Raw genomic sequence first — 144,179 nt, forward strand, 5'->3', positions numbered from 1 at the left:
CTCATGCCTAAGTCTCAGGGTGATAAGCACAGTGTGAAGGTAAGCTACCAGGCAGCTTTATCCTGAAGTGCTGTTCCCTTTGATGTTGTGCATGTGATTAAGCAGCCCAAAATCATTACAGGCTATGAGTTCTGCTTTTTCCCTTGATTTCTCTGTGGCCCAAAATAGGATGTGGTTTAATTCAAGGTCAGCAGAAATTCGATATGAAAAGATTTGAGTCCAGTGGGAAATAGGTGGAGGTGGTAGAGAAAATGAGCTAGTCCTCCATGAGAGGGGAGAGGGGTTGGCAGCCTTGTAGGGGAGAGGAATTTACTCCTGAGACTGTGAGACAGAACTCGGTTATTGAAGGAAGCCAGTGTTGGGGTGCTGAGCTGCTGGAGTGGGAAGAATTTATTAGATAAATTTACATTTTCAGTTGGAAATGCCATCCACAAAAACAGGTTTGCCTTTTCAAATTGGAGGGTAGCTTACATGTAATGGTTTGTTATTGTTAGGGACAGCATACTTGGTATGCCAACATCATTAAACTGATACTTCTAAAAGAAGGCTGTATGTTTTTGCTGTTGTTAAAGTTTTTTTTCCAGTGTTTATTTGATTGCGCCAAGTCTTAGTCGCAGCATGTGGGATCTAGTTCCCTGACCAGGGATTGAACCTGGATCCCCTGCATTCGAAGCACAGAACTCTAGCCACTGAACCACCAGAGAAGTCCCAAAAGTTTGTGTTTATTTTTTGGGATGGAGGCTCTTTCAGCCTGTCACTTACTAGTCAACTTTGTGCTGTTCAGTCAAGCCAGACAGAAGTGGATTCTTCTGGTTCCTGAAGAAGACGAGGGAGAACTCAAGAGCTGTTACAATCATTCTTTGTCATTTACTGGTGCAGTTTCCCATTTTGCGTTGTTCTTCTCTTCATTGGTACATGTCCTGATATCCTATCTGGATTGTAACTTTCTTAAAAAGAAGGAGAGAGCATCGTGCCTGCACCAGTAAACGCATGGGAGTTAATTGTGTTGAGATTTCTCAGACCTCTTTGGCTATTCAGTAACTTTCATTAAGTACATGTTTGGTTTTATCTCATTTATTCATTTATTTTGCTGACTCCTCTGCTTCATGGGACTCTCCATTGATAGTTCATTAAAGCAAAGCCATTTTATTTCAGGCAAAACAAATTAAGGCTCAGATTGTTATATGTCATTATCTGTAGTGTGGGAGTGAAACTGGGGAAGTGCAGTGGAAATAAGTGTATGTGGCTGGAGTGAAGGGAGTACCTAGATAAAGCAGGCGATGTCAATGGGGCAGTGAGAGGGCATAAGAGAAAGAAAGGCGAAGGGAGTCATGGGGGTATTGTTTGCTGTCTATGCTAACTCAATAAAGTTAATTAACAGAATACAAACTAAACTCTCTCACTAACTTCAGCTGTCAGGACTCCAGTCAGGAGTTTGGGTCATGACTTCTGCTCTTCAAGGTTAAGTAAAAAAAATTTTTTTTCATTTATTTTTATTAGTTGGAGGCTAATTACTTTACAATATTATAGTGGTTTTTGCCATACATTGACATGAATCAGCCACGGATTTACATGTGTTCCCCATCCTGATCCCCCCTCCCACCTCCCTCCCCATCTGATCCCTCTGGGTCTTCCCAGTGCACTAGCCCTGAGCACTTGTCTCATGCATCCAACCTGGGCTGGTGATCTGTTTCACCCTTGATAGTATACTTGTTTCAATGCTATTCTCTCAGAATATCCCACCCTTGCCTTCTCCCACAGAGTCCAAAAGCCTGTTCTGTACATCTGTGTCTCTTTCAGTAAAACAATTAATGTGATACTATTAGGACACAATTACATAGGACCTGTGTCTGTCATTTATTCCTTCAGCAGGTTATTTCTGCACATATGGACAAGCATTCTGATAATGACAAAATGAGAGAATGTTGGACAAAAATATTTTAAATCCCTTAAGCTGATGGATTTGAGCATTAATTTTTTTTCAATTAAAGTAATTGTAGTAAGCCAAAAGTAGGTATCATTCAGCTCATTCAGCCCAATATTTATCTCCACAGGTCATAAAGTCTGTCCAAATGGTCAGGACTTGCAGTTTAAACACTTTTCTCTCCTTTTAGTGACATTATCACATACTTAGTAAAACCACTAAAGAATGGTAAGTTAAGGGAGGCAGGTTTTCAAAACTGCAAGTGTTAATAAGCACCATTTTAAGTGCTGGGTTGGCCAAAAAGTTCGTTCCCAACAAACTTTTTGGCCGACTCAATACAACAGAAAGAAAAAGGACTGTCAGAGGCTTTTTCAGAACGTCTACCACTGACTTTCCATTTTGGATCGTATGATTCTCAGTTCAGAAACAGAAATCAAAGATCCAGCAGCAGGATTTATCACCTGACATAAAGAACATGGCAAACAAATTTTCATAGTTGATTTTGGCTTCAGAGCACACTGGTGGGGCTGGTTGAGATTGAATAGGAGTCTGTTCTCTGTGTCTGCATCTCCACTGCTGCCTTTCAAATAGGCTCATCAGTACCATCTTTCTAGATTCCACATGCCTGCGTTAATATACAATATTTGTCTTTCTCTTTCTGACTTACTTCAACCTGTATAGAATAATTGAATAGGATAGAGAATAATGTAATATGGAAGCATATACATTACCATATTTAAATAGATGTCAAGTGGGAACTTGCTGTGACGCAGGGAGCTGAACCCAGGGCTCTGTGACAACCTAGAGGGTGGGAGGGGGTTCAGGAGGGAGGGGGCATATGTATACCTGTGTTTGATTCATGTTGCTACATGGCAGAGGCCAACACAATATTGTAAAACGATTATCCTCCAATTAAAAAAAAAGATTGAATATAAAGGTCTACCTATTCTAATTAGACATTTTCTTACTAGCTCAATCTAGTAGATTGGAAGCCAAATTTTCCTAAAGATATGATTAATGTGATGCTAGGTTCCTTTTAAACCCTTTTACAGAGTCCCATTTTCTTTAAACTAAAGAGATAGTGTCTCATATTCTGTTACTAAAAATGACATAATCTCTACACCCTGATCATCCCATATGTTTAACTGTGTGCGCTTTATCTAATTTTAATTACATCAAATTGACTTTAAAAGTTAACGTCAGAGCACTTCCAGAATGGACCCATGAGTAGCTAGCTCTCTTATATTCTCTCCAATGAAACAACCCTAACTGGTAGAATTATAAATAAAAAAACAACCATTGGATCAGACTGTGAAACAATTTTTTGCCCCAAGGCATTGTCAAAAACACAGGAGCAATCAGTTGCCAATTAGTGGAGGCTAACATCTGTGAGATAAACCCCAGCCAAAAGCTTGATAAGGAGTTGAGGAGAAGAGACAGTCAAAGAGAATCAGACTGAAATCACTGTCATCCCCCAGGGGAAGGACCAGGAGTCGGGGTAACAGTGTGCATGCCAAAGCTACACCCTCTGAGGAGAGACACTGGAGGCTGCCCACTGTGGAGGAAGCAGACTCTAGTGACCTAGTCTGGCCAACTCAAAAATAAACAAGCAAGCCATCACAGCCAGCCAAGGAGCCGGTTTGGATCAGTCTTCAGAGTTGCCACAGTGGAAAGGTACAGTTTGCAACAGCAACAAAAAGAACATGAGACATACAAGAAACAGGCAATGGGACCCACACACACTGAAACAGTCTTTGAAAGGACATGGATATAAGGCATAGCAGACAAGGACTTCAAAGCAGCAGTTATAAATACATTTGAAAAACTAAAAGGGGTCTTCCTTGGTGGCTCGGTTGTAAAGAATCCACCTGCCAAGACAGGGGACACAGGTTTGATCCCTGGTCTGGGAAGATCCCACAGGTCTCAGGACAACTAAGCCCATGAACCACAACTAGTAAGCCTGCACTCTAGAGCCCACGAGTCTACTTGACTGCTGAGCTCAGGCACCACAACTACTGAAGACCATGCGCTTAGAGCCTGTGCTTCGCAACAAGAGAAGCCACTGCAATGTGAAGCCCGAACACTGCAACTAGAGAAAGCCTGCATACAGTAATAAACACCCAACACAGCCAGAAAAAAATAAAAAAAAAAAACTGAAGGAAACCATGCTTACGAGTAGATTCAAAATTCTTCAACAAAATATTAGCAAACTGAATCTAGCAACATAGAATATAAAAAGGATATGTCATAACCAAGAGGGATTTTTCCCAGGAATGCAAGATTGACTTACATCCAAAAATTAGTGTAACGTATCACATCAATAGAATAAAGCACAAAACTACATGGTAATCTCAATAGACACAGAATAAGCACTAAATAAAACCCAACACCTTCATAATAAAAATAGGCAAAAAACTAAGAATAGAGTGAAACTTCCTTAACCTGATACAGGGCATCTACAAAAAAATCCAGAGCAATAATCACATCTAATGGTGAAAGACTGAAAACTATCCACAGAAGACTGAGAATAAGACAAGAATGTTCACATACTTCTCTTTATTCAACATAATACAATAGCTTCTAGCTAATGCAATCAGACATGAAAAATAAAAGATATACAGATTGGAAAGGAAGACATAAGTCTATTTGTATTCTAAAATAGCATAATCTTGTACAAGGGAAATTCTAGGGAAGTCATCAAAATACTATTAGAACTAATGAATGAATGCAGCAATCCAACCCAGGATTCAGATATATACTAAATCGATTGTATTTCTATACACTAGCAATGAATAATAAAAATAGTATTAGGATGGGAATGTAAGTTGGCAAAGCTACTATGAACAACAGTCGATGTTAACAATGTTTTAATGATGTTAAAAAATGCTGATGTAGGCTTCCCTGGTGGTTGGTCTAGTGGTTAAGAATCTGCCTACCAATGCAGAACACACGGTTTAATCCCTGGTCCAGGAAGATCCCACATACAGAGGGAGCAACTAAGAGCCAGAGCCACTCCTCTGCACCCAGAGCCACTGCTCTGAAGCAAGAGAAGCCACAGCAGTGAAAAGCCATCACACCTCAGCGAGGAGTAGCCCCTGCTTGCTGCAAGTAGAGAAAGCCCCCATGCAGCAACAAAGACCCAGTGCAGCCATAAATAAATAAATGATGATGCATGGCTAGTTGGATGGCTTGACTGATTGGCTAAATATTCATTGTGCACCTGTTCCATGCAAGGGCAATATACAAGGGCCAAGATATGCGGGCAGCAGAAGGAAGAAAAGTCAAGTCTTCCATCATACCTTCTTACTGAGTTTCTTCATTACATTTATTATTACATTTGTTACATATATTATACTACATTCTTTCCATAAAAGACGCTATACTGAGCCCTTAATCAAATTCTTTCCCCAAAAAGTACTGTATAATTGAGATGATTTATGCAATTGGAAGGAGAATTCAGCAGAGAAGAAAGTCTAGACTGTGACGAATCCCAATCATTTCCAATGTCCTCGGATGCCCAAGGTGGATTCAGGATTTGCACGCCAAAGTCTCCTGGGGCACCAGCGGGAGACAGACAGCGAGAAGGCGGGGCTCTATACATGTAAGGAACCTCAAGTCCCAGAATTCCACGGGGACTCCAAATCCCAGAAACCCGCACTCCAAATCTTCGCGTCCCCAGTCGGCTGACCGCGGACGCGACCAAGTTAGGAAACTGGGGTGAGATGCCGCAGCACTTGTCTTCAACCATGTTCGTAGGGAGGGCTTTTTACAGAAGTATAGTAATTTGAACCTTCACGTTCTCTCAGTTACAGCTCCCACAAAAGGCCCCCTGCCAGGGAATCTGATATGATGTTCAGCACCACCATCCCCCATCCTCCCTCCCCTTTGCCTTGCTCCCGTAAGAATGGTTCAGCCGGACATTGAGGCTCCTTGATTTGGATCGATGGTTGCACCCGCCCTCCCCCGGAATGTGGGCCTTTAGAGCGAGCGAGGTGGGAGGGGCGGAGGCGGGAGGCGTGCAGGGCCCGGGCGGCTGTAGAGGCAGAGTCGGCCGCCGGCGGTGGGAGGAGCCGTGCGGTTCCGGCTGCCCAGGCGAGGCGACCCTTGGGTCCGCGCCGCGGGCGGGGACGACAGGTAGGCGAAAGGGCAGCCACGGCTCCGCGAGAGGCTCCAGCTGCGGAGTCCCCTGCGGCGCCCGGCGCGCCCCCCGCACCCTCGGCCTCCTGCGAGGCGGGGGAGTAAGGAGATGCCGACCCAGAGAGACAGCAGTACCATGTCTCACCCGACCGCAGGCGGCGGCATTGGGGACCATTCTCACCAGGTCCGGGTGAAAGCCTACTACCGCGGGTGAGTGCCCTGCGGTGGGGGTGGCAGGGGTGGGGAAAGACCAGCTCGGCTTGGCCTGGAGGAGGGGCGAATGTGGGGCTGGAGATGTGGGAGGAATGGTTTGGGCGGGCTAGTCGGGGGGACTCGGGATGAATGACCGAGTGGTCGGGGGAGGAACATCGAGCACCCCCATCCAGGGGTGGTGCAGGGCGCCCTGGAACCGCACGGCTGAGAATCCTGAGTAGGGTCCAGGGGAGGAGCCTTGGAGTAAGTAGGTCCCCCTGGTGGGTTTGAGAGACTTGCCTACTAAGATTTACAAAGAGCTGTACGTCTTTTAAGTCTCGATAGTATTAGGGGTTGAGAGTTGATTCTGAGCGATGCCTTAGTTAACTAAGTTTACTATTAGGTTTAAAAGACAGGATTGCTTCCGTTATGCTGACCCTTTTGATTACCAGCAGGCCTATAGCCTCTGGTTTTCTAAGTCAGATTTGTCTTGATGGTATAGAAGAGTTCCCGACATGTATCAGGAATATGATCAGGCTGCCAATATGTTAGAGGTAGAGGTTATATTTGAGTAAAGTTGATGTGTTTTCAGGGATATGCATTAGGTACTTAGGTCTCGCCTGGGTTAGGTTGTATATGTGTGAATTAAAATTCGTGAACTCTTCTTTGTCAGGGTTGCTTTAAGTCTTGTCCGATAGGGTGAGATACTGCAAGCAGAGAAGAGGGTGTGCGTAGGCAGTTTTAAAATCTGTGCTCTTTACTCATGTTATCACCTAAGTTACAACTACTGTGGTTACCAAAAATAACCCAGTCCTAAAATCACAGTATTAAATCATATTCCGTAATCAGTAATCTGAAGTGTCCCCCTTCCCTTGAATTCAGTTGCGGTGTGAATTTTTTTTGAGATAATTACATTTGGGAACATTAGAAAGGTGAACTGTTAGTGTGAGCATAAAGGTTTGAAACTGAGGGCTAACAGAAAACCCAACCTCTGTGGCCTGTCTTACTGCTTGTTCAAGCAGAAGTAGATTGCTTTTAAAAAAAACTCAAGCACTAGGAGGTTTGAAACTGCAGTGCATACTTTTACATTCCTGAGAGGATCAGTGAAGATAGCAAACTTTCAAAATGCCTCCCTTGTTTTGATTTCAAAGAAAATATAAGCTCCTATGTGTCTTACTGATTTAATAAAAGGATTCATTATTTTATTTGCTGCAGTGAAGCCTCGGACTCTGTTTATTAGCTTGACTGTATTCAGGAGTAGTTAAAGGAGTTATTTTGGACAGTAACAGTGGTTTTGCTTAAATTGATCAAGGAAGTCTTGATTTGAAAACAATAGCTCTGTACTTTGCACTGGAAAAAAAATGCTTTGTTTCCTTTATCTTATCTTTAATTTAACAGATGAGATATTTCACTTTAGAATCTGCTCTCTTTTATAAAGTTGACAGCCTGTGAGTTGTTAGGTACAGAGAATAAAGTATAGTACATTTTCTTTTTTTATAGTGTCTGATTACTGACAGTTTTAAAAAGCTAGATTTACACACACACACAGTAGGAACGGGCAAATTGTTCAAAAATATAAAATGAAAAGTGTTCCCCATCCAGTCCTCCCAACCTCAAGAGTTAACTACTATTGATAGTTCATTTCTTGTTCTTCTGGAGATTGTCTTTATTTCTTACTTTAAAATTTCATACTTCTGTTTTGTGATTTATCAACTTTAGATGGTATCTAGTGATTCCTTCCTCTGAAAGATGAGAAACTGGGTGCACCCTGTACTTTGCTTCCTTGCTCCCCTATGCCTCTCAATTTTTTATTGTTAAACTGTTATTTTTAGTTCACCAGTTTACTTTTCTGACTCTTGACTTAGCAAATTTAGGTAGTTTTCAATGATTCCAACTATGAAACATGAAAATAGTGCTTCTTCCTTTTTTCTCCCATTTTTATTAGTTTGACAATTGCAAATAGGCCTCGTGCTTATTGCTCAGTTGTGTTGGACTCTGCGACCTCGTGGATAGTAGCGCACCAGACTCTTCTGTCCATGGAATTTTCCAGGCAAGAATACTGGTTGCCATTTCCCTCTCCAGGGGATCTTTCCTACCCAGGGATCGAACCAGTGACTCCTGCCTTGATAGGCTGATGTTCTACCACTGATACCATACAGACCCAAATAGGCCTCACAAGTATATAAATTAAAAATGTTGTAAGCTTCTCCTTTGCAAAGAAATCTAAGTCTGCTATACTTTAGAATGTAGGTACTGCTCCAATTATTTTTTAAAAAAGGAGGATAAGGGCTTATAACACTACTAATGCTTGACTGAAATGTCTCCAAGACATTCAGTTTAACTTTTTTTTTGCTTATTTTTAAAAACCTATGAATTTTGATTAGTAGTGAATCAACCTCTTGCCATTTAGTACCTTTATTCAATGAAAGCTTTCTAATAGTGCCTTCATTTCAAGCCTCATTTGAAGACAACATCAGTGTTCCAAATTGTTCCAATTTCTGACCTCTGAAATTAGATCTGTTAAGATTATATGTTTATTAACAATAGCCCAAACTGATGGTTATGATATTGTGTAGTCAGCTGCTCATTACTACAGATGAAACTAAAATGAGTCACCAATGAGGATAGTTAATAAACAGGTTGGCCGTCTAGAACACCTGCCTAATTTTTAAATAGAAAATTCTTCCCTTACTATCAAGAAATGTGAGGACAATCTGCATTTGAAAAAGTTTCTTTTCTTTCACATCATCAGAACGGCTGTTATGGGAGAGTTTTTCCCTTATCCCCTTCTAACAATATTTCTTTCCAGTGAACGTTGAAATCTTGGAATAGCCAGAATTTTTTAGTGAATGAATTGCTGCCCCTTTCAACGATGTTGAGTGTTCTAATGTTGTTAAATTTGTTCTTTGTGCAACTGTGCTGTCTCCCTAGATATAAAAGATATTTAATTAGCCCTTTTCTAGTTTTTAAGCAGAAGACTAATAGCCCTGAGAATGTGAGTTTATTGGATACCACCTAAGAGTGCCTGTCCCCTGGCCTGTACTCCTCTTTACTTACGACATGAGCTTGTCACTGAGTAGCCTGCCTTTCTTCAATCATTACCTACTCGTGTTAGTTTGGAGGAGGAGAAACAGGTTTTGTGGGTTAGTGGTTGAGTGCCATTGTGTGTGCTATCCTTATATAAAGTTACTGGATATTACGGGGTAGAATTTAACAAGGAAATATCTGGACTACTCATTTCCTTCCATAATAAACATAAGAGAAATTTTGCAAAAAGCTTTGTAAACCACCGCTGTTGAGCAGTTATGAATCCAGAGGATCCTTTCATTACATGGCTACAAACAAAATGGGATGAGCTCCTTACATATTTGGAAAGTATAGCTGGTTCAATGACGAAGTATGCAGGATTTTCTCACTGTGGACAAGTCTTGGCAAGACGTGTTTTTAAAAGTATTACAAAACAATTTTAGAGATATACTTCCAGTATGGGTTCTAAGGAAATAAGAATGATATCTTGAGTTGAAAATTAGGGGAAGTTCGGTTATTGGTCCTCGACTGTCTGGCCCAGCACCTAAGCAGAGGCAGCAGATCCATAGCTTCACCAGAGAGAGAGAAAGGACATGGTGGCCTGTTGCCAAACCCGAAACAACCCTCTCAGAAATTTGGATTCGATGATGTGGAGATAAATTGCTTGTCAGCAGCGAGGACTGAAGCGGAAGAGTTACCAGGGAGGCTGGTGGGGCCCGGATCGCCATGTGCAAGCTGAAGGGCTGAGGAAATGACAACAAAAAACAATGTTTCTTGATAGCTTTCTAATATAGCTCCTCGACCTCTTTGTAAGATTACTTGAGTGTTTGTTTCTTTCATGGTTCAAATGAGCCTAATTAAAACACAGATTTTAGAAAACCCAATCTTGTTTAGGATTTCACATTTTACCAAAGTGTGTTTCAACTCAGTTTAATAAATACTGTTGAACAAGTACTCTAAGCCAGGTACATGGTACCAGGGTGGTCACAGAGGATGTCGAGGTGGGTATAAGGCTCTGCCCTTGAGGAACCAAGAGACTTGTAGGAGGAAAGGCTTTATAAAGTTCATAAAGTGGGGTGTGTGTGGGGGGGTGTGTGTGTGTGTGTGTGTGTAGGAAAGGCTTTATAAAGTTCATAAAGTGGGGTGTGTGTGTGTGTGTGTGTGTGTGTGTGTGTGTACGGATGGCTCTTGGGGAGGAGTTTGGGTTGCGGGAAGCCCTCCTAGAGGATGCAGTGTTTGAGGCTATTAAAGGATAAGTTTGTTTGTCTGGTGGACCACAGTGTTGGGTGGGAGGTCATTCCAGGCATTGCACAGCTGCATGATATGCTTGGGGAGTTAAGATGGGTTTAGTTGTTAGTCCCATAGTCATTCCTCATTAGGACATAAAGTATATAGTGGGCACTGATAAGAAGTGAGCTAGTAAGAAGGTTACAGGCACTGGATGAGGAAGACTCAAATATCATACTTTGGACTCCACACTGTTTCTCATTGGTGAAGATTTTAAGTAAGGGATGTATGATTTAGATTTTTATTTTAGAAAGATCACTCTTGGAACCAGTATTGTAGATGAATGAGCAATGGATGAGACTTTATCTGGAGGCTTTGGAAGGAGTCCAGCTGAGAGATTCTGAGATGGAAAAGAGGATGTGGATTCAGGGGTGATTTCAGGGGGTAGAATCATTATGAATTAGAGAGTGATTGCTTGTGGAGAAGAGAGAGGGTCTGAGTCTGACTTGGATTTCTCATTTGGAGAGGCTAGGGAATAGGGAAAGAAGAGATTTATTAGGGAAGGTAATTAATCCCCTGAAACAAGTAATCAAAATTTGTTTTGGGGGCATCCAGGTGGAAATGTCTAGAAGCAACTGAACAGCTGTTTCTGTGTCCCCAGCACTGTTCTTGACGGACAGCTAACCTATGTAGGAACACGGCTGAGAACAATGATAGGAACAAAAATGCCACCACCAGCCGAATACAGATCATAAAAACAAGGCACCAAAGTTAATTTTTAAAATACAGAAATATATAAAGTAGAAAGAAAGTGAAGTCGCTCAGTCGTGTCCGACTCTTTGCGACCCCATGGACTGTAGCCCGTCAGGCTCCTATGTCCATGGGATTTTCCAGGCGAGAGTACTGGAGTGGGCTGCCATTCCCTTCTCCGGGGGATCTTCCCGACCCAGGGATTGAACCCAGGTCTCCCGCGTTGCAGGCAGCAGACGCTTTACCGTCTGAGCCACCAGGGAAGTAGAAAGTAGAAAGTTCCCCCATAACCTCTCACCCATACTTCCTAGGCGGGGCATTGTTAACAGTTGGGGATATTCTACATCATATCAATATATTATATATATACATATACACACACGTTTATTTTTCCCTATAAATGTATTCGTATGTTTACATGTGTTTCTTTGAGTTTTTTTCATTCATGATCATTTTTCCATGTCAGGATAGACAGATAAACAGGTAGATACATATAGATAGAGCAATCTGCCTCTTTCTGTATAATTGGCACATAGTGTTGCATACTATTGTTATACCATAATTTATATAATCTTTTTTCTGTTTGATGAATTTTCATTAAATTGCCCTGTCAAGTCATGTTGAAGGAATATCCTAATATTTAATGTATATTCTTTTTTTTTTTAATGTATATTCTTGCATGGTCGAAGATATGCCTATTTTAAAACTTGATATTAAAAAAAAAATAAAATAAAACTTGATATTGTCCTCCAAAAATGTATCAATTGACATTCCCAATAACAGTGTACAGATAAAACGATTTTCCTTATGATTCCATTACATCTTATCAGTCTTTTAAATTCTTGCAAATGCAATTGGCAAAAAATGCTAACTTTTTTTTTAAACAATGTTGAGAGGTAGATATCGTTTCTATTTTATGGATGATAATACTGAGGCTTAGTAAACCACAATACAAAGTCGAGTCTTACCCTTCAGAGAAGTTTCCCTCTGCCCTGTTAATATATTGATGGGCCTTTTGGAGATTACTTTTTCTTTATTGTCAAATTCATATTTCATAGTTCTTTTTGAGTCAGTTTTCTATCTCCTTGACTGTTAAAATATAGATGTTACCTTATGTATTTTTATATTAATGATTAATTTGAGGGATGATACTTTGAGATTATACAGATATTTCCTCACCACCTTTCACCCAGTGGTGTTACATCCATGGATAATTGTGCCTAAATCTGTTATATTGGTGAACACAAGTAAAAATTTCTTTCTTATTCTGCTATATTCAATTTAGGAAAAAAGCTTATGTTGAAATAGCAAAAGGATTGAATATGGTTCTTTTTCAGGTGTTTTTTTTTTTAAGCAGTTAGTCCTAAGTAAAAGCTTTAGATTCTTTGTTTTAGAACATAGGAACATAATGAATGCTTAAAACTGTTTGACTGGTGAAGCACAGTTAAAAATGCTTTTTTTTTTTTCTTTTTTAAATTCAGCTAAAACTATATCTAAATTTACCATTTTGGGCATCTTTGTGGTAAAGCAGACTGTATTGTTGAAGACCAGTGGTAAGCTATTTTATGCCAACACTGAAGTTAAAACCAGGAAAAAAAGTCTTCCATGGATAATTTGTTTTGTACCTTAGAAGTAATATCTTTATTTTGCAGTTTATTTTCAGTTTTGGTACTATAATAAGGATCTGGTGATTGTGGGATATATGAACATGGTGCTTACCCAATTACTTAGAGGGGTATTTATAAAAAAAGTCCCTTAAAGGTTTTAGTTCCTGGAACTTAAGGAGTGGCAGTTGATAAAGCCTGACTGCTTCACTGAGTCTCTTTAGGATGTATCTACTTATGATTTCTAAAGGATTTTTAAAGCATGTTTTAAAAATATTTGCACATTCTGGTCAATATTTTACAGCTCTTGAAAAATAAAGTTTCTGAAAAATCTCTATTTATAAATATGCTTCCATAGTGTTAATTTTAACTATGAGTGGACCTTAATAAGAAACTCATATTTTGATGACATCTGATCATACTAATTTCTTCTCCTTGCTTTCAAAGAGATAACGTCACACTTGTTCATTGCCAGAGAAGTTCAGTGGAAGCCTTCTCTTCTGATTTAGTTCTAGAATATATTCTCCCAGTCCTCACCCCCTCATACTAGTAACCTGGGGGGTAATTTGAAAGAAAGATTGCTTTAAGGTAAGCAAGTTGCCTTTTAATGTCACTAGAGGAAGGAACTATTTTCTGCTTTAATTTTCTTTTTAAAATACAAATTTTAAAAATAATTAGAACAATAATTTTATTTATGTATGACAATAATTTAAAATTTGTTTTATATTTTATTTATATTTATTTTATTATAAAGTAACGTCATAAAATCATACCTTTACATGGTAGAAAAATTAATAATAATCTATGCCATTCAGAAGGGTTTCAATATTTACAAAGTACCTCTTCTTTCTATCTCTTGTCTCCTCCTAATCCCCCGTTCCACCACCAAGATTTAACTACTATTAAAATTTTACTTTCTTTTTATTATATCTGTTGACCAGTATGTAAGATAAGGAATTTAGCACTTCTTCATTGCCTCCTCTCCTCACAATTTTTAGTTTTTTTTGTGGTTACATTTAAAACTTAAATAATATGCCTCCTTCTGCTTTTTCTTTTATTTATAATTATAGCAAAATGTTTTAAATTGAGTATCTTAACCATTTTTAAGTGTACAGTTGAGTAGTGTTAACTATATTCACATTGTTATGTGACAAATCTCCAGAACTTTTTCATTTTGCAAAACTGAAGTTACATATTAACAACTCTTCCATCCTCCTGCAACCCCCAGCTCCTGGCAACTACTATTCTATTTTCTGTGTCTATGAATTTGACTCCTCTGGATACTTCATACACATGGAGTCATGCAGTATTTGTCTTTTGGCGACTGGCTTATTTCACCTTCAAGATTCATTCATATTGTAGCATGTATGAGAATTTACTTTCTTCTTAAGGCTGAATAATACTTCTTTGTGTTTGTATATCACATTTAGTTTACGTATTCATCTGTCAGTGAACACTTGGGTTGCCTCCACCTTTTGGCCATTGTGAATAATGCTGCTATGAATGTGGGTCTACAAATATCTATTGGATTCCCTGCTTTCAGTTCTTTTGGATATATGTAGCCAGAAGTGGAATTGTTGGATCATATGGAAATACTTTTTTAAATTTTTTGAGGAACATCCATACTGGTTTCTATAGTTGCTGCACCATTTTACATTCCCACCAATAGTACACAGGGCAAGAGCTTCTCCACATCTTTGATTACACTTGTTATTCTAGGTTTTTGATAGTAGCCATCCTGATGGATGTGAGGTGACATTTTATTGTGTTTTTTTCTACTGGTGTGTAGTTGATTTACAGTGTAGTTTGTTGTGTTAATTTCTGCCCTATCATTATGGTTTTGATTTGCATTTTTCTGATAATTAGTAATGATGAACATTTTTCTTAAGCTTGTTAGCGACTTCTATATACTTTTTGGAGAAGTGTCTGTTCAAATCCTTTGACTATTTTTAAATTTAGTTGTTTTTTTTTTTCTTGTTCTCTGCTTTTATATTTAATTATTAGTTTTAGATAAGAGTGTTGACTTTCTATTAGGAAAGACATGTTTCTGAATTTATACTTCCTCTTGCTTTCTCGTGTCTTGATTTTTCTTGTTAATTTTTACATTGTAAAGGTTTATAACATTATTCTGTTTTTTAACTCATATTTTTTAAAGCAGTTTTTAAAAAGCACTTATAATGAATGCTTATGTAAGTGTGATGCACTTGAAAAACAAAGGAGTGTGGTTAGATGTTTAGAGAAGGAAAAGTAATTTTATGTCAGTAAAACTTCTCTCTTTAAAGGGTTCCAGTTAACTTTAATTTGGGGGGCTGGTATGTTTTCTCCATCAATTTTGTTTCATCTGTTTTCAATCATCTAGGATTTTTTCATGCTTTCTGGTCTGCTGTTGATGCCGTTTTTTGTTTTCTAAGACTTTGATAAACTTGTCATATTCAATTTTCTGTCATTTCAGTGGGCCCTTAGAATGAAAGGGGCTTCCCTGGTAGCTCAGACAGTAAATAATCTGCCTACACTGCGGAAGACCTGGGTTCAGTCCCTGGGTCGAGAAGATCCCCTGGAAAAGGGAATGGCAAACCATTCCTATGTTCTTGCCTGGAGAATTCTATGAAGAGAGAAGCCTGGTGGGCCACAGTCCATGGGGTCACAAACAGTTGGACACGACTGAGAAACTTAACTCTTTCACTCAGAAAGGATATAGATGTTTGTTCCCTCCACCGTATTAAACAATCTGTGTGTTGTCTTTAGAAAGCTGGATTATTTTCATCTAATAAGGTTCCACTTTTATTTAAAGTGTTACGTGAATACATAAAGTTTTAAAAGCTGTTGAACACATTAAGGGTATGCTATGTGCTAGGTTGGTCTTCCCTGGTGTGTCAGTGGTAAATAATCCGCCTGCCAGTGCAGGAGATGCAAATTCGACCCCTGGGTTGGGAGGATCCCTTGGAGAAGGAAATGGCAACCAGTCCAGTATTTTTCCCTGGGAAATCCCAGGACTTGTAGGCTGCAGTCCATGGGATCACAAAAGAGCCAGACACAGCTTAGCGACTAAACAACAAACAATATGCTAGGCACTATTCTAAGTATTACAAGTGTGAATTCACTTGACACATTAAATCCTTAAAATACCATAGGAGATAATATTATTCTCATTTTATAGGTGAGGAAATTGAACCAATAGAGAAGTCAAATAATTCACTTAAGACCATACAGCTGGTAAGTGATAGAGCCTGGATTCAAAACCAAACATACTGGCTTTAGCTCTCATGTCTTAACCATTATACTATGGCTACCTCGAATATGTCATCCCTCCTTTGTGGAATGCTGACATTTCCTCGTGTTTTTTTTTAGAGTCCAACATATGACACCTCCGTTCACTCAACATGTATTAATTGAGCATCCATTCTTGGCCAGATGTTGTTTTAGATATTGGTGATACAGTGATGAGCAAAACAAAATGCTTGCTCTCATGGATTTTACATTTAGTTGGGGGAATATGTATAATTTTTATGTGCTGGCAATGTATTTTCTCTGAAAAATAAAAAAAAAAATTAGTTTCACGTCCTAAATTGTACAGGCTCCTCTGTCTATGGGGATTTTCCCCTCAAGAATACTAGAGTGGGTTACTGTTTCCTCCTCCAGGGGATCTTCCCAACCTAGGGATCAACCCCAGGTCTCCCACATTGCAGGTGACTTCTTTACCATCTGAGCCACCTGGGAAGCCCATGTACTAAATTAGCCTCATTAAATCTCTGAAACAAGGATTATAGTCTCTATTAGCCAGTCTCTTAGAAGTGAGATTGACTTATTGTACCCATTATGCTTTTGTCACAACATAACATCTAATGGTAGCTATGCCTTGGGTGGATGCTGTTGTGAGAGGTGGTATCGCAGATGAGCATTCAGGTGGTTTTTTTCAGGAGTACTTTTGGGGTTGATAGCTATGGAAGATAAAGGGAGGGAAGGAAGCAAGCTTAGGTAGGAAAATATCAAGATGCTGTGACGTCTCAACAGAAACCTTAGCTCACCCTCCGGGGAGTTCTAAAGATGAATTGGCACTTCATAGCTTTTGCAAGTCACATGTAGGACCTTTATACTGAATTGGCCATTGGTTGTGGGCTGGCCAGGAAGGGGCTTTGACTATAGATGAGGAGTCGAATCTCTGAAAGAGGTTGAAGATTGGGGATGTCTGCTGGTAGCATCGGAGAAGGCAATGGCACCCCACTCCAGTACCCTTGCCTGGAAAATCCCATGGATGGAGGAGCCTGGTGGGCTGCAGTCCATGGGGTCGCACAGAGTCGAACGCGACTGAAGCGACTTAGCAGCAGCAGCTGGTAGCGTTCCCAGCAGCTGGTATGACAGGTGCTCTATTGCTAATGGGGAATTCTGAAGGTGGGGTGGAGAGGGGAATGGTCAGATCACAGTATCCAAAAGTGTTATTAGGAGATGTGGATTTGAATTAATTTTCTGTTTCCTAACTGTGAAACTCTGGCAAATATTCCTTTGTGCTTTGCTTTTTAAATGTGTAAAATAAGATTAGTTTGACAGTTATTATGAAAATCATATAACCTGTTTGTTCAAACACCTGAAACATACTAAAGAATCTGTATATGTTTATAGGCTAAGGAAACATAAACACTGGTATTTCCTTGTCAGTTCAGTTCAGTTCAGTTCAGTCGCTCAGTCGTGTCCGACTCTGTGACTCCATGGACTGCAGCCCGCCAGGCCTCCCTGTCCATCGCCAACTCCCAGAGTTTACTCAAACTCATGTCCATTGAGTCGGTGATGCCATCCAACCATCTTGTCCTCTGTCATCCCCTTCTCCTCCTGCCTTCAATCTTTCCCAGCATCAGGGTCTTTTCAAATGAGTCAGTTCTTCGCATCAGGTGGCCAAAGTATTGGAGTTTTCAGCTTCAGCATCATACTTCCAATCAGTATTCAGGACTGATTTCCTTTAGGATGGACTGATTGGATCTCCTTGCAGTCCGAGGCACTCTGAAGAGTCTTCTCCAACACCACAGTTCAAAAGCATCAATTCTTCAGTGCTCAGCCTTCTTTATAGTCTAATTCTCACATCCATACGTGACCACTGGAAAAACCATAGCTTTGACTAGGTGGACCTTTGTTGTCAAAGTAATGTCTCTGCTTTTTAATACACTGTCTAGGTTGGTCATAACTTTTCTTCCAAGGAGCAAGCATATTTTAATTTCATGGGTGCAGTCACCATCTGCAGTGATTTTAGAGCCCAAGAAAATAAAGTCTGTCACTCTTTCCACTGTTTCCCCATCTATTTGCCATAAAGTGATGGGACCAGATGCCATGATCTTAGTTTTCTGAATGTTGAGCTTTAAGCCAACTTTTTCACTCTCCTCTTTCACTTTCATCAAGTGGCTCTTTAGTTCTTCTTTGCTGTCGAGAGTACACTTTTTAGATGATGGATGTCTCCTAGAAAATACTGCTTCTACATTCAGTTGAGAAATATTTGAGTCCCTATTGTGTATATAAAATAGTTATGTGAATATATTAAAGAGTCAAGAATTTTTTATCTTCCAGTTTATAATTTAGCTAAGGATATGTGTATATAATTAATTGAATAACAAAAAATGGAGCATAAGATACAGCTTGGGCAGGTTTAGAAGTATAGACCATTGGGCTTATGAGGTTGAAAAAGATTTAATGGAAGTTGATGTTGAAGAAAAAAGGTAGTGTTGAAGAAAAATTTCCACCTCCCTCCTTAAACTGAGGAAGTGACAGGATTAAAACTTGGATCATCAAAGTCTTATATATGGGGGTTGTGAGTACAGATGTCTATAATAGAGTGTTTGTGCTGGAAATGGTGGGATCACGTTGAGAATAGAAATTGGAACCAGCCTATCGAGAGTATTAAATACCACAAAGAGAACTGAAATTACAGATTTAGGAGATACTTACATAGAGTTAATAGATAAAACACTAAAAGTGAATTAGGTTTCAGAAAGAGAAAGAGAAGGAATATGAGAGAAGGTGTGAAGAATGTCTTATGATTGAAGACAGAGGAGACTTAATAAGTGTTCAGAATGGTAGAAAGGGAGACAGGGAAGCAGACTGTTACGAAGGCCAAGGCAAGCGAGTTCTAAGAGGCAGGGGCATGAAACCATGATATGCTTAGGAAGAGAATCATTTTCAAGAAAAGGCCATTCACTTTCCATGTGTGGCTCTCTGCTAAGCTTCTGTAGAGCCTCTGAAGACTGGAGTTTTAACTTTTTTTTGCAGATGACTGACAATTTTAATACCTACCTTCTTACTCCACACTCTGTGTTTCAGCTACCCGTGGCAGTTCACACAGTCCCTAACACATTTCCTTCCTTTCTTCAACAGCTACTTATCGAATACCCATTCTGTGCTAGACATTGTATCGGCCACTAGGAATAGAATGAACAAAATTCCTGCTTTCATCAAGCTTACTTACATCTTAGCTGGGGCAGATGGTGGACTCTAAACTTTGGTTTATCTGTCCAGTGGTAGGTCAGAGGAGCAGCAAGGGCCAGTTCCTACAGGGCCTTGTGGACCCTGCTGGGGACTTTGGGTTTCCCTTTCCTTTTGGGAAAGGCATTTGGAGAGTTTAAAGCAAAGGAAAGACATGAACGACATTAATTTTGTAAAACCCTTGTGACAGAGCCTGGTACATGGAGATCGCTGTGTATTTGTTGAATTAGTCACTGGGTCTATTTGACTTTCCTTGGAAGGGATGACTGTGGCTGGCTACTCCGTGGGGATTAGATCACAGTGAGTCTTCTCATGGTTCCTTGGAGGAAAACCCAGTCTTTTGTTCTAAAACATTTTGTTGTGTTTTTGAGGCTTGTAGTAAATAGCTGCTCGGTGGATTTATTTAGATGTTATGACTTATAGTAATATGAAAATAAATGCACATTTATGTCTATTTCTTTGTTTTGGGGGTGTCTACCTTATAATATGAATTATATTTTAAAGCCAGCTTTGAGGATTGGGTTGCTAATCTGGGTGGTTAGTCTGTGGAAGTTAAGGCTGAGGACGAGGACGTGACAGATCCTTATTAAATTTTTGAAGGGCCATCTCTTTGATGAAGATAGACTTCTAGGGGAGGGGAGATTAGCGATTAGAGACTGTAAGTTATTTCAGTTAAGTATAATCCAGAAGCTGACCAATAATAGAGCTACTTGTCTGTGGAGTATAGTTCTCACAAGAGAGTGATCTGATAACTAGCATTAAAGCAAAAGTGGACCTCCTATTTGTTAAAGCAGGTAGGATGGGCTTCTTGAATGAGGAGGGGAGATTAAATTACGGTTTCTCACAAAACCACTGTGTTTATTTTTAAGCATTATTAAGTATTGGTGTTTTATTTTTTTACAGAGATAGTTTACTGGAAGTGACACGTGTTGATGCCCACACAGAATCTCTGAAGTCCATCAACTCATCAGGCATTATTAGTCACTCTCTAACTTAAAACTCCTTTTTCTTTTTCAGGGATATCATGATAACACATTTTGAACCTTCAATATCCTTCGAGGGTCTTTGTAATGAGGTTCGAGACATGTGTTCTTTTGACAACGAACAACTGTTCACCATGAAATGGATAGATGAGGAAGGTGAGTGGCAAAGAGGGGGCTGCCTGTGTGAGCGTTTGATTTCAGATGCCATTCTGTCAATGGTTTTTAAAGTGTAGTAAACATTCTAATTAATATAAGGAGGGAAAGGTATGTTAGAAATTTGATGCCATTCTTATTTTCCCTCAAGCATTTTAGAGTATCAGAGAGGCGCTTCCCTGGCAGCTCAGTAATAAAGAATCCAAGTGCCAAGTGTTCCTCATCCTGGAAGACCCCCCATGCCACCGAGCAACTAAGCCTGTTCACCCCAACTGTTTGAGCCTGTGTTCTAGTGCCCATGAGCTGCAATTGCTGAAGCCCACACACCCTAGAGCCTGTGCTCCGCAACAGGAGAAGCCACCGCAAAGAGAAGCCATCACTCCACAACTAGAGAGTGTAGCCCCTACTTGCTGCAACTAAAGAAAAGCTGGCACAGTAACATGGACTCAGCACAGCCAAAATTAATTAGTTAATTAATTAATTAAATAAAAACATGATTGTGACAACCATTATTTCAAAGGTGGTGGCAGAAATTTTTTTTTTTTTTTATGTTATTTGGGTGTGCAGAGTCTTAGTTGAGGCATGTGGCATCTTTAGTTGCTGCTTGCGATCTCTTGGGTGCAGCATGTGGGATGTAGTTCCCTGAGCAGGGGTCGAACTTGGGCCCCCTGCATTGGGAGCTGAGTCTTAACCACAGGACCACCAGGGAAGTCCTGGAAACTTAATTCTTTAGTGACTTGTACACAGAAAGCATTTATTTTATATCTGCATGCTGAGAAGGGATACTGTTTATCCTCAAACTCCACAGGGAGATGAACTTACGAAAAACAAGTGTGACAGTCAAACCTGAATGCATAGGAGTCTCAGAATAAGAAAGAAACAGCATTCACATATACCTGAAATATCTGCAAAGTTTGAACTAAACCTCTAACAGAGTAAAAGCTTTTGAAGGGGAGTAGGTGAGGGGAGAACCAGAAAGAAATAGAGAAAAAAGGAAATATAAGATATAAAAAGGCATGAAGGTATGAAGAACATGGTGTGTGGGGAAGGGCAATAATTCACTAAGTTGAAAGAATGGGGAGGCCTCCTCCTCTTGGTCCCATTATTGAACTTGAGTTGGAAGAGGCAAGTCTGGTTTCCAAGTGAAAGTGAAAGCATTAGTCACACTTAGTCATGTCTGACTCTTTGCGACCTCATGGACTGTAGCCTGCCAGGCTCCTCTGTCTGTGGGATTCTCCAGGCAAGAATACTGGAGTGAGTTGCCATTCCCTTCTCCAGGGGATCTTCCCGACCCAGGGCTCGAACCTGGGTCTCCTGCATTGCAGGTGGATTCTTTACCGTTTGAGCCACCAGGGAACAGAGGTAAAACCACCACCAGGTCACCCCCAGCTGGCCACCACCAGAAGGAGGGGGGCTGTGATCCAGAGGAACCAGCACAGCGGAGAACTCTGCACTGAAACTACAGATGATAGTTTATGAGAACATTTTGAGAAATGGGGCACACTGACAGATCGAGCAGTGATGAGAAACGCCCAAACAAAACATTCTAGGACGTTTAGTCTTACGACTTAAGTCGTAATACATTCCATTCAATACATTCCATTGAAGAGGTGGATGTGGCAATGAGTGCAGAACCACATGAAGTTGCTGGGTGTTTGGTGAAACCAGAGAGCTGTTTCTGGAGGATTCTGTAAAGCCTAATGCCCTTTTAAAAGCAAAGAAAATTTTTGTTGGTAGTATTAAAGAAGATACAGAAGAATATGAGCGACTGCTTTGAAAAATATGGCATGATTGAAACTGTAGAAGTTATGGAAGACAGGTAGAGTGGAGAAAAGAGAGGATTTGCTTTTGTCACTTTTAAAAAATATGTATTTACTTATTTATTTGACTGCATCGGGCCTTAGTTGCGGCATGGGGGATCTTTCACTGCGGTGCACAGACTCTAGTTGAGGTGTGTGAGCTCGGTAGTCGGAGTGTGCAGGCTTAGCTGCTTCCTGGCATGTGGGATCTTAGTTCCTGACCAGGGATCAAACCTGTGTGTCCTGTATTGCAAGGTGGATCCTTAACCACGGGACCAGCAGGGAAGTCCCTGCTTTTGTAACTTTTGACGATCATGATACAGTTGATAAAATTGGTGTTCAGAAATACCACACTATTAATGGGTGAACTGTGACATGAAAAAGGCCCTTCCTAAACAAGAAAAGCAACCTGTGGATCACAGAGGTCGTGGAGGGGGATATGGCAACTTTGTGGGTTGTGATGGAAACTTTGGAGGTGGTGGAGAGTTTTTGTATTTAATGTGTTGACCAGAAGCCATGGAGGCCTAGTTATACTAATACTCCTTTTTAAAATATAGCTCCCCCTGCCAGCAAATAATTAAAATACTACTCAATTGCTATTCAGATCAAATGCTGATTATTCATAAGGGCTATTATTGCTGCCCCAAAAGGGCTTTTTTAAAAGTTGAGATTTTATGTTAATTCACTTAAAAAAAATAACTTCTGAGGGAGAGATGCTTAAGATAAAGCTAGTTTCTAAATTATTTTTTAAATCAGTTAATTTTCAAAGTTAAGGATGGGGAGTGCTAAGGAACTTGGGCTAGATCCTTGCTACTTGAAGTACAGTCTGTGGTACTTAATAGAAAAGGGGGCTCTCCAGCCCTATCACTGAATCAGAATCTACATTTTAACGGGATCTACAGGTGAGCTGCATGAATGTTACAGTTTGAGAAGCGTAGGACTAGATCCCAGAAGGCTTTGCAGACCACATTAGCCTTTATTTTACATAATGGAATGTCACTAAAGTATAGTTGAAAGATGCCTGAATATGCTAGTTTTGTGTAATGGTTCTCAATTAATTGTAATACCCATGGAATTTGATCTTAAGGAATGTCATTTTAATATTTAATTCAATATTTGGGGCTGGCTATTTCTGTATTCACTGATATGAAGAGCCCTGAAAAGATATTTTTCTAGCTTCAAGCTATGGATAAACTGAAGCCCATTCTCACTTTTTAAGACATTTTTTTAAAGTTTCTCTGAAGTAATCCATGTTTACTGTTTGGGGGGGGGGGGAAGTAGTAGAGATGATTATGAAATTTTAAAAAATCTTCTGTTTGCCCTTTATCCTCTCTCTTCCCTCACCAGTCCTGGTCCTAAGGGAGGAAACCACAGCCTAGTGCATATCATTCTAGATATATCCTATGCATATGTAAATATTCTTATTTCTATACATCACTAATAAACAGCTTATTTCACACAAAAAGAAATATATGCAAGCCAGTGAACTTTTATAATGAGTAGTGGACATTGTTTCATTTCAGTATGCATCTATTTGTGTCATTATCTTTTTTATAACCCTGTAAAATATTCCATATTGTAGATATTTCATGATTTATTTAATCTTTGATTGATGGACATTGGACTGTTTCGAGATTTTGGCTACTATATAATGAACATTTTTATATGTAAATCTCTTCTGTTGTATGGGACTCTCTCAGTAGCAGATGCACACAGTATGCACATTGTAAATTTTGGTAGCTAGTGACAGTTTGCTCTCAGAAAGTTAAACCAGTTTATGGCACAGCTACATTGAATGAAAACATCCCTTCACTGTTGCCTTCACCAGCCTCAGATATTATGTCTTTAACATTTGGGCTTCAAAATCACTGCAGATGGTGACTGCAGCCATGAAATTAAAAGACACTTGCTCCTTGGAAGAAAAGTTATGACCAACCTAGATAACATATTAAAAAGCAGAGATAGTACTGTGCCAGCAAAGGTCTGTCTAGTCAAGGCTATGGTTTTTCCAGTAGTCACGTATGGATGTGAGAGTTGGACTATTAAGAAAACTGAGTGCCGAAGAATTGATGCTTTTGAACTGTGGTGTTGGAGAAGACTCTTGAGAGTCCCTTGGACTGCAAAGAGATCCAACCAGTCTACCCTAAAGGAAATCAGTGCTGAATATTGATTGGAAGGACCGATGCTGAAGCTGAAACTCCAGTATTTTGGCCACCTGATGTGAAGAAGTGATTCATTTAAAAAGACCCTGATGCTGGGAAAGATTGAAGGAGGGAGGAGAAGGGGACGACAGAGAATGAGATGGTTGGATGGCATCACTGACTCAATGGACATGAGTTTGAGCAAGCTCCGGGAGTTGGCGATCGACAGGGAAGCCTGGCATGCTGCAGTCCATGGGGTCGCAAAGAGTCGGACATAACCGAGCGACTGAACTGAATGTTTTTTTAAATCTAATAAGTGAAATGCTAGCTTTGTATTTTATATTTTGTACTATTTAAGAGTAAGACTGAGTTTTCTCATCTATTCAACTACTTTTTGACCTTCTCTATCTAAAGGTTTGTTTAAATATTGTTAATTATAAATGATGTGGATATTTCATAATATGTCTTCAGCCTGAAAGTGAGACTATATAATTTAGCACAGTGCATAGAATATAGCTAGCATAGAGAATTCCCGGGGGTCCAGTGGTTAGGACTTGGCGCTTTCATTGCATGGCCTGGATTCGATTGCTGGTCAGGGAACTGTGATCCCCTAAGCCATACAGCGTGGCCAAGAGAAAAGGAAAAACAAAAGAAAAATATAGTTAGCGTCAATATACTGTTTCGTACCCAAGTCAGTGTTATTTTTAATCCTGTTTTGATCATGTCTTTTTATTTATTCGCCATGTAGTGCTTTTGCATCCAGGGATTTTCAAACTGTAGTTCATATAGAAGTCACTATATAATGTGGGTTTTTTTTAAAGAAGTATATTTATTTTATCTATTTATTTTGGCCAAGCTGTACAGCTTGTGGGATCTTAATTACCCAACCAGGGATTGAACTAGGGCCCTCAGCAATGAACTTAGGGAGTCCTAACCACCAGACCACTGAGGAATTCCCTAGATAATGTGTTTTATTTAAAAGAAATTGGTTTTAGGACTTCCCTGGCAGTCCAGTGGTTAAGAATCCAAGCTTCCACTGCAGGGGCACAGGTTTGATCCCTGATCAGAGAACTAGGATCCAGCATGCCGTGTGATGTGCCTCAAAAAATAAATAAAAATATAAATAGATGAATGAAATTGATTTAGCACCATTCCATTTTAAATTCTTAGTACCTTTATACTTTGTATCATCTTTGCCTGGAGAGTTCTCTTCCAAGATTGTCACATGGTTATCTCTTTCTTGTCATTCAGGTCTTAATTCAGATGTCATGTTCTTCAAGAACCCCTATTCTTCTTCTGAACCCCTGTTCACTTTGTATCTTGTTTGTGTAGACTATAAGCTCCATGAAAGCAGAGATCTTGGTTTTTCTGTGGAGTTCCAGTGTCTAGAGCAGTACTCAATAATCAGTTCAGTTTAGTTCAGTTGCTTATTTGTGTCCGACTCTGCAACCCCATGGACTACAGCACGCCAGGCCTCCCTGTCTATCGCCAACTCCCGGAGTTTACTCAAACTCATGTCCATTGAGTCAGTGATGCCATCCAGCCATCTCATCCTCATCCTCTGTCACTCCCTTCTTCTCTGGCTCTCAATCTTTCCCAGCATCAGGGTCTTTTCCAGTGAGTCTGCTCTTTGTACCAGGTGGCCAAAGTATTGGAGGTTCAGCTTCAGCATCAGTCCTTCCAGTGAATATTCAGGACTGATCTCCTTTAGGATGGACTGGTTGGATCTCCTTGCAGTCCAAGGGACTCTCAAGAGTCTTCTCCAACACCACAGTTCAAAAGCATCAATTCTTCAACACTCAGCTTTCTTTATAGTCCAACTCTCACATCCATACATGACCACTGGAAAAAGCATATCCTTGACTAGGTGGACCTTTGTTGGCAAAGTAATGTCTCTGCTTTTTAATATGCTATCTAGGTTGGTCATAGCCTTTCTTCCAAGGAGCAAGCGTCTTTTAATTTCATGGCTGCAGTCACCATCTGCAGTGATTTTGGAGCCCCCAAAATTAAAGTCTCTCACTGTTTATAGCATGCTGAAAAAATATTTGTAAATTGTACAAAGGGTGGTAGCAAGCCTTTCCCTAAGCCCAGGGTTAGTTTTATATCACTTGTTAGAGATTTAAGCATTGGGAGTTGCATATTCTGCTTTTTATTAACCTAATAGTGTATTTTAATTAAAGAGTCACATTGTAAATTAAATTAGTTCTTTGATGAAACAGCCTTATCTTTTTATATTATAACTCATAGTTCTTTCTCCCTAAATAGTTATTAAGTGCCCTGATTTTCCAGGGAAACCTATAAAACTGTAGCCTTTGCCTCATGCAAATAAAAGTTTAAACTTTTCATTAAGTTCTGTTGATTCCCCTGTGATCCTTGTTACCCTGGTTAATTCTGATACCAGTCTTTTCTTAATTTAGGCCTACAGAGCCAGTAGTAATTATTCTTAAGTTCCTTGCAATTATTTTTCAGTTGTAATTTTTCCCCTTTATTTTTAATCATGTAGGCATTGGGGCATTCTTACATGGAGAAAAAATTTTCTCTAGGATCAGTGGAAGACAGGATTATAATTTTATTTCTCTGGTTTATGAGAGACATTGTTCTAGAAACTAAACGTTTAATTGTGGGATTTTATATCAGAGCAAATAAGGATCACATGCTTACTTCATTTCTTTAAACAGACTTATGACAGCTGCTCTTTTTCTTTGTGTTCAAAGCCAGTTTTACTGATTTGTTTTGATGTGCATGTAGAAAAGCTGGTTTGCTTGATCTAACTAAACATTTAGAATGAATAGTAGTTTTGTAATAGTCATATCCTGGTTCTCATATGCAGTGAGAGTGTGGGACAGGAAGTAATAAATGTGGCTTTTAGTTCCTTGTATGTGTGACTGTTTTTCCTTAAGGATGTGCTTTATTGCCTTCTTTTGTTTTTTTGGTGGCACGGCCCAGCTTGCAGATGGGTTCCCTGACCAGAAACTGAACCCGGATCCATGGCAGTGAAAGCCCAGGCCTTTACCACTGGACTGCTAGGGGATTCCCAAGGATGTTCTTTAAAAATATTACAACCTAATATTAAGTATTTTCTAAATTTCTAGTTCTATAAATTCTAATTTCTTCTGATTCCCTGAATTTCTGATTCTGAATTTCTGATTCCCTGATTTAAATTTAACAGTGTCACTGCTCTTTTACTAGAAACTAGTTAACTTCTGTCAGTAGCTTTTGGGTATTCTGTTTCTTGTTAAAGTCTTTATTGAGAATAATGCATGCTTTTTTAACAAAAATATTGACTTATTTGAAGAAAAAAGTATCTCTGGGGATTTTCAAATTTCCAAAAATAGCTGCTATGAACAAATCAATGTCTCTTTTTCTGAGAATATACAACTCGAATGATAGGGTACCAATTTTTTTTCTATCTTATAAATAGACTAATATTAAACAAACTGTTATTTCTTTTTAAAAAAATATTTATTTAATTATTTGGCTGTGCCAAGTCTTACTTGTGGTTCTCGGGATCTTTGATCTTCATTGTAGCATGTGGGATTTTTAGTTGCAGCATGTGAACTGTTAATTATGGCATATGGGATCTAGTTGCCTGACCAGGGATTGAACCCAGGCACCTGGCATTGCAAGGACAGAGTCTTAGCCACTGGACCACCAGGGAAGTTCCCTACAAGCTGTTATTTAACCTGCTTCTCACTTACCATCTTATAAGTGTACCATCTCTTTTCATATAAGTGCATGTCTGCACTTAAGATGTTTTAGATATATCTTATTCCTCTTAAAGCCTATCTATATATATAGTATTATATAATAATCCCCTTTTGATGGATATTTGGATTGTTTGCAGTTTAATTGTCAAAAATATTGGTGCAGTAAATACCTCTGTGCCTGTATTTTGGGAACACTTGTACTATATTATCTGTAAAGTCCCTAAAATGAAATGTGTCCTTGACGATAAATTGACCTCCAAAGGGGTAAATATTGTACTCCTTTTTATACTTTCACCAGTAGCATTTGTGAACTTCTTTTCCTCACACCCTGTAAAAGACTATGTGAGGGAAAAAGCTGAAATGTAGTTGATTTGCAAAGAGTGGGAGAAGGTGTTTTTTGGATGTAGTTCTTTGATTCACGTCCTGTTGGCTTCAATAGGTGAGATTCACGGAAACTTAAAATGAGAATAAATGTTCTTTGACACAAAGAGTATGGAGTATTTCTGAATTCTAGATTAAACATCTTGGATTATAAAATCTGATGTATTCACAGAGAGAAAATAGAGTGCCAGAGTTTAACAGAACCACACTGAGTATGGGAGGAAACATATTTCTCCTATGTGGTATTTTCCAAACATCTCTAGTCTGGTGTAATTTTAGCTGATATGTTAAGAACTAAAACAGTAAATCATTCTTCATACTTTTTCTTTATCCCTAACACTAGGTACTGATGATGGTAATCATATCAGAAAAAAACAGTGAGTGAAACTTTTTGACTGAGTGTATATTCAGTGTAACTTCAGTTATTTAGATAGCAGTATTGCAATTCCAAACCTGAAAATTAAAAAATGAAAATCAGTATAAATAAGTAAAAATATCCAAGTACCTCTGAGCAGACCTTGTTTTGTAACTGGTATTTTTCCTTCTGCTTGGAGGACTTCCTGTATTGGAGAACATTTCTGTATTGGAGGTTTACTGGTAATGAATTCTTTTAGCTTTTCCATACCTTTGTTTCTTCTTTAAAAATTTCTTTATTCAGGTATAATTAAAATACAATAAACTGTATGCATTATAAGCATACTGTTTGATGAATTGTGTCACCATGGAAACCATCACCCGAAGCCAGGTAGAGAACATGTCTGTTATCTCCAAATGTTCCTTGTGCTCTGCAATTCCTCACTCCTACTCCTCCATTCCAGGCAACTAATAATACCAATGATCTGCTTTTTGTTCCTGTAGATTAGTTTCCATTTTCTAGGGTTTTATAGGGATGGAATCATACATGTGTCTTTTTTTTTTTTGAGAGCAGGTGTCTGGCTTCTTTCACTCAGCATAATTAATGATTCATGTGTTGTATGTGTCAGTAATTCATTTCTTTTTATTGCCGAGTGGTATTCCAACACATGGATGTACCACAATTTGTTTTTCTATTCATCTATTGATGGACATTGAGGTTGTCTCTAGTTTGGGGCTATTATAAATAATAGTTTATAATAGAAAAAAAAGGCAGTCACATACAAGTCTTTGAATGGATATATGTTTCCTTTTCTCTTGGTTAAACACTTAGGAGTGGCATGGCTGGATCATATGGTAGTTATATATGCTTTTGTAAAAATAAAATAGGAAAAGAAAAATTTGAAAAGGAGGTGAGGTGAGGTACTACATTCCAGGCATGTTCTCAGGCAGATGGTTTCTGGAAAGGGGTTTATATGGAAGTTGAGGAAGTGGATACCTTTAATAAACTGTCTATGCATGGTAGTCCCTGGGAAGTCTTCCTGTAGGATAGACAGGGGTGGAGAGGTAGAGGGGGTAGAGGATCCCATGAGAAGATAGCTAACTTTAAGAAATCCTGAGCAATTCTCTCAGCTCTGACCTCTGCCCCAGCTCCATGCTCCAGACATTGTGCCCGGTAAATTCTGGCTGCTACTGTTTATATACCGGGCTGTGGTGCTGCCTGAGAGGCAAAAGGATCAGGCTGGGACCCACCTCAGAGAAACGCCTTGGAGTGGTGGAGTGGAGATGTGTTGAGAGGTGAACAAGACAGGACGTAGGAGCCCAGTAAGGCACCAGGGCTCCCAGACATGCGCTGGGCTCTGGGAGCGTGTGTCCTTCTTGTTGGCATCCCCATCTCCGATTGCACTGTCTTCCTTCCCTCTGTGGGAGTCAGCTACTCTCATAGCATAAGTTTGTAGTCTAAACTGTTTTCTTACTCCTATCCAGCCATCTCAGAGCAACCACTAATCTGTCATTATTCTATATATATGTATATATATATGACGAAGTATAGTGCTTTTATGTGCTTTTGTTGTTTTTTTTTTTTTCAGTTCTACCACTTTATTGCTCCCAACCCATCTCCCTCCACCCTTGTGCACACATGCTCAGTCATGTAACCCCATGGACTGCAGCCCGCCAGGCTCCTCTGTCCATGGACTTTTCCAGGCAAGAATACTGGAGTGGGTTGCCATTTCCTTCTCCGTGCTTTTGTTTTTTAATTTAATTTTTCTTGACCAGGCTGCACACTTTGATCTTGGTTTCCTGACCAAGCGTTGAACCTGGCCCCCACCCTCTCAACCCCCCACCCCCGGCAGTGAAAGTTCTGAGCCTTAACTACTGGACTGCCAGGGAATTCCCTTCATAGGCTTTTAAATTCGTTTCAGTGGTATTATTCAGCATGTATTTTGAAACTCTCCTCCCCCACTTTTTTCCTAGGCCTTATGGCTTGAGGTCTATTCTAGTATATTCCTTTTTTTTTAAAATTGTGCCAAACTGTATATAATATAAAATTTTGCCATTTGACCTTTTTAAAGTGTACGGTTCAGTGACATTCAAGCACATTCAGAATGTCATGCAACCATCCTCACTACTCACTTCCAGAACCTTTTAATCATCTCAAACAAAAACTCTATACCCATCAAGCAATAACTCTCCTCCAGTTCCTGGTAATAACTTCTCTTATACTTCCTCTCTCTATGAATTTGCCTTTCTGTCTCAATAAATTTCTGTATGAATTTGCCTCTAGGTCACCTTTGTTTTTGAAAGATAATTTTGCTGGGTAAACTGTAGGTTGATAATTTTTTTTTCCACTCAGTACACTGTTTTTGTACTGCTTGCATTTCTGATGCAGAATCTGCTGTTATCTTTACCTATGTTTCTCTGTATGTAATGTGTCTCTTTGACTGCTTTTAAGATTTTTCTCTTTATTGCTGGATGAAGCAATTTGATAATTATAGGCCTTAGTTTAGTTTCCTTCATGTTTCTTGTCTTGTATACATTTTGTCTAGTTATCTACTTGGATCCATGGATTTATAGTTTTCATCAAATTTGGAAAAATTTTGGCCAGATTCCTCTTTGAGGGACTCCAGTTACATATATAATAGGCTTTTTCAACTTGTCATAAAGCTCAGTGATGCTCTGTTCTTTTTTTTTTCCTTTTTCAATCTTTTTTTCTGCATTTCATTTTGTATAGTTCTATTGCTGTGTTTTCACATTATTAGTCTTTTCTCCTGTGACACCTAATCTGCCACTTATTCCCTCTAGAGCATATTTCATTTCAGACATTGTAGCATTATTTCTAGACCTTAAATTTGGGTTTTTTAAAAATATCTTCCATGTGTACTTATCATGCTCCCTACCCTTTGCTTCAGAACCTTTTAAATATAATAAGTTTTAATGTCCTTGTCTTCAAATTCTTTTACTGGTGTCAGTTGGGGGTCACTTTCAATTGATCTTTCTCCTGTTATGGGTCATATTTTCCTGCTTCTTCACATGTGTGGTTTTAGTTTATCAGATTCTGGACATTGTGACTTTGCCTTATGGGATGTTGAATATGTTTGTGTTTGTATGAAAGTTTCTGATCTTTGTTCTGGGCTGCATTTAAGTTACTTGGAGATAGCTGATCCTTCATTGCTTGATTTCCAATATCTTGAACCACTTTTTTTGTCATTAATTTTGTCTAATTTTTCTTTTGTTTTAGGTGGAGAGCTAAATCCAGTTCTTGTTAGTTTATCTTCTCCAGAAGTGGAAGTTGAGGGTGTGTAGCTTGATAGAATAGTATATACTTCTGGAACCACTGATTTCCACCTCCCAGAAAAAGGAAGCAAGAAACCAGAAATCTATTAATATCTGTGACTGGGCCTAGTAGTGAAAGGATGACCACCTAAATACCATAGTGTTCTTGGAAAATTTTTGCAAGTCTATATTTTATGCAGTGTAGCCATTTAGAGTAGGGAGTGCGGTGACTTTCATAAGTGGCATACAGTGTCTTGAACCCAGTATTCAGAAGTGAGGGGTGAAGGGGAGAGCAGTAACCTCTTGGTGGGAACAGAAAGGGAATTTGTAAATATATGGCAGGCTCCAAGATCAAGGAAAGTATGGTGGTGCTATCTCAGGCAAATATTAAAGGTTGCCAACTTTGGTTTTAGGCTGTGTTGGTTCTTTCAGATGTGTGGCACTGAATTCAGCCATATGGTAAAATATCTAATATAGCTGGTGTTATATCCCTGTGTTGTGTTATATACCACATGAAGTTATCTCATAAATAATTGAATCTTGCATATTTACCAAACAGTTTGATAAACTGTCTCTCATGTCTTTGTTTTTATAGGTGAAAAGGAAATGTAGATGCACTGATAAAAGAGCAGGCCTGCTGACTAAATATAGATTTTATTACACTGAAATTCATTAAGTTGAGCTGATCTCACTCTAGGTGTTTGCCTGTTTTAGGATATGAATTTGGACTTTAGTAACTGAGTGGGCCTTGGAAAACAGCTTTCTGTCTCATCTTTGTTTCCTGATGACTACACATGGAATGTTTTACTTCTGAGTAAATGCTTTACATGTCCTGCTTTATCAGGCATTAAGCAACTGGCCTGAAGAGGTAATACTTGAACCAACAACATTCAATCCAATAAAAACAAAATAGATTTGAGTATACACAGTGTCAGTGATTAACTCTTACTTTCACACTTGCTTGTGGTTATTAAAAAGCATCCATCCCTCTGTACATACTGAAAACAGGTACTTGATCTGGCTTAGGTTTCAACCAACAGCAAGCAGATACTGGCGTAGCAAGAAAACTGTCTAGCAGAAGGGAAAGACTGGCTTTTAAAAATATGATTATTTTACCTTTAAAAATGATTAATTCCACTCATGGCTTTTAATCAAGGTGCATTAATAAAAGCCACACCTATAATGAACTAAGCATTCTATGAGTCACTTGTAATATAAGATCCTTAGTTTTCCCATTATCCTTGCAGTACAGGTAATAGCCTTTGTTTTAACATAGGAGAAAATGAAAGCTCAAAGAAGTTAACTTTGCTGAAATCACATAAGAGTGATGGGATTTGGAGCCTGGGAGAGAACCTGTGTGTGAAGCACTGTAGGACATCTCTTTGGGAGATTTTTGATGCTTTTTAAAGGCCTTTCATAAGAACTCAGGCATTTCCTAAGAACATAATTTATTGTGTATGATTTATCTGTATTATATATAGATATGTATATCTATATATTTATCTCAGTTCCCTTACCTGGAAAATTAGAAATGAAGCATTAATTGTGTTTCAGATTCATTCTGTTTCTAGAATTCTTTGACTATTTCATTATTTGGAATTAATTTAGTCAACTGGTTTGTTTTTCATTTTTTTAAAACTGGCTTATTTGTCTAACTGGAAGAATAATTTGCATGCTTACTGAAATGTGAAATTTTCTTTCTTTTATGTTGCTTTTCTATTTTTTAAACTTTGACCTGCACTTAAATATACTTTTGTTGAAGCAAGTTATTTTTTTTAAACCTATATCTAAAAATGGAATATAATTATGACTTTCACTTTCATGTGTACGGCAAATTAGGAGAAATTTGAATAACTGAGAAAGTGAGTCTGTATAAAAGAATTACTTTAGTTCTTTGAGACAAGTGAAAACAAACTTTGTTTTTGGACTGGAATATTAACTTGTTATTGGACTCACTTTTATTAAAATGCTACACTAAATTTTTTAAAACAGCTTTATTGAGAAATAATTTATCACTTAAAATGTACAATTCAGTGTTTTTTACTATATTTGTGCAAAAACTTGCGCAGCCATCACCACAGTCAATTTTATAACATTTTCATCACTCAAATAAGAAACTCCATGCTCATGAGCAGTTACTATCTTCCCCAACCTCCTTCCTCTAGAGTTCCCAGACCTAGATAACCACTAATCTACTTCTTGTTTCTACAGATTTGCCTAATCTAGACATGATATATAAAGTATCAATACTTTATCCTTTTTTAATGACTGATTAATAGTTCATTGTATGGATACCACATTTTATTTATCTATTCATCAGTTGGTCGACATTTGGGTTATTTCCATTCTTTGGCTATTATGAGTAATGCTGCTATTAATATTTGGTTACAACTTTTTGTGTGGACATATGTTTTCATATCTCTTGGATACATATCTAGGAGTGGAATTTCTGTGTCATATGGTAACTGTGTTCAAGTTTTTGAGGAACTATCAAGACTATTTTCCAAAGCAGCCGTACCATTTTACATTCCTACCAGCAGTGGATGAGGATTCCAGTTTCTCTGCATCCTCACCAGCACAGATGAACCTTGAAAACATTCTAAGCAAACATATCTAGACATAAAAGACCACATATTTTGTGATTCCACTGATATGAAATGTCCAGAGAAGGCAAAACTATAGAGACTGAAAGTAATCAATCACTGGTTGCCTAGGTCTGACAGTTAGAGGAGAGACTGGGGGGAAATGGGCAGTGATTACTATTTAATTGGAAGTGGGTTTTTTTGAGGTGAGGTTAGGGTTAGTGTTATGATTATTTGGATATTTTATAGTGAGTTTTTGTCAGTTTTTATGGGTTTATAATGGTATTATGAATATATTAAGAAAATTTTATCTAGAATTGTAGAGATTTGCTCAGAATGATATGGTGGAGGAGAATAAGTTAGTGAGTATTGTAGGTGGAACAGGATTTTGTAGTATGTTTGAAAATTTCCAAACTAAAAAGTTAAAAGAAGAGTTGGTAAGCCAGGAGAATGGTGTTTTAGAAACCCAGACACAGAGTTTCTATAATAATCAGTGAATAACTTCGTTAGATGGTATAGAGAGGTCAACAAGAGTAAAGACAAAACATGCCATTGATTTCTGCAGCTGCTTTAATGACCTTAGATATAGCTGTTTTAGTAGTGTTTGGACTAAAACCCGATGGCAAAATTGGGAGAAATGCTTGGAAGATAGGAACATAGAGAAAGCAGGGTGGGTCATTCTTGATCATAAGAAAAGTTATTACTACTAAATCTAAAAGATTATAAACCTATAATTTAAAAAAAATAAGAGTATGAAGTCAAAATTCAAAGGCCCTGCCCCCCTTCTGCTGCTTCTCACTCACCGCTTCCAGCTTAGCTTGCAGTTTTCTCTGGAAACTACACTGTGGCTACAGAATGAATGGCAGCCTGGGCGGGAGAGAGATTTTTGAGGGGGAGACTCAAACTTGCCTTTGGCTGAGAAGAGCTAGTGGAAGGAAAGAAAAAATAACAGTGAAACTGGGGACGACTAGTGGAATAACTCCTAGAAAAGATAAAAGGAAGGAGGGATTCAGTGGCCAAGTTGGAGAAAAGAACAGGGGCACTTGTTTCTTTGAGTCAGAAGGAAAGGAGATCACTTCACTTTTGTCTTTCAAGTAGTAGACCGGTCCCTGCTGTGAGTGACTGAGGTTTGGACAGGGTTGATGGCATCTCTTGGTGTAACCACAGGAATGAGCAAAAGAATGGCAGCATGCAGGACTCAGGTCAGGCCCCATCTATATTCAAAATGACTTTTTCATTGAGGAATGCCATGATGCAGGGGATGTGCCATCTCATGGATTCCCGAGGATGACTCAGTTCATTGGCTGGTTGACTAAGGGAGCTGTTTCTTCCTTCCCCTCTCTGTGTCTTAAGTTTACTAAACTGTGCATTTACATTTAAAAGCCAGCTTTTTCACTCTTCTCTTTCACTTTTATTAAGAGGCTCTTTAGTTCCTCTTCCCTTTCTGCCATAAGGGTGGTGTCATCTGCATATCTGAGGTTATTGATATTACTCCCAGCAGTCTTGATTCCAGCTTGTAATTCATTATGAATGATGATTCAGCATTATGCGTGATGTACTCTGCATATAAGTTAAATAAGCAGAGTGACCACATAAGCCTTGACATACTCCTTTCCCAATCCAGAACGAGTACGTTGTTCCATGTTCGGTTCTAACTGTTGCTTCTTGACCTGCCTACAGATTCCTCAGGAGGCAGGTAAGGTGGTCTTGTATTACCATCTCTTTCAGAATTTTCCACAGTTTGCTGTGACCCACACAGTCAGAGGCTTTGGCGTAGTCAATAAAGCAGAGGTAGATGTTTTTCTGGAACTCTCTTGCTTTTTCGATGATCCAACAGATGTTGGCAATTTGATCTCTGGTTCCTCTGCCTTTTCTAAATCCAGCTTGAGCATCTGGAAGTTCATGGTTCATGTACTGTTGAAGCCTGGCTTGGAGAATTTTCAGCATTACTCTGCTAGCGTGTGAGATGAGTGCAATTGTGTGGTAGTTTGAACATTAAATGGCACTGCCTTTCTTTGGGATTGGAATGAAAACTGACTTTTTCCAGTCCTGTGGCCACTGCTGAGTTTTCCAAATTTGCTGGCATATTGAGTGCAGCACTTTTAACAGCATTATCTTTTAGGATTTGAAATAGCTCAGCTGGAATTGCATCACTTCCACTAGCTTTGTTTGTGGTGATGCTCCCTAAGGCCCACTTGACTTCACATTCCAGGATGTCTGGCTGTAGGTGATTGATAACACCAGTGAAAAAACTGGCTTAAAACTCAGCATTCAGAAAACAAAGATCATGGCATCCAGTCCCATCACTTCATGGCAAATAGATGGGGAAACAATGGAAACAGTGACAGACTATTTTTTTTTGGTTCCCAAAATCACTGCAGATGGTGACTGCAGCCATGAAATTAAAAGACGCTTGCTCCTTGGAAGAAAAGCTATGACAAACCTAGACAGTATATTAAACAGAGACATTACTTTGCTGACAAATGTCCATCTAGTCAAACCTGTGGTTTTTCCAGTAGTCATATATGGATGTGAGAGTTAGACCATAAAGAAAGCTGAGCGCCGAAGAATTGATGCTTTTCAACTGTGGTGTTGGGGAAGACTCTTGAGAGTCCCTTGGACCTCAAGAAGATGAAACCAGTCAATCCTGAAGGATATCAGTCCTGAATATTCACTGGAAGGACTGATGTTAAAGCTGAAACTCCAGTACTTTGGCCACCTTATGCGAAGAACTGACTCATTGGAAAAAAAAAAAAATAGTGCTAGAAAAGATTGAAAGCAGGAGGAGAAGGGGACGACAGAGGATGAGATGTTGGATGGCATCATCAACTCAATGGACATGAATTTGAGCAAGCTCCGGGAGTTGGTGAATGACAGAGAAGCCTGGCGTGCTGCAGTCCATGAGATCACAAAGAGTTGGACACACCTGAGCGACTGAACTGAACTGACATTTAAAAGCAATCAAGCAGGAACGCTCTTCAGTCCAGAGTGCTTTAGTAGCTGTTCTTCCTTTCTGTGAGCCTCTTGAGAAGGCTCTCAGGTGAACGATAAATTTGACAAAATGATTACAGACCTCATGCATTGATAAAGTCATTTTCACTTCCTCTTTTAAAGAAACAAGTAAATTATCCCTGGCCATTAATCATACTGCAGTGACAATCTAAAATGTGGTCAGGGTAGATTCGATTTGCTATATTTTGAATATAAACATCATTAAGAATTAAATGGTTATATATATATATAAAGTTTGTATCTATGAACCTCATTTAATATTTTGTAGAAATAGGAATGGAAGTTACATTACCTGCTTCAGAGAATAGAATTGTCTAAATAAATATCTAAACAGTTGTCCTTGTTAAATATTTCTCTGTGTGTATGTAATTGTTTCTCCTCAAGATTTTATATAGTAGAAATTATTTACTAATCACATTTAGAGAATTTAAAATATGAGCTTTACTTTTCCTTTTTATATTTTTTTAGGAGACCCATGTACAGTATCATCTCAGTTGGAGTTAGAAGAAGCCTTTAGGCTTTATGAGCTAAACAAGGATTCTGAACTGTTGATTCATGGTAAGGAGTAGTCATTTCTTACTCTTCCTATAATCTTGGGAAATTTCTTATTTGTGTGTGTCTTCCTGGATATTAAACTGTGATCATATCAGTGTTTCACAGCAAAGTTTTGGCATACAATTTAAGAATCGAGCGCCCAGCAGAACCTAAGTCGTCATCTTGCAGTTTTGTAATGTATTCAAATAATGATTTCCAGAAGTAAGATATCTTAAATGTTCTTTCTTTTGTTTAAGGATTAACCGTGAAACTATTTACGTAGTTATCATAAGCTTTAATGTGTTAAAGGTCAACAAGCCTCAGAGGTGGGCAGTGGTATAGAAAGAGAGACTGAAACTCAGCCACCACGCAACTGGTACACTGTAGAGCTGGGTTGTATATCCAGATATTTTCATCCCAAACCTGTTCTTTTCATTCTGCCATCCTGCCCCTCAAATTTTTTATGTCATGTAGAACCCACTTAATGTGATTAATATAACTGTAATACATTAGCAGTATTTCATGTAACATTTTTGGGAGCCTTAGGAGACCAAACCTAGGGAACTCTTTAAAACTTGAAACAAACACACATCTCCCTTCAGTGTAATGACTCATCTCATTACCTTGTTGTTATTCCCTTGAACTTTCCTTTGCAGTGTGTTTTCTTAAAAAACAATGGTTTGATTTTTGTCTCCGTTTGGAATTTGACATAGTGACTCCCAAGGTTTCATGCTCTAATTTATTGAGATCCTGGAAGAACTTTAGAAGTCATTCTTTGCTCGTCTCTTTCTAGAATAAAACTACAGTGGATGTGTAAAGAAATTATGGATCCATAGTCATGAACAGTTTAAGTGTTGTTGCTTTTTATGCTGTATCACAGATCTGTTTTCAGAAGTTAGCTTATATTTCAACTTTTAAAAATATTTCAGGAACTGTGCTTCCCATACTCTGTGCTTTAAACCATGTCCTTTTTGTAAGTCACAAAGAGTTGACAAGCTGTTCATAAATGTGCTGTTTCATTATATTCTCTTCATAAGAATGTTTTGAATTAGCATGTTTATGAATGTGTAGTTCCTTTGACAAAGCTTATGTTTTTGTATTTGGGTATAGTTTTCAAGTTTAGTATATCCATCTTTTAAAAACTATCATGGCTTATGTTTATATTTGAATACATCTTGTAATTTTAATTCTTCATCCTAGAAGATTTGTCACTACAATAAAGATTTAAGGAAATAGTTAATGATTTCTCTTATGACAAAAAAGTCAGTTGGTGATGTAATAGGGACAGGAATGAGTAATTTGAGCTTCTAATACATTGTTTATGGATGTTGCTTTCATATGAACTTCTTTCATTATAGCCTTGCTAAAATGGATCCCTTCCAAAAATCATACTGACCATATACTGAAATACCTTATGTCAAGAGAGGGTCAGGTTGACATTTCTATCAACTTATATGATTTTTTAATTTAAAATTCTGTATAATTTGTATGTTTTAAATGTGCTGTATTAATTTTAATTTGTGGTCTTTCAGTATTCCCTTGTGTACCAGAACGTCCTGGAATGCCCTGTCCAGGGGAAGATAGTAAGTGTTTATATACATCATACCTTTGAGTAGAATTATTTATAATAAAATGGCACAAGTGAATGAAATCAGGACTAGAACTTTTAATTCATTTGTTTTCTTCTTTTCCATTCTTAAGTCTAATTTAGATAGATTAGCACACTGCCTAAATTCTGTACTTTTGCTAGGTCAAAATCAGGCAATTAAAAAAAAAAGCAGATAGTTTTTAATTACAACTTACTGACAATTGTCTATTGTGCATTTGGAAGGAAAATTAAGTTCAGTATAAGTCATTTCTTTTTTTTTAATTTTGGAAATTTTCAAACCTTAGGAGAAGTTTAAAAAACATAAAAACATTGAAAACAAAGTTACCCATATATCCTTTACCTAGATTCACCAGTTATTAACACTTTCTATGTTTGCTTTCTCTCTGTATCTGTGCACACATATACATACATGTATATACACGGCAAACACTTATTTTTATTTTTTTGCTGTATCATTTTAGAGGAAGTAGTTGACATGGCACTTTACCTCTAAATACTCTATCATGAATCCTCAGGGACTATTATGGGACTTTCTTTTGGATGTCTAATCCACTGGTTAACATTAATGAGATGAGCTGAAAGAGTCAGATAACTATTCAGTCTGATGGAATTTGAAAATGCAAACTTATGTATCAGTTCAGTTCAGTTCAGTTGCTCAGTCGTGTCCGACTCTTTGCGACCCCATGGACTGCAGCACACTAGGCCTCCCTGTCCATCATCAACTCCTGGAGTCTACCCAAACTCATGTCCATTGAGTCAGTGATGCCATCCAACCATCTCATCCTCTGTTGTCCCCTTCTCCTCCTGCCTTCAATCTTTCCCAACATCAGGGTCTTTTCAAATGAGTCAGCTCTTCACATCAGATGGCCAAAATACTGGAGTTTCAGCTTCAACATCAGTCCTTCCAATGAACACCCAGGACCGATTTCCCTTAGGATGGACTGGTTGGATCTCCTTGCAGTCCAAGGGACTCTCAAGAGTCTTCTCCAACACCACAGTTCAAAAGCATCAATTCTTTGGCACTCAGTTCTTTATAGTCCAACTCTCACATCCATACATGACCACTGGAAAAACCATAGCTTTGACTAGACGGACCTTTGTTGACAAAGTAATGTCTCTGCTTTTTAATATGCTGTCTAGATTGGTCATAACTTTTCTTCCAAGGAGTAAGTGTCTTTTAATTTCATGGCTGCAGTCACCATCTGCAGTGGTTTTAATCACGTTATTATTTTTGATATATGGTATAATTTATAGGTTATAGATATTAAGGAACTCATATTTATTTGTGGTTTCTGCAAATATCCATGACTTTAGAAGGAATAGTGGTATATGTTTTGTTTTCTATTAAGTGAAATAGCTCTAAACTGTTAATTGTAACTCTTCATACAACTTGGTAAAAAGGAAAAATGAAAGAACTAGGTGTTTCTATATAGAGTTGGGGCTGTGTACTTTATAAACTGGAGAAGGAAATGGCAACCCATTCCAGCATACTTGCCTGGAAAACCCCATGGACAGAGGAGCCTGGTGGGCTACAGTCCATGGGGTCGCAAAGAGTCGCACACGACGTAGTGACTGAATGACAATAACAACTTTATAGGAAGGTGGGGAAATATAAGGAGTAGGTAGGGCTCTGAAGGAATAGTGAAACATTTAGGTTTGGATTCAGCTAGGAGTATTTCACTGGATTTCCAGTGGCAGAAGGGTTACAGCCAACATGGGCTGCCTTCACAGAGGTGTTGGAAAAGCAGCTCTCCTCTCTTTGTCCAGGTGAGAGTTTTGAAAGTCTTGTCATTGTAGCAAGTCTTGCTTGCATGACCCCATGTCCAAATCTATTATGAGTCTGTAGTACACTTCCCAGATAAAATGTCATTTCCTAGCTTTTCATTGTATTTCATGCTCACATTCCCACTTTAAAATTTGCTGGTGGAGATTTTGATATACTCCTCCTTGATATAATTAATATTACTAAATTTGAGCATGAAGGAAAATTGATTACCATTAAGGTGATCTCCTGGCTCTTTTAATTCCTAGACAACATTAACATGTTTAAACTTGAGATATATCAAGTTGTAGTTCATGAAAGTTTCTTAAACTAAGAGCATCTTATTTAACAAACTATCTGCTTTGGTTATTCCTAACGAAATAAATAATTAAAAATAAAAGCATACATGTTTGAGGTTCTATATTAGGGTTTCCCTGGTGGCTCAGATGGTAGAGAATCTGCTTAGAATGTGGGAGACCCAGGTTTGATCCCTGGGTTGGGACGATCTACTGGAGAAGGAAATGGCAACCCACTCCAGTATTCTTGCCTGGAGAATTCCATGGACAAAGGAGCCTGGCAGGCTACAGTCCTTGGGGTCCCAAAGAGTCGGACATGACTAAGCATGACTAACACACACACACATTAGTGGCTCAGAGGTAAAGAATTTGCCTGCCAGTCCAGGAGACACAGGCGGTGAGGGTTCAATCCCTGGGTGGGGAAGATCCCCTGGAGGAGGATATGGCAGCCCGTCCAGTATTCTTACCTGGAATAAGAATACCCAATCCAGTATTCTTACCCGGAAAGTCCCACAGACAGAAGAGCTTGGTGGACAGCACACACATTATGCTGTCTCATGATTTCTATTTCAGAGCATTTTACCTGTTTTATTCTATATTAATTTTAAATAATAGACCCAGTGCTATATTTGCTTTAAAATGAGTTTAGAAAGCTAATGGACTCTCCACAGTATTTTCTATTACTGTGGAATGACTAAATAGGAAATACATGTAATAGTGATTGATTTAACCAAAATTACACTGGTGGAGTTGATTTGATCTCATGGAACCTCTTAGTTTGTTTAGGGAAAGTATTTAGAGGTACTATACTTTAAAATGAAGAAAACTAGCCATCACTGTCTTTAACAGAGTGATTGAATACCTAGTAGGAGTCAACAATCTCACATTTGTATATTTCTTGATGTGATACAGTAAGAAATACACATCGCCTCTGTGTTATTTTTGCCAAAACTATTTAATATCTGGGAAGTGTTACAAATCCATATTAGATTTGAGTCGTTAGGAAACAGACAAATCCAGAGTGTAGGACTTAAGATAAAACAGCTGCCTAAACTTTTTCAACATCATAAAAAACAAACAATGAATGAGACAGAGTGACTATTTTAGCATATATTAAAGAGACAGAAAAGGTATAGTAACAAAATACAATGCCTAAATCTTGACTGGATCCTGGAGAGAAAAAGAAAACTGTGAAAGATACTTTTCAGACAAATGGGAAATTTGCATATGAACTGTATATTAGATGTTAACTGAATTAATGTTAACTTTCTAAGACACCATAATGGTATTGTGGTCAAATAGAATTAGGGGGAGTGTCTTTAATCTCAGGCAATGGATAGTTGGATATTTAAAGGTGAACTGTTACGATGTCTGCAATTTATTTTTAAATGATTCAGAAAAAAAGTGTGAAAAAAAAAAGAAAAAAGTGTGGGTGTAAATAGAGAAGAAAGCAAATGTGGCAAAGTGATTGTAATTGGTAAATGCAGTTGAAGATGGAGGCATTTATTGTTCTATTCTTTCAACTTCTCTGTGGGCTTACAATTTTTTCAAAATTAAAAGTTAGGGAAAAAATAAAAAACAGAAAAGCAGTAATAGTTTTTAAAAACATTTCTACTCCATGGGCTTTATTTTCATCTAATCTCTTGATGAATCTATTTTATTTTTTCACTTTCAGGTTTTTAATCAATATTTTTTTTGTAGTGATATCATAAAAAAATCATAGACTTTATTATAAAATGACTTATAATCACACTTGCTCTTTTTTAAAAACTTTTAATCTCTGTTTAGAATCCATTTACCGACGGGGTGCACGCCGCTGGAGAAAGCTTTACTGTGCAAATGGACACACTTTTCAAGCCAAGCGTTTCAACAGGGTAAACCTTAGTTTGCTGAATGTTGATAATTTGAGAAATCTGTTTTTTTCCTCTCTACTGTTATTCCCTTCTAAAGGAGTAAGTAAAGAGTTGCTCAGTCATGTCCGATTCTTTGCAACTCCATGGACTGTTGCCCACCAGGGTCCTCTGTCCATGGAATTCTCCAGGCAAGAACACTGGAGTGGGTTGCCATTCCCTTCTCCAGGGGATCTTCCCGACCCAGGAATCGGACCTGAGTCTCCTGTACCGCAGGCAGATTCTTTCGTGTCTGAATCACCAGTAGGGTGACTGTAATTCCTGTAATTCCTATAATTCCCAGTTTGCCTGGTGTAGTACATTTGCTATCTTGAAGTAATTTTTAATAGCATCTCTTGACTCTTAAAAATGTTCCAGATTGAATGGTTATATGATTACCATAGCTGTAAGAAAACTGGATATTTTGAATATAATTCAAGATAGCTATAAAATAAGTAAGGTTTAGTTTGCAAACCATTTACTATTGGGTTTTTTCCTTTTGTTTTCTCTGTTTTATAGAATGATCATTGCAGACACTTACCTAGTTTATACTCTGTACCATGCACTCTTCTGAATGCTTGACATGTGCTACTCCGCTCCGCTTAAGGGATCTTAAGTTCTGCAACACCCGTGCCCCCTGCAGTGGAAACACAGAGTCTTAACCACTGGACCACCAGGGGAGTCCCTATTTTCCATTTTAGAGATGAAGAAACTGAGGTGCAAAATAGTCAAATAACTTGCCCAAGATAACCCAGTTAGTAAGTGACAGAGCCAAGGTTTAAAAGCAGTCTCTCTCCAGAAGTCCATGTTTTTAACTACTCTTGACAACTACAAATATATGGATTCCATTTCCATTCTAACTGTGCTGAGTTCTCAGTTCATTAATGTAATAGAAGCCACCACCTGAGGTTCCCAAATTGCTATTCCCAGTCGCGCTGATATTTAAAAAGTTTTGAAGTGAAAAGTCACTTTAGATGTTGCTGCAGAAGACATGTTTGATCTCTGAACAGTCCGGAAGGCCTGTGTTTGCTTGAGAGTCCTTGCACAGGTTTTCTGCCATGTTTTTCAAGTTTAATTCAGTTTTCCTATTTTCATTACTCTGAACTTAATTATGTGAAGACTGAAAATCCGTGGACTTAGGAAACGTCATGGTTACAAATTTCAGTCTCTTTAAAACAAGTTCTGTTTTCTGTTTATTTCCCGTGACCATCACAGCTTTAAGTTGTGTATGATGAAGGAATTTGAGTTAGAGAAGAAGACTACTTATTTCTCTGTTCTATGAGCAAACTGTTGGGAAAGTTTATGATGTGCTTTTTGTTAATAAAAAAAAAAAATACTGTTGAATTACTCTCTCCAGCGTGCGCACTGCGCCATCTGCACTGACCGGATTTGGGGACTTGGACGTCAAGGATATAAGTGCATCAACTGCAAGCTCCTGGTGCATAAGAAGTGCCACAAGCTTGTCACCATTGAATGTGGGCGGCATTCTTTGCCACCGGTAAGACACCGTTGTCTAATTTTTCTTTCATAGAGCATTTTTGATAACTCTGCTAGCACAGAAGACTAAAACAGGGCAATGTTAAGGAATCAAAGCTCAACAGTGTTGTTACAGAATGTGACTAGGAGCACTTTAGGAGTCCAGTTAACATATTGTGAATTTGGAATTAGATTACGACAAATTTGTTTGTAGGATGTGGTTAACTTCTTTGTTTGACCTGCTGTAAAATCCTTTAGTCTAAATTAGAAGAATGTAAGGAGAATCATTTAAAAAGCTATATTTCTCTTCTTTTAGCTACTCTTCAGTCTAAGCTCCCGTTATTGTAGCATCTGTACTAAGCAGAGATCAGGTGAGAAAAGTCAGAGGCTTCCTGTTTGCTATGTGAAGTGTGAGATAATGGGAGAGCTTTTGCACTTAAAACTTTTATTTTTCACTTTCTATTTTAAATGTGAAATTAAAACGTGTTCGTCATAGAGAAAAAGAGAATAAAAATGAATAAAAAAAATTAAATAAATATCCTCCATTAAATCTACTATGTAAAGGTAATGGTCATTTGGTGTATATTCTTCCAGAACTATGCAAATTTATATGCATAAAGATTTAAAATCCTTCTATATTAAAAAATTTGTAAACATACATAAACCCTGATGGAGCAGTATAATGAACTTTCATATACCGATCATCCAGCTCCAGCAGTTACCACCTCATGACCAGTCTCTGCCCCTACCCATTTAGCCTGCCCTCATCCTATAGTATTTTGAAACAAATTCCTCTTTTTGCTCTGCATGTGCACTTCCTGGACTACTGGATTCTTCAGCCTGGATCTACCAGGGGGGTGTCAGCAGGCAGTGAAGTTGTCAAATATCCATCCAGCCAATGTTCAAAATTTTGGTTGTCACATAAATGTAATTTTGTTTTCATAATTTTCATTATGAGTCAGGATCTAAATTAAATTCATATTTACAATTAATTGATACATCTAAGATATTTTTAAATTTACTGATTCTTCCCTCTCTTTTTTCCTTACAGTTTAATTGTAGAAGAAATTGTGTTATCATTTAAAGTGTTTCAGAATCTTTCTCTTGCTTCTTCATGGTTATATTTAAAATGTTCTCCTGTCCTCTTTATTTTCTGTCTGTTACAGTTGAATATAAGAGGTTTGATTAGATTCTGATTTTTGGGTTTTTTGTGAGTTGTTTTGAGATTACTTCATAGAAGGTGGTGTGTTTATCCATCAGAAAGCATATAATGCTTTTATGTCTTGTTCTTTTACACACTTTTTAACAAAAATAAGACTTTATGTTTACTGTTTTCTAACCCATTTTTCTTGCTGAACAATATATTTTGTTTGTATTTCTATACCTATATCTTCATCATTTTCTGGCATAATTTTTTTTGTGTCTTTACCATAATTTATTCAACCTGTTCCCCATGATTGAACATTTGAGTTGTTTTCTAAATTTTCCTATAAGGAAAATCATAGTGAACTTCCTGGTAAATAAATCTTATTATTTCCTTAAGGATGCAGAAGTAGAATTACTGGATTAAAAGATGAGCATTTTTAAAAAGATCTGCATTTGTCTAAGTTATCTTTTAAACAGGGTTCCCCAGGCTCCTAATGCCTGACCTAATGCCTAATGATCTGAGGTGGAGCTGATGTAATATTAATAGAAATAAAGTGCACAATAAATGTAATGAGCTTGAATCATCCTGAAACCCTCACACGCTGGGCCTGTGAAAAAATTGTATTCCACAAAATCAGTCCCTGGTGCCAAAAAGGTTGGGGACCACTGTTTTAAAATGATTATAACATATTTATTCTTAGTACCTACTCTGGACATTGTGAAAGTAGGTTTTAACTGGTAGTTCATTGGTATTAGCATTATTTAGCAAGTTCATATAAGTTTACAAATGGGTTTACGGTTAGAGAGGTTGAAAGCCAATCTTAACAAGCAGCAGAAGGCCAGAAATTGTGAAAATAATTTATCCAGATTACTGATATATTCTTGAGTATTCTTAGTCAATGGAATGACTTGTGTAAGTTCATAAATGCAGAAGGCTTTAAAAGGGACAGGGTTAGTGATTATATTGATATTTTAGGATGTGTGCTAAACACATTGAAAATCCAATGGGCTTATTTTTAAGGCAACCTTAAAATTATAACTCTGTAACTAATGCTGCTTCTCAAGTTTACCCTCTCTTGCTCTTATTCATTCAATTTGGGTCCAGAATTGAATAAGTAACATTTTGGTTTGAATTAGCATTCACTCAATATGACAGCAAATTTGGAAAACTCAGTGACCACAGGACTGGAAAAGGTCAGTTTTCATTCCAATCCCTAAGAAAGGCAATCCCAAAGAATGCTCAAACTACCACACAATTGGACTCATCTCACACACTATTACAGTAATGCTCAAAATTCTCCAAGTCAGGCTTCAGCAATACGTGAACCGTGAACTTCCAGATGTTCAAGCTGGTTTTAGAAAAGGCAGAGGAACCAGAGATCAAATTGCCAACAACCACTGGATCATCGAAAAAGCAAGAGAGTTCCAGGAAAACATCTATTTCTGCTTTATTGACTATGCCAAAGCCTTTGACTGTATGGATCACAATAAACAGTGGAAAATTTTTCAAGAGATGGGAATACCAGACCACCTGACCTGCCTCTTGAGAAACCTGTATGCAGGTCAGGAAGCAACAGTTAGAAGTGGGCATGCAACAACAGACTGGTTCCAAATAGGAAAAGGAGTACGTTAAGGCTGTATATTGTCACCCTGCTTATTTAACTTATGTGCAGAGTACATCATGAGAAACGCTGGGCTGGAAGAAGCACAAGTTGGAATCAAGATTGCCGGGAGAAGTATCAATAACCTCAGATATGCAGATGACACCACCCTTATGGCAGAAAGTGAAGAGGAACTAAAAAGCCTCTTGATGACAGTGAAAGAGGAGAGTGAAAAAGTTGGCTTAAAGCTCAACATTCAGAAAACATCTGGTCCCATCACTTCATGGGAAATAGATGGGGAGACAGTGGAAACAGTGTCAGACTTTATTTTGGGGGGCTGCAAAATCACTGCAGATGGTGATTGCAGCCATGAAATTAAAAGACGCTTACTCCTTGGAAGGAAAGTTATGACCAACCTAGGTAGCATATTAAAAAGCAGAGACATTACTTTCCCAACAGAGGTCCATCTGGTCAAGGCTGTGGTTTTTCCAGTGGTCATGTATGGATGTGAGAGTTGGACTGTGAAGAAAGCTGAGTGCCGAAAAATTGATGGTTTTGAACTGTGGTGTTGGAGAAGACTCTCGAGAGTCCCTTGGACTGCAAGGAGATCCAACCAGTCCATCCTAAAGGACATCAGTCCTGGGTATTCATTGGAAGGAGTGATGCTGAAGCTGAAACTCCAATTCTTTGGCCACCTCATGTGAAGAGTTGACTCATTGGAAAAGACCCTTATGCTGGGAGGGATTGGGGGCAGGAGGAGAAGGGGATGACAGAGGATGAGATGGCTAGATGGCATCACCGACTCGATGGACATGGGTTTGAGTAAACTCCGGGAGCTGGTGATGGACAGGGAGGCCTGAGGTGCTGCGATTCATAGGGTTGCAAAGAGTCGGACACGACTGAGCAACTGAACTGAACTGAGCATTGTTCCTGAGGTGGTTGGCAGTTAGTTTCTTGACGGTGTTTCTTTTCCTTTTGTGGGTCACTGACTCCTTTGAAAATCTTCAGGAAAAAATGGGAAACCCATGAATCTTTACATATAATTTCAAGAGGTTCATTGACAGCGAAATAACTTTATATTAAGACTCCTTTTGCCAGATTAAAGTGAGTATATGAAGCTCAAAGGAGGAATAGATGGTGTAGAAGAGAAATAAATCAGAGTATATAGCAGTTTAGTTGGATGTCTAATTGATGGTCTGAAATTAATTTTGTTTTTTCTGCGATCTGTAAAATGTGACTAGCTTTACCTCATTCATAGGAATGTTGTATTGTTTCATTTAATAAAATTAAAAATAAATTGTATATAGTAATATAATCCTTACTAAGTTACATTTCAAATTTAAATTTTAATATGCTATGTCTCATCAAAATCATATTGTTTCTGGATTTATGGAAGTATTGATATTTAAAAAGAGTCCACTAAGGTACTGTGTCTTTGGAAATGATCGTAGGAACCAATGATGCCCATGGACCAGTCATCCATGCACTCGGACCATGCACAGACAGGTAAGAAGGATACTGGCACAAACCATTGCTCACTACTAAGTGTCACTTAAAGACTTCTTCATGTGAATCTTTCACCTCAATGTAAAGACATTTGTACTCTTCCCAAATAAAAGCTCAGCAACCATATTTTGGGGATTTAACATCAATCATAGTATTTAACATATATGTTTGGCATTTTAAAAAGACAACTATGTAAACTGCAACAAATGACTGTTTTCTTTAATTCAGATAAATTTCTTTTGAGACCTCTTTATATACCAAATCTTTTTTTCAATAATGAAGACATATTGATTTTGTGGACTGTTGACTCTATTCAAGTGACATTTTTAAATAAAACTCTGAGATGAAGAAATTATGTAAAAGATACAGAGATGCTGTATAGAAAATTCAAAAAAGATCATGTGAGTTCAAATGTCTAGTAGATACAAAACCTTCAGTATGTCTCTGAGAAATTTGGAGAGCAATTACATGGGACATGGCAGCCTGATCTGGGGTGAATCAAGAAAAAGGGGCTTTTTCTAGAAGGACAGAATGTGGCATCTTCTTCATGGAAGAAGCTAGTTACATGAAATGTGGGCTTTTTTGGCCCCAGCTGCTTTAAGGAATAGAAACCTAGACGCCAATCTAGTCCAAACTAGAGACCCTCCATCTCTTATGTCTCAGTCATACTAATATAATTCAATAGGGTTTATAAGGTTACCCTTTTAGAAGGAATTTGTAAAGAAGAAAAATATATTTTAAAATAGCAAAAGTGTTTGCTCAAATCAGTAGTGGCTATTGATTGGTTCGTTCTCTTTACCCTCGTTAGAGATTAGAATTTAACTGATATTTATGTATAATTTGTTATTAATAGGACAGATACTCAGTTTTAAATGATGAACAATTATTTTTTTATGAACAATTATTGAAAAATAAAAACTAAGAAAAATTAAATGAGAAAATTTTGTGTAACTTAGTTAATGTGTACTATGTTTTTCTTCTTTTTTTTTTTAAATGTTTGGGATTGGGTTTTTAGTAATTCCATATAATCCTGCAAGTCATGAGAGTTTGGACCAAGTTGGTGAAGAAAAGGAGGTAAGATAATTAGTCTTATGGTACATTATGGCATCAGCTTTTTAACAACACGTGACAGTTTAAAAACGTGACAGATTGACTTGCTTAAATTTTAGGTCATACTGGAAAAATACAGGGATGATTTTTAGTGATTCTAGAGTTTTATTCTGATTTAATTTGTTAATTAAATTACTAAAATCATTTAAATTAAATAGTCTGATGTGGTGGGATAACTTATTTCATTTTAAGGTAGCATAATGTAAAAATTACAATGTGCTTAAGAATGGTGTTTGAAAATACTTGGTAGTATTGTCTAAAATCTCGATCCTTCCATTTTACGGACTAATGGTTTATTTAAAGTATAAATAATTAAACATCTTAACTGCCCATCTTTTTTCTGACTGTTAAACAGTTTATCAGTTTTTTAAACAGTTTAATTTAAAATGTTGAATTAAAATGATAACCAATTTTTTAAAAAAAGCTTATGGTAAGATTTAGCATGCCTCACATGGTTTACTCCCACTTTGACTTCTGAGAAACAGCCTTTTTTAATCCTTTCTAGTTGTGTCCACAATGTGTTTATCGCTCTCTTTTTCAGGTTTTTCAGCCTTATATACTTCTGGCCGTGACAGGTTTAAACTAGTGCACTGTGTTGTGCTGTGCCGAGTCGCATCAGTTGTGTCCTGTCTTTGCGACCCTGTGAACTGTAGCCCACCTGGCTCCTCTGTCCTTGAGAGTCTCCAGGCAAGAATCCTGGAGTGGGGCGCCATGCCCCTCCTCCAGAGGATCTTCCCCAGCTAGGGATCAAACCCACGTCTCTTACATCTCCTGCATTGGCAGGCAAGTTCTTTACCACTAGCGCCCGGACTAGTATACTACCTCCTCCTTTTCTCTTTCCATTGTTTGATAAGTGTATTATGTTTTACTCTGGGTTACTACCCTTTTATTATGGAAAATGTCAAATATCAATAAAAGTAAACAATACTATAACAACCCCCTGTGTCCATTACCCAGTTAAAACAATTGTCTGTACATGTTTTGTCTACCAGCTTCTCTCACTCCCTTTGGCTTAGATGGTAAAGAATCTGCCTGAAATGCAGGAGACCTACGTTCAATCCTGGGTCAGAAAGAGCCCCTGAAGAAGGGAATGGCAACCCACTCCAGTATTCTTGGGCTTCTCTGATGGCTCAGACAGTAAAGAATCTGTCTGCAATGGGGGAAACCTGGGTTCGATCCCTGGTTTGGGAAGATCCCCTGGAGAAGGGAACGGCTACCCACTCCAATATTCTGGCCTGGAGAATTTCATGGACAGAGGTGCCTGGTAGGCTATAGTCCGTGGGATCCCAAAGAGTTGGACACGACTAAGCGACTTCACTTCCCTCACTCCTGTACTGTTTTGAAGCACATCTGTTGGTTACCTATTTAATCTCCTATCTCAGTTTCTTGTATCTCTTTTAGTTTGTTTGACATTCTTTTGCTATTTTATTATTGGTTGTTCTAGGGATTGCAGCTTACACCCATAACTTACTTAAATTCAGTACAAATTGTTAATATGTTTACCATTTTCCAGGATATGCAAGGACCTTAGGGCACTTTAAATTCACTCATGGTCACTTCTTGCCTTAGTGCTTTTCTGTCCTATTTTAAAATTCTGCATGTGTGTGTTAGTGTTTTTGAACAGTCAGTCCTTACTTTGGTTTATCCACATCTTATTCTTTTTGTTCTGTGCCCTTCCTGTGTGTCTGCTTCCATGTGAGATCATCTTTCTTCCTGAAAAACTCAGTGTTTCCTTTAGTGAGAACAACTAATGATGGATTTCGTTAGTTTTTGTTTGTCTGAAAATGTGTTTATTTCACTTTCATTTTGAAGGCTATTTTTACAGGCTTTAGAATTGTAGATCATCGGGAGTGAGGGGGGTTTTGGCCCTTTAAAAGGTGGCATTCCATTGTTTTCTGGCTTTTGTCATTTCATTCAGACTTATTATTGTTTATGTGAAGAAACTGTTACCTTCACTCCATTTGATTCTCTTTTATGGTTTCCTATTAACCATATTTAGTCTATACATTGCTTTATCTTTTTTACCATTTTCTGCATTCTTAATCTGCCCTAATCTGGTTTCTTTCACTCCTTTTTATTTATCCTTGTTTCCCAAGTCAGATTATTATTTCTACATTTTCTTTTGAATCATCATTCTCCTTCAGTTTTCATAACACTCCCCCCGCCACCCCCATTGGTGCTTACTAGTTTATCTTTCTGAAAAGTTGCTCCTTGCTTTTGTTTATACTCTTCACTTCAGAGAATTCACACTTAATTCTCATGGGTACATCTATTAGTTGTATGCTGAGAATTTTGCAGGCATCTAATAAAAGATTATCTTTAGTCTTCTCTGTGAAGTATCAGAAGCCTAAGTTTCTGGCTGTGAATGAATTACAGGGCTGACTGTCATTCCAAAGGAGCCTTGATATTGTGTAAATAAGAATGTTTTACATTAGCTGAGCTGCCTCATGCTTGCTTTCTGCCTGTAGTTTTAACTCAGCTTTCATACATTAAGCTCCTGGCAGACTCATCTTGATGACTCACTGTAACTTCTAACTTTGGTATGAAAAACTGAACTCATATCTCATCATCTCTGCCAATCTTATCCTGTGCTCACACTTTCTTTTTCTATCAGTGATACTTCCAATCTCCTGGTCACCAAAGTTAGTGTCATTTTTTTTTTTTCTGCTTGTATCTTCATTGCCTCCGTACCCCAAAGTTATCAGATTCTTTTAAAGACATCTTTTAAAGATTCTCAGGTTTCAGCTTCTTCTTCATTCCAAACACCACCCCTCTGACCTCAACTCATGAATTTATCCTATCTCTTAAGGAGTGTGATTGTATCATTTGGGTTGATGTAAGAAAATAATTAAGAATTTAAATCAGAAAATATTTTAAAATCTTACAGGTGTAACTAGGTGTTAGAAGTATATTGTGTTATGCAAAATACTTCAGGTATGGCTCTTTGATATAAATGTTCTCAACAGGCAATGAACACCAGGGAAAGTGGCAAGGCTTCTTCCAGTTTAGGTCTTCAGGATTTTGATTTGCTCCGAGTAATAGGAAGAGGAAGTTATGCTAAAGTACTGTTGGTGCGATTGAAAAAAACAGATCGTATTTATGCAATGAAAGTTGTGAAAAAAGAGCTTGTCAATGATGATGAGGTAAGCACAATATGATGTTTTATTACCTCTAAACTATTACATTGGCTTAAGTGTATGATATCAGAAAACATGTCAATGTTTGTGCCTTATTGTTTCTGTCTGCTTTTCTAAATACATGCTTCAGACTGCTTAATATATAAGGTATATTTAAAGTTGTCTGATGATTATTAGATTTTTAAAAAATAAACATCAAACCATATTATTATCAAGGGAAACTACTTGAGCTTTGTAAAAGTTTGCTAGACTCTAATAATATTGACAGATTTGCTGGGTAGTAGTTTCTCTTTGTATATAAATTATTATTTCATGATTATCAATGCTTTTGATGTTTAGCCTAGTTAGTCAATAATTGCATTTATGGTAATGGAATTACTAAGAACAAATTTGTCATAGTTTTGATACTGTCATTCTAGTTTGACATAAATTTCTTTCATATTTTAAAATAGGATATTGACTGGGTACAGACAGAGAAACATGTTTTTGAACAGGCGTCCAATCATCCATTTCTAGTTGGACTGCATTCTTGCTTTCAGACAGAAAGCAGGTAAGATTGAAAGATAATGGAATGATTCCTGGGTTTGACACAATAACATTTTGGTATATTATACAATAAGAACCTTTTTATAGTAATTCCTGAAGTGGAAATCCCATGGAGACACAACAGTACTGTGCTTCTAATTGCCTGCTACTCCTGTTGGATCAGCATTAGGAAATTACCTGCTTTACACCAAAAAAAAAAAAGTCATAATTATGGCAGGAGAAAGTAGAAATCCAACCTTTTAAATATCAGCAAAATTCTAGTTTTAGGACTTAAAACTTCCTAGAGTTTAATTAGGTGGTAAATCCTAACTTCTTTCACCTTAAGTGACAATTGGAAATGACTTTATATTGCACATTCTAAAATTGGGGCGGGAGTGAGAGTTCTGGATTGCAAGTGGTACTACTTGAGAATGAAAGTAGCAAGTTACAGAATTATTCTCTTTCTGGCTTACTTTCTTGTCTCTTCTGTGGTTAAACAGCTTTCTAATGCAGTCACCCTTTGTCTCCACCAAATTCCTGGAATGTTTGTTAAGGGTGAATCTTGTAGAATGTTCTCTGTCCTCTGGCTGGTCTCCGTAGTGTTTAAACTGCAGAAGTGACACAGCCTTATTTTGGATTCTTGGTCTCTTGTGTTCTCTCCTATGTTTTAGATTGTTCTTTGTTATAGAGTATGTTAATGGAGGAGATTTAATGTTTCATATGCAACGGCAAAGAAAACTTCCTGAAGAGCATGCCAGGTAAGTTTTGTTTTTATCATTTGTTTGTGTTGGATTTTGGTAGAAGGAGTTCTGGGACTTTTTGTATGCCAGTGGTTGAAAACAGTAGATAGATCATTTATTTTGATTCCAACTAATTCTTTGTAAATCATGTAGAGCCTGAGCTAAAAGTGAATTTATATTGTAATATTACATGTATACATTATATATTACATATATAATAATACAATTATAGGCAGTTGAGAAGTATAAACAGTATTCAAGGGGAAACCTTTAGTCTACTAAGCTCAGTTATTTTCAAATATTTTGTCTATTCAGTATCAGCCACTGAAATAATTAATGGATTTATAAACACATATTAATCTTATTATGTATGCAGTGATCTCTGACAGTTTTTCGTTAGCAGATGATTGTTGGGACTTCCCTGGTGGTCCAGTGGTTAAGACTCTGCACCCTCAATGCAGGGGACATTGGGTTCAATCCCTGTCAGGGAACTAAGATCCCTCTGGCATGCCTCACAGCACAGCCAATAAGATGAAATAAAATAGAATAAAGGTTATTGTTCATATATCCTTGAGAGTAATGAAACAATTCCTCTTAACCTATGATGTAAATCTGACTATTCTTCCATAGTTATAGTTTCTGAATTATTCTGCCTTTGGCATCCCCCACTCTGATTCCATATATGTTGATTAATAAGGGAAAAGAGTATTAAATATCATTTGTATAGTGCCCTTAATTTGATATTATTATACAAGATAGTAAATAGTTTTTCGAGGACTTTGGTGGGGAAGGATCATGACCTTGGATGAGAAGTTTAAGCCATCAGTGCCATATTTTGTTTTGTTTTTTCAACTCATAATTAGAAATAATTCTACCCTTCTGCACTTCACAAGAGTAATGCCAAAAGGAAGCATGTGAGTTTGTATGTGTATTTAACAAAGGTTAGAGACTCATTTTAAAAAAATAACTTATTTAGTGGAAATCTTGCTATTCATTGATATTTCTTATCAAAAAAAGTTAGTAGCCTTCAATTTTATAGGAAGGTATAAAGTGTATTAATCTATCTTGTTGTTGTTTAATTTACTGTATGTTCATTATTTATTTCAGCTTTAACAAATGGTCACCCTTCATAGCAAAGCCACAGATGATATTTTGAATTGTGGATATAGCCAGTAATTGTTCCTTGTTTGTTCAGTTGGACTAAGGGAAAGTAGCCTAGTTTTTATTTTATTAAAGTACCCATTCTGGTTTTATACCATCTTTGCTTTTGTAGGAACCAGATACAGGATAAGGGCTCAAGTTCCTTGTTTTTAGAATTGAGTAGCTAGAAGGTGTGTTTTACACATCTCCAAACATGATCACGATAATACTCACCAAAGCAGCTTTATTCAGGTCAAAAATTTTCCTGTCACCAACGAGTTGGTGGCAGTTCTGAAAATGTCTTCCTGTTGTAGAATAATTTTACTCCTTTTTTAGAATTTTGGTGTGAGTTTTATTGTTTGAGTGGTCAGCTTTCAGTATTCTTTCCATTTTTAACCAGTCAGTGGTTCTTGGCCTTTTGGAAGGTCATTTGTCCCTTAGAGAAGTGATGAAAACTATGGAAACTATAGAAGATGTCCATGCAACTTTGTATCCAATTGTGGGAGTGTGGACATTCTGAAGTCCATCCAAGGACCCAGATTAGGAATCCCTGCTTGAGACTTTCAAATTAAACTTTATGAAAAGTATGGGTTTAATTTAGACTGGAACTTTTATAATTGTGTTTGGGGCTCAGCTCTTTTACAGTGGCACCTCAATTTGTGTTTTGGTATTATTTCTAAAAACATTGAGAGGAAAAAAATCTTTTGACATGATTTTGATGTTCTGGTTTGCAGATGGAAGTAGGATTTAAATACCTTCCTCTAGAAACTTAACATGATTTAAAAACTTGAATCAAATGAGTTAATTTCTCATTTTATTTTAGATTTTACTCTGCAGAAATCAGTCTAGCATTAAATTATCTTCATGAACGAGGGATAATTTATAGAGATTTGAAATTGGACAACGTGTTGCTGGACTCTGAAGGACACATTAAACTCACTGACTATGGCATGTGTAAGGTGAGGGAAGTTTCTTATTGAGATCAGCAGCTCAGGAAATTGTTTTGGTCAAATAACTTTATATTCAAAACTGGGGAAATAGTTGCTACTTTGTGCTAGAATGACAAAAAGTATCCTAAACAGAGACAGCTGTACTGATCTCCTATCCGTTTATGAAATTCCACATTTTCTATGAAGTTACATGTGCTATAAAAGTTCATTTCTTTTCATTGTCTATATTTTTTTATCTTGAAAGTTGTGCTACTATTAAATAAAATTTGTAGGTAAAAACTGTCTACAATCCCAAACTTTAGCACAACAGCTTGCATATCATCTTCCAAGTTTTTGCCTGTTGATTGTGACTCTTTATAGTGCACTCAAGATTTTCCCAGGGAATCTAACATTTTTTCATATTTAAATATCTGACATAAAGTACAATAGAGCAAACTTAAGAATTTTAATTATTCTCAGGACACTTCCTTTGTTTCTGAGTGTTTTATTCATTTTGTAACAGTGTTTCATTTAAAAGTCCAGTTGTTTTTCAGAAAATGTGTAGGGGACTACTCTCATCAAAATAACTGAGACAGAATTTTCTTTACACAGTAAATGTGGTAGCAAGCCTGTGAATGTGTTAACTGCCTTTCCCCATTCACCTGAAGGAAGTGCCTCTAGGGCCTGCCTCTTTTTTTTTTTTTAATAAATTTTTTAAAATTTATTTTTGACTGCACTGGGTCTTTGTTGCTGCACACAGGCTTACTCTAGTTGCGGCGAGCGGGAGCTGCTCTCTAGTTGCAGTGCACGGGCTTCTCATTGCAGCGGCTTCTCTTCTTATGGCGCACAGGCTGTAGGCTCGTGGGCTCGGTAATTGTATTGCAGGGGCTCAGATGCCCCGTGGCATATAGAATCCTCCCAGACCAGGGATCAAACCTGTGTGCCCTACATTGGCAGGTGGATTCTTAACCATTGGACTACCAGGGAAATCCCAGCCTGGCTCTTTTTCTTCAAAGAAATTTGGGCATCCTATTTTGCCCAGAGGATATTACTAAAGAAAACTTACTTGATCTTTTGTTACTCTTAATGAAAAATAATACTGGTTTGTTACATACTCTTATTCTTTCCAGAGATCCTCAATCAATTTAATCAAGATCTTTGATAAATCTCTTAGAGGTTTTTTTTTCAGTAGTTCTTTAAATTGGTTGTTCCACTTACCTCCTTTTCTGCCGCCTCCTCCAGGAGTTGTTTAATGTTATTAGTAGGAAATAATCCCAGGATTTGAGCTTATGTTCAGAGACCTTACCAACAGTACTTTGTCTCTTTTCCAACCTATCACATTTACACCCAAAGTTAAAGCTTATGGGAAATAAGTCCCCTGGAAATTGCAATGTTCCTATCTTATGACTTAAAGAGTCAGTATTTAAACTTGACTAAAGCCTGACCTTAGGCAAATATTAGATGAATTTCTCTTCCTTATAATTATTCTTTGGGAAATCTAAAACACTAAGATTTTTTCCATAGTTTTTCCAGAAATGCTTTCTTTAGGTTTATTTAATTTAATTTCTTCAGTTTCTCACTAGATGCTTTTACATAAAGAATGCAGAGAATAGTGATGACTGGAGACATATGAAAACTGCAATTAACATCTTCAGAGTTATGTTTGAAATATTTTATGAATATTGATTTTTTTATTGACTGAAAACTTTAGCTGTTTTATAAATTGATATGCCTCCAGCTATTTTTTATCCACAGGGGGATTTCATAATAATGTGTATTTTATGCTGTAAGTAATTTAGCTGATGGACCTACATTCAGATATCCAGTCCAAAGCTGAATGATTTAGTACAGCTCTTTTACAGGTTAACAAACAGACTGCATCCCTTGCCTCTGACTCTTACCCTACAAGTGCATGTCATAAACCATCACTGTATGGCAGGCCATCACCATTAATACAAAACAGCGTAAATCCCATTCATGTTTCTTCGTGCAGGCAGGCCTTGTTTTACTGTGCTTCGTTTCCCTGTGCTGCACAGATACTGTGTTTTTTACAAATTGAAGGTTGTGGCAACCCTGTGTTATCAGATGATGGTTAACATTTTTTAGCGATAAAGTTTTAAAAAGAAATTTTATTGAAATATATTTGATTTACAATATTGTGTTTAAAGTATCTTTTAGTTAAGGTATGCATTTCATTTTTAGACATGATGCTGTTGCACATTTAATGGATTACAGTGTAGTGTACACATAATTTTTACGTGTACTGGAAAGTCAAAAATATTCATGTGACTCAATTTATTGTGATATCTACTTTATTGTTGGGATCTGAAACCAAGCTGCAGTATCTCCATGGTATGCCTAGACACATATACCCCTGTTAGGGATCTTAAAAAATCCTTGAAGTCACAATATATACTACTAAGTATTTCTTATAGATATTTATATTAGTATTATATATAATAGTATAAAATCTGAAGAAAAATACATACCCCATGCCAGGAGTATCTCTTCAGGAATTCATAAGAACCTCATATAACAGTGGTTGTCCCTAAGAAGCTGAAACTGGGTATGTCAGACAACAATGGGAAGAAGACTTGGTTTTTAGTCTGTATTTTCTCCCTCTTTTTGTTTGGAATTTTGTACCATGTAATTTAACAATAGGGAAATGGTTAAATTCTAGGTACATATGTTGGAGTTGAATTTTGTAGTCATTAATAATAGGAAATCTGTAATTACATGGGAAATTACATGCTTACAAAGTAAAAAAGAGCAGATGTTTAATTGTATATTTAGTAGTATTCAGTTTCTATTTAGACTTTTATTGTTTTTCATTTTAATTGAGATGTGGTTGATTTACAGTATTGTATGTTTCAACTGTACATCCTGATTCACAGTTTTTAAAGATTGTACTCCATTTATAGTTATAAAACAACAATGACTATATCCTTGTAGTTTATTTATTTTATACATGGTAGTTTGTACCCCTTAATCCCCCACCTCTACTTTGCAACTTCACTCACACCACTGGTAGCCACTCGCTTATTCTCTATATCTGTGAGTCTGTTTTGTTGTTTTATTATATTCATTAGTTTGTTTTATTTTTAAAATTCCACATATAAGTGATAGCATACAGTATTTGTTTCTCTGTCTGACTTATTTCACCTAAACATAGAACCCTCCAAGTCCATACATGCTGTTGTTTATGGCAAAATCGCATTCATTTTTGTGGCTGAGTAGTATTCTAGTAGTATTTTATAAATGGTTTCCTTTGTTGTGCAAAAACCTTAAGTTTGATTAGGTCCCATTTGTTTATTTTTGCTTTTCTTTGGCTTAGGAGACAGATAAAAAATATACATATTGGTACAGTATATAGCAAAACGTGTTCTGCCTGTGTTTTCTTTTAGGAGTTTTGTGGTTTCTAGTCTGAACATTTAGGTCTTTAATCTGTTTTTATTTTATTTTTGTGTATGGTAGGAAAAAATGTTCTAGTTTTATTCTTTTACATATAGCTGTCCAGTTTTCCCAAAACCATTAATTGAAGAAGCTATCTTTTCTCCATTGCCTATTCTTGCCTCCTTTGTCATAGAATAGTTAACCATAAATGCTTGGTTTATTTCTGGACTTTCTGTTCCATTGATTTATATGCCTGTTTTTGTCCCAGTACCACACTGTTCAGTACTTTAGCTTTGTAGTGTAATCTAAAGTCAGGTAACATGTTTCCCCCAGCTCTGTTCTTCTTTCTCAAAATTGTTTTGGCTATTTTGGTAGACTACCTTCCTATCGTTGATTTCTTATTTAATTTCCTTTTGATCAGAGAATAGTCTGAATGATAGTAGTGCTTTGAAATATGTTGAAATTTCCTTTATGCCTTGTATTTGGTCAGTATCCCACATGTACTTTAAAAAGGATATATAATCTCTATTTTGCATGCAAGAAGTCTCTGTCTCCCTCCTTTTCCCTTTTCCCACACATACACACACATATATGTATTTTATGTGTATATATTATACATATTTTAAACTTTAGCATTTGTTCAAATCTCTGTCTGCTTACTAATTTTTTGTCTGTATGATCTTTCTTTCTTTTTTTTTTTTTTTTTAAGTATATACAGATGTTTTAAAAATCACCTGTCATGATTGGGGATTGTACTATCACTCTTGGCTGCTATAACAGGGTACCATAGGTTCAGTTCAGTTCAGTCACTCAGTCGTGTCCGACTCTTTGCGACCCCATGAACCGCAGCACGCCAGGCCTCCCTGTCCATCACCAACTCCTGGAGTCCACCCAAACCCATTTCCATTGAGTCAGTGATGCCATCCAACCATCTTATCCTCTGTCATCCCCTTCTCCTGCCCTCAATCTTTCCCAGCATCAGGGTCTTTTCAAATTAGTCAGCTCTTTGCATCAGGTGGCCAAAGTATTGGAGTTTCAGCTTCAGCATCAGTCCTTCTAATGAGCACCCAGGACTGATCTCCTTTAGGATGGACTGGTTGTATCTCCTTGCAGTCCAAGACTCTCAAGAGTCTTCTCCAACACCACAGTTCAAAAGCATCAATTTTTTGGCGCTCCGCTTTCTTCACAGTCCAACTCTCACATCCATTCATGACCGCTGGAAAAACCATAGGCTTGACTAGATGGACCTTTGTTGACAAAGTAATGTCTCTGCTTTTTAATATGCTGTCTAGGTAGGTCATAACTTTTCTTCCAAGGAGTAAGCGTCTTTTAATTTCATGGCTGCAATCACCATCTGCAGTGATTTTGGAGCCCCCCAAAATAAAGTCTGACACTGTTTCCACTGTCTCCCCATCTGTTTGCCATGAAGTAATGCAACCGGATGCCATGATCTTAGTTTTCTGAATGTTGAGCTTTCAGCCAACTTTTTCAGTCCTCTTTCACTTTCATCAAGAGGCTCTTTAGTTCTTCTCCACTTTCTGCCATAAGGGTGGTGTCCTCTGCATATCTGAGGTTATTGATATTTCTCCCGGCAATCTTGATTCCAGCTTGTGCTTCATCCAGCCCAGCGTTTCTCATGATGTACTCTGCACATAAGTTAAATAAGCAGGGTCACAATATACAGCCTTGACGTACTCCTTTTCCTATTTGGAACCAGTCTGTTGTTCCATGTCCACTTCTAACTGTTGCTTCCTGACCTGCATATAGATTTCTTAAGAGGCAGATCAGGTGGTCTGGTATTCCCATCTCTTGAAGAATTTTCCACAGTTTATTGTGATCCACACAGTCAAAGGCTTTGGCATAGTCAATAAAGCAGACATAGATGTTTTTCTGGAACTCTCTTGCTTTTTCGATGATCCAGTGGTTGTTGGCAATTTGATCTCTGGTTCCTCTGCCTTTTCTAAAACCAGCTTGAACATCTGGAAGTTCACGGTTCACGTATTGCTGAAGCCTGACTTGGAGAATTTTAAGCATCACTTTACTAGCGTGTGAGATGAGTTCAATTGTGCGGTAGTTTGAGCATTCTTTGGGATTGCCCTTCTTTGGGATTGGAATGAAAACTGACCTTTTCCAGTCCTGTGGCCCCTGCTGAGTTTTCCAAATTTGAGTGCAGCATATTGAGTGCAGCACTTTCACAGCATCATCTTTTAGGATTTGAAATAGCTCGGCTGGAATTCCATCACCTCCACTAGCTTTGTTTGTAGTGAGGCTTCCTAAAGGCCCACTTGACTTCACATTCCAGGATGTCTGGCTCTAGATGAGTGATCACACCATCGTGATTATCTGGGTTGTGAAGATCTTTTTTGTACAGTTCTTCTGTGTATTCTTGCCACCTCTTCTTAATATCTTCTGCTTCTTAGGTCCCTATCATTTCTATCTTTTATTGAGCCCATCTTTGCATGAAATGTTCCCTTGGTATCTCTAATTTTCTTGAGGAGATCTCTAGTCTTTCCCATTCTGTTGTTTTCCTCTATCTCTTTGCATTGATCGCTGAGGAAGGCTTTCTTATCTCTCCTTGCTATTCTTTGGAACTCTGCGTTCAAATGGGGTTAGGTGGCTTAAACAACAAACATTTATTTCTTATGGCTCTGGAGACTGAGAAGTCCACGATCAAGGTTCTGGAAGATTTGGTGTCTGAAAGTACCCTTCCTGGGTTGCAGACGACTGTCTTCCCATTGTATCCTCACATGGTGAGGAGACAGACAGAGAGCTAGCTGTCTTTCTCTTATAAGAACATGAATCCCACCATGGGGCTCCAACCTCATGACCTAATTACCTCCCCAGAGGCCCCACCTCCCAGTGCTGTCACATTAGGTTGGCAGCATGTGAGTGTCAGGGGCACGTAAACATTCAGACAACAGCAGGGATTCTGAAGTCCTCCTGATGATTTTGTCCGTTTTTACTGGTTGGATTTTGAGGCTGTGTCGTTAGCTGCCCACCAGTTCGTTTTAGCTTCTTGGTCGTTGTTCCATTTGTTGTGCAGTTTCTCTATTTGTGCCTGTTAGTGTGTTCTACCGTAATTTTCTCTACCCTGTAGCTATTAAAATACAAAACCAATACATGTGTGACTTAGGAGCAATGACCAGAAGGGAAACAGCACAATGCCAGGAGTGGTTGTGTTAGGAAGTGGGATTTAAAAGCTTTTCTTCATAAAATATGCTTCCTTTGATTCCTATAAATTAAATTTTTATATTATAATTTTACTTGAATATAAATTATTTTAAATGCAGTTTTTATCTGAGTTGAATTCTACCGTATCTAATGAGGTCAAGTTTTCTTTAAGGTATTTAGTAGCAGCCTGTGATTTTAATAATAAAGGTAGCTGTGCTAGTAATATTTTATTTAACCTCAATACACTACTTAGAGATGCTAACCTTATATGAAGATGAAATAAAAAAGATAAATTTAAAACAAATTTTACATCTTATTATTTTCTTCCCCCCCTTTTTTTTTTCTAAATAAAAGGAAGGATTACGGCCAGGAGATACAACTAGCACTTTCTGTGGTACTCCTAATTACATCGCTCCTGAAATCTTAAGAGGAGAAGATTATGGTAATAATTTGGTGGTATTTTGGCCATGTGACGGAAGGGTGGTTAGATGTGACGCCAATTTATAGTACACTGTAGTATTTCAATACTAAGCTTATTAACATAAACTTTCTTAATCTTAAAACCTATTAAAAACTCCAAATTCTGAAATCAGAGACAGTGGGACTTTGATAGTATTTGGGGATGCCAATTTGAATAATATTTTATTAGTGGCAAGCACTTAAGAGTACTGGCACTATGCTAAGCAGTTTGCATATATTAACTAAATTAATCTAATCCTCTTAATAATCCTATGAGATAAGCACAATTAACTGACATTTTACAAACAAGGAAACTGGTAGACAAAAAGTTAAATAACTTGCCCAAGGTCATGTTGCAGGAAGGTGGCAGAGTTGGGATTTAATCAACCATGTAATTTCAGAATCATAAACTTCTATAAGATTGTTCAGATTTCCTGGGATATTTCCCCTAGGAAATCTGAAAGATGGGGGAAAGATTCCCTGCTTGTCAGAAACCAGAGGTTGTGTTTATCTTAAGAAAACATTTGGCCCTTTGGGTTCTGGCCCTTTGATTTCAGCAGTTGTAAAGGAGGATGGCTATTTCTGATAGCTGCTTGTAATCTGGTTCCAAAGTCCTTTCAGGATCTTTAATCAGGTAGCAGAAGATCAAGTTTCACACCAAGCAAGGTTATTTCAAATACAATTTAATTATGTCTTCAAAACAAAGTATTAGAGGCAGGCTCTTGAGTCTGGAATTACAAACATATTTGGTGGGACAAAGTGTACAGGATAATTGTATAATTTGGCATAGAAATACTGGTCTCTGCAGCTTAGTGTAACCAACAAACATATTTGGGAAGAGAAACTCGTGTTTCATTTTCTATATTTTATTTTTAAACTTATCATTTAGTTACCTCCCTTCTTTAATAAGTGAAATGTTCTTGTAATCCTTGATGCCTGCCATGATCGTTATAATGCATTTCAAGTTTAGTTTTTCATTATGTTTATTTTTTTAATTATGCAATAAAATTAATCTCAAATTACTGACATTTTAGAATGTGGAATGGATAATTTATTGCTTTAAAATTTCATTTTGAAGGTTTCAGTGTCGACTGGTGGGCTCTTGGAGTACTAATGTTTGAGATGATGGCAGGAAGGTCTCCATTTGATATTGTTGGGAGCTCCGATAACCCTGATCAAAACACAGAGGATTATCTTTTTCAAGGTAATTTGCAGTATTTTACAGAGCCTCTGTGAATAACCCATCCTAAAGCATGAATGAAGACAGCTCTAGTTATTACTTTTGAGTAAGAAAGAGGAAGAATAACCTGGACAATATACTCCTGAACACAAGGGGCTTTGAGTTTGTTTTTGTTGTCTTGATCTATCCTTCCTACTGCTTAGTTTCTGGTCCCGTTTGCCGGTTACCTTCTCATACTCAGAAATGTAACAAAAAGGTGACTTCAGATTGTACATCACAGAGATTGGAGGAAGGATTTGTGTGGCTGGAGAGGGCAGTCTTTTCACCTGGACCACAATGCTGAATGCATAAATCCAAGGGCGATAATGGGAAAAAGCAGAGTACTAAGGAGATAAAAAGGATCACAAGGTGAAGGAAAAAGCTCCACAACTGGAAACACAAAGAACTGAACAGAACAGAAACAAGCAGACAAGCACAAGGACCCCGAGCACACAGTCCAGAGAAGTGCAAAAATTGCCACAAAATTCTGCATTTAATGATTAAGGCCATCACAGAAAATGAATAGATACTTCATGTAATAGGAAATCTAGCTTGCTGTGGAAAACCTGGAAAGGCTTTTAACCTCCTTAATTAGGGGTGTGCACATTAAAAATTAATGGGCTTCCATCTCATACCTACACATTTGGCAAAAATTTTAAAGTCTGACAACACCAGTGCTGGTAAGGGTTAATAACAGTGCTGGTGAGGATATGAAGCAACTGGAACTCTGTGGATGGAGTGAAAACTGACATGCCAGCTTTGGAAAATAACTTGGCAAAGTCTAATCCAATCAAATATAGTAATACATGCCACACATTTTACAGATACTAACCTGTTTAAACCTTATAACACTCCATGAGGGCTTCCTTGGTGGCTCAGTGGTAAAGAATCTGCCTGCTGATGCAGGAGATGCAGGTTCCATCCCTGGGTCATGAAGATCCCCTGGAAGAGGGCATGGCAACCCACTCCAGTATTCTTGCCTGAATAATCCCGTGGATAGAGGAGCCTGGCTGCAGTCTATGGGGTCTCAAAAAAGTCGGACACGAGTTAGCAACAAAATAGAAAACAACAGCAACACCCATATGAATCAGGTATTCTTTTTATTCCAGTTTTACAGATAAGGCAACTGAGACACAGTAAGGTAGTCAAAGAATAAAACATACACATGTAGTGATTAAAACTGTTCAGAGTAGAGGCCTTCTCTGAGTAGGAAGGAAAGGACTAGGACTGGGAAGGTACACAAGATGCTTAGATAGTGTTTGTAATGTCTGTTTTTTTCTGCTAGAATGCCTTAAATATCTTATAATAAAAATATAAGGATGAAAACCCTGTAAAAGTTAATTATAATAATGCTGTAAATTTTATCTTTCTAGTTATTTTGGAAAAACAAATTCGCATACCACGTTCTTTATCTGTAAAAGCTGCAAGTGTCCTGAAGAGCTTCCTCAACAAGGTATAAATTGTATATAAAATTGTTAGTGATTTACCTCTATACAAATGGCACTGGTAAGGAGAGTTTCAGGCAACATAAAATTCCAAAACATCAAAGTGTATAGTTTTCCCATTAGGTCTGGAACGTGTCTCTTCACCAAAGGGTACCTGGACAGAATGAGATCCTGAGATGTGTCGTCCTTTCCATTCTGCCAGTTTAGTTTACCCCTAGCTCTATATTACCCATGGTGTTTGTTTTGTTTGTTTTTTGGCTGCGCTGGGTCTTCACTCTGCTGCATGGACTCTTGTTTGACTGTGGCACTCAGGGGCTTCTCTTATTAGGAGCATAGGCTCCAGAGTGTGTGGGCTCATACGTGTGGTGTTTTTAATGTAAACAAAAAATATCATGTGCTCAATTAGAGAAAAACTGCATCTTTGGGAATAGCCTCAATTGTACTTCCATCTCTGTTTTCTCAGTTTCCTTTAGATTATTATTATAGAATGTTTTAACTTACTGAGTACTTGGTGCAGTAGTGTTCCCTGCAGATTCTCTTATCACCATCCTATAATTAGATAATCTTCAAAAAAAATGCTGAAATGTTGTCTCTTTAAAAAATCTGAACACCTTTCTGTCATTGTTTGTCACAGTTGATAGGCTAGAAGATTTTTTTTTTTTCAATATCTTTATTTATTTTATTTGCTTGCATGGGGTCTTAGTTACAGCATGTAGGCTCTTAGTTCCCTGACCAGGGATTGAACCCAGGACCCCTCCATTGGGAGCACAGAATCTTAGCCACTGGACCACCAGGGAAGTCCTTAGAAAAGTTTTAGGATCTAAAATTATGACTCTGAATTATTTTTATTCATAACACTCTAACACCAAATGTGTAGGTTTTTTCCACACCACCAACCAGTTTTCCATCCTCTTACTTTTAAAAACTTGTTTAAAAATAAATGGTAGGTTAGAAAGTAGGTTGATGTGTGTTTATTTTCTGAGATAAATAAGATAATGAGTTTTAATAAAATAAGAAATTCAAGCTTGGTTTAAATGAGTATTTTATGTGAGGAAAGATTTAAACTGGAAACCTTAGCTTTAACACAGTGAACAATGAAGGTGAGAAGTGTCAGTATGCAAAGCAGAATGCCTTTTGCCACAGAGGAAAATGAGAACTTGTTCTCATTCACGATAGTCGTATAATTTGCAGGCTGCTGCTCAGTCCAGTGATTCAGATAATGGTTGTATCGTTGTTGCACACAAATTACAGTTGTTGCTATAATTGGACACAGGGCTTTTAAATTGAGCTAAAACCAAACTGGTGAAGTTCGGGGGTTTGTGTGTTTTGAGTATCACTCCAGCCCGTGTCAAAGAAAGAGTTGGATGCTGCCCAAATAATTCTGCTGCTCTCTTTGTCTTCCCATTTTTCTTTAGCAAGGTGTGGTGACATCTCTCCACTTGAGTTGCAAGGATAGCTGGAGACGAGCTGTGAGGAAACCTTGCTTGTCACAAGCATCAGATACTCCTTTTGAGTATCTAGTGTTATATTTTCTAGAAATGAAAGGTAGACCATTCTGATTTGAGACATAAAGGTATCATATAACAGACACAAAACACAGGTCACAAAGGTGATTTATTCTGATGCAGAGTATTCACCCAGCTCTTGAAACATTTCCACCATAGGACCCAAAGGAACGATTGGGTTGTCATCCACAAACAGGATTTGCTGATATTCAGGGACACCCATTCTTCCGAAATGTTGATTGGGATATGGTATGTAAATTTTGATTGTTTTATATATTGTTGTTGTTGTTGTTCAGTTGCTGAGTCCTGTCCGACCCTTTGTGACTCCATGGAATGCAACCCACCAGTCTTCCCTGTTCTTCATTGTCTCCCAGAGTTTGCTCAAACTCAGGTCCATTGAGTTGGTGATGCCACCCAATCATCTCATCCTGTGTTGTCCCCTTCTCTCAATCTCCTCAATCTTTCTCAATCTTTCCCAGCATCAGAGTCTTTTGCAATGACTCAGCTCTTGGCATCAGGTGGCCAAAGTATTGGAGCTTCAGCATCAGTCCTTCCAATATTAGTTTTCATTATTTTCTTGGGCCAAAATTTATTAATGTAAAACAATATTGAAAAACCAGTGTATCACAGCTTAAATAACTTAAAACCACTCTCTAAAGTGCTTTTTAAAAATATTTATTTTTTAATTGAAGGATAATTGCTTTATAGAATTTTGTTGTTTTAAAAGCACTTTAAAAAAAATAAAAGCACTTTAAATGACAGAAAACAACAAAATTCTAAGTGCTTTTAAAAAAGCGTTTAAAACTGTGAAAGCTTAGAATATTAGTTTAATGGAGCAGGTTGTAGTAGTATTGGGCCCTGCATCAGTGTTTAGATTTGTAAATTATTTCCATAGTATGAATATTGTAGAACCAGGCCCAGGGACTCAGTTTAATAAGACTGGGAAATACCTGAGGACAGAGGAGAAACCCAGAGGTGGAATTTTTAAGAATGTGGGCTTGAGCTGTCATCCGTTATGTCTCTTCTAGATGGAGCAAAAGCAGGTGGTACCTCCGTTTAAACCAAATATTTCTGGGGAATTTGGTTTGGACAACTTTGATTCTCAGTTTACTAATGAACCTGTCCAGCTCACTCCTGATGATGAGTAAGTATTTCTGAAGACTGAAATATTTTTAAAGTACTTTGATAGTCCCATTTTTTAATGGCTACACAGTGTTCTATGATCAGATCATCTTATTTTATCTAATCATCCAGTTACAGGACATTTGAATTATACAGTTATAAAAACAGTACTTGTCATTTTCTACTTTGCTGACACGCATTGTGTCTAATTCTCACAGCAGTCTTGCAAACCTCGTTGTCGTCCTCTTCATTTTACAGACAAGGAAGCCGCAGCTCAGAGAGGTTAAGCGAGGTTATGCAGCTGTGAGTCGACAGAGCCAGGATTCAGACCCAAGTCTGACTGAGGCCCATGCTCTTTGCACTGCACTGCACTGGTTCCCATTGTGATAGTGACCATCTTGGTCTGAGTTCCTGAGTATTACCTTTAGACAGATTCCTAGAAGGGGAGTGAGGTCAAAGGGTATGAAATTTCTAAAGCTCTTGATGTGTATTGCCAGATTACTTTTTAAAAAGATTACATTAGTGTGTCAGATCCAGGCAGCCGTGATCTGACTACTTTTGGTGTTTATATCTCTTAAAGATATGGCTTAGAATAACTTGGGGATATTTGATCCTTCAGCTGTCCTTACCGATTCATTCTCTCATGTCATGGAAGCCCTTCCTGCTTGGCAGTCATTTTACTTTAACATCTGGTTAGTTCTTATCACATTCCTCACCACAGCTGTTCCAAACTCTCCCTACATTTTAGAAGCCTTCGGTCATCCCCCTGCCTCCTTCACTCTAAGTGGATTAACCTTGCCTTGAGTGGACTGCCAGGGTTGAGACCTCCCTGCTGTGAGCTTGCTCCCTTTCCAGCCGTCACCAGACCACCTTGCATCTCAGAATTGCTCTCTAACTCTTTGCAAACTTTTGCTGCTTCCTGCTTCTTGGAAGGCTGTCCCTCTTATGCATGGGGTACCTTTCCACTTTCCTCAATCTTTCCTTTATTTCCTCTAGGATTCATCGTGTCAGTTATCCCCATTACTTCACCTTCCTTAATTTCTCTTTTCCAACTTCTTCTCTCTGCTTATAAATATGCTCAAATACGGTAATTTTCCCCACTTCTTTGAGCCACCACATTTTTCTCTCATCTTCTTTTCATCTTCAAGCTTTTTCAAATATAGTTAATAGATGCTTATGGTAAAAGAAAAATGAATAAGCACTGTCTCTATTAAATTCCTTCAAAGTAGTCAACATTGATTGTCTTACTTTCTTGCTGCCAACACTTTAACCTCTTAGAATTGAACCTGGTCTTTAAGCTTTTGAAGGTTGAATTGGCTTCTTAATGTCTAGATTTTAAAGCATTTTTTGATCTGTCCCGTCTCCTCCAATGTCTGTAAGGCATCTGACACTGATGGCCTGCTTTAGTTGGTGCTCTCCATCCTGGTTCTGCATTATCTCTTTAACCACTTGTCATCTTATTTACCCTGTCCCCCTGAGACTAGGATGCTCCATGATTCTGTTCCTGACTGCCTTCTCTGTGCTACATGCAGTTTATACCTTGGAGATTTCAGCCAGCCCCGTAGCATGGATACCAGCTATTAACTGCCTCCCAGCTAAATTGGCAAATAATTGTTGAACTAAAGGCACTAGTAGACAGCAAGCCTTGATCATCTTTGAATGTGTAATACTTAGCATAGTGCCTCTTGTCATTATTTCTCACAGCAGTGTGTATTAGAAGGAGCACTGGACTTAATCAAAAGATGGGAATTTAAATCCCCTCACCACCTCTTAGCAACAGGGTACCCTGGGTCTGAGTTATAACTTCTCTGAGCCTGTGTCTACGCATATTGCCTACTTCCCAAGGTTGCTGTGAAGAATAAATGAACGATGGTTTCTACAGCTCTGAGCCACTGCCCTGTTATCTCCCCTGAGTTTCATTTCCCCTTAGTAGTTCCTAGTTTGTCAGACAAGCACCTCAAACATCTGAAGTGTAAATTGTTCTCAATCAGGTCCTTGTTTTTATTTACCCTTTTCTGCTCATTGTACCACCATGTATTCCTTTATTCAGATTCAGTTATCTGAGTCAGTGGTTGTTGATGCCAACTTTTCCTTACCAAACTGTGTAATACCTTCAGCTGCCAAGTTCTTGTCTCTTCTTCCTTTACTTCATCAATTGTGTCATTTCTAATTGGCTTCTTCTTTACTTTGCAACCCGTTCGGTACATACAAAGTACCAACTCCTTTAATCAGAACCCTTCAGTAAACTCCTACCTTGCCTAGCAGGTAAAATCTGCCCCCTTGGTGAGTAATTACAGTCTCCCATCATCTGCTCGTGCATGACTTTTAGCCATCTCTCTCACTATAACACAAGCGCCGTGTTCTCATCAGGCTCAGTGACCCACCATCCCCTGATAGCATGCTGTTAACACTTCCTCTCTATTCCTCCTTCCTTTTCACCTGTTGAAATCTTCCCCATCTCTCAGAGCTCCCTCAGAGGTAATCAGACCTTTGATAGATCAAGATGGACCTCTTTAGTGTTAACATCACTGGCTTCTTTGAGCTGGCCATTACCTTCCTTCCAACATCCTCTGCCACTCAACACCCTTCTATCCCTGTGCTCCAACTCTAGTAAATTACTGACATTTCACAGACTTACCACAGTCTTTCATAATTCCATTCAGTTAGTGTTTGTGGAATGATGCTGCCTTTCTTGATTTTGCCAAGTAGAAGTCACCCTTTTCTTTGGAACTGTGGTTAGAGCAGGGCTTAGCCTGTCGTGTAGGAGACTTGCAGGTTCTGTTTTGTTATACGAAGTACCTTCCCTCTTGAAGGAAGGGGCCATATCCTGTGTAACTTTGTTCTCTGCAGTATGATGGGTACATTTAAGTACTAAAATATTTGATGGGAATACTCTTGTATACCTAACTAGAAGCCCAGTGTAGCAGAATGCCAGCCTCTCTGCTCCCTGTCATGGTCCCTCTGGATCTTTCAGAGTACTTCCTCTGGTGTTTTCACTTTGGTTAACTTCTGGGCTTTCTCTTCACCATCTTCCATCTGGTTGTTGAAAGTCGCTCAGTCGTGTCTGACTCTTTGCGACCCCATGGCCTATACAGTCCACTAAATTGTATGCTGATTCAGACCTGGGTGTTCACCTATAATTATGAATGTTGTTTAGGTCAGAAGTTAAGATTACCTAAGATTGTGACTATTTCTGCCTTTTTTATTCCCAGTCTTCAGTTTTGGACTACCTTTTGGTTCCAAACTTGCTCGTGGGATTATAAGTCTTTTCTGATTTTCAGTACTGCTGATTCTTTTAGAAAATGGGGGTTAATCTAAAAACTTGTAGATTTTCCCCCCATAACCTGTAAATTAGCCTTATTTTTAATTTTTAATCTCATTTTACCATTTAAGTAAAAAAAAAATTGAAGAAATCTTGATGGTGAACATTATTTTTCTTTCAACAGTGACATTGTGAGGAAGATCGATCAGTCTGAATTTGAAGGTTTTGAGTATATTAATCCTCTCTTGATGTCTGCAGAAGAATGCGTCTGATCCTCCCTGCTCAACTGTGCATTTTGCTTGTGTTGCCATTTAATGCATGGATAAACTTGTTACCCGTCTGGATGCAACGAACCATTTTATATTTTTCACCTACAGAAAAAACACTCAGTACCTTCTGTTGTTGGCTGTAAGAGTCAATGATTACATCTCAGTTTAACTACGAAAAAAATGAAACTACTTTCCAGACAATCATGTCAAAATTTAGTTACACTGGTAATCCAGCAACCTACTGATGAATAATAAAGTTGTCTTTTTTGTTCAAAGGAAATAGTCACTAAAAAGAGTGTCTGTTGCATTAAGGGACATGGTGGGGTTATATCAATAAACCTCCTATGATTTTTGTCATATTCATGAGGTCATTTAAATATTTAATTTTGGAATAAAAGTAATTCAAAATATAACTTGTTATATTACCTGTTACTTTCTGAGTTCTTGATGTTTAAAAATTCAGCTATAAATTCTGTCATTGCCTTAGAAGATTAACTTATTGATTTTTAAGGCAACAATTATTAATAATACAAGTTGTTGCTTGCTTAGAATTGAGGAATACAGATTCTTCGAGGAAAAGAATGGGCACATTTTATTAAGAACCAGATTCCAAATTGGAATTTGAAATTAGCTAGCTGGCTTTGAAAAACTGATTCAAGTGATTTCTTTTATAGTCAGGGGTTAGCTTCTCAGTTTATCCCTGCAGTGGGAACTGTAACTGGAATGTTAATAAATGTAGTTCAGAGAACCCAGGCTTCTGTTCAGTGGAACACTTCTCAGTATATAAAAAGAAAAAAAAAAAACCTTAAAACAGACACACAGAAGTGCAATGGTAATATTTATTTTTTATTGGCAAGTAAATCCCGCAGTCTCTTTTTGTGATTTGACCTAAATAATAAGGAAGCACTAGCTTGTTACCAAAAACTTGTAAGAGCACTCCATTATCCAGTGGACACAGAATGTGTACTATTTTTTCCTTGTAATTCAGTATACAGGAAAATAATTTATCTTCCAAATTGTGTCTTAACCATGCTTACTTTTTCCCCAAACCATACTTTCATATCCTGTTTTGGAGCCTTCAATGAAATTCAAGAAAAAAGAATAAACATGAATAAATGTTCAGGATATGCACACATACTCACACTCATCACAGTTCCAACTGCTTAAGTGAGTTTTAGTGAAGTAGCTAATACATGTAATCGGAGTAGAATACATTTCAGGGGCAGAGTTCTTCAGATTATTTTTAATATTAGTGCTTAACAATTATTATTTAAAGTGATGCCAATGATAGTGTCCTGTTGTTTATTTTTAAATATTTTTTTATGAAAAGGGACTTAAAAAATAAGCATGATCATTTAAATTACTTATAAATGTCCAATCTTAGTAAAATGTTACTTTTAGAAAAGAGATCTAGTCTTAAATTTAAAATGACTTAGTATATGTAGGCATTTAATAAATTGTGTCTTTTTGACGGGGTTGCTGCATTTCATTTGAAATGTAATTTTTCCAAAGTTTCTGTCCATGTACTACTCTCTTTTCTTTGAATAAGCAGTGAAACCTCGAAATGTTTATATAGTTCACATGTTTATTTAAGAAGTATATATGTTTCTCTTAAGACCTGAGACTTCTTTTAGGACAAAAAACAGTATTTACTTCAAATCATAAATTTATAAAAATTTTTGACATATCAGAAAATACTTTATGATCTTGCTTTTAAATGGTACTATTTTCCTTAGGACATTTGTTCTCAAATTTTAGAATGTGGAATAATCACCTAGTAAGTTTGTTATAAAAAGCACATTGTTGGACCCACCTTAGAATTCTGTTGGGTCTTGGGACCTCAGTTTGAGAAGCAGTTTTTTTTTTTTTAGTTACTTTTATTTTGTTCTTAGTTACATATTAGAAAGAGTCCTCATGATAAAACATTTTGAGAAGGGTTAGATAGTTACTGTCTTATCTACAATTTCAAATAAATTTTGAATAATTGACTTCAAGTTAGATATCTCCTAAAAAAATTCATCGGTTTTCTATCAATGTTATAAATGATGAGACATTTTTCTGTGATGAGGTTTTAACCGTTATTCAGGGTGGCCTTTTTTTTTTTCAAATTTTTTTTTAAACTAAGATTTACTGTGTATATTTTATACAGAATTGCATTACAAATATGTTTTTAACTGTATTTTGTTTTTTTGTAGTCCTTATGTGCCATGACAGTTCTTTTTATATTACATAGAAGTTGTCTCAAATACCCACTCACCAGAGGACTAAGACAGTTGACAGAATGGTTGGAATTTTGGTGTTCTAAGAAAAAATTTATTTTACATAAGCATGTATGTGGTCAAATCATTTTCTGTGTATGCAGCCTGAAAAGGATTTCAGGTATTATGCTTGTTTAGTACCTGTACATTTACTTAAAATAATTTTTTTTGTTTTGATTTTTGTCATGTAGAATACTGCCTTGGTATAATGTAATCTGTATTTGTGTACCTTTTTTTAAATTTTACTTTAAAATCTTTAAATAAAATGTTTAATACTCATCAGGATTGGAGCATGTTTACTATGTAGTGTTTCAGAGTTTTGTGTAAGATCAAAGGTGTATTCAAAATTGGTTCAAGAAGAAAAATGAAAATTTTTAGAGTTTGGAATTTTGCTGTACTTAGAGCAGCATTCTGGTAGTTCTCATGCCATATTGTAGACATTTACTCATAAAATATTGTTCAGTGTATTTTTAAACTCGCCCGTCTATGCATCTCTTATGTTGGAAAACAAATTAGTAAAAAATCAGCTGAAGAGAGAGCATTTTAACTAGTTTTAAAACTGAATTGAAAACTAAATTTAAACAGAACAGTATGTTCTACAGTGATCTATTCTAGAGTTCCAGAACTTCTCCTTTCTCAGTTGTAGCTAGTGTTCTTATATAAACAAGCATGAGCCTGGCGTCTCACACTTCCAAACCTCTTCAACATTACTTAACTTTTCTTTTCTTTTACAAGGAGAATGAAATTCGAAGTGCTTTTCTTTTTATTAATTGACTTGTGAGATAGCTAGAGCTGGTATAATAAAGCCACCAAAGACTGATCTCTGGTGTCTTCTCTATTATTTTATCCTAATATCCCCTATGCATGCATGCGTGTTCAGTTGCTCAGTTGTGTCTGACTCTTTGTGACCCCTTGGACTAGCCCACCAGGCTCCTCTGTCCATGGGATTCTCCATGCAAGAAAACTGGAGCGGGTTGCCATGCCTTCTTCCAGGAGATCTTCCCAACCAAGGAATTGAACCCTGCTCTTCGGCATTGCAGGCAGATTCTTTACCATCTGAGCCACCTGGGAAGCCCCAAATATTCCCCTATACCAAACCATAAATTTGGTTGTTTTCTTTGTGTTAGTAAAATACCAAACAAAACAGAGTCCAAAGAGGAGTTGGAAGCTTTCGGGAAATTTTGCATTTGAGCAAATAATCAATAGGGCAGCCAGTTTCTCCGTGAAAGGTAAAATCAGTCTCCAGTCTTCAACAGGTGGTTTTCTGGACAGCACCCAACAGGGAGTCATTTGGTATAATTGGTGGTCTCCCTTCACAGATTTACCTTCCTCTCCTCTAGGACTTAGGGAATCAGCTAAGATGCATATAGTCTGAGTAGTTTGTATCCAAAGTTCATTGTTCCAGAATGTTCTGGAATTTACTATGTAAAAAAAGTGTTAGTTGCTCAGTCATGTCTGACTCTTTGTGACCCCTTGGACTGTAACCCACTAGGCTCCTCTGTCCATGAAATTCTCCAGACATTAGTGCAGTGGGTTGCCTATGCATTATAGTGGGTTGTCCCTATGCATGGTGCTAAATAAGACTAATAAACAGAATTTCTGCCCTTGACATTTGAGATAGGGACCAGACATACTGAGAAAGACGGTTGTCATCACAAAAATAGTACAGTAGTAAAAGCCAAATAAATGCAGTAAAGTATTATATGGCCATGATAGGTTATCAGCTTTACCAGTAAAACTTATGAATTTTACTTGATATTTATTTTAGGTTTATGGTAGATTCCAAAAAGTTTTATCAGTTCAAATATACATAATCTTAGATATTTATCTCTAATAGGTCTATATATGCACACACAATATATACATAAATACCATATATATATATATACACACACACAGTATTCATATATAAGATGATTTTTGGCTTTTGTGCTCAGAAATATGAACTGAAAGTTACATGAAAATGGGAGAGAAAATTGTCAGATGCTTCTGCTTAGATTAGATTTTTTAACAGTTCGTCTCTGAAATTTATAATTAAGATGAATCTAGCTCAGAATTTGAGATGATTTTTTGCTTGAAATGTGGCGATGCAGTTCACCTTTACATAGCAATCTGTGCCTTACTGGTATTAGCATATATTTTTACTCCAATTACTATTTTTACTGAAGAAAATGGAATTCTACAGTTTTTCTAAGAATAAAGCAGCTGTTTCATGTGATCTTTTACGGGCTACCTGAAAGTTACACCCCGTGCTAGATGTATTCACTAGACTTGAGAGAGATTTAGCTCAAGTTTTCATTGACAGTTTAGCAAGTCCGAAGCATATTCTAATTGTCTAAGAAAGAACCCTGTGGGGGAGGGGAAAAAAGAGCCCATTGAAAGACTCTAGCAAAATCCTTAAAAAAATTGATGCTTTGATTTTCCTGCAAAAGTGAAGGTGCTCCTGGGTTTCCAGAAGTAGTGCCATGTAACCAGGTTTAAACCTTCCATCATGTAAACTATCTGCAATGTGGGTGGTTTTATTTGATGACTTTTTATGTTATTTATGATATATTTAAGAGGAAAAATCATGTAAAGACAGGTACAGAAACCTAATTCTAACTCACATTTTATGATCTTTTTTACAGAAAAAATACTTTCTTGGCCTTTGATTTTTACTTAAAAATCAGATATTTAAATTTAAGAAAATGTTTGCACTTGTGAATCACTTGAAAGTTTACTCAATTTGAAATAATATTTTAAAGAAGAAATCTGAATCTGTTAAAGAAGATATTTTACTACATTATTCTTACCGTCTTTAGGTTTAAAATTTTATTTCATATGTTTATTGAAGGTTATGTAATGTGTCTAGCACTACGTTGATTCTACAGGATTTGGAGAAGTTTTTTTTTTTAATTTTTATTTTTGATTACAGAGTAATTACAATATTGTGATGGATAAGTTTTATTGTAAGGAATAAATGAATTCATTCATCCCAGAAAAATTGGCTTAGGTTTAAAAAGAAAAAAAAATGTTGATGTGTATGCTACCTTTTTAGGTAGGGGATATTTCCTATGATTAAAATAAAAATTAACGTTCTCTCTCAAGTAGTGAGGTCTGACATGGAAAGGGGAGGTAGTAGCGTTCTGTCGCAGACTGGTGATTCCATCTGCTTCACCACCACCAGAGGCCAGTCTCTTGCTGTAACGAAGGTCAAAGTTGCCAGCACTTTCACCCTCTGAAGGAGGCAGTGTGTTCACTACAAGCCAGTTACCAAGAGGTTCCAGGTGCTCATAATGTGTGTGTTGATTTTACAGAACTATTCAAATTCAGCATTTGAATTGCTCTTTTGAAGGAAATCTCACATAGTTGTCTGGGAGTCTGGCAAGCTGTCATAGAACTACTTTGCCTTCTTTAGAAACTCTTTAGGGTGTTAGATCTTCCATATTTAGTCAACACAAATTAGGACCCACTATGTGCTGGGGATTGGGGATATAACCAGCAAATGGCCAGTCATGTCATATTTCATGCTGTCTAGGCAGTTTTCCATCTCTGCATGATACCTTTAGCTGAAAATAAAACCAGGGCTGATTTTTAATCACTTAAATACAGTTTCAATTAAAACAAAATGCAAGAAATTGTCTTAAGTTGTGGAAATTTCTATATCAACAATTACGTGTCATCCCAGATTTAAGCCATGGGTGTTTGTAGACACCCAGATTACCCACGAAAGACATGATTTCAAGAAACTTTTTTAACTGTGTTGCTATTTCACAAATACTAAACACTTTTGTATTGGAAGTAAATAGTTGAAAGAATCAGTTTGCCAAGGAAAGACATTTTCCTGCTAATTCCATTGAAAATTAATTTTGGAGCATGCTTCAGTTCCAGGCAGTTATTTACTTCACTGCTGAAAATAACTCTACAGTGTGCCGTGAGTCGTGCTAAACAACCTCACACCTTCTCCTTCACAGGTTTTTCATCAACAACTTTTTTTAGATTTGTTGTGATGTTGACACCAGTTTATAATCTGCACTTGTAACTTGATAGTAAGAACAACTAGGAAGTATGAAATCTGTCCACTTACAAAGTATTCTTAAAAGTATAAGAATTCCTTTTTGTGAGTCTGCTTTTTTTTTTTTCTTTTTTGTTATATTCGCTAGTTTGTCGTACTTCTTAGATTCTAAATATAAATGATATCATGCAGTGTATCTAGAACAAGCTAGTGACTACCAGTGGGAGAGGGAAAGGGGAAGGGGTAATAATAGGGTAGGAGACTCAGAGGTACAAACTATTAGGTACAAAATAAGCTATAAGGATGTAGGGTGCAACATAGGAATATAGCCAATATTTTATATTAACTATAAGTGGACTATAACCTTTAAAATTGTGAATCACTAGACTTTATAGCTTGTAATCTACCACAACTATACTTCGATAAAGGTTTAAAGGCATATATTTTACCAAAAAATGGGGAATAGGTAAACATATTTTTACAAATTTCTGTAGTGATAGAAATAAAGGAAAGAGGGGAAAAAAAAGAATTCCTTTATGTGTTTCAAAATATAAAAGGAAAGCTTGTACTTATAATGAGGACTGGTGATTTTTACTTCTGTTTAATTTTCAGTGATGCCAAAGGAAGTTAAGTTTTCCAAAGAAAGTTGCTCCTTGCTGTTGGTTCCATCCAAATAGAAATACTATTTATGGATTTTAATAGCTGACATGGGCCAGGCATGTGCTAAACATTTCACGCACATCTCATTTAATCCTAACAATCCAGTGACTGTTTCTTATCCCAGAACTACTGAACTGAAGCCTGTGTAGGCAGAAACTGAGGCCAGCACCTCAGGTGGTCTCAAGTTCAATTCAGAGAACTGCTAGCCTGTATTATGTCCTATTATCACCATTCAACTGACAGTGGGGGGAAAAATGAAGTTTTAGGGAGCTTAAGTAACTTGTCCAAGGTCCATATGATTCCAGTGCCTATGGCCTCTCAAGACAGTTATGTAACATTTGCTCCAAATTCTGTCTCCTGAGAAATTACAACTAATCAACGCCCTGTTCTCCAAACTCTGTCTAGCTAACTCCTCGATGGTCATCTCTGTGGGTCTCGTCTTGGCCCCCTTCTCTGCAACCATCCATGTTGGCTCAACCCTGCCAGTCTTTTCCTGAGATAGTGTGTTCCATCTTTCCTCGTGCTGCGCCTCCCAGTTCATAAATAAATGAAATACACTTTTTAAAAAATTGGGGTATAGTTGCTTTTGGAGAAGGAAATGGCAACCCACTCCAGTATTCTTGCCTGAAGAATTCCAAGGACAGAGGATCCAGGTGGGCTGCAGTCTATGGGGTCACAAAGAGTCGGACAGGACTGAGTGACTAACGCAACAATGTAGTTGCTTTACAATGCTGTGTTAGTTTCTGCTACATAACAAGGTGAATCAACTGTATGTATACATATATCCTTCCCCTCTTGGACCTCCCTCCCTCCCTACCCCCTGCCCCATCCCATCCATCTAGGTCACCACGGAACACTGAGCTGAGCTCCCTGCACTATACTGTGGCTTCCCACTAGCTACCTGTTTTACCCTTTCTTAAGCAGCCCAGGACTCTTTTCTTTCAAGCATTCAGAGCTATGTGGTAGCCCGTCAGAAACTGTTCCTTCTGTCCAATATTTGGTGTGAACCTGACCAGTGAAATAATCCTGTGGCTGGCCTCACCCAACCACGACTTCCTCTGATCAAGAAGTTTAGGATTAGAGAAGGAAATGGCAACCCACTCCAGTATTCTTGCCTGGGAAATCTCATGGACAGAGGAGCCTAGCAGGCTACAGTCCATGGGGTTGCAAAGAGTTGGACACAAGTGAGCAACTGAACTACAATCAAAAAGTGGGTAGTAGACCTAAACAGACATTTCTCCAAAGAAGACTTGCAAATGGCTAATAGACACATGAAAAGATGCTCAACATTGCTCATTATTAGAGAAACACAAATCAAAACTACAATGAGATACCACCTCACACCAGTCAGAATGGTCATCATCAAAAAGTAAAATAAACAATAAAACAATAAATCCTGGAGAGGGTCTGGAGAAAAGGGAACCCTCTTGCATTGCTGGTGGGAATGTAGATTGATACAGCCACTATGGAAGACAGTTTGGAGAGTCCTTTAAAAACTAGGAAAAAAAGCACTATACAACCCAGCAATCCCACTCCTAGGCATATACCCTGAGGAAACCAAACTTGAAAATGGCACATGTATCCCAATGCTCATTGCAGCACTATTTGCAATAGCCAGAGCATGGAAGCAACCTAGATGTCCATTGACAGATGAATGGATAAAGAAGCTGTGGTACATATACAATGGAATTAACTACTCAACCATAGAAAGGAACACATTTGAGTCAGTTCTAATAGGGTGGATGAGCCTAGAGCCTGTTATACAGAGTGAAGTAATTCAGAAAGAAAAAAACCAATATTGTATATTAATGCATATATATGGAATCTAGAAAGATGGTACTGATGAACCTATTTGCAGAGAAGCAATGAAGAGGCAAACATAGAGAAAAGGCTTGTGGACACAGGTTGGGGAAGAAGAGTGTGGGACAAATGGAGAGAGCAGTGTGGGAACCATATACACTATCGTATGTAACATAGATAGCCAGTGGGAATTTGTTGTATGACTTAGGGAACTCAAACCGGGGTTCTGTGACAACTTAGGGGGCTGGCATGGAGTGGGAGGTGGGAGGAAGGTTCAAGAGGGAGGGGGCATATGTGTACCTTTGGCTGATTCTTGTCAATGTATGACAGAAACCACCATAATATTGTGAAGCAATTATCCTTCAATTAAAAATAAATAAATTTTTTTAAAAAGAAAAAAGAAGACATTCAGGTTGCTGCTGATCCCTGGGAAGCCAGGGTGCCCCCCGAAACGCACACACCTCCAATCCACTAGGCGACTATGGAGTTTTGTTCCTTTAGACATCTGGGAGTTAGTTATACCTGTATGCTTATTTGTGGCGACACTCCAATATGTGACTCCAACAAGACAGCCTGCCCTGTCCCCTCATCTCCATTCTCTGTTCTTGCCCTTCCCAAATTCAACCTTCCTTCTTCCTTTCCTTCCTAACAATTCTCTGGGCCCGCTGGGACCCTCCTTTCTGGATAAACTGACAGCGAGGTCCTTAGCCCATTCGCTGCATTCTCTTTCCCCTTCCCCTTTCCTGCCACCCTTTCAAGTGGAGGCTGCTCATTCTGATGGCTCCCAGATTGAGCATTCTGCTGCTCCCTGAACACTACTGCCCACTATTATTCCTCCGCCTTTGTGTAAAAACCTGTCTCCTTCAGGGCCTGTGCTATGTGGCTCTGCCTTTATGTCACACGGCATCCTCCTGCTCATTCCATTTCCTCTGAGGAAGATGTGGTTCCTGGCTCAACCAGCTGAGATGCATTGAGATCACATCTCAATGGACCAGGAATCAAAGATCCAATCAAACACCAAAATCCCTTCCTTTCTTTCATCCTTTCTTTCTTTGCGAAGAAAACAAAATGCAGTGATAGAGGACAGTGCGTGTGAGCGTGCTAAGTCGCTTTAGTCATGTCCGACACTTTGCAACTCAGTTTTTTCCTTTTTAAAACATATTTATTTATTTGGCTGCACCAGGTCTTAGTTGCGGCACACAGGATTTTCTATCTGCATTGCAGCATGCAGGATTTTTGGTTGTGGCATGTGAACTCTGAGTTGCAGCATGTGGGATCTAGCTCCCTGACCAGGGATTGAACCTGGGTCCCCCTGCATTTTGAGTGCAGAATCTTAGACACTGGACCATCAGGGAAGTCCCTCTAATCAATCTTTTTCCTACCACACTTGTTTCTACCTAAGGGTCTTAACACGTGTTGTCCCAATGTCTCCTCTCCTCTTCCCCTTGCTCAGGTGGGCACTCTATATCCTTCAGGCGTGTGTGTCTTTTCCCCAGGGAGGACAACCTAGGGCCCCCTTATCTAGCCCTCTCCACTGTCCTCTGGGCTTCCCAGGTGGTGGTAGTGGTAAAGAACCTGTCTGTCAATGCAGGAGACATAAGAGACATGAATTTGATCCCTGGGTCGAGAATATCTCCTGGAAAAGGACATTGCAACCCACTCCAGTATTCTTGCCTGGAAAATTCCATGGACAGAGGAGCCTGGGGGGCCACAGTCCACATGGTCACAAAGAGTCAGACACGACTGCAGTGATGTAGCATGCTCACACGCACTGTCCTCTATTACTACATTTTGTTTTCTTTGCGGCATCTCTCTCACAATGTATAATGGTATATTGCTGATTTATTTTACAATCATCTATCAACTCCACCCATCTGTATCTTCCATGAGGACACAGGCCATGTCCATTTCATTTACTATTGAAGCCCCAGCACCTAGAACAATGCTTGGCACAAAGACCTTCCAGAAACATTTATTAAATGAATAAATAAATGAGTGAGTGAGCAAATGTTAGCCCTGTACTTTGGAAAAAGCCCTGTACTCCCACTGGCTTGTGGTTTCACTGTGAGTAGAGGTTGGCAGGGAAACTTTCATTGCTCCAGCAGAGCTGGGACTAGAGAACCAGAATTTTTTATAGATCACGCAGATCCTTTTTATGCTTTAATAAAGTTTGGAAAACAGAACCAGGGAAGGGCCTTCACCCACACACCAAATGCTGACCTAGGCTAGAGAACTTTGTGCTGTAGTCGGGAAGGTGAATCATTCTGGGGTTTTGTGGATTCCCCAGCACTGATGTAAACAGAAGCATTTAGAGAAAGCCCTAAGTTACTCAGGCAATAAATGGAAATCAAGGGGAGAGGGATCCCCGAAAGTTTGGAGAGACTGAAAAGTGTAGACTAATTTTAGCTTGTTATTAGTTTTCTGTTTTGCATGAGGAATTTTGGAGAGAATTCCAGTGTATATATTTCCCCTGTCTCCTTAATGAGGTGAATAATCCTATCGTCACTGTAAGCACTGAAAATCCTCTGTGGCAGCACATTTCATGCCCTGAAGAGAGATTTGGTTCTCAGAATTACTCAAAAGCCGCTTCATCGTAGGTGGCAAAACTGGGAAATATTGTTCTGGAAATCTGAACCATAATCCTTCCTCACTTCACCCACCCCCTTGCCAAAGAGTCTCTGATGGGATGATGCCTTGAGATGACTTCTAGAGGTAAACAGGACATTTTGCGCCCTGTGCTTTGGCCACAGAGGAACTTCAGCTCTTCTCAGGGGCAAAGAAATGATGACCCAGAGAAATTTTTTCCAACATGATTCCCCAAAGCCATGCCCTTTGTCTCTACATTAAGCCCCCTCAAGGTATCTTGGGAGCTTGCTCTGGGCTAGGGGAGCAGAGGATCTAGCTCAGAAGCTCTTCTATCAAAATCAGTGTTCACAGACCCAGAAGAGTATTTGATTAGCTCTGTACTCCAGACTCCTTGTGATGGGATTTCTTGGGGGTTGGAGGGGGGATGAGGTTGAAAACAGAGATTTTGCACCTCTCGTTTAGAATCCTTAGAAGCTCACAAAACTGCAGGGTCTCACCCATAGGCCGTGGGAGTCCTCATGCGGGAGCCCTCGAAAGAGAGCAACGAATGTCCCACCCAGAATCCCCCTTCCTCTCCCACCCTCTCCCACCCACCTCCTTTACCACAAGAGTAACTGCTGTTCTTACCCCACGCCCTTCTCTGCTGCTAAAATGGGTCGGGGAAACACAGGGAGGCGGGGAGGAAAGAACTGCAATTACCTTACTTTTGTTTTCGGTTTGTTTGTTTTTAACTTGGTCACTTTAAATTTCTTCTAAAAAACTCAGACATCTTGCATTGTGAAGATGAATACCCTACGACTACATCTCCAGGTCTACATTTAAGATTCATAACTCTCGGCTAGCATGGTTCTTGGGCCCTTGGGATTTAAAAGAGCATTTGTCTCCTTTTAAAACCTGGAGTAACCTTACAAAGTCCCTTTCTATTAATGTTGACTTGACACAAAGCATGTCTGATTTCCCCTTTTCAATTTTCTATTCCCTTTACCCTCTGCTTTCAGGCAAAGAGATGTGATAAATGACAGTGGACTGTACTCAGCTACTGCTTTTGGTATTATAGGTTCAACAAGCGTCGGGGTGAGGATCTTCATGCCATTTCTAACACCATCTATGTGGGGAAACATCTATGTTCCAAACAAAGAACAGACAAGCAAACTAGTGGACCTAGTGTTACTATGGAAACAGTCCCTCAGTGTATGCATGGGCAGCCATACATGTAACCCACACAAAGGCGGCGCCCTGGAGCAGTCTCTCCATGGCAATTCTTTTGCGACCTTGGGCAACCCCTGGCCTCACTGAGTGTTACCCAGGGTAAGCTACGGGGCTTCCCATGTGGCTCAGTGGTAAAGAAGCTGCTTGCCAATGCAGGAAATGCAAGAGACTTGGGTTAGATCACTGCGTAGGGAAGATCCCCTGGAGAAGGAAACGGCAACCCACTCCAGTGTTCTTGCCTGGGAAATCCCATGGACAGAGGAACCTGGTGGACTACAGTCCATGGGCTCGCAGAGAGTCCAACACGACTGAGTGAAAGATTATGCACACATGCAAGCTACCCTGCTCTAACACATAGACCCATAAGGTGATGGAAGTTCATTTCTTCCTCTCCTGATAGCCCAGGACAGATGCTCTGGCTCTGGAGGTGGGAGGATGAAGTTGTTTCCCATTGACATTCAGGGCACCAGGTCTTAGGTGACTTAGGAAAGGAAAAAGCTAAGAGGCATGTTCATGGGAAGTGCTAAGGCCCTGGCTTAGAAAGACTTGTCTCATGTAGGCTTGCATGGCTTTGGCTGGAGCTCAGTCCTCTGGCTTTTCCTAAAGCAGGAGAAGCTAAGGAATGTCAGGGAGCTGTGAGTCCAGGAAGACGAGGTGGGTGGATATAGATGGCCTGCTAGTTGCCTCCACCATGCTGAGGCAGAGTTTCTTTCGGGTTGAATTGAATCAGATGAGACACCATGAATTGGCCCTTGGAGGGGCATCAGCACAGGTTTGAGACCAAAAAGGAAAGGGTGGGAAGTCCTGAAATGATGCTCACGGGGTCACCAGCACAGCCCCTCTTGTTTCTGGCAGCTGCAACTGCTGTATCCTGCTTCCACTTCCCTCTTCAGTCCCTGGCTCAGCTAAACTTCCAGCTCCTAAGCTGCTCCCAGGAGGCCTCAGGCTCACAGTCTCTCCTAGCTCCTGGGATCCAATAATTGAGTTTCCTGGTCTCTTATTCAGCCGTCCACTGGCATCCCTGGCCTTGAGGCTTGCACATCCTGTAAGTCCCTTTCTGTTCCTCCCAATGTGAACAAGAGCACCGGGGCTCTGATCCTTATCCTGATGCCCCACCCCAGGCCACTGTCGTTTATGGTCATGTTGGCCTCCTCTTTCATTTCCCTCACCTCCTCTAGGCCCCCCATCCTGGCTGACTGCTGGTTTGGCCTTCCTGAAGCTGTCCCTTTCACACTGGAAGACACTCAGCTTTTTGCACCCCCCCACCCCACTCCAAACTCCAGACAGCCTCTGTGTTAGGGGCTTTCTCCTGCCTGTGAGATGTTCCCTAGCCAGAAATCATCTGTGATCCAGGCAATTCAGAAGATGTAGAGACATAAAATACAGTCAGTAAGAATCTTTCACTTGTCACTTTGCAGACGTCAACACCTTTGCAGTGGTGGCATTTTATTTTATTTTATTTTATTTTATTTTAGTGGTGGCATTTTAAATGCAGGTGATCTGCCATGTCCTTCCCATCTAAGTTAAAAACCCTTGGTTTATATTTAATTAATTTCTTTTTATGTCCTAAGTATCGTGATACATATATACTTCTTTGTTTACTCCATAGCACCTAGCCCACACTAAGAACTCACTAAATACTACTAGTATCAGCATTTCCCCCATCCATTTACTATTTAAAGGAAAATTATTTTTATAGTGAAGATTTAGAGGATTTTAAATGCTGCTGCTTAGCTCTCAAAATAAGTATTACAAATGAAGCAATCATAGAAGAGGCTGAACATATACCTCTAATGAGGAAAATTATATTAAAAAACTAAAAAGCCATTTAAGGACTACATACAAGAAAGAAGTAAAGCTAGATATGTACTATATCATTCTGAAGCTTGCTTTCTCATTGTACTCATAGTGTTGTCTGGCTGTGTTTGTAACAGTTTTATAACTACATTTTGAAATGAGGATCTGTCTTGATAAAAATACAGAAGCCATAAAGAGAAATGCATTTGCAGCCTATAAGTTGGCCTGACCAAAAAATTCATTAGAATTTCATTTATATCTTTTTACACAGTGGACCTTGAGAAGGAGTTGAAGTTATGGAATGATAGTCCAGGTTTGAAAAGGGAGGTGAGGTCTGTTAGGTCGAATTCTTCTTTCTAGAATCCAACTCATCTGAAATGAGGCTGAAAACTGATAGATGGTTTAAAAGGAAATGTTTGCCTGAAGACTGCCTTCTGTACCCATAGCTACCTGCCCACCACGGCTCCCTGCTGACAGCTGCACTAATTATAGAAAAAACAAGTTGAGTGGAAGAAGATGAATTATGTAAATTTACATTGACTGAGGATCCTGTTGGAGCCTTTAGGAATTTTGATTAATAAAAATAAACCTAGGATTTTCTTACATTGAAAAGCTATTAAAAGATGAAATATAATTTGCTGTAGTCTTAGAACAAAATCTGAATCAGCCAAAACAACACTTATTAGCACATTTTTTTATTTCTTACGGATTATTCATTATATTACATGTGATTACATGTCATCATATGTGTATCATTTATTACTCTGAATCACTTGCTGGTAAAAGCCATTTTGTGGATTGGAGAGGAAGTATAAAGTGTGTTTAAAAAAAAAAAGTGTGTTTTAGGCTACATGTTTATGTTTTCACTCATGAAAAATAATGAAAGGTGCCCCAAAGATCATGTTTTTCATAAACCCATGCTATTAAAAGAGAATCCTGCAAATTTTTCTCTGCTCCGTTTCAACAATTTTCTTATTATAAAATATTTTTTAAAATTTCTTATTTTGAAATATTTTAAAATATAAACCTAGCTTAAAAGCTGAGGATTAGAAAATATTTTAAATATTTTATTTAAAAAATAATATTTTACAGTATTTTTTCCTTATTTTAAAATATTTTAAAATATAAACCTAGCTTAATAGCTGAGGATTAGAAAACAATCAAAAATGGTAAACCACTCAATCTGCTGAAAGAAAACATTTTTGTTTGCATTCATAGATGAGCCATTGAAACAATACCTTAAAAAAATTGCTTAACTTGGTTCTTTACACATTTAGAAATTTGATAAACTCAGACTTAGAGAATATGTTAACCAAAGTAAATGAAACTGGTATTTAAACATTTTTATTAGTGAAACATTACTCAACACAATTTAACACGCTGTAATTTTAAATGAATCTTTTTTCCAACTCAGAGACATTGGAAATGCTGCTAAATTGTTTCAGTCGCCCACTCACTGAACCAAAAAAAAAAAATGACATTACTTGCTACATATCAGGAAGGTGAAAGGTCTGCCACTAAAGTTGCACAATTCACAGGGAAGCTCTGTTCTCAGTCCCCATCATCATAGCGCTTTGACTAAGAGGGGAAAGCACCGTTATCTCAGGATCAGAAAACCGTGTGAACGCAAAACACTCTACGTTTCTTGCCACTCTTCATTGCCAAGTATGTGTATTTTAATAGAGTAGTTCAGGGGAGAATACCCAAGCCTTTTCCAAAGGCAGATAGATCTCTCACCATTTGTGTTACACCAAAAACCTCTGTATAGACAGAGGACAGCTCGAGGATACCTGAGAGTTCATATTTAGCGCTGACACAGCACTTTCATCTGTAACGTGCTTTACAAACATTAGCTAATTAAGAGGAACAACACCCCTGCAAGGTATTTAACAGGATGCAAAAATGAAAAGCTACAAGAAAGCCAGAATGAATAAATCATGAGTTGTTAAATCAACATGACCTGAAAACCAGCAAGACCCCTTTCCCCATTTCTTGCCCTGACAGTCTTTTGGGAAAGGCAAAGTCAGATTTTATGCCAGGTGTTGGGGGCAGAGGGGTGATGTCTGGATGGGAGGATGGTGATAAAGTTCCATGTATCACGTTTGCAAAGGGAAATGTTCTACTAGCTCAGAGAGGGGGTTTCAAGAATATAACCTTTTTAGAAGTACCTGGGAGAATAGGAAATCAATACAGTATTCAATTAATCTACTGCAGATTGACTTCACATAAAGGAGCCCCAACCAGGAATGTACCCTGCTAGGAAATCCAACCGTGCACAGTTGGAGAGTCTAAGAGGGCAGGAACATGGCCTGGGGTATAGTCTGCATTTTTCATTCTTTCAGGAGGTGGGAGACAGCATCATGACGGCCCTGGGGTCTGACAGCAGACTTCCCTCACCTATCCTGAGACATGAAAGCAGTCTCAATAGGTAACAGTGTTACACAGTGGTAAGTGGAATCAGTTCCAGTAACTTTTGGAAGACAGAATGGACTGTCATTCAGAGGAATCCGAAGTTATTTAGGGCTTTGGCTGAAGAAGACTGAGGTTCTAAATAACCTGAGTCTTTGTTTCTCCTCTTTTTTTCCCTTTGCCCCACCACCCAACATGTGGGATCATAGTTCCCCCACCAGGGACCAAACCCACATATCCTGCTGTGGAAGCATGGAGTCTTAACCATTGGGAATTCCTCTTCATCTATTTATGGTTTAATAATCTCTCTTTCTCTCAAAGAGGTGCTGGAAAATGAAATGGATGTGAGAATTTAAAAGCAGAGTAGATGCTCAATGAACTGCGGTTCTCTTTACTGCCTTGGGTGAGCTTGGCTATGAGGCAGGTACATAGATAGGGGCTTTCAAGAATATAATTTTTTTAGAAGTACCCAAGAGAATAGGAAATCAATACAGTATTTAATTAATCTACTGCAGATTGACTTCATATAAAGGAGCCCCAGCCTGTCTTAGACTTAGGAGGTATGCCATTGGGAGGAAGCAGTTCTAGAGTTAGGGCACATCCCTCTAGTATCCCCAAGAGGCCATGTCTAACAGGAGTCCTACAAGTTACTGAGCACTTTCCATGTGGCTCGTCCAAGAGATGAGCTGTCACTGTAGTCCACGCCAGATTTCAAAACTTAGTAAAAGAAAAGGAATGTAAAGTATTTTGTTCATAATTTTAATATTTATTACATGTTGAAATGGGAATATTTGGGGCATATTGGGTTAAAGAAAATATATGAAAATTAATTCGACCTCTTTTCACTTTTAAAAATTGTGGCTGGGGAAAACAAAGTTGCATATGGAGCTCACATTTGTGGTTCACATTATGTTTCTATCAGGCAATGTTGCCTTGGAACATAACTCTCGAATATCTTAGATCATGCGCTTCATCAGTGAAAAAGGATATGAGAATGCATCCCCAAATATAAAATTTTTAATTTATAAGTATACTTTATAAACGGAATTCCCAGGTGGCTCAGTGGTGAAGAATCCACCTGCCAATGTCACTCAGGTGACATTGATTCAATCGCTGGGTCGGGAAGATGCCCTGGAGAAAGAAATGGCAACCCACTCCAGTATTCTTGCCTGGGAAATTCCATGGACAGAGTCTGGTGGGCTACAGTTCATGGAGTTGCAAAGAATCAGACACGACTGAGCACACACATACATATTTTATAAACATTGGAGACATACAACAGCAGAAAACAAACAAGTGGATAGAAGTCTTGGTATCTTCTTCTCACCCTGGATGATCACACGTATCCCATAAAGTGCACCAGCCCTTTGGAAATTGCTGCCTTAGATGAGGCAAAGGACTCCCAGGCTCCTTTGGAGAGTAGGGGAAGTGGGTGATTATAATTGGAAGGAAACAAAATTACAATAAAAATTGTAACAAAACAGAGATTGCACAAATACAACCAAAGTAAAATATTAACATTGTAATAACATGGGTAAAGGAGAAAAAAAAAAACCCCAAAACCACCTGAACAGTAGGCTTCCCTCAGTTGTAGCTGCAGAATTGTTGGTTGGGGCATGGCCAAGTGAGGAGGGCCAAGTGAGAGGTCATGAGATCTAGCCAGAAGCTCTCTCTGAGTTTCCCTGGTGGCTTAGATGGTAAAGAACCTACCTGCAGTGCAGGAGACCCGGGTTCGATCCCTGGGTGGGGAAGAGACCCTGGAGAAGGAAATGGCTACCCACTCCAGTATTCTTGCCTGGAGAATCCCATGGACAGAGGAGCCTGATGGGCTACAGTCCATGAGGTCACAAAGAGTCATGTAGAACTTTACAAGATTATGGAGGAGGGACTAAGGCATATCCTAGGTGCTGTCTGGTAACTTCTCTCACTACTTCCTTACAGCAAAGAGGAGCAGATCCTGGGTTTCCTCTTCATTAAGAAGAGGGGAAAGGAAAGTGCTGGGGAGGAAGAGAGTGTAGAGCCAATGCCTATGATTTCAGGTCCTATGAGCAGAGGCATTGATCCCACTCCACATAAGGCCCCCATGACGTGGCAAGACCTTTCTGATGAGAAGCGTTGGGAGATGGTAAGATCTGCGAGCAGCAAAGAAAAACTCCTGTACCCAAGCAGGGCCCAAGAACCAACAAGATTATGGGCTTGGGTGAGGCATGGGGCTCTATGTGCGCTAGAGACCAGACGACCTGCCCCATACGTTCTACAGTACACGAGACCATCAGGGACTCCTGGAGGATCTTAGGGGTGGGAGGAATCCCAAATCATGACTGAGATTAATTTCCTGGCAGCAGCATTATCCGAACTAAAGATACATAGAAATGTGACACATTTTTAATGAAAAATACCATAATCAGTAATTACACAAATTTAAATAAAGAGTGTATATATGTGTGTGTTTGTGTGTGTGTGTGTATACATATATGCCTGATTCATTTTGCTGTATACCTTAAACTAATACAACATTGTAAACAAACTATACTCCAATAAAAATATTTTTTAAATGTTTTAAAATAAAATGTGGAATAGAAATGAAATTAAAATTCCCTGCCCCACCTCCACAGCCCAGACTCCCACTTCCTAGGAACAACCTCCTTCAGCTTTTTTAGCTGTTTCTTCTCAGGCTTACCTCCATAATTCGAAATAAGGTGTTCTTACTATTCCTATAGTTTTTGAGTTTTATATTGTCTAAGAACTTCTCATATAGAAGATGAAAGTTCATACACACATGCACACTCACACATTTTGTCTCCCTTTTCTCCTCTAAATATATTAATAGTTATATTGCAATTTCATCATTTTGGTTATTAATAGAGCATTTACATTATCATGACTATGCCAATTTTATTCATAGCTGAGCCAAGTAATGTATTGTAATTTCCTTTCTTGAATAATTTTTCTCTGGAATTCATAAGTGCCTCAAAAAAACTTTGCTTACTTTTTTTTATTTATCTATGAACCACTCATTCATTATCAGACTTTCTCACTACACAATAAGGCTCTCTCAGTACATTCAAACATTAGGAAGTATGTCATTTTTCTATCGTTTCTCACTCTGCTGTGTTACACTGGATTGGAACACACTCGTCATTCTGCGGCTTCCTTTCCCCATCAGTCTCACATTTCCCTTTGCCCTCATTTCTTGAATTCCTTTTTTTCTGCTGTTGTTCTTGTGGTTTTATGCTTACTATATTCATTTGCTTCACTTATTTTTTAGAGGTATCTTTTAAAAATATTTATTTATTTAAAAAATTTAAAAAAAAATAGAAATATTGATTTATTTTGGCTGCAGTGGGTCTTAGTTGCAGCCTGCAAGATCTAGTTCCCCCACCAGGGATAGAACCTGGGACCCCTGCATTGGGAATGCAGAGTCTCAGCCACTGGACCACCAGGGAAGTCCTCCATTGACTTCACTTTTAATGAAGGTACAGGAAGATGCAGATACTAGCAGAAAATGATACTTTCCAATCTCAGTCTTTTAGAGTAAAGTCATAGCAGCCTCTCAGAAACAGCAGCATCTGAAAAACAAGACCCTGCATGGGTGCAACACCAATGACACAATAAGAGAAGCATTTCCTCCAGCTGTTGCTGACTCCAACCATCTGCATGATGGTTGACTCCACAGTCAAATGTAGAGTCCTCTTACACTCTAGTAACACATTAAGTTGGGGCTGTAAATATCACATTATATAAATCCTAACATCATTCTGTAAGTTCTGAAAAGGAGTTCTTAGTCATATGGGAAAGTGTGTGCTCACATGATTGTAGTCATTCATCTCTAAGAACCAAAGCGGCCGGATGGGTTCTTAGCAGCCCCAGGGCGGGACATTTTGAGCAAAACCACACTGTAATGGATTGAGATACATAAAATGTGCTGAAATCTATGAGTTCATAAGGACACAAGAAATTAAAACCCCCCAAAACTCCTTGGTTATCTTTGGAGGATGGTCATCCTTCTGAAAACCGGTAAATTAAAGGAAAGAATCAAATATCCTGCCTTTTCTGAAAACAATAACAAAAAGCTGTACTTCAGGTTCAGCAACAGATGGAAAGGGAGAGTTCTTTTTTTTAAAAAAAAAAAAAAGTTATTTGGCTGCAGTGCTGGGTTCTAGTTGTGGCATGCAGGATCTCAGATCTTTATCACAGTATGTGGGATCTTTTTTAGTTGCAGTATGTGGGATCTAGTTCTTCGCAGTATGGGCCACCAAGACCTGGGTTTGATCCTTGAGTTGGGAAGATCCCCTGGAGAAGGGAATAACTGCCCACTCCTGTATTCTTGCCGGGAGAATCCCATGGACAGAGGAACCTAGTGGGCTACAGTCCATGGGGTCACAAAGAGTTGGACATGACTGGGTGACTTTCACTTTATGTGTGGGATCTAATTCCCTGACCAGGGGTCAAACCTGGGCCCCCTGCATTGGGAGCACAGAGTCTTAGCTACTGGAACACCAGGGAAGTCCTGAGAGTTCTTTTTAAAAAACATCCCCACTAATGTATGCTGCTGCTGCTGCTAAGTCACTTCAGTCGTGTCTGACTCTGTGCGACCCCATAGATGGCAGCCCACCAGGCTCCCCCTTCGCTGGGATTCTCCAGGCAAGAACACTGGAGTGGGTTGCCATTTCCTTCTTCAATGCACGAAAATGAAAAGTGAAAGTGAAGTCGCTCAGTTGTGTCCGACTCTTCGCGACCCCATGGACTGCAGCCTACCAGGCTCCTCCGTCCATGGGATTTTCCAGGCAAGAGTACTGGAGTGGGGTGCCATTGCCTTCTCCACACTAATGTCTGAGAAAGGAGTAAATAAGTGCAGCCCCTAAGGAAACAATGGATCCAGGCAATGATCATCAGCGGTTACTAAAACCAATTACTGAAAACTGATGGGGATCTTTGTAATGGCGTGGTTGTAATTGCTGAGTATGAGAATATGTGCCAGGGTCAGTGATAGGGAGTGGTGGGGCCGTGGTAAATCTATCTGAAGTCATTTAAATTCAATGTCAGAGAGAGAAAGGGAGAACGAGAGAGTATGAATCAACACTAGAGACCAAAGAGCACAGGCCTAGGCTATATCCTTTAGCCAAAGTAGTGATCCCCACTGCAGACCTGAAACTATGCTTGGGCCATATCTCAACTTTTTTCCAGAGGTATTAATTCAACTTTTGGCCATTTCCACCTCTTGGACAGTCAGTAGAGAATTCTAGCATCTAGTCAGAATGGATTAAAGAATACTATGCTTATTGAACTGACAAAGCAAGAATTGGTAGGAAATGCCCTACCAGGAAAAAGACAGTCCCTTCGGGAGTCTGTCTGTGTTGATTTAATGATAAAGAATCTGTACACCAAGGGTGTCAGCCAGACCGGAAATTCCTTCTAGTGGAGAGTCAGAAGTGCCCCACTTGGACTGATAGGCTGTGGCCACATTGATTGGCTCCAAAGGGCATCCATATACACATACAGACAAAGGGCATATCTAAACTTCTCAGTCACTGGAGGCTTTCCTGGCCTCTGAAAGGGAGTGGAAGGAAGTGGGTGAAGGGCCTAAGAAAGTGGCAGAAAACTTACCTCTTCTTTCCTCCCTGTGATCAATTGATTTTTATTCAATTTAAAAACAATTCTAAGATTCTTCCTAAATACTAGAGAAATGTCAAAATTTGGTAGAAATTATTTATTTTTTAAAAAATGGGCTTTTTGCTCTGTTTCAGGATCTTGCCAAAAGGATTATTAATTTACCTGGTGGGTTAGCAGAAAGACTGACTGTATCAACTTCTGCACAGTTAAGAGCAAACACTTCTTGAGAGTATGATGTAAAGAACCATAACAACCCCTGTGGTAAGACAGTTGTAAGTAAGAGGCAGTTCCCGCCCTGCCAGATCTTAAAATATAGATGGAAATCTGAGATTGTAAAATAACACTGTAAGACATAATGTGGTAAATGTAAATGACTGTGAAATTAGGAAAGGCAGAGTTGGATAGACAAAGCTTCACAAAAGACCCGGGGATTGACTCTAGTTTTGAAGGGTGGTCTGAATCTCAGTAGGCATTAAAGGGAGAAAAAGTTTTATTCCCATCTAATTCTTCCATGGTATACTAGATGTTTTCAGGGCATGCATGTCTTCATTCCCTCTGAAGAAACTGCCTTGCCCAAAGGCTCTCCTAGGCAGTCATGTTTCAATGTCTGCAACCCCCATTCCAGCAGGTTAGGCAAGAGGTGGTTTCCTGTCACTCCCGGTGTAGTCTGCCTAGTACAGCCTGGCTTAGATAGACATTCTGAGCCCAAGAAAGTCTTCTTTTTGATAATTTAAATGTAGGAACATAAAAGAGCTCAAGTTAAACAATCCCATGTGTGGTCAGTCGTGTCTGACTCTGTGACCACATGGACTGTAGCCTGCTAGGCTCCTTTGTCCATGGAATTTTCCAGGCAAGAATACTGAAGTGGGTTGCCGTTCCTGACCCAGGGATGGAACTTGCTTCTCTTGTGTCTCCTGCATTGGCAGGTGGATTCTTTACCACTAGCACCACCTAGGAAGCCCAAAAAGGATGCCATATGTAAGTCAAAGTTAGGAAGGAAAGAGGGTGGGGCCAGGTTACCTTGGAGCACAAGGGCTTTCTGGTTCCAGTAACAGGTCTTCTTATAATCCTCCACCTCTAAGTGACTTGAAGTAAATGCAATGGATAACTGTTCCTTGACAAAATTATCTGATTAAATTCTATGGACAAGATGAACGGAAATAGTAACAAAGTTTTTTTTCTCTCAGCTCTGAGACTGTCTTGGTACAAATACCTTGAAAGTCATCTTAGTAATTATAAGGTGGACATTGGCCTTGCATTTGTATGTGAGAGGATTTGACAAATGGTGTAAGTTAGTCAGAACCTCCCGTTTCTCTCTGTTTTACCTCCAACTTCTTTCCCACCCTCCTTTATTTCTTGTCTCACAGATGAAATAAGAGCAATGAGAAATCAGGTGGGAAATAAAATCAAACCAAGTATAGAGTGAACACACAACTGTGTCTGGATGTAGCCTGCAAATTTGCTTCTGAGCGTCAAAGTACCTGAAGAGAAACCTGGTTAATAACAACCTTTTTAGTATTTGCAATAGAAGCAAAACAGTTGAAGCTCAACAGAAATTTCTCTCAAGGGTCCTCATAAAGGGAATGCCATTCTCAACCAGCAGATGACAGGTTCCTCTTATAAAAATCCTGCTAAGGAGGGGATCTCTCCTTGTTTCAAGTATGAAGACTTTGAATGGTTGATTTGATCCAAGGGTGGGGGTGGGGGGTGGAAATCTAAGGCGGAGAAGACATAACATGCCTAAGAAGAGTGAACGGCTTTCCAGTCCTCAAGGAAATCTTTGATGAATAGTATTCCTCACAACTGTATTTTGATAAGAATTAAAGGGCAGAGAACTTCCCTGCAGCTCAAACGGTAAAGAATTTGTCTGCAATGAAGGAGATCAGGGTTCAGTCCTTGGGTGGGGAAGATCCTCTGGAGAAGGGAACGGCAATCCACTCCAGTATTCTTGCCTGGAGAATCCCACGGACAGAGAAGCCTGGCGGGCTACAGTTCATGGGGTCACAAAGAGTCAGATGCGACTGAGCGACTAACACATACAACGTATGAAAGTGCAGAGAGGGACTTTCCTGGTGGTGCAGGGATAGAATCTGCTCATCAATGCAGGGGATACGGGTTCAACCCCTGGTCCAGGAAGATCCCACATGCTTGGAGCACCTAAGCCTGTGCACCACAACTACTAAGACCCACTCTAGAGCTTGCTAGCAGCAACGACCGAGCTTGCATGCTGCAACTACTGAAGCCTGTGAGCCTAGAACCTGTGCTCTGCAACAAGAGAAGCCACCATAATGGGAAGCCTGTGCACTGTGACGAAGAGTAGTCTCTGCTCGCTGCAAACAGAGAAAAGCCCATACAAAGCAAGAAAGACCTAGCACGGTAAAAAATTTAAAAAAAAAAAATTAAGAAAAAGGGGAGGTGGCAGAGAGACTGTATCCTGAAGGATAGAAATTGTATACAGCTGACAACCGCAGATGTGTATTTCTGACATTTTGGTATTGTGGGCAGTCAATATAGTTGGCCTCACTTTCTGGAAGCAAGGGACCAAACTTGGGAGAGGAGAAACCAGAAGATCTTCCAGTTTAGGTGAAGTTCTCAGTTGAATGTCTGAGCAGATGTGGGTGTGCTGATGACGTCCTAGAGGCCTGTTGGAGACTGGACTCACTTCCTTTTGGGCTGACCGTGGACTCTGCGGTGTAGACTTTGTGGAAGCCCTTAGGAGCCTGCAGTAGTGTGGGTAATTGTTTACAGCTAAGTAATTTGGTAACATTTCTTGGCAAGTTGTTCTCCATTTTCTTACAATTATGCTAATACGATGTTTATTTTGTCTATTTTTAAATGTGTAGAACATACTGAATGCCTGGCCCTTGTCCATCCAGGAGAAGGCAACGGAAGCACATGAGGAAACTATTATGCAGAGCTCTTTTTCGACAAACTGATTTATTTAAAAACCAACAAAGTGGCTAATGGAACTTTAGGGTAGTAATTTCACATTTATATTACCCTTTAATGAGCCCATGTGGTTTCTTTAAAATCTATATTACCTGTGTAAAGAAAACCTATTCATTAGAAGCCCAGTCTCTGATTTCAGTAACAGAGAAAATATTCATATCCCACAGAGACCAGTTCTAGTGAGCTTTAAAATTCAAGATATTTAACTTTATGAATATAAGACTTTATTATCAACACTTATTTCCCATGCTGTCAGCTGAAAGAATATGTTGACCACCTATTGTAACTAGTTTAACTGGTAAATGATTGAGACATTAATGGATAAAACAACAGAGTTGTTAATATTTTTTCTAGGAAAATAACTTTCATACCTATATTCGGCATATTTGCAAATAACCATCTAACTGTCTGAGGTTTTAGTATATAACTTTATAATTAATTTATAAATAAAAATGTATATGTCAATTCCAATTGGCTAAGTCTATATTTTTATGTTAAATCATACAAGGAGAAAGTTTAATTGGCCTAATTAATTATAATCAACTTCTCTGTGTTGGCTTTTTGGGTCAGGCTAAGACTAAGTTGTTGACCAGCCTGTGGTTTGGATCCCACTCCTGATCCACTCAGTAATCATCCTTCATTTTTTTGTTTTTGGCTGCCCCACTAGGCATGTGGGATCCCAGTTTCCTAGTTCCCCAACCAGGGATCAAACTGGCACCTCCTGCAGTGGATGCGCAGAGTCTAAACCACTGGATGGCCCCCTGCGAAGTCCCAATGATCATCCATCCTTTTTCAAAGAAAAGTCCGGGATCACAGTAAGGGAGTGTGAGCAGGGTGGTTTCTGTCGTAAGAGGATGGAGGAGTTGCCTGCATCATGATTGATGTATTTCACATTAGAACAGTTCAACCTTTCTGTATTATTAACAACATTGATACACAATCTTATTATACACTTGTCCATGTTTTGCACTTGTCCATTAACTTAGGATGAATTTACAAAAGAGTAACTGTTGAGTCAATGGGTATAAAATTTTTTAATTTTGCTACCTATCTTGTCTCATTTTTACCATTATATTTCTCTTGTTCTCTTAATATTTCAGTTATTGAACACTGAGAATATAATACTCCCTCTCTTCATGTGTGTAAACATTTAAGAAATGAAAGTTTCACTTCTGTAATTAACTCACAAATATGGTTGAGTCTTATGACCTTGTGCTTTTCCTTTTTTTTTTTTTTTCTATGAAACTGTTTTTGAAAGAATTTTAATATTATTTTGGGAAATATTCCTATTTCTAGAATTTTTTTTTTTTTAATTTCAGGAAAAGTTAAGACAGCTTGACTGCTGCTAGGGAGATTACAATCCAAGAAAGAAGGAAAGATAAAATTCCAGGTGCTCTTTTTCGCTTAATTTGGCAAATTTTGTAAAAGAATAATTAAAAAAAAAACCCCAAACTGGTCTCAGCATGGTGGAACAGCTGACAAAGTTTGAAAAGTTGAGCCCGGCTCTTCTGTCAGGAAAGACTCTGCCCTGCCTGCCCAAGTGGCTGGTCTGAGGGATCCTGTTTCTGTGGGCATCACTGGTCACAGTTCAAGGAGGAGACTTCTTCCCTGTGCTTTTCTTTATACTGCTCGTGGTGGAGAGCTTCTCAGATGGAGAGGGCAGAGGAGCATCTGGGCATTTATGCAAAGTAGAGATTTCTGTGTTCCAGTCTCTGAGATAGTCTAACTACGTAGTTCCGGGGCCCAGCGATCTATTCGTTTAAGAAGTTTCTCAGATAACTGGCCCAGGTGCTTGATAAACCACACTTTGAGAAAAATGGCTTCAGGGACTTAATGGGTACTTTTGGGGTGAGAGGAAATGAGAATTAAAAGTTTTCTATTTAAAAAGAGCTTGTTCTATTTTAAAAAATGGTTACGCTACTCTTTGTTTTAGTAAGTCAGTTCTGGGTCTTATCAAACAACTTTCTTAAAGAGTGTATTGAACTCTGTCTCTCCAATACTTTGCACACAAGAATGGCAATTGTGCTAAGTCACTTTAGTTTTGTCTGACTCTTTGTGACCCTATGGGACTGTAGCCCAGCTGGGTCCTCTGTCCATGGGATTCTCCAGGCTAGAATGCTGGAGTGAATTGCCATGCCCTGCTCCAAGAGATTTCCCCACCCCAGGATGGATCCTGCATTGACAGATGGGTTCTTTACCACTGGCACCACCTGGGAAGCCCAAGAATGCAATTTGCCCTTGCTTTTTCCTATTATCCATCCTATTTAATTGACTCTTCTGTCTCATAATCTTCCATTCCTGAATCCTCTGATTCTCCTTCTCGACCATGACAGAATCCACTGAGGAGCTCTACAGTTTCTCCAGATCCTACTTTAGGAATTAGTATTTTGAAAGACTAGTCACAGGTCAAGGAGTATGTGGGGAGGTCATTTGGCTGTCTGCCAGGAAAGGATCCAGCTGATGTTATCTGGGCTAATTAGAGCCTGGCTCTTTGCCTTGAAGGTTCAGATATTTGATTTTGTCAACAAACAAGACTGGATTTGGTCTGTGAGCAGGCAGGTTCACTTTAACCAAAGTCACAGCCAGTGGTACACACAACCAGCCTGCCATGTATTTGTTTGCAGCTAGAAAGGAACTGGAATACTTGCATTCCAGTGCTTTGGGAAGTCCAATCATAATCAGAAGTTGCTTCCTGGGTAAGAAATCAGAATAAAGGAGGTTCAATACATAATTAGCTTTCTGGGTACCTTAAGGCTGGTGCATTCATTGCAACAACTGAGATAGCCTTGCTAATCTTGCTGCCTGGATAGCTTACGAAGGGATACATTTATTTTGTAGATTTGTTCATGCTGTCAGTTGTTTTACTCTGACCAGAGTACTATCCTTTTTCTTCAAAATGACTTTACCTGTCTCTGCTTCCCTTCTTTTTTGTTTTGTTCCTTTCTCTCTTTTTGTATATATTTACAGGTAATCCAGTACTCTTGTCTGGAAAATCCCATGGACTGAGAAGCCTGGTAGGCTACGGTCCATGGGGTCGCAAAGAGTCGGATACGACTGAGCGACTTCACCTCATAGGTAATTTTTATTATCCTTCTCCCAAGTTATACCTTAGAGTAGGATGTAAGTGATGCGGTTTACAATTACTGGGTCAGGAGCTTCATAGTTGTGTCCTAATGTTTCTGCACTGCTCCCAGTTTCCTCTTGATTCTCATCTTGACACTGCAAACAGACTTTACTATTTGTATCGTGTTACAGAAGAAAACCTATTTTCTATAATTAGACAGCTATGTTGTCCAATATGGTAGCCACTAGCCACACGTGGTGGCTATTTAGATATATTTTAAAAATTTGGGGAATTCCCTGGTAGTTCAGTGGTTAGGACTCTGGGCTTTCACTGCCAAGGGCACAGGTTCAATCCCTGTTCAGGAAACTAAGATCTTGCAAGCCACATGGCACAACAACAACAACAACAAAAAAATCAGTTTCTTTGTTGCACCAGACACATTTCAAGCACTCAAGGCTTAGGTAGGGATTCCCTGTTGGACAACACAGATATAGAACATATCCATCATTGCAGGAAGTTCTTATTCAACAGCACTGGTCCACAGACTCCTACATTTAAGTGAGAGGATCCTTAAATATCTCATATGCCAAAGACAAAAGAAAAAATAGGGTGTTTTTTTAATTGTTGGTTTGGTTTGGTTGAGGACTCAACTGCTAATTAGATTTGGCAGTTTATAACTAAGTCCAGTGATACATAAAATTGCAGTGTGTGGGTCTTTCTGCCACTACTGCAACCTCCTACTTCTTCTTCAGGCTTCCTGGTACAAAGTAACAGAAACCTACTCTGACTAGCTCAAGTAAAAAAGGGGATTCAGTTCAAAGCTGCAGGATCATCCAAGGACAGGAGAACAGCTCAGCCTGTAACCAAACTAGAACCTAAGACTTAGGTGTTATTAGCACTCCATCTGCTCCTCTCTTTGACCTGTCTCATTTTGGCTTCTCTCTGTAGACCAGCTTACACTGCTTTTCTCCATGATACAGCAGGTGTGACCACCAATAGCTCCTGAGATTATATTTCCTCCACTCAATAGGCCAGCTAGGCTGAGGCTAGGCTCTTTCAGGGCTCATTCCAATCATCTTTGGGAAGGTGTTCATTGGCCTAGCTTGGCTCAGGTGTCTATTCCTGGTCCAACTGGCTGTGACTGGGGGCAAGGTCAACTATAGCTACATGAAGCCTTGCTTCCATTGCCATGTGGTTTAGAGGGTTAGACAGGAGCCAGAAGAGAACACAGAGCTTGGCAGCCCACTCCCTGGGAGGCCACTGCAAGTCTCACTCTATGTTTTGGTGGCCCAAGACTCCCCTCTTTAGTCATTCACCTGAGCTCCCCTGAGAAAATAAAGAATGGAAACTTCACTGATTGGGGGTCGGATGCATTTAGTTCTAACCCCTGCTCTGTTACTGATCAGCAAAGTAGTTTGGCACATGACCTAAACTCTGTCTCAATTTCTCTCTATTAAGAAGGGAATTTTTGTACGGATCTCAAAGGGAAGTAAGTACTGAGAGCTCTATAGTCCAGCACTACCTATAAACTAGACAATACCTCTCAACTTGCAGGTTTTGAATTATAGCTTGGCAACATCAGGGGGTTATTTATGACTCCTCTCATTTTTTTTTTTTTTTGGAAACCCGCCCCCTGCCCCCCAGCACACACACACATTTGCAGCAAGTAAAACTTCTCTAAATTCTCTAAACACTCATGGATTTCCAGAATTGATGACAAAATACTTAATATATCTGTTACATTGATTTTCAAGTTTATTGAAACTTAAGCTGAAAATGCAAACATTTGTGGCATCACTTTTTTTTATTTTACCCTTTCCAGCTATTCCTTTTTGCTTTCTTCCTCTTACTTCCATTTCAACTGCACAGAGCCCAAGTTAAAACCTGAAGAAAAGAATTGCTCTATGACATTCAGGAAGAGGAAGTTACTTGTTTTTAAACATCTGGTTCTCATCTTATTTAAAATGGGAATTGGAATCTTGTAGACCCAATATTGATTTGGCAGTTAAGAGGAGAATGAAGTCCCAAGGAGGAAGTCTAGTCAGTGAGGGGGAAGGAACTTTGCACTGGCAGAAATATTAGCATTAAACTAATAAGGGGAGTAAAGTGCAAGGGAGGAGGATTGGTAGGAAAAAGATAAAAGTGCTCTGAGAGCATCATCATCATCATCATCATTGTGACAAGTAGAAATCAATGAAAAGCTACAGGAAAAAATGAGACGGGAAAAAAATAGTTGCAATTCTTTTGTGAAACTGAAGAAACTTGTAGCATCTGACTTATTTAAAAATATTTCAAACAAATAATTGTTGATATTTAAAAAAAATATTTGTCTTTGTGGTTCAAGGAAGCAGGAGGAAGAGAACCATCTAGCTTAACTAGTTTCTCTTTCTAATGGAAAAGAGCAGAAAGTATAAATGAAAACAGAAGCCTGTTGCTGTGCTTGATAAACATTTGACTTTTCTTCCCCATACTTCATTAAACTAAAATGAATTTACATTGAACATTTGCACTTCACCCTATCTTTTTTGCTTCCATGTTCTTCATAATTAATATTAGTATGACAAGTTTGTGAAAGTTGTTCAGTTGTGTCCAATTCCTTGTGACCCCATGGACTGTAGCCCATCAGCCTCCTCTGTCCATGGAATTCTCCAGGCAAGAATAATGGAGTGGGTTGCCATTCCCTTCTCAGCGATCGAACCCAGGTCGCTTGCATTGCAGTCAGATTCTTTACCATCTGAGCCACCAGGGAGGCCTATTATATTAATAAGCTGTATTAGTAGGTCACTATCAATAGATCATCAAATGGAGACAAGAAGAAAGCATCTGCCTCAAACCATTTATCAGATCAGAAGGCAGAACTGGTCTTCAAATTTATAACCTTTAAATTCTTGGTTTATATTACTTGCGACATCTATAACTACTGAATTAGAAATTCTAGACCACCCAGTACCAGTTAGTTTGCATCTTGTATCTGTGCTGCTTAATGGAAATTGAGAATGCGTTAAGGCCACCATAGCCCCCTCTGTACCCCCAATCCTAATCATTTGGAATTTTAACATGCACACAGACTCACATTCACACTGTGGTCTTGCTCAGCTCTTGCTGACAGCCAACATGGTAGGAGGAGACCATGCAAAACCAATGTAATAGCTATTTACTAACCAATACTTAAACTTACTTTTCTACAGTGATGAAGACCATCTGTATGTTGGGATTACAATATTCATCACCAGGCTTCCCTGGTGGCTCAGTCAGGTAGAGTCTGCCTGCAATGTTTGAGACCTGGGTTCAATCCCTGGATTGGGAAGATCCCCTGGAGAAGGAAATGGCAACCCACTCCAGTATTCTAGCCTGGAGAATTCCATAGACAGAGGAGACTGGCAGGCTACAGTCCATGGTGCGGTCACAAAGAGTTGGACAGGACTGAGTGACTAACACTTCATTACCTCACCATGACTATTTTTTCTAGGGCCTGTGTTCTCTGGGTCCATTCAATTCTGTTTCGGAGATAAAGAACCATTATCATTTGTTTCAGGGCTTTTTGTTTTATGTTACACAATCAATTTTACTGATAATTTCTGAAAATCCTGAAGTAGGCCTGCAAAACCGTAGCTTGGTGTGTACCTTCCCGCCTGCATCAGATCTATGCAAAGGTACCCTGCTCAGTTTCACTTGAGTTCTAACCTGTACCTTTGACGCCAAGGCCTTAGGAATTCAAGGGAAAAGTGAATTTTAATTTGGTACATTTTGTACTTTGATGAAAAATGAAAAAAAAGAAAGTCCTCAAAGCCTGATGGGTTCTAGTCACACTTGCCTGTCACTATTTCTCAAATCACTGTACACAAAACTACAGGCACAAAAGGTCCTTCACTCAAAAAACAGATTCCTGGGGAAAGCAAATCAAAAGAACAGGGGAGAGGATAAAATGTTTGATTTTTCAAGTCTATTTACTGTCCAGTTGATTCTGCTGCTTAGACCTTTGATTGTACTACCAAGTAATTATTTCTACGGTTGATAAAATGAGTACTGTATATTTATTTATCATTAATTGCAGTTTGAAATCACTTTAAAAAAAGATCTGTCATTTTGGCTTCTAAAATTGGTTTCTTCTCGTTAGACATGAGCCAAGTGCCCAGAGCTGACCAGATTGCCCACTCTCAAGACTGTCCAGTCTCCCACACTAGACCTTCAGCCGGGCCTTCTGACTATTCTTGAGGTTAGAAAACCTGTCCCCCCCCCCCCCCGCCCCCCCGCTTCTCGCAGATGCTGTTCTCCCCGCACCGGCTCTGCACAGAACATCATTATCTTTGCTGAGCTTCTGTCTCTATGGCAATAACAGATGGGAAGTGCTGCGGAATTATTCATGTTCTGGAAAGGAGGCAGTCAAGGAGGGGAAGGTGGGGGGTGGGAGAGGGGGCACGACCTGGGAGCCCGGCGATGGGGGTGGGAGGAATGGAACTTGGGTGTGCAGGGAATGAGAGGCTTGTAAGCCTCGGGTAGGCCCGTTGGGAGGAAAACAGGGGAAAAAAAAAAAATATGAGCACAGGAGTATTCCCAGTCGGTTGGCTCCAAATGTGGATCCCATGAGTGACCTCGAAGCAATAAAACCAGAAGAAATTGGACGAAAATGCGCAAAAAGGGGAAAAAATCGGGGGGGGGGCGGGGCTGGGGGGGCACAATGCCAAGTCTTCTGAATTCGGTGCACTGAGATCTGGGGTACTATTTCAGTTCCTAATTTTGCGGTGGGGTGGAAAAAAGGGGTTTTTCTTAGTGTTTCGAAATATGACGGAGCAGCTCGGCAGAGTTCAATATGCTAATCGACCACAGCAGAACACCGACAAGGGAGACGGCTCTGTTCGGCCCCGAGGGTCACAGCCGAAAGCGCTTCGGTCATCGCTTTCCTCGTCTCATCTCCTGTTCGCCTCCAAAACAAAATCCCAAACCCCTCAGGAAACACTGTAGAAGCATGTAATTTCTAGCTCCCTTTTGGAACCGAGAGAGCAGTCTGGTGAGGGGGTAGGGGGAGGGAGGCTGAGAAGTAGAGACAAAAATGTTTTCTCTCGGTTTTGCCAGAACTTCTGCCAGCCCTCCAGCCCGGCCCGATGGCGGAGAAGGTCAGCCCAGGGAAGGCGTCTGGGCGGAGGCCGCCCAGGCAAGGCGGGGGCCACCGGGGTGGGGCGGAGCGCAGCGCAGCGCCGGCAGCTGGCGGGGCGGCCCTCGGGCGGGAGGCCCCGCGGGGGCGGGGGGCAGCCCCCGCGCGCAGGGCCCACACGGGGGGCGCGGCTGGGCGGCCGCCACCCGGCTGCCTCCGGGGCGGGGCGGCCCAGCTGCGGCCCCGCGGGGGGAGGGTCGCCTGTGCCTGACCTCGGGCCGCGGCGCTCGGCCGGGCGGGCCTTGCCTCCGCCCTGCCGGCTGCTGGGGTCGCGCAGTGCACCGCGCGGTCGCCCTGCCCCCCTCTCTCCGTGTCGCGCGGCGGCCGAGCGACCAGGGCGCCCCCGGGTCTGGCCCGTCTCCACGGAGCAGCGGGTGGGGCGGGGGCGGGGCGGTGGCGGCCCCAGACAGCCGGCTAGGCGACTCGAGGAAGGAAGGAGGGAGGGCGGCGGTGGGGGTGGGGCGGGGAGGGAACATCCTGTCTGCGCCGGGTGCACCGCAGACAGCGCCGCGCGCCAGCCGCCCAGACGGCGCGCGGGGCCAGGAGCGCCGAGCGCGCGCCTAGGGGGAGGGGCGCGCGCGCCAGACGCCTGGCTGGGGGAGCCCTAGGGAGCCACTATAGGGCAGACGGCGCGCGCGTCCCCGAGGGGCTAGGAGCCGCGAGGCGGCGGCGGCGGGCTCGCGCGCGCGGTGCCGCCGCTGGCTCAATTCTCCTCTCCTCCCCTCCCCCCCCGCCGCCCTCGCTCTCCCCCGGGCGGCCGGAGACGGCGGCGGCGTCTGCGGGAAGCCGTGTGTCTCCGCAGTGACGTGGGCGGGCCGAGGGCTCGGTGACGTCAGAGGGCTGTGTGTAGCGATGTGTGTGGGGTTCGGAGCGGCGCCGGCACAGCCAAGGGGAGCGGGCGAGCGGCGGCGGCGGCGGCGGCGGCGGGGGGCACAGGTGCGGCCTCGGCTCGCGGGGGGCGGACGCGGCGGGAGGCTAGGGGCGCGCGGCTCCCGGGGCGCCCGACGGCGGCCCCGGGCGTCAAGGGGAGTTAACAAAGATCGTCGGGCTTCCTCGGGTGCGGAGGCCGTAGTCGGGGGGTCCGGATGCTCGGGTCCCGGGTGGGGTCGGGGCCACTGGGGGGCGCGGGCCGGGTGTCCCACGGCGGGTCATGCCTCGCTGATCCCGGGTGATGGGCGCGGGCAGGGGCCAGGTGCTGCACTTGACTGGACCCGTCGGGACCCCGGACCCTGGACGCCAGTCACTGTCCCCTTCCGCCCCCCGCCGCCCGTCTGCGCTCCGCGGGGATGCCCCGGGCTCGACCCGGTAGGTCGGCGCTCAGCGACTGGGAGGTCCCGGCTCGGCGCCCCTCCCGCCCGCGGACCCCTCTCTCCTCTGCCCTGGGCAGGCAAGGGGAGGTGCAGCCTTACGGGTGCTGGGGTAACACCCGAGAACTTCCCGGGGAGAGGGTGCGCGGGGGATTTCCACAGTCCTGCCTGCGGCCCCCTTAGCGGGGCGGTGTTGGGAGGGCACCGGGGTGTTCCGAGACTGCGGGGGGGGGCGGGGTTGGGGGGGACTCCTTTTCTTCCACTTCCCACTACCCGCTTGCAAGCCCGAGGCGTCCCGGGTCCCTTGCCCTCCTCTCCCCGCCTCCGCCTCGGGTTTTTAAGGTGGGTGAGTGGCTTTGCGTGGGCCGAGGATTTCAGGGTTTGAGGGCTCCCCATTCTAAGTCATGTCTCCTGCCCTCTTCCTTGGCCTGCGTAGGCTGAGGTGTTCCTGTGGTGGGCGAAAGTCAGTACGTTGGCTAGTGGCCTTGGTACTTAACCCTTTGGGTCTGTTTTAAGGTAAATTGCTGGGAGTTTGGCTGGCAAAAATTTCTGTTTACTGGATTTCTTTTGGATTTTCTCTCAAGAAGGAAGTGGAAGAAGAAGCTTTGCTTTTTCCCTCTTCCTCCATTTGCATTCTTTGTGAGGTCTGTCTGCCTTGTGCTTTTTGTCCCGGATTAGTCTTATTCAAGGATGGAGATTCCCAGGAGTGGAGTCTATAGCTTTTGGCTTCCATTAAGCAAATTCGCTAACCTTTTAAAGGGAAAGTTAATTTTTGCCTACAGCTATTCCAGAAAAATAACGTACACTGACTAGATGAATTATGCACTTAAGATTGTGACTTGCGTGTAGTAGATGTGTTATAACTGATATTTGATTTTTAGATGAAACTGGTGGGTTTTTTGTTTGTTTTTGTTTTTTAATTAAGAGATGAAGTAATAGGTTATTTTAGTTAAAATAGGTTATTTTAATTAAAATCTCATAACTGAGGAAAAAACCTCTAGTATTGAGTTTTGGGTGAGATGATCTGTTTAAGGTTTTTCCTTTTCTGGGTTGGAGTAACCCTCTCCCTTTTGAGGGATATTACTGCTCCCTTTACTCATTCGCCAGTTGCTTTCCTATTTAAATGAAGGTACTTCTAATTAACTGGTGTTAGATTTAAAGAAATCACTCAAGTGTCACCTTTGGTAAAGTGAACTCAGTTTAAGATTAAGAAACTAGTTTCAAACTGACCCTTTGGCCTCTGGAACAAATTCAAATGTAACTCTTCCCCAACCCCCTTCTCTTCCAGATTAATTAAAAGAAGAATGAACAGTAATCCTTGAAGATAAATGGGCAGATTTTTCTTTAGGTTTCATTTTTAATCACTGAAATTCAAGTGGAGTCAGAGTCTCTTGTTACTGGTGTGAGGGTTTATTCAAGCCTTCATTTTGTCCACACAGACCAACAGATCATCATTTTTAGAGAAGATATTCCCCCCCCCCTTTTTTTGGTGTCCTTGGTGCCAAATACTAAATTTGGGTGTATAATTTGACACAAGTGATTTTTGACACAAGCATAAACGTTTTGGGTTTTGTGCCTAAAACCAAACCAAACTGTTGCATTGAACATGGACATCTTGAATTGAGAGAAGTGGTAACTTTATTTTAGTACATATACCTGGAGATTAAAAAAAACAAAACCAAAAGGTTTCCTTGGAGGTGTGCCTCTTAAAATTATTTTCTTTGCTATTAGACATAATTTTTTTTATAGCACTGGTAGTGCTTATACTGAAGTATTAGCAGAACCAAACAAAGTTGCAAAATCTATTGAGTAGTGTAGGGATCTCTTTGGAAATTTAAATTTTCTTTGAGAATAAGTTACCATAAGTATTGGTATACATCAATTCTCTCTCTTAAAATAAGCAACTAAATAATAATGCAAATTTCAGACTTACTTGTTTAACACAATAGTTTTTAGCAATGGAAAACCTACAGACGAATTTTTCTTTGGTTCAGAGCGCAAATAAAAAATTGAATGGGATGGAAGATGATGGCAGCCCTCCAGTGAAAAAGATGATGACAGACATTCATGCAAATGGAAAAATGATGATAAACAAGTTGCCAACAGTAAAGAAGGAACACTTGGATGACTATGAAGCACCAATGGAAACCAATGAAGAGCATGTCAAGAGGACCTGCCCCTCTGTGCCTGAACCTTTACATTTAAATCCTAGTTTGAAACATACTTTGGCCCAATTCCATTTAAGTAGTCAGAGCTCTTTGGGTGGACCAGCAGCCTTTTCTGCTCGGTATTCCCAAGAAAGCATGTCACCTACGGTATTTCTGCCTCTTCCATCTCCTCAGGTTCTTCCTGGTCCACTGCTCATCCCTTCTGATAGCTCCACAGAACTCACCCAGACTATGTTGGAAGGGGAGTCTATTTCTTGTTTTCAGGTTGGAGGAGAAAAGAGACTCTGTTTGCCCCAAGTCCTAAATTCTGTTCTCCGAGAATTTTCACTCCAACAGATAAATACAGTGTGTGACGAATTGTACATCTATTGCTCAAGATGTACATCAGACCAGCTTCATATCTTAAAGGTCCTGGGAATACTTCCATTCAATGCCCCATCCTGTGGGCTGATCACATTAACTGATGCACAAAGACTATGTAATGCTTTATTGCGGCCACGCACCTTTCCTCAAAATGGTAGTATACTACCTGCAAAAAACTCATTGGCCCAGTTGAAGGAAACTGGCAGTGCCTTTGAAGTGGAACATGAATGCTTGGGCAAATGTCAGGGTTTATTTGCACCCCAGTTTTATGTCCAGCCAGATGCTCCATGTATTCAGTGTCTGGAGTGCTGTGGAATGTTTGCGCCCCAGACATTTGTGATGCATTCTCACAGATCGCCGGACAAAAGGACTTGCCACTGGGGCTTTGAATCAGCCAAATGGCATTGCTATCTTCATGTGAACCAAAAATACTTGGGGACACCTGAAGAAAAGAAACTGAAGATAATTTTAGAAGAAATGAAGGAGAAATTTAGCATGAGGAACGGGAAGAGGGCTCAATCCAAGGCAAGTTTTTTTTTTTTCTTTTAAATAGCAATTTTGTACACTGGTAATGTTGTACTTTGAAATTGTCTATTTAGAATATAACTTAAACTATTACTACTCATTCAACAACAGCAAAAAATATTGATCTGTATAATATGTTTGTATTACACATTTTAGGCTGTGAAGTGCTGTCCTGTGTGTGTGCTCATTTGATGTTCCAAACAACCTGCTGAGAGAAATGGGATTATTCCCATTTTACAGATAAAGAAAATGAGGCTCAGAGAGATCAAGTGACTTTCCCAAGGTTATATAAGCAGGGAGTGGAGGATTTGGGGCTTTTTTCTCGAGTCTGCTTTCTTTTTCACACATTTTGCCTTTTGATGACTGAATCAGTTGTTTTCTTAGGACTCTTAGTTTACACTTTGGTCTTATCTCCATTTGCAAATGGTGTATAGCTAGCCAAAACAATTCTGGTGATGGGCTCCAAACAGTATTTTTCAAAGGTATATTTAGGATCTCTGACATTGTTTCTGTAATTGAATATTCAGACTTCATCAATATTGGAAACAAATGCAAAAGACAGATTGATCTGAAGACTTTGTGATTCTAGTCGCCAAGATTTTTTTAAAGAGAGGAATAATTTAAAAAGTTGTGACAGCTAGAGTAAAGATTATTCTAGATTAAATAAATATGAATATAAAAACTTACCAGCAAAGAGATTTTAAAATTATTTTCTCACTGCATTATTTGGTAGGCTAAATGAGTGTCTTTATTCCAAGAGTTTGAGTACCTGGCTAATAAGATTTAGGCTATTAAATATTCAGTGTGTGGATCTGGTTTTAAAATATTTTCCTACTTGAATAAAATCAGTATAATAGCTAACACTGTTAAAATGTACCAAGCATTGTTCTTGAACAGTTTTACACACATAATTTTATTTTATTGGTACCACAAAAAAGTTGGCTGTATTTCATCTTAAAAATCTAATCTTTCCACTGTTAATTAGCTTTTAATCCTTGAAAGAGTATCTTTTCTCCTCACAGAAGAAATGAATGAAGTGTACGAAATGACCGAAGGTTATTTATAGCAAGACTAGAGCTTAGACAAGAACGCAAGGTTTGGTGTCCTGTCCTTCAATAGGGTATCTTTCCCTATTGGGGGAAATTTAGTTACAATGTAGGTCTAATACAGTGATTTGCTTCTGAAGCCCAGTGAAGATACTTTCAGACTTGAATTCAGGGTAGTTTGCTCCTTGCTGAATCCAAAGCATCAATACTTTGAAATTCCTTGCCTGTGGCTACTAGATAAGTTTATGTTGTTCTGGTGCCATTATTAACTGATTTTAAAGCATAGTTGACCTCAAGCCAGTTCTCATGTTGTTGGACTTGCTTACAACTGGCCTGGTCACAAGCTGACGATTGTGCTTATTATATTATTAGAATTGTCTATATTCTCAAAATGGGGAATGCCCCCCCTTAATATTTATGGTATTTTGCCCTAACCTAACTAGAACTCTTACATGTCTGTAGGTGGCCACACTATTTGCTAGATGTTCTTGGTCTGATCTTGATTGCTCTGATTTAAGCATTTTGGGGATAAACTGCTTTGCCTAATGTTCCTGCTCTGTGTTTATGAGAAAAAAATACTTGAGAACCATGATAAAGGTTAAAAAAAAAGGTGATGAATTTACTTAACTGAAACTGAATGTGCTAGGGTTTGGTTAAAATTGAAACCGTCCTTCATCTGGATGTAGTCCTTTTATTGTATCAGAATTTATTAATTTGAATTCAGTTTTTATTTGGGGAAGATGTGAGATTTTTTTCGCCATCTTTTTACTATGTTATTTTTTGCAGTATTTGCTACAATGTTTTTGGCATATTTTGGTATTTTTTCTAATTTAATGTGAATTTTAAGCAATTTAAGAGAATTTAAGAAAATTTCCAATAATCAAGCTTTTCAGAAAGAAGTTTGGGGGCAGTTCATGTATAGTAATGTGTGCTTGCCAATTCACATTTTGGAAATACGTTCCTCAAAACATGTTAAAGTATTTCTTTTTTAGAGTTCAGATGAGGGACCAGTCTCAGATGGGTTGCATGCTCCTGGCTGTGTAACTGATAAGACAGTAGAATCAGGAATTGAATGCAGGTCTTCTGACTTGAAGTCTAGAAATTTTCACTACTTTTCCCTAAAGCACACTCCATAGCAGAATCTGAATTTTGAGAAACATTAACTTTTCTTGTCAACTTACCTTCGTATAATGGTTCTTAAGCTCTCTATTAACTTTTATATAGTCTAAGACCAAGGTATTTTACTGGGAAGGAAGTAAGGAGAAGGTCTTTTGACTGGGGAACATTTTTCATTATCTTCTGTGAGTCATTGAATTAGTTGCCCAACAAACCAAGTAGATCCAGAGGAAGATCATTTTAAAAGTCAAAACAGACTTTAAAAAAAAATTAAAGAATAACCTACCATATAGCTCAAGGAACTCTGTTCAATGTTACGGTAGCAGCCGGGGTGGGAGGAGAGTTTGGGGGAGAAAGGATACATGTGTATGTATGGCTGAGTCCCTTTGCCACCCAACTTGAAACCATCAAAACATTGTTAATTAGTTATGCTCCAATACAAAACAAAAAGTTTAAAATGCTTAAAAAATTAAAGGATATACTAAATATATTAAATTTTTATCTAAAGGGCTTTAGGTTTAATCTGAACACTAATGTAATTGGGTATGTTTAGTTAAAGAGTAGATTTTTGCTTTTAAAAAACCCCCTCAAATTCAGTAGGCAATTGTTTGAAATGTAGCAACTGTTAAATTATCTCTAAGGATGAAAGTTATATTGGTAATGGTCACCAAACTATTTGCATAACTATATTGACTGCATAGTTAGGACTTAGATGAGAGAAATAAGTGGGATATGGTCAGTGTTCTAAGTGGAGAACTGACTATTCTTTGCAGACACCAGAGATAACAGTATTTTGAACTCTTTCTTAGGTCACCACAAGAAATAATACTTGATATTAGATCTGCCTAGCTTGCTTCGCAAAATGGTGTTATAAAAACTAAACTATCTCTTCATATCATTTGAGTTTTTTATGTTTTTATTAGAAAAATGATTATAGCATTTTACAGTGTGCAAATATATGCAAGAATATAATTTTTGATTCTTTTCCAAGCTTCGAGTGTTATTTGATCTAATTCTGATTTTGTTGAATGTTTCTATCTGGAAAAAGGTTTGCCAAGCAAACTGATCATTTGTAAATAAAATTTGAAGGGTAATGTTTACTTTAGATTATTTTTAAGCACATTAGAGAAACCTATTTGTAGTCAATTGATAAGATCTTTATAGGTGATTCTTTCCTGTTACAGCCTGTGGCCAACAATCTCCAGTTCACTGAGTAAAGATGATTTATGCCCTTACTTTTTTTTAGGAGTTAAAATTTAGATTTCTAGCATTTCGACTTGACTGTAAAATAGTATGGGGTTTACTCTACTTAGGGAAAAGGCCCTATGGATTATCTGTGATGCGAATAGATTACCTAAAGATATCAACTTAGAAGTTTTCCTCTTAAAGTCTGTTCAACATTTCACTTTTTTTTAGTTTTGCATTTTTCTTCCAGTTCATTTTTGTAGAGGTCATTTGAAATAATAATACTACAAAAACTTTCTCCCCTCTTGTAAGCTATTTTTGAGAGCTACTTTTGTTTAGAAGTTGTCTTTCTTTGTACAGACCTAAATGAGGGAAGGAAATAAACTAGAGAGGATGGGTAACTAGAAGAGTTGTGTTGGGACAAAGTATGTAACAGTAATAATTGTGATAGATGTGATGGTACTTTGTTACATCAGAGGCATAGTTTGCATTTTATGATTAGCATAAACTTTTATCGAGTGGTGGTAAGGTCAGAATCAAATGAAGTGTTTGTGCTCATAGAAAGGACCAGTATGAATATTTTTGTCTGACTTTCTACAATTAACAACTATCTTATTGAGTTTAGAGACTCCTGTTTTCCCAGAATTTAGTCTGGTGTTTGGCATGTCAGTTACTCAGGGAAAAGGAAGCTTTTAAACTGAACAAATTTTTAAGAGAGAATGCTGTATTTTAGAATAATTGGGATTTTTTTTTTTTTGAAAAATGATAGTTTAACCCTTAATAAACATATAATTTGCAAGTAAACTATTGAATAAGACAACTGATCAAATGAGGGAATGGATGTAAAAGTATTTTAAAAGTTGAGTCTAGAAACATACCATGATACTTCAAACTATTATTGAAATATTTACTAATATGTAGTTTTGGATTTTTCCTTTCCCCACTTTTTTGATTTATCTAGAATTATCTGAAGATATTTCTAAGTAAGATAACTGAGTATTGGGCTCAAATGTATCTCACATTAATGGTTTGTACACAGTAATTATACTAGTTGGATATTTGTTTCCTTACCAGAATGAAGTTTACAAGAACAAAGTACAAAACACGTTTGTTATAAAATATGTTATAGGGACATTTCAAGTGGAATCATTAGAATGGCTTTGGGAATAGTGCCCCCTTATGGTTTAGAAATACAGTCTATTCATTTTTATCATTAAAAAATGGTAGAACATTTGAAAATGTTAACATTTTAAAAAAGGCTTCTGATAAAAAACTTTATCCTTTTGGTCTGAGAAATGGGGAAAAACTTCAAGGAAATCAAGTCTCCTTAAGAAACTTTAAGGAAGAAAAGGGATAGGCCTGAATCAGTGCATAGTCAGCCAAATAGTGTTCTCGTAGCTATGCATATGTTATAATTTATGTCAGTTGAGAATAAGGAGGAAAGCAAGAATTGGATAATTTTATTGCCTTTAGAATTCTGAAAGCAGAACATATGGAGCCAGAACTCAATTTGATCAAGTAAAGAGGTAAAACTAGTTTGGGAATATGTATTTTGTCCCATGTGTAAAATTTTGCTCTTTTGAGGTTTTATGTATGCTACATATACATTAAGGTAATGTAAGGATTTTATTTGACTACAAAAAAACCTAAAGAATATATAATTAAACCTTAACCATTTTTAAGGGTGTGGCTTAGTTCCATCACTAAATAAAGTACCATAGCCCCATGTTAGGCAGAAAGAGGAATGAATAGGACAGATGTAAAGTTAGTTTCCCTGGAGGGGGCCATGGTGGCCCATTCCAGCATTCTTGCCTGGGGAGTCCTGTGGATGGAGGAGCCTGGTGTGCTGTAGTCCATGGGGTTGTGAAGAGTCAGCCATGACTGAAGTGAATGAGCGCACACACACAGTTAGTTTAAAACTCATTTTGATTCCGAAACAGAAATGGATCACAGAAGAGTGTGTGTAAAGACTAGCTGGAGGAGGCTCCCTAGGGCAGGAATTCATCTTGTAGTTTCTAAATGTAGAAGGTGGTAGATGCTTAACAAAGGTTTGGATAAAACTGAATGAAAAGTCCTAGCAGCCGTAGAAAGCTACTAGTGATTTTCAAGGAGGAAAACAGTTTAGTTTTAAAGCAGTACAGCATTTTGTTTTTATTTGTGGTATTGAATTTATCTTACGATTTCAAATAGCCCTAAAAGTATGTATTTTGATTATCTTACGGGGACAAAGAATACAAAAATTAAAGAAACTTAACTAAAAATCACTTTCGTACATAAAAATAGGGCTTTTACTTTTTTTTGAAAAGGTTTTTTGGTGTGATTATGGAAGCACTATAGGCCCATTATAAAAGTGCAAAGAAGAAAACAGAATTTTCTCATCATTTCACCATGGAGTGATAACCACCATTGGAATTTATTCCTTTATATCTGTAATACTTTGTATTACAGATCTGCGCAAAATCATCTGTAGAGTGCACTTGTTAATTTAGGACTAATTGTTGAAATAATACATTTGGACCAACTGTAGAACTTGGAGCAGTAGTCATCAAATTGCAGTTTTTCATCTATATACCCTTTCCCATCCGGGGTTCTCTGAGGAGAATTAAGCCCTTTAGAAAGATTGTATATAGTGCTGTTTTAAGTACTTTGGAGCGAAGTTAATTTAATGCATACAATGGAAACTTTGCAGAATTTAGGCTTAGTTCTCTTGAGAACCTCAGTTGAGAAGGATGGGAGGATGTAAAGGAAGTCAATTCAGTGGGTCATCAGCACTTTAAAAATACATGAAATAGAGTAAGATTTTAAAAGTGCAATCTATAGCACATAGTAAAATAATTTACATTCTGATGTTAATTTACATTATTTGAAGGTCAAAATAATCTTAGTTTTTTAAAAGCGTATATGCTGAAATGGAATAGAAAAGCAACAATCTATCTACATTTACATAGATTAACTTTTGACAGTTTAGTGAAAGGATGTATATGACATGTACATTTTCAAATAATTTGCAATATTAAGTGAACTAGACACCATAGAATTCCACTGTAAAGAAGTTAACTTTTTTTAAGTCCCAGAAATTAACAGGATTTTTATTAGTTTGTTCTGATGGAAAAGGTAGTAATGTCGTACTACTGATTTTTACATGTCTTTTGTTTCCATGAAGGATTTAAATGATAATTGCACATAAGAATGTGAGCCTTTGCTTTTCCTGTGAGAGTTTTTACGCACTTTAAACCTAAAATTGGCTTTGTGAGGTAGATGATACCATTTTGTAGGGTTGAGTAGCAGGAGACATTGTTGATTGCTGCTTGTTGTGGTTGTTGCTTAGTTGTTACGTTGTGTCTGATTCTTTGGGATTCTGTGGACTTGCCAGGCTCCTCTGTTCATGGGATTTCCCAGGTGTGGGTTGCAATTTCCTTCTTCTGGGGATCTTCCCCATCCAGGGATCAAACCCGTGTCCCCTGCATTGGCAGGTGAATTCTTTACTGCTGAGCCACTGGGGAAGCCCATGATTTCCTGCAGATCATCTTTGATAAGTTAGTGGAAGTTGTTAGATCGTATTGTTACAGGTTTGTATCAGCTTGATTAATAATTACAATTAATCATTACAGTGATTATTTTTACAGTGAAATGAGGCACAAAACTAAGTCTTAAAATCTCTTAAGCACCTATTGCTACCTTGTAACACTATTCCTATTTCAGTTGTTGAAACACTCATTCACAACATGTTGAAAGTATTGAGGAAACCTGATCCTACTCTGAGAGATTCAGTTTCTTTCAGTAAGAGTATGTTGGCAGCTGTCTGATAGAGTGGTAGGGTGTCTTGTGTCCTGAAATCATTTATGGACCACTTGAATGTCTTAGTATTATATATAATAAAAGGAACTTGGCAGGGATATTTGCTTTATACTTAAGGAGTTACTGCTTGTGAGTTCAGTCGTGTATGTACTAAGGTTGCTAACAATTTATGTTTGACTTGTACAAAATAATGTGTATTTAATATGCATTATATTTTACTTAATGTAAGCACACCATTATAGGAGGATAGACTATGAAATTTACCAATCTACCAGTCCTTCATACATGTACTGGCTTATAAATACCAAAATGTACAAATTAATCTTTGTCTTTCTAAATTCTATTTTAAAAAATTCTTTTCCCACATATTAAAAAAAAATCTAATCCTGATTTTTTGAGGGGAACTTTTAAAATCCCATCAATACTTGGAGATACTGTCTTGATCACTTTAGTTCATCAGTGTTTGTCACTCAGTTCGGTCGCGTCTGACTGTTTGCGACCCCGTGGATTGCAGCACGCCAGGCCTCCCTGTCCATCACCAACTCCCGGAGTCCACCCAAACCCATGTCCATTGTGTTGGTGATGCCATCTGACCATCTCATCCTCTGTCATCCCCTTCTCCTCCTGCCTTCAGTCTTTCCCAGCATCAGGGTCTTTTCAAATGAGTCAGCTCTCCACATCAGGTGGCCAAAGTATTAGAGTTTCAGCTTCAACTTCAGTCCCTCCAATGAACACCCAGGACTGATCTCCTTTAGGATGGACTGGTTGGATCTCCTTGCAGTCCAAGGGACTCTCAAGAGTCTTCTCCAACACCACTATTCAAAAGCATCAATTCTTCGGCGCTCAGCTTTCCTCACAGTCCAACTCTCACATCCATACATGACCACTGGAAAAACCATAGCCTTGACTAGACGGACCTTTGTTGGCAAAGTAATGTCTCTGCTTTTTAATATGCTGTCTAGGTTGTTCATAACTTTCCTTCCACGGAGTAAGCGTCTTTTAATTTGATGGCTGCAATCACCATCTGCAGTGATTTTGGAGCCCAGAAAAATAAAGTCAGTCACTGTTTCCACTGTTTCCCCATCTATTTGGCATGAAGTGATGGGACTGGATGCCATGATCTTTTGTCATGTTTGTCATTAGGGTTTAATTAAAGATTACAATATTAATCTGCCACTATAATTAGAAACTAAGAGTGCCACCTAAATTCAAAGTTTACTATTGAAGATAAGTCTGGGAGTTTTAAAGAGTTTTTGTCTTATTGGTCTATATTTTTTTTAGTGCAAATTGGAATATATAGGTACTAATGGTGCTGAGTGGATAAAATTGCTTTTGTTACTAGAAAGTGATGACAGAAACTCTTATTGGTCTTTTTGTAAATGAAACCAAGTTCTCTATATTATTTGTCATTGTGAGACTAATAAGCATTGTACCGAAATACAGTAGTTCTTTTATCAGGATGCCTGATTATTAAAAGGTCATGTATACATAACACAGTAAGTTGAAATTTAGAGAAATTTTGTGTAAAACATTTTCTAATATTTACTTATTTAAAATTAATTCTTCTACTGTACATTTTGGACTTGTTTAAATTTTGCTTTCTTAGACGTATTTGTTGTTTTATGACTTAGAGAAAGAACTTTAGGAATGAAATCATATGTCTGAAATTTTTCTTATGTGTTTCCAATGAGGATGCCATCTGTTCATTTTGTGGTAGATAATGATGGGGAAGTTGAATGATAAAAGTATTTTAAAATGTTAAGGCTCTGACTTGAGCTACTAAGGGATCTATTTCTTTTCTTTGCTAAATAATGTAGTCTGTTTTAGTGTTTAATTACTTGAAGGGAATAAATTGTCCTCATATTGAAAGGTAAAAGAAAAGGCAATAGCTGTGTGTATCCTGGTGTCTCATTTTAAATTCCTGATCAGTAGTAAGTAGCATTACTGCTCTGCCATTTAATTATACTGTTATTTTTTTGAAGACCTAATTTGTATGTTGCCACAAATGCAGAATAGACGAGAAGATCTGGCATGACTGTGAATGTTCTGTTGTGTACTGTGTGCTTTTCTTAATTGTTTTTAACACGCAGTTAGGATAATTTGTTGTAAATGTGTTTATCGCTTACCACAGAATATTAGGTAAACTTAACTCCCAGCATTTTATCATGGTTAGTGTTGTGCATTTCCCCATCATTTATATTATTTAATTTGTAAGTCTGATCTCTAAAAATGCACCCAGAGACAGTTGAGATTCTTCGGCACTTCATGGAATAAAGGGGTATTAGTAGATGTGAAAGAGACTAGTAGCAGAGTAGCCTTAAAGGGGGCCACCCTGGGAATTTAATGAGCTACACTGTCATTCAGAATTCATTCAACGAGTATTTATTGAGTCCCTACTGCATTGCCAGGCGTGGTGCTAGGTACTGAAAATACGAAAGTAATTAAGACAGTCCTTGACCTCAAGCTGCCACTTAAGCAGAGGCCAGATAACCACTCATCAGGAGTTTTGTCTAGGAAATTCAGACATTTGCTAGAGGACTGCACTAGATGATCTTTAAGGAAGGGTTTTTTGAGAACCCCCTCCTCTGGGTTTCTCTTCGTGGGTAGGTGCAAGAATAGGAAACAAAATAAAGGTCAGAAACAAGAGAGGGATGGGTGTTGAAAAAGAAACGAATGTGCTAACAGTTACTTAAGGTGGCATTTGAAGTTTAGAGATTTTATCAAAACAAAACTATACTGAGTTTGGATCATGAATAAAAAAGTAAAACTTATACAAACTTATCAAGCTATAGAATTTTGAAATGAACGTGATCAAAATTGAGTCAGATTTGAAGTCAAGATCTTTGGCTAAAGAAGTTTAGAATTTATTCTGAAGATTTAAAATTCCAGCTATCCATAATAGGAAAAACTTTTAAATATAAATATCAATTTTAATAGTTTTAATTTAAAAAATCTGGAAACAGTTGATTTCTTGGGCAGTAGCACATCCAGGATGTCTCAGATATAAAACTGATGTAAAGTGGAGCTTTCTTTGTTTTCTAAATAATGAATTTAACAAATGACCTCTAAAAAGGAATTTCTCGTTTAATTGGAGCTGATCTTATATTTCATTGATTTGTTAGAATGAGCTTTTTGTTCATTAACACCTCTTTTATTACAGTGTTGGGGTGAAAAATGTTCTGCCTAAATGAGTTTTCTAGATAATGAAACTATTCTCAGCACTGTCTTTTTTTAAAACTTTAACCTTTTTTAAAATCTAAAATGTCAAATACTGTTCAGTCTAAGTGTATGTATGAGTACGTATGTATATGGTATGCTACTTATAAGTATAAATATTGACTATAGCTATGTCATATTGACTCAAGACGTCTTAAACGTCAGATACTCTGTTGGAATGAGGATAGGGAACAGTTGAGATATGTTATTTTTCCTAGCCTATGTATGATAAAGCCCTCAGATTGTCTTGTTTTTGAATCAGTTTTTGTGTTTCTGTCTTGTAATTCTTCTCTGTAGGCTGTCAGCTGGCACCTGGCATCTGTCATTTAGTATTTCTGTTGCCAGCAGTCAGTTCCCCTTCTAATTTATGGTAGAACTAAGCTATAGGCTGAGAAACTATGTAAACAAATGATTGTTGTGTTTTTTAAATAAGCAGTTGATGTTTGCCCTAGATCCTGAACTTCTTTAGAACACTTGACCAGGATTGTGAAGTTTTAAAACAAATTCTACTCTGTATATAGAGTCTAGAGGCCCTCACTGAATACTCACCTGTTAAATCCTTTCAAAATATTATTCTTTTCCCTATAATCTTATGGCCTTGTTAGTCTTTTAAATTCCTTGCCCATTAATTCTTAACAACATGTTGATTTCCCAGTATGTGTATGTAGGGGGAGGGGAGACATGTAAAACAAACCAAATGAGGAAGTTAGTAACCACAGGTTATTTATTCTTTCTCAGTTTCTGAGCCTCAGTTTTCTGATCTGTAAAGTGGAGATAATTGTACCTACTTAATAAGCTATTTGTTAGAATTAAGCAGGATATAAAGTTCTTATCATGAACTTTGAGGTAGCCAGTTACCCACTCCTTTTCCTTTACTTACAAGTACAAGGCTAAAAAGAGCTTTTCATATATGATAAAATGTGGTTTACTGATAAGTGTTAGCAGACAAAGTGGTTTCAAAATTTGGCAAAGTATTGTTGTAGGATGTTGTCTAATATAGTATGCGAAGAAATACTCTAGGGATGGAGCGGGTAGGTTATAGCTGATTGTAGTAGCAAGAAGAAGAATCAAAACTTACCAATGCTGTACATTTGCAGAGTACTATTATTTAAAATGGATTTTTAACACAGATTCTATAAGTATGATATTTGATGAAATCATTTCTGGTAGTCCATGTTAATATACATGCTGAAGCTGTTCTTGTGATGGGGTAGTTAATGTCTCTTTGAGTTTTAAGTGACTAGACATGGTATTTTAAAGAAAGACTGCCCTATTTGAAGATGATTCTTGAATTACATAATTCTTTACTAGTCAGTGTTCTCCAGAGGCAGCCTATGGCTCTGTTGAATAAACACGTAAGATTTACCATCACATCTTCAATAAACTTTTCCACTTCTACATTTTTCTACAGATAGATACACCGCCAGGAATGGAATTGCAGTCATGGTATCCAGTTATAAAACAGGAAGGTGACCATGTCTCTCAGACACATTCATTTTTACATCCCAGGTGAGTGGGTATTAGCTCGTTCATTCCTTCATTCAACATCTATACAGCAGCTGCTTTTCTCGGCTCTGGGAATTCATTATATCATTTTAGGGTTTTTTTTTTTTTTTGCTAGTTCAGGGAATGAATTCTAAATGGGTTGAATATTTGAATTAACTTCTTTTGTGTGTTTCCATGTTTTTTCCTGGAAATACATTATTTCCTTTTTGCCCTAAAGTGGAAAAAATGAAAGTTTTTAAACATTTTCCTTGTTTCCCTTCGAGAGGTAAACCAACTTTACCAAGAGTGTGGTGTGCAACTTTGATATTTTAAAATGAACCTTTTTTGGAACTTAGAGGTTTTCATAGTAGCTGCACCCCTCAAAATCAATGTTCATATTTTCAATAAAGATGCACCTTAGATTATAAACTTTTTATTTAAAAAACCTAGACTTTCATCTGCTGCTGTACACATTTATCTCCCCAAGTACAGTGATGAAGAATCTCAATCTTACTTACATTTGTATAGTTCCTTCTATTCCTTTTACATTTGAAATAAACTTTGGAGCAGTATTAAACCTGTCAGTTTTCTTAGCAGGATACTGAGTTTTCACCCTCAGAATTTATGTAATTGGTCAAGAGGGACAATATAGATGTCCTGTACAAAGAAAATGTAATGTAAGAGGAGATTATTTAGAACTTAGAGGATGAAGTGTTAGGTCACTTAAATGGTTGCATCTTTTGGCTAAAGGTTAAGCAGATTATAGTTAATCATATGGTACTTAAATATCTAGCTCAAATTTGTTCCATTAGTCTCTCAGATAATCTCTTGCATAATTTTATGTGAGCTTTGAGCAAAATTGGTATTGGTGGTTATCCCTTTGATCCTAGCTTTGCTTGATTTTATTATTGCTGTTTTATCAAATTAGGTAGGAAATATCGAGTATTTTCAGAAGATTGCTTTGTGGAGTTTGATCCAAGGAGGATAGCCCAGTATACGGGCAGTATTCAGAACGCGGATTATCTTCTTGAAAAGGGAGAAGGGCCCTGGGAGCTCTTCGTTGGGGCTGCGGTGAATCAGGCCATAGCCATGCAGTGTGGCCTGAATCGGCCTCACGGTAGCAAAGAGCACGGACTCCTTGCTTTGGAGGGGTGGCACACGGGGAAACGGTCCTCCGAAGTGTCACCTAGTCTGTTTTCTCTCGGCATGAACATGACCGACTCAGGGTTGTTGACCTGCTCTGTAAAGTACTTCTTGGTTTTAGTTCTCATGAGGTTTTGAGGGAAGGAAAACTGGTTTTCTTTTCAGTGAGTATCTTTGTACTGTTTAGAAACTACTTTTTGCAAAATAACAAATATCCTCATAATTTTGCTCTTTGTGCCTCAACTACTTAATGACATTTTCAAGAATTCTTTTCTAAGACCCTTATTTTCTGAATTGTTGCGTTATATTTTTTAGTTAAAAAAAATTGTTTAACTATAGAAATTGATGTTAATATATTTTTACCTAAATGTAGTATGTATCTTATTTTGCCATTCTTTGTTTTCAGCTACTACTTATACATGTGTGATAAAGTGGTTGCCCCAAATGTGTCACTTACTTCAGCTGTACCCCAGGCTAAAGAGATCACAAAAACAGAGGCAAACAAATCTATACCAAGACAGTCAGAGAAGCCTCACAGTAGTGGGAAACATCAAAAAATAGTGTCTTATCCAGATGTCTCTCTGGAGGAACAGGAGAAAATGGATCTAAAAACAAGTAAAGAATTATATAGCTGCCTAGGTAAGTATTCAGAAATTACCTTTTTAAAATCATGTACCTAATCAACATATTTATCCAGCATTTTCAAAAAGAGGGTTTCTTTTAATAAGAGAATTTTCCTGATAATTGAAGCTTATATCTTAAAAAAAAACAACCACCTTTCAAAACTCTGAAGTCTGAGAAGATCCCACGTGCCAGGGAGTAACTGAGCCCATGCACCACAGCTGTTGAGCCTCTGCTCTAGATCCCAGGATCGGCAGCTGTTGAAGCCCGCACGCCCTATAGCCTGTGCTCTGCAAGAAGGGAAGCTACAGCAATGAGAAGCCTGCACACTGCAGTGAAGAGTAGCCCCCACTTGCTTCAACTAGAGAAAAGCCCGTCTAGTAACGAAGAGCCAGCACAATAGATAGCCAAAAATAGATTAATAAAATTATCTTTAAAAAATACATGATAAAAAAAAAAATACATGATAATCTGTAAAAGTATTGAATCAATTATGTTGTACACCTGGAACTAACATGATACTGTTAATCAACTATGCTTCAATTAAAAAGAGAAAGGGTACTAAGTGTAGTTAGGTATAGGACTCAGAGACATTAAGTTGTGGAATAAGCAAGGATTGAAAATGAATAGCTGTGGGAGCCATGCAGATGGCATAAATGCAGAATGCTGGCTGGACATTAAAAAGAAAAAAGCTGCATAGCTCCAGTGCCTTTTAAAATATGGTCTACCGAACAAGATGTGTCTGCTCACATGCTGCTTATGTTACCCTCTCTGTAGCTGCAGAGTTTTGCCTACAGCTTAGGCAAATGTAACAGTTCTTTCAGCTTTCTCAGAGCAATGGGAGAGTCCTTTGGTTATGTAATTGTTTTCATAGATAGTTGCAATTCTTTGGGGAGAGTTTGTACGTTAATTTTGAGATTTTCCTTGGATTTAAGTATAGCAAACAATAATTAGTAACATACCTTTATACCATGTTTGTATTATTTTTCCTAAAGTATTGTAGAGGCTTTAAAAAAATTGGGGTGTAATTCATATACCATAAGATTTATCCTTTTAGACTGTACAATTGAGTGGTTTTTAGTAAATTCACCAAGTTGTGTAATGATCACAATTAATTTCAGAACATTTCATCAACCTTAAATCCTGTAATCCAGAAGTTATCTTCATTCTTCCCTTTTACCAGCCTCTCATCTGTTTTCTGTTTTTATGGATTTGCCTGTTCTGGACATTTCATATAAAATGATTGTATAGCATGTGGCCTTCTGTTGCCTGGCTTCTTCCACTAAGGATGTTTTCTCAGTAGATGTTATAGCATGTGTTAGCACTTCTTCCCTGTTTATGGCTTAGTAACTTTCTGTTGTGTGGGTGGATAAGACCCTGTTTTGTTTATCCATTCATCAGCTGATGGACATTTGGATGTGTCCACCTTTGGCTGTTACGACTAATGCTGTCATGAACACTTAAGCACAGGTTTTAATGTGAACATACGTTTTTATTTCTCTTGGCTATATATTTAGGAGTGGATTGCTGGGTCATACGGCAACTCTATGTTTAATATCTTGAGGGACCGCCAAACTGTTTTTCAAAGCAACCATACCATTTTCATTTCTAGCAACGGTCTCTGAGGTTTCCAGTTTCTGCACATCTTTGCCAACAGTTGTCATTGCTTGTCTTTTGATGAGAGCCATCCTAAGTGGTTGTGAAGTGGTATCTCATAGTTTCGATTTGCATTTCTCCAAGTTGACTAATGATACTGAATATCTTTTCATGTTTTTATTGGACATTGCAAATCTCTCTTTTTTTTTAGTGTTTATTTTACTTATCTGGCTGCGCCAGGTCTTCCTTGCAGCACATAGGTAGGATCTTTAGTTGCATGTGAGCTCTCAGTTGCAGCGTGTGGACTCTAGTCCTCTGACCAGCGATTGAATCCAGGTCCCCTGCATTAGGACTGCAGAGCCTTAGCCACTGGACCACCAGGGAAGTCTACATTGCAGATCTTTGGAGAAGTACCTGTTGAGCTCCTTTGCCTGTTTTTAAATTGGGTTGTCTCTTTATTATTGAGTTGTAAGAGTTACTTGTACATTTTGGGTGCTAGAGCCTTACCAGATAGAGGATTTGCCATTGTGTCAGTTGTCTTTTCATTTTCTTGGTAGTGTTCTCTGAAACACAGAAGTTTTAAATTCAGATGAAGTCCAATTTGTTGTTTCTTTGGTTGCTTACTTTAGGTGTCATGTCTAAGAAACCATTGCCTAATCCAGTTAAGAATTTTCGCTCTTAAATTTAAGTCTGTGATCCATTTTTAATTAATTTTTATATAAATGTGAAGTTCAACCTCAATCGTATATAGACACAGTTGTCCCAGCACGGTTGAAAAAGCTACTGTTACTCATTGAATTGTTTTGGCACCCTGTTAAAAACCAGTTGCCTGTAAAAGTATACATTTATTTCTGGACTCAGTCTTTATGTCAGTACTACACAGGTTTTGATTTCTGTAGCTTCTTAACAAGCTTTGAAATTGGAGATTGTGAGTCCTCCAGCTTTGTTTTTCTTTTTCAAGATTACTTTGGCTATTTTGGTTTCCTTTTATTTCCATATGAGTTTTAGAATCAGTTTGCCAAATTCTGCCACACAGCCAGGTGAGATTTTGATAGGGTCTGCATTGAAAAAGTAGGTCAGTTTGGGACTACCATTTACTGTAGTCTGTTTGGGCTGCTGTAACAAAAATAACATGACTGTGTGACTTATACTGTAGACACTTACCCTTTCACTGCTCTAGAGGCTGGGAAGTCTAAGATCAAGGCACTAGTGGATTTGGTCGCAAGGGTTTGCCTCCTGGTTCATAGATGGCCGTCTTCTCATTGTGTACTCTTAATTGTGGGAGAGCTGTCTGGAGTCTCTTTTAAAAGGGCATAAATCCCATCATGGGGTCTCTACCCTTATGAACTAATTATCTCCTAAAGGTTTCATTTCCTAATACCATCACACTGGGGGTTAGGATTTCAGCATAGGAATTTTGGAGATCACTGACTTCCAGATCATGGTATCATCTTAATGATACTAAGTCTTCCAATCCGTGAACATAGGATTCCTTTCCATTTATTTAGGTCTTTTATTTCTTTCAATAATATTTTATAGTTTCTGTTGTATAAGTTTTATACTGCTTTTGTTAAATTTATTCATGAGTATCTTTATTATTTTTTTAATTTCATTTATAAATGAAGTTGTTTTCTTAATTTCATTTATGAATCATTCTAGTGACTTTTGACAGAGTGGTATTTATATTTTGTTACTTCTTTTTTTGCCTTTGAAGATCCATCAGTCTCAAATAATTCTACCAGCAAAAAGAAACCTGAGTCTACCACTTGCAGCTTAGCCAGAGACACAAGCAAGTCAGGAACTGACTGTGATGTTGCAGCTTCATCTCCACTTCTTGTCAAAGATGTCGTTTGTGAGGATGATAAGGGAAAAATCATGGAAGAAGTAGTGAGAACTTACGTAAAACAACAGGAAAAACTGAACTCAATTTTACAGAAGAAGCAACAACTTCAGATGGTAAAATTATTATTTAAATGATAGTCCATTGTGAAAAAATACTTTTTTGCATATTCTTCAAGATGAGATGCTGTAAATACATTTAACATTGTTCAGTTTTATACTTACAAGAAATATTAATATACTTTTAAATTTTTAGAGAAAATAGTTTTCAAGATAACTACTTATGTATAGAATTGATATGACACCTCAATTTTATAATAGATATTTTCTGTCCTGTTTTTTTCTGAATTGAAAGGTTTGATGTGATGGAAATAAAGTAAAAATTACATTGTGACTCTTTAAATTACAGGAAGTTGAAATGTTGAGTAGTTCAAAAGCTATGAAGGAACTTACTGAAGAACAGCAGAATTTACAGAAAGAGCTTGAATCTCTGCAGAATGAACATGCTCAAAGAATGGAAGAATTTTATGTTGAACAGAAAGACTTAGAGAAAAAACTAGAGCAGGTAATGAAGCAAAAATGTACCTGTGACTCAAATTTAGAAAAAGATAAAGAGGCTGAATATGCAGCACAGGTAAGAATTACACAGTTTGTATAGTGTTGCCTTTTCAATGTGGAAATTGAAGCTATTACTTTAATTTCATTAAAGAAATTACTTTTTGTTAAAAGTCATTTCATTTAGGCTAGACTTCAAAACAGATAATTCTGAAAAAAAAACAAAAACAAAAACAGATAATTCTGTTAAACAATTTTATGCTATATCATTTAAGATGATTGTTTTGATCTTGGTTGTTGCATTACTTTAAATTTTTATTGGATTTCTGTAGTTTAGTTGTCCTAATTGCTAATCTCTAGCTATCTGACTATCAGTGTTATTTTAATGTAATATATGGGCTTTCAAATCAATGGCTTAACAAATATAAACTGTTGCCTACTATGTTCACAAGCCCTGGGGCAAAAGTGGATAGTAGCTCACAATTTGGGAAAGATGAACAAATAACTCCTAATCTGAGCACGCTGTGGTAAAAGGTATACTGAGGTGTAAGGCATAATGAAAGTGTTCCAAGTGTTCAGTTCCCTTGACCCTTTGTTTTGCCCTCATTTTAAGGTCATTTCAAAGTCAGGTGAATAGTATTGGATACTCAAGAGATTATAATATGCATGAGTAGTTCATTTTTGCAAAAAGTGGTTTGAAAGTAGGTCTTTGCCATGATGTGAGAAGTAATGGAAAACCAAAACTGAATGAAAAACTGACAGAGTCTTCTAAATCACACAGCTGGCAGAGCTGAGACGGAGATTGGACCATGCTGAGGCTGATAGGCAGGAACTCCAAGATGAACTCAGACTGGAACGGGAGGCAAGACAGAAGTTAGAGATGATGATAAAAGAGCTAAAGCTGCAAATTTTGAAATCATCAAAGACTGCTAAAGAATAGAAACCTTCAAAGAAATCCATCTGTGTATTCCCAACAGGGTTTATTTTTATTTGTTTGTTTACTTTGGTAAATGGATTCTGAACAATTTATCTGCATGAAATAACTAGGCATTCTATCCATTTGTAGATCAGAGAAAGTGAAGAGATTATATATTAGTATATAAATTTTTACATTTTCCAAATGAATGAAAATGTATGTTTCTTTGTACTTTTCTTTTCAACCAGCTTCAGATCAGTACTTTGCAGTTTCAACTATTAGATACGATGCCTATATTTCTAATGCAGTTTAACAGTTGCATACTTTTTAAAAGCTGCATTGTGTGATGGAAAATAGTTTTGATCAATTTTGTTATCCATATTTTAGACTCAATTTTAGATACAATGGTGGCTTCATATTTCATATATAGAGCTACTCAAGGAGTTTTCCATTTTTTTCATTAACACAATCTCCTTTCTAAGTTGAAAGTATACTCATTATTATAATCAAAATTTTTTATTTTGTTTCGTCTTGTGGCATGAGTTTCCACCAGTTCCTTTCTATTTAATGTCTCTTAAGAGACATTTTGTCAGTAGAGGAATTTCATTGATGAGGTTATAGCACACCCCAAGGGGAAAGATAATATGCTTTCTTTTTTTTTTTTTTTAGATTAAAATTCTTTTTTATTTTTTTTTATTTTTTTATTAGTTGGAGGCTAATTACTTCACAGATAATATGCTTTCTTATACACTGCTGCTAAACTCAAGAAGCAGTTGTAATTAGATTTTCTGTTTAAATGTGGTTATACTTAGAGAAAATTTTTTATGCAGCAACTTTCGAAGAGGGAATAAAATGTCATAATTTTTGAACTTTTGTTTATGTTAATAGTGAAATTGTGAAAATATTAATGTACTTGAGAAAAACTGATACCATTGATGTACATCGGTTTCTATATAATCCATAATCCTGTACAGTTTTTATATGTAGTTGTGAGTCTTACTGAAATTTATATAATGGATTTGTTTTCCTTTAAATTGTAAGATATTAAACACTTTGAAGGTTATTTTGGACTTTTGTATGTTTAAATGTTAAGTCTTACCAAATGTGCACGAATGGACCATTTTCAGTTATTATTTAATATCAAAATCAGGAATTTACAGTCAACTAGTAGTGTATGATAGGTTAATATAGGGAAGTTTACTTATCTGCTACTAAGAGGTTTTTAGATAGTTTTTAGAAGACAGGAATTCCATAGTTTGGGGAGGGACAACTTCTTCTGCACTTTTTTTTTTTTGCACAGAAAAGTCTGTCATTCTTTAATGGCAAATTTCATGTTAGTTAATTCTTGGCTTAAAAGATACTAGGTAAAATTCTTAGTATGCATTTTTTAAAAGAAATTTTCCTGAAGCTACCGTTAATTGACATTATTATCCCATGAATTTAATTTTTATATTCTTGTTTATGGTACTATATGAAATTACTTGAGAGCTAAATTTATTTTTTAAATAAATCAGCTAAAGTTAAGGTTTACTCTTCCCATCATAGACAGTAGATGCTTGGTATAGAACTTCAAAAGTAAGTAGGTTATCATTTAACCAGTTATTTTCATATTTTGCTTAATGGTACTTACATAGCCTAAAAGAATTTTTGTACTTCCCAAAGTATAGTTTCTTTACTAGCGTATCATCTAAATGTGTATTTTCTATTTTCCATTTAAGTTTTACTGTGCTAACCCTGCAATTTAATTGGTTGATCCTTGGAATCTCCTTAAGGAAGAACACATGTTAAAATGACATACAGGAATAAATATTAAAAATGACATATGCTTCTAATACTTTTTATTTGCCTTTATCTGGAGAAAGAAAAACAAAGATATTTTATGACACAGTTTCGTTTTAGTTTGTGGATTAGTTGCGTCACAGCTAAGCTTTTTGGGAGGTAAAACTCAAGCCTATATAATTTATTTTTCTATTTCACTCAAAATCTACTTATGTTACTTAGTTTAAATGATAAGCTATTGAAGTTTCAACTCAGAACATCTAAAATAATTTGTTTAATCGTTAAAATAAGTTTTTAAAAATTCTAAGCAATGCTTAATCACTTTTAAATTATCATAAGCTCTTAATTTATTAGCTTTGAATAAAGAACTATTTTTTCTAGTCCTTCACATAAGGGAAACTTGCCACATGAAATTGTATAGTCTTCATTTTTCAGAAGATACATTGATGTGCCATCAGTTTCTAACTTCTTTGAAAATAGTGATTTTTTTTAAAGTCAACTGTAAATAGTATGCCTATTCTAGATAAAAGTAATTTTAAGTTAAACTGTACAACATAGCTTGAAAGTATAGAGATTTTGTAATACTTTACAAGTGGCCTCTGCTAAAAATATCTTATCCATATAATTCTTCTTCTATTCTTTGCATGCTCATTTTGTGTGTTGGTTGTTAGCTTAAAGTTTGTTTTAATGTTAACTTTTGTGTGCCAACTCATCAGGCAAGCAGATTTTCCCTCAGACTTCATGATATTTTTCTTTTTAGGAAAAATATAAAAGTATTTACTTTCAAAAGCTGTGTTAAAAGAACGACATATCAGAAGTGCTAGAACATCTTTGAAAGGAAGAAAAGATAGAATATTAGTTGACTGGGTGATAAGTGATGTTAAATTTGAATGATGATAGTTTCTGTATTCTAAACTTGATGAGAAAAAGGTACCAAATCTATTGTAAATGTAAAACCTGCTATCATTGAGAAAGCTCTGAACAACCCTGGTTTTGCAAATAACACTTTGAAAGAATTTGACCAATAATGTAAGTTTGGCTTGTGCTTTAGTTTTGTAAGGCATACTCTTTTGCTTGAATTTCTGTGTCCAGGAGAGTTTGGATGTTTTTTGGTTCTTGAACTAATTTTATAATATATTTAATATATTACCAGTTGAGATATAAAATCATTTGTACATATTGAATTAAAAACCAGTTGCTAAAATAGGTGTAATAGACTGAGTACAATGATACTTGCAGGTTACCCATATGTTCTAGAAGTCGTGACAGAACAACGAATTTATTTACACGTCTTTGGTTTCTGTTTGAAGAAAAGTAAAATGATAAAGAAACTTGAGCAGTGTAATACATGCTCAGAGTTATTTCCCTATAAGTAGTAGTAAAGCTGGTGCTGAAGATTTTTGATCAGTTTCTAAAATTTTCTTCTCAATGACTTATGTTTTGATTGCTTAGGGAAGAATCCTTACTTTTATTTGCTCTTATGCATTTAATCTGCACGACAGCATATTACAGATTAATAGAATGAAAAGTTGTGCTCATACTGTACATTTATTTCTGTGCTTAAAACTACTTGTTAGTTTTTATTGAAGCTGCCAGCAATAAGGCACACGTTACTGCTGTATTATACATTGTGAGATTGAATAAACAGCTTAAATTTTTTTCCTGGCATAAGACACTTAAGCATTTCCATTATTGGAAGGAATTTGTATGGGTATTCTATATTGCATCTTGTTTAAAAGGACAGTCTTTTTTTTTTTTTTTTGTAAAATCCATTTTAAATGGCTTCTAAACTACATAATGCAATATGGAGCCTGTTTTTTTTTAGTGATAGTAGTAAATGTTTTATATAGTGCTACTGTGTTTGAATTAAAGAGAACAAATGTAAAAACTGAAATTAAAAAATTAGGCCCAGAAAACAAAATAGTGTATTTAGTTGAATGTAAAAGAAATTTATAAGATTTTTTTCCTTTAATATAGATACCTCATTTGAAAATAAAGCACAGCATACTTAAAGTAGTTATAGTTAAAAAAAAAATCCTACTAAAAGAATTGCTAAATCTTGAACAACTCTTGGGGAATTGTAGTTTGGGAGAAATAAAATATACTTGCTTTTAACCATCCTGTTAGAAGTATTTATTTATCCTGATAATTTTAAGCCAACACAGTAGTCTTATTTCTGAATTTCTAATCTGTGAAAGCAGTAAATGAAAGATCTGTTGTGCAACTGTTGAAACAAATTGTTGACTACATTGACCATAATTCAATTTAAAATCTTGCCAATGATGTACAGTTTTATGGTTAAAATTGCTGTGGTTGGTTGCATTACATGACACACAGAACTGTCCTCTACCTCACGTGAAATAAGTATTTTATATGGTTTTACTATAAAACAAGACTCATCTATCTGGTTACTTAGTTTACAAATTTTGAATTATATTTATTGAAACATGACATACTGTGCTCTTAGCTTATACCTCAATTGTATTTTGTGCTGTTTTCCATTTTTCATGCCTTGTAAATAACTTGTATAGATTGTGGATCAAATTCCAAATAAAAACTTTTAATGCCAGTGAAATTGATTTAAGCCTTCTTGGTATCCTGTGTGAACTCGACTTTCTTATTTCTTAAGATTGACATTTTCTCCTTTGGTTCCTTTAAAGTCTATTCATTACACAGCAAGTGACTGGAAACTTTTTAAAAATAGTAAAATGTGAAATTCTGTGTGATTTTGTTTTATTCTGTTAGCCATACTGCACGACATCTGGGACTCTAGTTCCCTGACCAGGGATCTAACTCTTGTACCCTGCGTTGGAAGCACGGAGTCTTCTAGTAGACTGCCAGGGAAGTCCCCTATGTGATGTTTTATGTGATGAACATCTTAGCATTTTGTGTTTATTCTTGCTTTAACATCCTTTCCTCCCTCCACCTCAGGTATTAGTTATCAATTGCTATATAACACATTATTTTAAAAGCTAGAAGCTTAAAGTATCACATGCAGTGTCTGAGGGTCTGAAGTCCAGGAGCAGGTTGGTTGAACGTGATGGCTCTTAGAAGGGTACTTCTATGGCGTTACCTGGGGCCGAAGTCGAATGAGAGCTTGACGGCTGTGATCTGCTTCCCAGCTCACTCACAGGGCCATTGATTGACAGGAGCTCAGTTCCCACTGTATGAACCTGTCCATGAAGCTCTTTCAGTCTGGTGAATGACATCCCTCAACTGAGTGATCCAAAGGAGGGAAAGAGTGATGCCACAATTTCTTTTATGATCTAGACTCTTAAGTCATATGCTGTTAGTTTTGCCTTATGCAATTTGTTAGAAGTCAGTCACAAAGTACAGCCTGCACTCAGTTGGAGGAGATTATACAAGGGTATGGACCCCAGGAGGCAGGGATCACTGGGGACTTAAGAGTCTGGTTACCATATCCTCCAAATATTTTTGTGTGTGGCAAAATGTACATATCATTAATTTTACTATTTAACCATTTTAAAGTAATTCAGTGGCATTAAGTACATTCACAGTGTTGTGAAATTATCATCCCATATCCAGAACTTCTTAACTATCCCAAACAGAATCTCTGTACCTATTAAACAGTAACCCCCTATTCCCCCTCCCTCCAGCCCTTGATATCCTCTCTTCTATTTCCTATCTCTATGAATTTGCCTATTATAGGCAATCCACATCTACAAGTGGAATCAAAATATCCTTTTTCTCATTCTGCGTTGTGTTTCACTTAGCATAATGTTTTCAAGGTGTATCATGTAGCATGTATCAATTTCATTCCTTTTTATGGCTTTATAACATCATTGTATCTGTATACAACTGGAAGAATGTCTATCCAGCTGCTTTGCCCATTTTTAAACTGGGTTTTTTTTGTTGTTGTTGAGTTGTAAGGCTTTATAAAATGTTAGGATATTAATTACTTATCAGATATATGATTTGCAAATATTTTCTCCCATTAAAAAAAAAATTTATGTATTTATTTGACTGCACTGATCTAGTTGTGGCATGCAGGATCTAGTTCTCTGACCCCATGTCCCCTGTGTTGGGAATGTGGAGTTCTGGCCACTGGACCACCAGGGAAGTCTCTCTCTCATTCTTGGGGGTGTGTTTTCACTCTCAGTAGTGTCCTTAAGTTTTGATCAAATTCATTTTATCTATTTTTTCTTTTGTAGTCTGTACTTTTGGTGTTATATCTAAGAAATCATTGCCAAATCCAATGTCATGAAGCTTTCTCCCTTTGTTTTCTTCTGAGAGTTTTTATTTTTAGTTCTTACTGGACTTGTGTTAGTTTCCATTTCAGATTGTTTATTGCTGGTGTTTAGAAAGTACAGTTGATTTTTGGGTGTTGATTCTGTATTCTGGAACTTTACTAAATTTTTTTATTAGCTCTGTGTGTGTGTGTGTGTGTGTAATCTTTAGGGTTTTCTGTGTGTAAGATCACATGACTTGGTGGTGGTTTCATGGTGGTGGGCTTCCCTGATGACTCAATTAATAAAGAATCCTTACCTGTAATGCAGGAGATGTGGGTTTGATCTTTGTGTTGGGAAGATCCCCTGGAGAAGGAAATGGCAACCCACTCCAGTATTCTTGCCTGAAAAATCCCATGGACACAGGAGCCTGGCAGGCTACTGTCCATGGGGTCAGAAGAATTGGGCACAACTTAGTGACTAAAACCACCACTACCAAGATCACATCACTTGGGAATAGAGATAATTTTACTTCTTCCTTTCCAATTTTGATTCTTTTTGTTTCTTTCTTTTGCCTAATTGCTCCAACTAGAACTTGCAATGCTATGTTGAATAGAAGTGGTGAAAGCAGGCATCCTTGTTTTTGCTCTTGTCCTAGAGGGAATGCTTTCAGTCTTGTACCTCTGAGTATGATGTTGGCTGTGGTTTTTTCATATATGGTCTATATCTTGAAGAAGCTCCCTTTTATACGGAGTTAAACGGATTTTTTTTTTTTCTTTAAATGATGAAATGGCGCTGAATTTTGTCAAAGGTTCTTTTTTGTATCACTGGAGATGATAATGTAGTCTTTCCCTTCATTTTATTCCTGTGATATAGTACATTGCTTGATTTTCATAAATTGAACTGTCTTTTGCATTCTAAGAATAAATCTCACTTGTTTATAGTGTATAATCATTTTAATGTGTTGTTATTTATTTATTTGAAATAATTTGACATACAACATCCTATAAATTTAAGGTGCACAACAAGTTCATTTCATACATTTATATGTAGCCTATTATTCTTCTTTAGGCTATATATAGCTTAAAATTCTTCGAGAGATGGGAGTACCAGACCTCTTTACCTGCCTCCTGAGAAATCTGTGTGCAGGTGAAGAAGCAACAGTTAGAACCGGACATGGAAAAATGCACTGGTTCCAAATTGGGAAGGGAATACGTCAAGGCTGTATATTGTCATCCTACTTACTTAATTTATATGCAGAGGACAACATGAGAAATGCCAGGCTGAATGAAGCATAAGCTGGAAACAAGATTGCAGAGAGAAATAATAACCTCAGATATGCAGATAATACCACCCTTACGGCAGAAAGCGAAGAGGAACTACAGAACCTCTTGATGAAAGTGAAAGAGGAGAGGGAAAAAGTTGGCTTAAAACTCAACATTCAAATAACGAAGATCATGGCATCCAGTCCCATCACTTCATGGCAAATAGATGGGGAAACAATGGAAACAGTGACAGACTATTTTCTTGGGCTCCAGGATCACTTCAGATGGTGATTGCAGCCATGAAAATAAAAGATGCTTGCTCCTTGGAAGAAAAGCTATGACCAACCTAGACAGCATATTAAAAAGCAGAGACATTACTTTGCCAACAAAGGTCCGTCTAGTCAAAGCTATGGTTTTTCCAGTAGTCATGTATGGTTGTGAGAGTTGGACCATAAAGAAAACTGAGCGCTGAAGAATTGATGCTTTTGAACTGTGGTGTTGGAGAAGACTCTTGAGAGTCCTTTAGACTGCAAGGATATCACACTAGTCAGTTGTAAAGGAAATCAGTCCTGAATATTCATTGGAACAACTGGTGCTGAAGCTGAAGCTTGAATACCTTGGCCACCTGATGTGAAGAACTGACCCATTAGAAAAGATCCTTATGCTGGGAAAGATTGAAGGCAGGAGGAGAAGGGGATGACAGAGGATGAGATGGTTGGATGGCATCATCGACTTGATGAACATGAATTTGAGCAAGCTCCAGGAGTTGGTGATGGACAGGGAGGCCTGGTGTGCTGCAGTCCATGGGGTTGCAAAGAGTCGGACACGACTGAGCGAGTTAACTGAATATGCTGAATTTGGTTTGTTAAATTCATGGATGTTTGTAGCAATAGTCATAAGGGATACTGGTCTGTAGTTTTTTGTATGTTGGTTATTTTGCAGTGTCTTTGTTCTTGCGTGCTTGCATGCTCAGTTGCTTAACTCCTGTCTGACTCTTTGCAACCTTATGGACTGTACCCTGCCAGGTCCCTCTGACCAGGGGATTCCCCAGGCAAGACTACTGGAATGGGTTGCCATCCCCTCCTCCAGGACATTTTCTCAACCTAGGGATCAAACCTACATCTCCTGCTGCAGGTAGATTCTTTACCTCTGAGCCACCAGGGAAGCTCCATCTTTGTTGTTGGTATTAAGTTAATCCTGCATCATAAAGTGAGCTAGAAATTGTTCTCTCTGTTCTGATTTTTTTGCAAGAGTTTGAGAAGGATTGGTGTTAATTCTTCTTGCAATATTTGATAGAACTCACAAATGAAGCCATCTGGTCCTAGGCTTTGCTCTGTTGGGAGGTTTTGATTGCTGATTTAATTTCCTTAGTAAGTTATAGGTTTATCTGTCTCCTGTTTCTTCATGAGTCACTTTCATTTGTTTCTAGGAATTTGTCAGTTTCATCTAGTTTATCTAATTTGATGGCATACAATTATTCACAGCGTCCTCAAAATCCTTTTATTTCTGTAAAATAGTTTAAAGTGTTACTATTTTCATTTCTGATTTTAGGAATTTGAGTCTTTATTTTCCCCTTAGTCAATATAGGTAAGGGTTTGTTAATTTTGTTGATCTTTTCAAAGAACCAAGTTTTGATTTTTATTTTCTTTTTATAGTTTTTATTTTACTTATTTCCACTCTATATTATTTCCTTCTACTAGTTTTGAGTTTAGTTTGCTTTGTTTTTCTAGTTTCTCAGAGTTTGATTTGAGATCTCTTTTAACGGATGCTTTTGTAGTTATAAATTTCCATCTTAGAAAATAAAAAATAGTTACAAACCAAAATTGCAATAATTCTGGCTTTTATGTTTGTCTATGTATTCACCTTCACTGGAGATCTTTATTTCTTCTTACTTCTTTAAGTTACTGTCTAGTATACTGTGTCTAGTGTACTGTCTGCTGTGTCTTTTTATTTCCATTTAAAGGATTCCCGTTAACATTTCCTGTAAGACTGGTCTAGTGGTAGTCAGTTTTTGTTTTTTTTGTGCATGTGTGTTAGTTGCTCAGTCGTGTCTGACTCCTTGCCACCCCATGGACTGTAGCCCTCCAGGCTCCTCTGTCCATGGGATTCTCCAGGCAAGAATATCTGGAAGTGTCTTAATTTCTCCTTCATTTTGGAAGGACAGTTTTGCCATATATAAAATTCTTGTTGAAAAGTTTTTCTTTTGGCATTTTACATCATTCCACTGACTTCTAGTCTTCAAGGTTTTGACTGAGCCACTGTTAGTGACCTTACTGAGAATTCCTTATTCATGATGTTACGTTTCTCTAGCTGCTTTCAGGATTCTCCCTCTATCTATGTCTGTCAACAGTTTGATTATAATGTGTTTGGTGTGGGAGTTTACTTTATGTGCAATACATTAAGCTTTTTAGATTTGTAGATTTTAAGTATTTTGTCATATCTGCATTGTTTTCAGGCATTATTTCTTCAAATAATCTGCCATTTTCTCTCTTCTTCTAAGACTCCCATAATTTTTCAGAATTTGGTTTATTTTTAGAATTTCTATTTTATTGATATTCTTATTTTGTTCATAAGTTATTTTCCTGATTTCCTTTATTTTTTGTCCACATTTTCCTTTAGCTTTTTGAGCATATTTAATACCTTTATTATGAAGTCTTTGTCTAACAAGTCCAATGTCTGGACTTTTATGAGGGTGGTTTCTGTTAGTTCATTTGCTCTTTGTAAAGGATTATATATTTCTCTTTTTTTTTTGTATGATTTTTTGTTACTGAAAATTAAGCGTTTGACAACTATAATGTGGTAACTGGAAATCAGATTTTCCCTCTTCCTGAAGGTTTGCTGTTTTTTTTTTTTTTTAAATTATTATTGCAGTAGGCTGTGATAGTCCACTTGCTTTGAGATTTTTCCACACTGTTTTGCAAAGACTATTCCTGATTGTGTGTGCTCATGAAAGTGTTTATTCCTTTAGCTCATGTTCAGCTAATGTTTTGACGGAGTTCCTTGAATGCCAGGAGCTAAACAAACAAAACAATAACAAAAACTCACAAAACAGAAAAGCAGAAAAATACAAGATCTAACTACTTCTCTCAGCCTGCAGCTTGGCTCTAAGATGCTCCTGCAATACTTAGGTAGGCTTGCTCTGATCCTAGGAATCAGTCCAAAGTGAAAACTTAGGGACTCTTAAGTCTTTTCCGGGTATGCATCTTGTTTGGGCTTTCTAAATTCCACATCTTATAGACAGCTGTTTTTGAATGTTCTAATTTCCCAGAGAGTCTCATCCTAGTACCCTCCCATTCTTAGTCTGTTGGTTTTTTACACCTGTAATATTTTGTCCCAGGCATCTGAGTCTATAGTTCACCTTGCATCTTTTACAAGCAGTACCCACTGCTTTTTCCATCTAAGTTCCAAGTTAGGCAAATTGAAGATGAAAGTCTTGTGTTGGTAGTACAAGGATTCCCCAGAGAGGTCAGATCAGATGTACATGATGGTTTTCAAATAAGGTCTGCTTTGCTCCCTTGTTAAAAGAGAAGAACTGGCAACAGGGCTGCTGCTGCGCCGGGATAGAAAGGTGAAAAAAAGTGTAAGTTGCTCAGTCGTGTCTGACTCTGTGACCCCATGGACTGTAGCCCACCAGGTTCCTCAGTCCATGGGATTTTCCAGGCAAGAATACTGGAGTGGGTTGCCATGCCCTTCTCCGGGGGATCTTCCAGACTCAGGGTTGAACGTGGGTCTCCTGCATTGCAGGCGGACTTTTTCTCTGATCTGAGCCATCAGGGAAGCCCTAGGAAGGTGAAAGCATGAATAAAAATGTCCCAAACTTTCCTATCATTTTGAAGATGGCTTTTCTTGATTGGATGTTTGCTTGGTTGCTATAAGCATTTGACTGTTTTCCGGAGCAACAACAAAGTTGGTCCTGACATTTTCTTGTCTCTCTCTTTCTCTCTCGGGGCTTCCCTGGTGGCTCAGATGGTAAAGCGTCTGCCTGTAATGCAGAAGACCCAGGTTCAATCCCTGGGTCGGGAAGATCCCCTGGAGAAGGAAATGGCAACCCTCTCCAGTACTCTTGCCTGGAAAAGTCCATGGACTGAGGAGCCTGGTAGGCTACAGTCCATGGGGTTGCAAAGAGTCGGACACGACTTAGCAACTTGACTTTTCTTTCTCTCTCTTTGGATCTTTTTGTGGGAGAATGAGAGCTTGGAGTTTCCTAGTTGATCGTTTTTCTTACCACTCATCTATTTAGCCACAGTCTTTTTATAGCCTGATCTTGCAAGTGATACACCATCACTTCTGTCATGTGCTGTTCGTACAGACTCACCCTGGAACAATGTGGGGCGAACTACACAAGAATGTGAATCCTAGAGGTGGGGATCACTGGACATCATCTTGGAGGTTGCTTACCACAGGCTAGGACCAGAACTTTCCTCCAAAGTGATTTGGGTTGAGGCCGCAGCATTTTAGACATTCAAACTAGAACTTTGGTTTGGAAAGCTTTAAGAGAAGGTGTTTAACTTAGATAAAAATGATTACTGTTTGCCTGGCCTGACACTGATACTCTGCTAGATATTGGACTTCCTAGAATGAGTCAGGCATAGCTTTGGCCTTTGAGGAACTCCCAGACAGCTGCATAGCAGAATGACTCAGTCCTATACAGAGGGCTAGGGAAACATGAGGAGTAAACTTCACTCAACCTGGGGTGAGGAACGTTCCAATTCCAAATGATACCTGGACAGAACTTAGAAGTGAGCTGGAGAGAGAGCTGTGGCTGTGTTGGAAAGCTTTCTAGGGAGAAGGAACTATGTGAGGATAGGTTGGAGGCTAGTAATGAATGCCATATTATGAAAGTGAAAGAAATTGTTAGTTGCTCAGTCGTGTCCAACTCTGTGACCCCATGGACTGTAGCCCACCAGGCTCCTCTCTCCATGGAATTCTCCAGGCAAGAATACTGGAGTGGGTTGCCATTCCCTTCTCCAGGAGATCTTCCTGATCCAGGGATTGAACATAGGTCTCCTGCATTGCAGGCAGATTCTTTACTGTCTGAGCCACCAGGAAAGCAAAAAATTCAGTAATGAATGCAATATTATACTTTCTGAGAAACAACTCACACAGTTAAATTAGAAACCAGATGGTAAAATATGGATAATTTAAGTTTTGTTGAAAACATGCACAAGGTATTATGGGAACTGTTCAGAACTTCATCAGAAGAGGTAGGATAGTCATGTCACAGGAGGTTCTTATGCTAATTTTGGGTGACTGAAAATTAGCTGGGTGGAGAGGTCACTTCTTGCAGGACGAAGGGCAGGTATAAAGCATAAGGGATGAGACTGTGATGTTTCCCTACGAGGAACTACCAAGGGGTTTATTATGACTGGTGTGGACGTTACGTGGGGTAGGGGGCTATACAGTGGAGGGAAGAGGTATTGAGGGGGTTGTGTCATAAAAGGCCTGTATCCTGTATCCTCAAGGGCTTGAATTATATTCCAAAGAGGACTGCCAGTGAGGTAGTAACATGATCATCACATAGTGTACAGGGACATGAGTATTCTTTATAGACCCTTAAAATAATGAGTATTTTTAAAATGTGAAAATCTTTAATTAATTTATTTATTGGCTGTGCCACATGGCTTGTGGGATCTTAGTTCCTAGACCAAGGATCAAACCCTTGCCCTCTGCAGTGGAAGCATGGAGTCCTAACCACTGGACCACCAGAGAACTCCCCCCAAATATTTTAAATTTAAAAATTAAACATTTTTTTCTCATTATAAAATCAACTCATGTTCATTACGGAAAGTTGGAAAATGCTGAGGCACAAAAGAGAAAAACCCATCAATATCACTGCTCCAAGGAACTGCTTGTTAACATTTCAGTGTAATTTTCCAAATATATTTATATATATTTAAAGATCAGTCTCCAACTGCACAGATATTTTGAAATTAAGTTAGCAGTTTGCACTTTGAAATTAAAGTGTGATAAGATATCATCTACTTCTTAGTTGAACACCTAATTGAAATGTAAATTGAAAAAGTTAATTGAACACTTTGATAATAATTTTTTAAAACTTTTTTATTTTGTGTTGGGGTGTAGCCAGTTAACAATGTTGTGACAGTTTCAGGTGAACACTAAGGGAGTCAGCCATACACATACCTGTGTCCTCTCTCCCCCAAACTCCCCTCCCATCTAGGCTGCCACATAATACTTTTTTTTAGATAGACTGTTAGAAGCTGATCAAAGAATATACATATTTTATTCTATTTGCTATATATTGCTGCATTACTTTTGAAAAGAGATTTGTCAGTTGTGTTATTGGCATTTTTTGATGTTCATTCTTTGAATTGGTAATTTTTTTTTTTTTTGAATTGGTTATTTTTATTGAATCATTTTCCGTAGCATTAATGAGAGACTGTGCGAGCCCTCTAGTGGCCAAGCTAATTCCTGCAAAAATATTGTCAGTGGATTAAAAAGGAATTGAATTTAGTTTTCAAATCTTAATGGTAGAAAGAGGAGAGTGGCTAGAAATAGCTGATAAAAAAGGGATTATCCTGTAGTCAGGGAAGAGATGCCATTGGCTTTCCTTTCAAATTCTTGCTCATCTGCTGTTAGACTATGACATGTTTTGAATTTCACAGCTTTGTAAGATGAAGGTTAAGACTGTGTTAATTTCAAACAGGTTTACAATCAACTGATTAACTATTTTTGGTGTAAAAGCTAATACATATTGAGTACTTACTATGTATTAGGCAATACTGCAAGCATTTTACATGTAGCAATGCATTCTCCATGGCTATTATGAAATAATTACTATTCTTAATACCATTTTACTGACAGGAAATAGAATTTGAGTTTCTAAACACAGTTACTTATCACAAAGGTTAAATAAGTTGCCCAAGCCTGTATACCTAGTAAGTAACAGAGCCAAGATTCCAACCAGTGCCCTTAATTTCCCTGGTCGAATGCCTCCCTGGGAACTTGGTGTCCAAGAATGTTCTCATCCAGGATCGTTTCATAAAATAGAATCTTTATTTATGTAAGAAACAAACAGTAAAAACTATTGGTGTGATTGAGACATAAGCTTCTCTTCTAGCCATTTAAAAAAATGGAAATGGTATAGTATTGATGCTTCCTCAGTAGCTCAGCAGGTACAGAATCTGCCTGGCATGCAGGAGCTGCGGGAGAAGATTTGGTCCCTGGTCTGGAAGATGCCCTGGAGGAGGAAATGGCATCCCACTCCTGTATCCTTGCTGGGAAAATCCCATAGATAGAGGAGCCTGGTGGACTACAGTCCATGGGGTCGCAGATGGCGGCACAGACCACAATAGGCCTTCACTCTGCCTCTTGCCCTCTTCCTGCTGCTGCTGCTGCTGCTAAGTCACTTCAGTTGTGTCCGACTCTGTGCGACCCCATAGATGGCAGCCCACCAGGCTCCCCCATCCCTGGGATTCTCCAGGCAAGAATACTGGAGTGGGTTGCCATTTCCTTCTCCAATGCATGAAAGTGAAAAATGAAAGTGAAGTCACTCAGTCGTGTCCGATTCTTAGCGACCCCATGGACTGCAGCCTACCAGGCTCCTCCGTCCATGGGATTTTCCAGGCAAGAATACTGGAGTGGGGTGCCATTGCCTTCTGCCCTCT

At 38.4% G+C, this 144,179-nt stretch overlaps 2 protein-coding genes and 3 non-coding genes across 9 annotated transcripts; 3 read left to right on the plus strand and 2 right to left on the minus strand.

Moving 5' to 3' along the window:
- Nucleotides 1-631: 631 nt before the first annotated feature.
- On the minus strand, nt 632-704 carry TRNAR-UCG. Its single transcript has one exon. It is a non-coding gene; the product is annotated as a tRNA-Arg (tRNA).
- A 5,046-nt stretch (nt 705-5,750) lies between these two features.
- On the plus strand, nt 5,751-75,496 carry PRKCI (protein kinase C iota). Of its 2 annotated transcripts, none has more exons than XM_043874080.1 (18): nt 5,751-6,271; nt 20,341-20,462; nt 38,177-38,266; nt 39,775-39,825; nt 43,698-43,783; nt 45,156-45,296; nt 49,473-49,527; nt 50,543-50,601; nt 53,604-53,780; nt 54,227-54,324; nt 54,971-55,057; nt 57,003-57,138; nt 64,027-64,114; nt 65,210-65,335; nt 66,724-66,803; nt 68,460-68,549; nt 69,329-69,444; nt 72,869-75,496. In XM_043874080.1, the coding sequence occupies exons 1-18, from the start codon at nt 6,171-6,173 to the stop codon at nt 72,954-72,956; spliced, it is 1,791 nt and encodes a 596-aa protein (XP_043730015.1). In that variant the 5' UTR covers nt 5,751-6,170; the 3' UTR covers nt 72,957-75,496. The 2 variants fall into 2 exon arrangements, with proteins under 2 accessions (XP_043730015.1, XP_043730016.1); XM_043874081.1 differs by lacking the exon at nt 5,751-6,271 and adding an exon at nt 6,385-6,517.
- Nucleotides 75,497-82,946: 7,450 nt separating this feature from the next.
- TRNAL-CAA lies at nt 82,947-83,020 on the minus strand. The gene has a single exon. It is a non-coding gene; the product is annotated as a tRNA-Leu (tRNA).
- A 24,213-nt stretch (nt 83,021-107,233) lies between these two features.
- SKIL (SKI like proto-oncogene) lies at nt 107,234-133,681 on the plus strand. Of its 4 annotated transcripts, none has more exons than XM_043874435.1 (7): nt 107,234-107,380; nt 109,040-110,807; nt 122,580-122,677; nt 124,203-124,435; nt 127,728-127,969; nt 128,262-128,486; nt 129,189-133,681. In XM_043874435.1, exons 2-7 carry the CDS (start codon nt 109,710-109,712, stop codon nt 129,345-129,347), a joined length of 2,055 nt encoding a protein of 684 aa, XP_043730370.1. In that variant the 5' UTR covers nt 107,234-107,380; nt 109,040-109,709; the 3' UTR covers nt 129,348-133,681. The 4 variants fall into 4 exon arrangements, with proteins under 4 accessions (XP_043730370.1, XP_043730373.1, XP_043730372.1 ...); XM_043874438.1 differs by having other exon boundaries at nt 128,262-128,417; XM_043874437.1 differs by lacking the exon at nt 107,234-107,380 and adding an exon at nt 107,417-107,749.
- A 6,824-nt stretch (nt 133,682-140,505) lies between these two features.
- Nucleotides 140,506-140,577, plus strand: TRNAY-GUA. The gene has a single exon. It is a non-coding gene; the product is annotated as a tRNA-Tyr (tRNA).
- The last annotated feature ends 3,602 nt before the right edge of the window (nt 140,578-144,179 follow it).

Source organism: Cervus elaphus, chromosome 19 (assembly GCF_910594005.1).
Source record: "Cervus elaphus chromosome 19, mCerEla1.1, whole genome shotgun sequence".
In the NCBI taxonomy this organism is placed as follows: domain Eukaryota; kingdom Metazoa; phylum Chordata; class Mammalia; order Artiodactyla; family Cervidae; genus Cervus; species Cervus elaphus.

Excerpts from the sequence above, each read along its gene's own strand:
- PRKCI (XM_043874080.1), top strand. The coding sequence starts at position 6,171 with ATGCCGACCCAGAGAGACAGCAGTACCATGTCTCACCCGACCGCAGGC. Across the intron at positions 20,463-38,176 it reads GAAATGGATAGATGAGGAAG|GAGACCCATGTACAGTATCA; the intron begins GTGAGTGGCAAA and ends ATATTTTTTTAG. Across the intron at positions 64,115-65,209 it reads CTTAAGAGGAGAAGATTATG|GTTTCAGTGTCGACTGGTGG; the intron begins GTAATAATTTGG and ends TTCATTTTGAAG.
- SKIL (XM_043874435.1), top strand. The coding sequence starts at position 109,710 with ATGGAAAACCTACAGACGAATTTTTCTTTGGTTCAGAGCGCAAATAAA. Across the intron at positions 122,678-124,202 it reads CATTCATTTTTACATCCCAG|CTACTACTTATACATGTGTG; the intron begins GTGAGTGGGTAT and ends CTTTGTTTTCAG. Across the intron at positions 124,436-127,727 it reads AGAATTATATAGCTGCCTAG|ATCCATCAGTCTCAAATAAT; the intron begins GTAAGTATTCAG and ends TTGCCTTTGAAG.